The 126,779-nt window shown below is 54.4% G+C and overlaps 2 protein-coding genes across 15 annotated transcripts; one reads left to right on the top strand and one right to left on the bottom strand.

Annotated features, from left to right (window-relative positions):
• Positions 1-40,506: 40,506 nt before the first annotated feature.
• Positions 40,507-48,039, top strand: COMP (cartilage oligomeric matrix protein; the record flags this gene model as incomplete). 2 transcript variants are annotated; one of them, XM_081234005.1, is made up of 19 exons in its annotated part: positions 40,507-40,596; positions 40,827-40,912; positions 41,326-41,377; positions 41,808-41,977; positions 42,674-42,811; positions 43,067-43,141; positions 43,244-43,402; positions 43,492-43,596; positions 43,703-43,810; positions 44,010-44,169; positions 44,715-44,833; positions 45,057-45,109; positions 45,210-45,391; positions 45,606-45,784; positions 45,912-45,960; positions 46,164-46,360; positions 46,856-47,028; positions 47,648-47,787; positions 47,871-48,039. In XM_081234005.1, 19 exons carry the CDS (start codon positions 40,518-40,520, stop codon positions 47,915-47,917), a joined length of 2,271 nt encoding a protein of 756 aa, XP_081090131.1. In that variant the 3' UTR covers positions 47,918-48,039. The 2 variants fall into 2 exon arrangements, with proteins under 2 accessions (XP_081090131.1, XP_081090130.1); XM_081234004.1 differs by having other exon boundaries at positions 40,518-40,596; positions 40,809-40,912.
• A 387-nt stretch (positions 48,040-48,426) lies between these two features.
• CRTC1 (CREB regulated transcription coactivator 1) lies at positions 48,427-126,562 on the bottom strand. Of its 13 annotated transcripts, XM_081234014.1 has the most exons (16): positions 126,422-126,562; positions 81,016-81,132; positions 79,740-79,787; positions 78,065-78,202; positions 76,976-77,037; positions 74,881-74,975; positions 72,708-72,793; positions 69,526-69,566; positions 68,828-69,048; positions 64,003-64,136; positions 61,862-62,017; positions 61,703-61,753; positions 59,489-59,593; positions 55,909-55,995; positions 55,096-55,276; positions 48,427-53,819 (listed from the first exon to the last, which is right to left on the bottom strand). In XM_081234014.1, the coding sequence occupies exons 1-16, from the start codon at positions 126,545-126,547 to the stop codon at positions 53,608-53,610; spliced, it is 1,860 nt and encodes a 619-aa protein (XP_081090140.1). In that variant the 5' UTR covers positions 126,548-126,562; the 3' UTR covers positions 48,427-53,607. The 13 variants fall into 13 exon arrangements, with proteins under 13 accessions (XP_081090140.1, XP_081090132.1, XP_081090141.1 ...); XM_081234006.1 differs by having other exon boundaries at positions 61,703-62,017; XM_081234015.1 differs by having other exon boundaries at positions 48,427-53,730; positions 61,703-62,017.
• Between the last annotated feature and the right edge of the window lie 217 nt (positions 126,563-126,779).

Genomic DNA, 126,779 nt, shown 5'->3' with positions numbered 1-126,779 from the left:
AGCCCATGTGCCACAACTACTGAGCCTGCAAGCCACAAGTACTGAAGCCCGTGCACCTAGAGCCCGTGCTCCTCAACAAGAGAAGCCACCACAATGAGAAACCCGTGCACCACAACGAAGAGTAGCCCCCACTCACCACAACTAGAGAAAGCCCGTGCGCAGCAACAAAGACCCAATGCAGCCAAAAATTAATCAATTAATTTAAAATATGTATGACCCTGGGCCTCCCTGGTGGCGCAGTGGTTGAGAGTCCGCCTGCCGATTCAGGGGATACGGGTTCGTTCCCCTGTCTGGGAGGATCCCATATGCCGCGGAGCGGCTGGGCCCGTGAGCCATGGCCGCTGGGCCTGCGCATCCGGAGCCTGTGCTCCGCAACGGGAGAGGCCACAACAGTGAGAGGCCCGCATACCGCAAAAAGAAAAAAAAAAAAAAAATATGTATGACCCTGAAGGCAGAAGTAAGTTACCTGAAAAACTGGGCCAAATGCCCATGGTCCCCACTTCGGTTACACTGCCTTCTCTCTCCCAGCCTGCACCTATGGCCTTATGCAGAGTTTCCTAGGATCAGTTGACAGAGGAAGAGAAATCTTGGGCCTGGATTACAGATGGGGCTGCGCAATATGCAGGCACCACCAAAAGTGGACAGCTGTAAAACTACAGCCCCTCTATGACAGCCCTGAAGGACAGCCATGAAGGGAACTCCTCCCAGTGGGCAGAATTTCAGCCAGTGGACTTAGCTGTTCATTTTGCTTGGAGGAAGAAATGGCCAAATGTATGATTATACACCGATTCATAGGCTGCAGCCAATGGTTTGTTTGGATGGTCAGGGACTTGGAAAGAACAAGATTGGAAAACCGGGAACAAGAAAATCTGGTGAAGACTATGTAGATAGACGTCCTTGAATGGTGGGGGGAAGAATGTGAAGATATTTGTGTCCCATGTGAATGCTCACCAAAGGGTGAACTCAACAGAGGAGTATTTTAATAATTTTAATAATCGAATGGACAGGATGACCCATTCTGTGAACACCAGTCAGCTTCTTTCCCCAGCCACTCCTGTCACCACCCAATGGACCATGCATGAACAAGTGGCCATGGTGGCAGGAATGGAAGTTATACATGGGCTCAGCCACCTGGACTTCCATTCACTAAGGCCAGTCCAGCTATGGCCACTGCCGAGTGCCCAATCTGCTGAAAACAGAGACCAACACTGAGCCCCCAGTATGGCACCATTCCCTGGCCAGCTACCCAATGGCAGGTTGATCACTTTGAACCACTTCCATCATGGAAGAAGCAGCATTTTGTTTACTGGAATAGACACTTACTCTGGATGTGGAATTGCCTTCTCTGCATGTAATGCTTCTACCAAAACTACCATCTGTGGACTTAACAGAATGCCTTGTCTGCCATGATGGTGCTCCACATAGCATTCTTTTGATCAAGAAACTCACTGCACAGCAAATGAAGTGTGGCGATGAATTCACTGGTCTTACCATGTTCCCCATCATCCTGAAGCAGCTAGTTTGATAGAGCAATAGAATGGCCATTTGAAGACTCAGTTACAGTGCCAGCAAGGTGGCAGTACCTTGCGGGGCTGAGGCAACCTCTCCAGGAGGCTGCATGTGGTCTGAATCTGATAGCCAGGATTCACGGATCCAGGAATCAAGGTGTGGATGTGGGAGTGGCACCTTTCACTATTACCACTAGTGACCCCTTAGCAAAACTTTTGCTTCCTGTCCCCATGACGTTATGCTCTACTGGCTTAGAGGTCTTCATTTCAAGGGGAGGAATGATTAGACCAGGAGAAACAACAATGATTTCATTGAACTGGAAGTTAAGACAGCCACCTGGCCTCTTTGGGTTCCTCATGCCTCTGAATCAACAGGCAAGGAAGAGGGTTACTGTGCTGGCTGAGGTGATGGATCATGACGTCCAAGGGGGAAATTAGCCTTCTACTCCACAATGGAGGTAAGGAAAAGCATGTCTGGATCACAGGAGATCCCTGAAGTCATATCTTAGTATTACCATGGTCCTGTGATTAAGGTCAATGGAAAAATACAACAACTCAGTTCAGTTCAGACTGCTAATGGCCCAGACCCTTCAGGAATGAAGTTTGGGGTCACCCTATGATGTAGAAGACGATGACCACTCAGGTGCTTGCTGAGGGCAAAGGGAATATGGAACAGGTAGCAGAAGAAGGTAGTTAATACCAGCTATGACCACGTGACCAGTTACACAAGTGAGGACTGAAATTGTCATGAGTATTTCTCCTTTTTTTGTTATGTATGTGTGTGTAATATCTATATATTCTTCCTTCTCTTATCCTCTTATCATGGAACATGAGACATATTGACTTTATAGTACAGTATTTAAGTATTGTTAGCTTTACATTGTAGTATTTAACTTAAAGGTTATCAAGAACAAAAGTAAACATCACCCAAGGACTTTGCATTCTCCTCTAGAGAAAAGGTTAGTGCATTTTCATTGTATACAGGAAAGTTGTATTGTGTTAGGCAAAATTATGACCTGGTTATAATTTTGCCTAACAAAATAAGTAACTGCATGACACTCTATTTGAAAATTAAGTATGGTTTAAGGAGATGTGTATGATTGCCAAGTTGACAAGGGGTGGACTTATGATGGTTAATTTTGGGTGTCAACTTCACTAGGCCATGGTATCCAGATATTTGGTTAAACATTATTCTAGATCTCTAGGTATTTTTTAGATGAGATTAACATTGAAATGAGCCAGGCCAAGAAGGACAAATACTGTATGATTCCATTCCTATGAGGTACTGAGAATAGGCAATTCATAAATATAGGAAATAGAATGGTGTTTGACAGGATATGGGGGAGGGGGAATTGCAACAGGTATGGGGTTTCTTTGGGGGGTGATGGAAATGTTCTGGAATGAGATAATGGTGATAACATTGTGAATATACTAAAAAATCAATGAATTGTCTCCTTTTTTTTTCTTTGGCAGCGCTGCTCGGCTTGTGGGATCTTAGTTCCCTGACCAGGGATTGAACCTGCACCCTTGGCAGTGAAACCATGGAGTCCTAACCACTGGACCGTGAGGGAATTCCCTGAATTGTCTACTTTAAAATTATGAATTTTATGTTATGGGATTTTATCTCAATTTAAAAGTCGCTCCCTCATCAACATTTTGGAAGTTTAAAATATGTCCTCAAATCCTTTGACACTTTTTTCGATTGCCCTCCCCTTGAGTGTAACTGGACTTAGTGACTTGCAGGTAATGAATAGAAGGCAAACAGAAGGTGACAGAAGAAACTGCATGATATTGGAGGAACTGAGGTTTCTGCCTTGCCCTCTCCTGGTCACTCACTCAAGGGGACACAAGCTACCACATCATGAGGACACTCAAGCATTGCTGTGGAGAAGCCTCCAGGGAGAAGAAATAAGACCTCTCACCATCAGCCAGCACCTGCTGCCACCCATCTGTGGCAATGAATCCTACAGCCCCAGGAGAGTTTCCTCTGGCTCCAGTTCTAGCCAATATCTTGACCACAAGCTCCTAAGAGACTCTGAGCCAGATCCACCAGGGCAAGCCACTCCCAAATTCCTGACCTACGGAAACTATGAGATAACAAAGTTTATCTTTTTAAACTACTAACTTTGGGTATAACTTGTTACACAGCAATGGATAACTGATACAGATATTTAATTGCAGGTTAGTTGGTAAAAGCAAAGGATTCCAAACAACTTAGGTGTCCATCACTAGTAACAAATGACTTGTCCCAACCTCAGATTGGGTTGTCACACCCCTAAGGGCAGGACAGCCTCAGCTGTCATGGGCTGGGTGATATCCTGGCTGAGATGCCTCAGCAGGGAAGCCAGCCCTAGAACGTGGTCTGGAGCAGCTGAGCCCCAAGCCCTTCCATTGCACTTTAGTTCTCCAGCAAACCTGGAGACATGGTAGCCAGAATTCCAGACTCATGCCTTATCCCTCCTTTCCCTGTCACCCCAAGACTTTCCTTTCCCTTCCTCTGATGGAGCCCTTTTCACAGCCAGCATTTGTAACTGGACAGGACCCTGTGGGGCCATCCCAGGACAGACCCCACCTCCCATGTCTTCCGCCTGCCTCTTGTCTGAAGAAAAATCTTTAGCCTCCTAGGCCTTTCCCAAGTTCCAAAGAATAAATTTAATCAGAGAAGTGGGAAAATTCAGCTAGAAAGGAAAACAGTCAAGCAAGACAAAATAATTTCAGTTTAGTCATTAAACAAAGTCAAGCACTTTTAGTTCCTTCTCAAGGGCTATAGATAATATTCTGAGCCATGTCCTTTGAGTTATTTTGCAGATACTGAAACTCTTACCAGGTAGAAGTTAACTGCATGCTGCCCACAAGCACATAAACCCCCAGATCAGCTGGAACCAGAAGATTGATGATATCAACTCCCAATCACCTCACCACCAGCCAATCAGAAGAAAGTCCATGAGCTGGTCACACACCCCACAACCCTCCTCCCTCACTGTCTTTAAAAACCTTTCCCTGAAAACCATCAGGGAGAGCCTTTTGAGGGAGAGCCTTTTGAGGGAGAGCCTCTAGCTGCCTGTACTCCTTGCTTGGTGCCCTGCAATAAACGCTGCACTTTCCTTCACCACAACCTGGTGTCAGCAGATTGGCTTTACTACGAGTGGGCAAGTGGACCCAAGTTTGGTTTGGTAACACATTGATCATAATTTTGATTAAATTATTGTCAGTGTGATTCTTTGTTGAATGTTCATTATTTTTTTGGAGAGGATGCTGCAGGTGTCCCACCCAGATCTCCTTTACTGGCTGACGCACCCCTACCCCAGCTGCTGTAAATATTGTCTGCTAACAGCTCACAGCCACCCATTGTGAATTGCCCTCACCCGAACTGCCTCACCAGGGAGGTTATGCCCCCAAAACACACATCCCCTAGGGAAGCCCACACCAAGGACCAACTGGCATGAGGAACCAGAGGCCAGACCCCTTGCATCAAAGTAGGACCAACTTGGGCTTGTCACGCTCCAGGGTCCCCCCTAGATCAGTGGAGGCTTGACACCAGTTGAGCCCACTTCCTTGCCTGCTCCTTCCCTAAATTGTCCTGCATCCTTCACTCCCTCACAAGTTTCCCCCAAACTCACACAACCTTGAATCTCCATCTCAGGCTCAGCTTCTAGAGAACCCAACCCAAGGTGAGGCAGAAATCAGTTCTCTGAAGGCAGGAACTGTGTCAGTTTCATTCACTGCTGTATGCCCAGGGCCGAGCACAAGGCTTAGCACACAGTAGGTGCTCAGTAAATGTTTCAGTGGCCAAGTCACGAACCCATATTACTGCTTGGGGAGAACATAGAGGAGTCCTATTACCCATATTTATAGGTTGAAGGGATGACTAAAAGGATCGTCACACTTTTTCAAAATCTTCCATTCTCAGTCATCTCTGGCATGTTTCTCCTGCAAACTCAAGATCCATCAACATCTTCATGTGCTTTGAGCATACAGAGGCCAAGGACCCCTCAAAAAAGAAGGCACATTGATCTACTTGTTTCTTTTGTTGCTTGTGCTTTGGGTGTCATTTTCAAGAAACCATTGCTAATCCAAGGTCATGGAGATTAACCCTTATGTTTTCTTCTAAGAATAGTACGATTTTAGCTCTTACATTTAGGTCTTTGATCCATTTTGAGTTAATTTTGTGTATGGTGTGAGGTAGGGGTCCAACTTCATTTTTTTGTATGTGGATATCCAGTTGTGCTAGTACCTTTTGCCAAAGAGATTATTCCTTCCCCATTGAATGGTCTTGGCACCTGTTATAAACTGAATGTTTGTGTCCCCCCCTAAATTCGTATACCGAAGCCCTAACCTCCAATGTGATGGTATTAGGAAGCAGGGTCTTTGGGAGGCAATTAGGGCTTGATGAGGTCATGAGGGTAGGGCCTTAATAATGGGGATTAGTACCCTTATAAGAAGAGATGCCAGATCTCTCCCTCCCTTCCTCCCTCCCTCTCCCTCCCTCTCTCTCTCTCTCTCTCTCTGCCAGGTGAGGACACAGCAAGCAGGTGGCCCTCTACAAGCCAGGAAGAGAGCTCTCACCAGGAACTGAATTGGCTAGAATCTTGATGTTGGACTTATAGCCTCCAGAACTGTGAGAAATAAATGACTGTTTAAGCCATCCAGTTGGTGGTATTTTGTTATAGCAGCCCAAACAGGCTAAGAAAGCATCCTTATTAAAAATCAATTGATCATGAATGTAAGGCTTTATTTCTGGATTCCCAATTCTATTTTATTGATGTATTTGTTTATCCTTATGCTAGTACCATGCTGTCATGATTACTATGGCTTTGGAGTAATTTTCAAAATCAGAAGTGTGGCTTTCAAATTTTGCTCTTCTTTCTCAAGTTTGTTGTTTGGGGGGAGAAATGTCTATTCAAGTCCTTTGCCCTTTGTAAATTGTTATTTATATTTTTACTATTGATGTGTAAGTGTTCTTTTTGGATACTGGATACAAGTCCTTTGTCAGGTATATGATTTGCACGTGTTTTCTCCTATTCTGTGGGTTGTCTTTTTCATTTTCTTCATGGTATCATTTGTGGCACAAAAGTTTTAAATTATGATGAAATCTAAATTATCTATTTTTCCTTTTGTTGCTTTTGTGCTTTTTCCATCATAGCTAAGTAACTGTTGCTTATTCTAAGGTCACAGATATTTATTCCTATATATGATAGACGTCCAACTTTATTCTTTCACATATACATATATATATATGTATACATATGTATGTATACATATATATACATATACATCACAATACATATACGTTGTAGATATACAATTGTTCCAACACCACTTGTTGAAAAGACTGTTCATTTCCCATTGAATTGTCTTGGCACCCTTGTCAAATGCCTTTTTAGTATAAGTGTGTGCCATGGGACAAACTTAGGCTAAAAAATTTTTCTATGTTTATCTGAAATTCAAATTTACCTGGGTATACCTGGGTATCCTGCATTTGTATTTGCTGAATCTGGCAACTCTATACTGGCATCTAGTGGGTAGAGGCCAGGGATGCTGCTAAACATCCTACAACGCTCAGGACAGCCCTCCACAAAAAATGAAATCTTATCCAAAATGTCTATGGTGCTGAGATTAAGAAACCCTGGTGTGAAACAAATACAAGTATAGCATCGCTTGACAACCAGCACACCAGCAACTCTGAGAGTAGGTGGGATCTGCCCATTTTTCAGGAGTGGAAACTGAGGCTCAGAGCAGGTGAAGCAAGCATGGGAGGTTGTGGGCAGTGGGGATTCACCTGGATTCTCTTTAAAAATCGTCCAGGAGGGGCTTCCCTGGTGGCGCAGTGGTTGGGAGTCCGCCTGCCGATGCAGGGGACACGGGTTCGTGCCCCGGTCTGGGAAGATCCCACATGCCGTGGAGCGGTTGGGCCCATGAGCCATGGCCGCTGAGCCTGCGCGTCCGGAGCCTGTGCTCCGCAACAGGAGAGGCCACAGCAGTGAGAGGCCCGCGTACCACAAAAAAAAAAAAAAAAAAAAATCGTCCAGGAGAATCTGTCCCAGAAGAGACAAAGAGGTTCTTCAAAGGGGCCTAGGCTACCCCCTATGGATGCAGGCACCACAGATCAATCTCCAAGGATCCCCCCCACCCCCCCACCCCTGCCAGACACTTAGCCTGAGAAGATCCTGGGCACGCCCGGGCATTTGCATCTTAACGCTACCCCAGGAACTCCACTCAATATTCTGTAATAACCTATATGGGAAAAGAATCTGAAAAATAATGGATATATGTATATGTATAAATGGATCACTTTGCTGTATACTTGAAACTAACAAAACATTGTAAATCAACTATACTGTAATATAAAATAAAATTTCAAAAAAAATACATACTAACCCAGAGCGCTTCTTTAGGATGTCATATGGAGAGGATGAAAAATAAAATAATGCTTGGTCTAGCCACATTCTCATCACTGGAGGGTCCATGGCCACTTTTCGTTTACTTGGTTAGTAGTCATTTTTAAGAACCTACAAATGGGGAATTCCCTGGTGGTCCAGTGGTTAGGACTCTGTGCTTTCACTGCCTGGGCCAGGTTCAATTCCTGGTCGGGGAACTGAGATCCCACAAGCCGCACAGTGTAGCCAAAAAAAAAGGTTTTTTTTAAATTACAAATAAAATAAAATAAAAACCTACCAGTCATTAATATTTGCCCCCTCTAGCAGGTTGAATGGTGTCCGCCCAAAAGATATGTCCAAGTCTTAACCTCTAGAACCTATGAATGTGATCTCATTTGGAAAAAAGGGTCCTTGCAGATGTAATTAAATGAAAGATCTCAAGATGACATCACCATGGATTTAGAGTGAGCCCCAAATCCAAGGATAAGTGTCCTTATGAGAGACAGAAAAGGAGAAACATAGAGGAGAAGGCCATGTGATGACAGAGGCAGAAGTCGGAGTGCTGCAGCGACAGGCTAAGAAACTCCTGGAGCCCTCAGAAGCTGGAAGAGGCAAAGAAAGATCCTCCCTTAGAGCCTCCAGAGGGAGCACGGCCCTGCCAACACCTTGATCCTGGACTTCTGGCCTCCAGAACCGTGAGGGAATAAATTCCTGTTGTTTTAAGCCACCCAGTCTGTGGTAGCTTGTTACAGCAGCCCCAGGACACTAACACCCCCACCAGATGACTCTCATCTCAAAGACCCCCATCCAACCCTTGTACTATATTTTTCATACCTCTATTAATTATTAAAAATACATATACATCTTTATTTGGATTGCTTTTAAATGTATAAAAGGGCATCAAGCTGCCTGTGATCTTGGGGTCACTTACTCTTTTTCGCATGGTGATTCTATTTCTGAGCTGTGGCCATATTGTTACTCATCCCTCTGGGCATACTTTTTGATCGCTGAATAATATTCCACCATCTCCATTCAGCATTTAGGCAGATTCCAGGCGTGGACACCTCCAACACGTCTAGCAATTTCTCTCGAGCACGTTGCAAGGCATGTGAATATTCCACTTGAGGAGGAGAAACAGCATGGCCACCACACACACCTGCCCCCCAGCTTTCTATGAGTTCCCCAGGAGCCCCATTCCCACCATGCTGGGTATCATCTTGCTGGGTAATTTTTGCCGATCAGCTGGATGCAAAGTGGTATCTCATTGAGGTACTCAGGTTATTCTAATTTTATAATGCAATTCACACAACATAAAATTCACCATTTTGGCTATTTTAAAGTGACATTTAGTACACTCACAATGCTGTGTGAACATCAGCTCTAGTTCCAGAACATTTTCATCACCTCATAAAGGAAACCCTGTACCTTTAATACAACTTTTGAGCAAAACTAAGCAGCTGTTTAACTGGTATTTAATTCTTGTTTGTTTTTCCTATTCGGGGGAAAAAACACAATGTTTGTATGTATGGGGTGGAGGATCCCTCACTGTAAAAGTAACACATTCTTGATGCTGGAAAAGAAAAAATCAGACAAAACAGAAAAGTAGAAAGAATATAAAACCACCTGGAATCTCACAACTCAGAACACAGTGTGCACAATGATCCCCACCCCCAGGTGGCTAATGTGAAGAAGATTGACACCAGCAAGTGTTGACAAGGATGGGGAGGAACTGAAACTCCTGTCCAGGCCGCTGGAAATGCAAACTGCTGCAGCCACTTGGAAAGGCAGTTTGGCGGTTTCTTCAAAAGTTAACATAAGTCAGCCTTTCCCCTCCTCAGTATTTAGCCTAGAGAAATGAAAGCAGGTGTTCACAGAAGACCTGGTACATGAATGCTCCCAGCAGCTTTATTTATTAGTAATCATCCCAAACTGGAAATAACCCAAATGTCCACCATCAAGGGAATGGATGAACACACAGTGGAATACTTCTCAGTAATAAAAAGGTGTGAACTGTTGACACTCCAGCAACAGGGATGCACCTCCAGCCCATTATGCTGAGTGAAAGAATCCAGATGCAAAAGGCTACATACTGCACGATTCCTTTTATATGCCATTCTAGAAAGTGCAAACTAATGTAAACTGACAGAAAACAGGTCAGAGGTTCCAAGGGGAGGGGTGGGAGGAAACATTTAGGGTGATGGTTATGTTCACTATCTTGATGTGGTGACAGTTTCACAGGTGTAGACATATATCAAATGCACCAAATAGTACACATTAAAAATGTGCAGGCAGGGAGATCAGCTCGGTGCTTTGTGACCACCTAGAGGGGTGGGATAGGGAGGGTGGGACGGAGGGAGACGCAAGACGGAAGAGATATGGGAACATATGTATATGTGTAACTGATTCACTTTGTTATAAGCAGAAACTAACATATCATTGTAAAGTAATTATACTCCAATAAAGATGTAAAAAAAAAAAGAAAGAAAAAACATGTGCAGGTTTTGGTATGTCAATTATAACTGAATACTGCTGTTTTAAAAAGCAATGACAATGACAGTATTATATGAAAAATGTGTGTGGTGTGTTGTAAGAAAAAAAAACATAAGAAAAGAACTCAGAGTTGGGATTCACAGATACTTGTATGGGTATGTTCATAGCAGCCCTATTTACAATACCCAAAAGGCAGAAATAACCCAAATGTCCGTTAGTGGTTGAGTGGATAAACAAAATGTGGTCCATCCAAACAAGGGAATATTATTCAGTCATAAAAAGGAAGGAAGCACTGATTCATGCTACAACACGGAAAAAACTTTTTTTTTTTTTTTGGCTGCACTGCACAACATGTGGGATCTTAGTTCCCTGACCAGGGATCAAACACACGGCCCCTGTGGTGGAAGCATGGAGTCTTAACCAATGGACTGACAGAGAAATCCCAACACGGATAAACCTTGAAAACATTATGCTGAGTAAAAAAGCCAGACCCTAAATGCCACATGTTGCATGATTCTATTTCTATGAAAAGTCCAGAACAAGCAAATCCACAGAGACAGAAAGCAGATATTAGAGATTAACTAGGGGGTAGGGGAGGGGGAGATGGGAGTTATTGCTTAATTGGCACTGGGATTCTATTTTGGGAGATGAAAAATTTTGGAAGTAAATAATTGTGATGGTTGCACAACATTTCCTGAATGTACTTAATGCCACTCAATTGTACAGTAAAATGGCGAATTTCATGTTAGGTATATTTTTCCACAAAAGAAGTCTAAAACGATAAAATTCAATTAAAAAGAAAAATACAACACATGGTTGTGTTGATGGGTTTGGGTTAACTAAAGCAGGTCTGGATTTATATCCCTGCCCTGCTATCGGCTTGCTGTGTAACCTCTCTCACATGTCTTGACCTCTCTGTGCCTCATCTGTAAAATGAGATTCTAGTGACCCCAACACCCCACAGTGTGTTGAAGGGCTTAGGGCAGTATCTGGACGGCAGCCATCAAGCACCAGTTCTCAGTGTTCTTTACTTTGTCTACATTTTCACAATTCATCATTGAAAATTTAAAAATATATATATTTCAAACCACACCAAAGTTCCCTCGGGCCTCCACCACAGCCCAGGCTGGGTCCCAAGTAGATCTCAGCCAATCCCAGGCCTGTCCCACTCAGTGACTTAACCCAGCATGGGTCGCACTCCGGAATTCACCCGCCAGTCCTGAATTCACAGCTCTGCCCCACGTCCTGGTCCAGCCCCTCCTCAAGTTCCATGTCAGCCTCCAAGTCCAGGGAAATGGCATTCTTCTCTTGTACCAAGAGAGGTCCCTCGAGGGTAAGCAGCGGCCATGGTTGCTGCAGGGAAATTCCATGACTTTGGAAAAAAAGGACATTTAGGATCTTAGCTTTCCCCCAGACCAGCTTCTTTGAAACCCCATCTGTTGGGCTCCTGGCTCCCACAGAAGTGGCCCTCGCCAGCCACGCCTTGCTGAGATGTGGGCAGCCCAGGCTGACCGTGGACCCCATTTGGGGCTCTTCCCAGGAACAGTGGGCACTTGTGGGTTTCTGTGGGCCCCCCTCGCGGCCCCATTCTTGCTTCAAAGGAGTCTCTTGTGGGACATGGATATGTGGCCAAAGCCCCGGCGATGCTGGTGGGGAAAGAAAAATAGGCATGTGTGTATATTTTATAGCCTTCCTCTGCTCTCTGAACAGCCTCTTTGAAGGTGACGATGGGTCACAGCAGGCCTTGGGTGGGGGGGACAGTGAGTGGCCACCTTGATTCTAATTCAACCACAGGCTGCTTTTGGGGGGGATATGCTGGGGTGTCGGGAGAGGTAGGTTTTGGCCTGGCCTCAAAGCTCCGGTTGCCAAAGAGACTCAAGGCTGCCATTGTGGGTGGCAAGGCTCCAGGAAAGAAGTCAGCCCCCAGGGACCCTCTTCTATTCCCATACGAGGCTGTATGCTGGGATATATTTGGGGTGGAATTCACCATGGATGTTTTAGAAGGTGTTGGGCTGGGAAACTAAATAACACTTCCCAGTGGGCCCGACCCAGGTCATTCTCCCCAATTCACAGACAGCTGTGTGGCCTCTCAGAGCAGGGAGATGGATGATAAGCAGAAGTCATCAGAAATCAGTAACTGGTGTAGTGTGTGAGAAGGGGACAAAAGGATGGGGAGGAAAACGGACCACGCCACACCCACTAGGAGGGCCACAATCCAAAACGGAAAATAACATGTGTTGTTCAAGGCTGTGGAGGAATCGCAACACTTACGCGCTGCAACTTGTAAAAACGTGTTATGGTGCAGTCGCTGCGGAAAAGTTTGGCGGTTCCTCAAAAAGTTAAACACTGAAATGCCGTGTGATCCAGAAATTTCACTTCTGGGTATATGTGCAAAAGCGTTGAAAGCAGGGTCTCAAAGAGGTGTTTGTAAACACATGTTCACAGCAGCACTAGTCACAATCGCCAAGAGGTGGAAACAATCCAAGTGTCTGATGAATGGATAAACAGAAGGTGGTGCCTCCATACGGTGGAATATTACTCGGCCATAAAAAGGAATGAAGTTCTGATACATGCTACAATGTGATGAACCTCAAAAACGTTATACCAAGTGAAAGAAGCCAACACGAAAGGCCACACAGTATATGATTCCATTTGTACGAAATGTCCAAACAGGCAAATCCATAGACAGAAAGCAGATTAATGGTTGCCAGGGGCTGGGGGATGGGGACGGGGAGTGACTGCTTAGTGGGTACAGGGCTTCCTTTTGAGGTGATGAGAATGTTCTGGAACAAGAAAGAGGTGATGGTTGCACACATAGTTAATGTACTAAGTGGCAGTTAAAAGGGGTAATTTTTTGTCTTATATTTTACCACCAGAAAAAGAGAGAAAGAAAGAAAGGAAGGAAGGAAGGAAGGAAGGAAGGAAGGAAGAAAGAAAGAAAGAAAGAAAGAAGGAAAGGAAGGAAGGAAGAAAGGAGGGGGAAAGGGAAAGGGAAAGGAAAGGGAAGGAAAAAAGAAGAGAAGAGAGAAGTAAATAGTTCCCTGAGGGGTCGATGGACACCTGGGTGCAGGGCCACATGCAGGGTCAGATGTGTGACTGCAAATCACTGGCCAGATGTGCCCAGAAGATGGGCACAGTATAAAACCCACCAGACCAACTGAAACCGAATCATCACAGATGAGTTAGAGGACACTGCATGAGGTTCCTGCAGCTGCTGTAACAAAATATCACAAACTAGGGGGTTTAAAACAACAGAATTTATTCTCTTGCAGATCTGGAGGCCAGAAGTCCTAAATCAAAGTGTTGGCATAGTCACACTCCGTTTGAGGGCTCTAGGGGAGGATCCTTCCTTGTCAATTCCAGCTGCTGGGGGCTCCAGGCGTCCTTGGCTTGTGGCCGTATCACTCTAGTCTCTGTCTTTACATCACCTCCTCCTCTTCTTCTGTCTCTTATAAGGACACTTGTCATTGGATTTAAGGGCCACCCAGATAATCCAGGATGATCTCATCTTGAGACCTTCAACTTAATGACACCTCCAAAGACCCTTATTCCAAATAAGTTCACGTTCACAGGTTCCGAGAAGACATATCTTTGGGGGACCACCATTCTACCCACTAAACTATCGCTCCGAGGACTGAACCACTTCCTCAGGGCCCCTCTGGCAGCTTCTCACTCAGACCTGGGCAATGTTGAAGTCCCCAGGAAGTGAATTCAAGGCCCAGTGACATTCACAAAGCCAGCATGGCCCGCTAGGCCTGCACACCGAGGCTTGAGGCCCAGGAGATCAGAGGGGTTTGTGGACACCAGCAGCCCAGCAGCCCCAAGTGAAGGGGTGCAGACTGCCTGGCATCGGCTACCCAGTGCGTGTTCGTTGAGCACCTCTGCGTGCTGGGTGCCCTCACCCCAGGCTGGGCAGAGTCTGTGTATGGAATGCTCAGATGGGCCTGGGGCAGCGGCACTGTGGGTGGTTTAAGGCTGGGGGTTCTCGGTTTGAGTCCTGACCCAGCCTCTTCCTGATTTAGGAGGCTGTCTGCACTCTCTCCTCACCCATTAAATGGGGCAAAATCAAATCCTTCATGTATAAGTCAAGATTCCCCAGAGAAACAGAACCAGTCGGTTACATATAGATGTATAGAAAGAGATTTGTCATGAGGCTTATGTGATTATGAAAACTAAGAAGTCCCACAATCTTCCATGGGCAAGCTGGGGCCCAGGAAAGCCAGTGGTGTAGTTCAGTCCAAACTCAGAGAGCAGGGGAGCTGATGGTGGAAGTTCCAGCTGAGTCCCAAAGCTTGAAAATCAAGGTGTTGATGTCTGGGGGCAGGAGAAGATGGAGAGCCCAGCTTAACAGAGAAAGAGCAAATTCACCCTTGCTCCAAGTTTTTGCTTTATTCAGGTCCTTACTGGAGTGGGTGATGCCCACCCATACTGGTGAGGGTAAACTTCCTTACTCAGTCCTCTGATTCAAATGCTAAGCTCTTTGGAAATGCCCTCACAGATGCCGCTAGAAATAATGTTTTCCCACCTCTCTAGGGACCCCTTAGCCCAGCCAGATTGACACTTGAAATTAACCATCAAGAGCTAAAGGATAGGGCTTCCCTGGTGGCACAGTGGTTAAGAATCCACCTTCCATGCAGGGTACACAGGTTCGAGCCCTGGTCCGGGAATATCCCACATACCGCGGAGCAGCTAAGCCCATATACCACAACTACTGAGCCTGTGCTCTAGAGCCCGTGAGCCACAACTACTGAGCCCACGTGCCACAACTACTAAAGCCTGCATGCCTAGAGCCCGTGCTCCACAACAAGAGAAGCCACCGGAATGAGAAGCCCACGCACTGCAACCAAGAGTAGTCCCCGCTCGCCACAACTAGAAAAAGCCCATGCACAGCCACGAAGACACAGTGCAGCCAAAAATAAACAAATTAAATAAATTATTTTTTTTTAAAAGAGCTAAAGAAGAGGGACTTCCCTAGTGGTGCAGTGGTTAAGAATCCACCTACCAATGCAGGGGCCATGGGTTTGATCCCTGGTCCAGGAAGATCCCACATGCCGCAGAGCAACTAAACCCATGCACCACAACTACTGAGCCTGTATTCTAGAGCCCGCAAGCCACAACTACTGAGTACGCATGGCTAGAGCCCATGCTCTGCAACAAGAGAAGCCACCACGAGAAGCCTGCTCACTGCAATGAAGAGTAGCCTCTGCTCACCGCAACTAGAGAAAGCCCGCGTGCAGCAAAGAAGACCCAACACAGCCAAAAATAAATAAATAAATTTATTTTTAAAAAAAAGAAAGAAAATTTCAGCTCATAAAAAATAATAGGACTTCCCTGGTGGCACAGTGGTTGAGAGTCTGCCTGCCGATGCAGGGGACATGGGTTTGTGCCCCTATCTGGGAAGATTCCACATGCCGCAGAGCGGCTGGGCCCGTGAGCCATGGCTGCTGAGCCTGTGCGTCCGGAGCCTGTGCTCCGCAACGGGAGAGGCCACAACAGTGAGAGGCCCACGTACCGCAAAAAAAATAATAATAATAATTAAAAAAAAAAGAACATGGATATCTGTGGAAGAAGTGTACTCCAGGTGCACCTAGGAGGGGTTAGATGCGCTAGAGCAGCGGTCCCCAACCTTTTTAGCATCAGGGACCAGTTTTGTGGAAGACAGTTTTTCCACAGAAGGCCAGGGGATGGTTCAGGTGGTAATGTGAGTGATGGGGAGCGGCTGTAAATACAGATGAAGCTTCGCTCGCTCTCTGCCGCTCACCTCCTGCTGTACTGCCCGGTTCCTAACAGGCTGTGGACTGGTATCAGTCCACAGCCCAGGGGTTGGGGGCTCCTGTGCTAGAGGTTTATTTTGGAGCCAATGGAGGCCAGCAGGGCCATCCAGACAATGCGAGTGTCACTTTGAGAAGAAGAGAGGGAAGGAAAGAGGATGTGGAGAGGCTCAGGTGGAAGCGAGGAGAAGATTCCTGCCAGGTCAAAGGATTCTTCCTGATTAGGTCCTGCCTGATGTCAGCATTGGTCTCTGTTGCTGATAAGCTGGACCATTCCAGAAGTAGTGGTAGCTGAATCATCATGGTAAATGGGGGTTCCTACTGATGGCCTACATGTCACCCCTTCTCTGTCCTGTGGCCCCTCTGTTCACATGCCCATCACGTGACAAATGACAAATGTGGCCGACTGTTGCTTGGCTGAGTCATGTGGTCTCTGTGGTTGTTCCAAGCCTTCTTTGTGGTGGATGATTTCTGGAGGATGTTAATGCTAATACAGAAATCCTCGTGTTTCAGTCCACTCCTGATTGTCCATTGATGGCTCTACCCCAGACCTCCTTGTCTTTGATCTTCCAGATCTTTTTTTTTTTTTTTTGCGGTACGCAGGCCTCTCACTGTTGTGGCCTCTCCCGTTGCAGAACACAGGCTCCGGACGCGCAGGCTCAGCAGCCATGGCTCACGGGCCCAGCTGCTCCGTGGCATGTGAGATCTTCCTGGACCGGGGCACGAACCCGTGTCCCCTGCATCGGCAGGCGGACTCTCAACCACTGCACCACCAGGGAAGCCCCCAGATCTTTTTAAAATAATTAATTAATTAATTAGTCTGTTTATTTATTTATTTATTTATTTATGGCTGCATTGGGTCTTTTTTGCTGCACACACCTTTCTCTAGTTGCAGCGAGAGGGGGCTATTCTTTGTTGCAGTGCGTGGGCTTCTCATTGTTGCGGAGCACGGGCTGTAGGCGCGTGGGCTGCAGTAGTTGTGGCACATGGGCTCAGTAGTTGTGGCACACGGGCTTAGTTGCTCCGCGGCATGTGGGATTTTCCCAGACCAGGGCTTGAACCCATGTCCCCTGCATTGGCAGGTGAGTTCTTAACCGTTGCGCCACCAGGGAAGTCCTGATCTTCCAGATCTTTTACTTCTGGCCCTGGCCCAGGAATCTGTGTATACTCTCACCTCAGGTCACCTCTCTGTCCCACAGTGTGTCTAGTCAGAGACTCTCTCACAGCTCTGCCCACGGGGGAGAACACCCCTCCACCATGCTTTGGGGCCACCCCTGCATGAGGCTGTACTGCAGCCGTTGGCTCACACCTGTGTGCCAAGCAATCCACCACACAGACCCAAGTGGGAGAACTAAAATGCCTCTGGGTGTAGGCATGCCAGATTCATCAAGATAACACACACCCAGAAAAAACTTTTTTTTAAAAAAAAAAGACATTCAGTTAAATTTGAATTTTACATAAGCAGCAAATAATTTTACTAAAAATTTTTTTATTGTGCTAAAATACACACAACATAAAATTTACCATTTTAGCCGTGTTTAAGTGTATAGTTCAGTAGTGTTAAATACATTGTTGTTGTGCAACCGTCACCACCATCCATCTCGAGAACCCTGTTCTCTTCCCAAACTGAAATTCTGTGCCCATTAAACACTAACTCACCATTCCCCCTCCCTCAGCCCTTGGCACCCACTATTCTCCTTCCTGTCTCTGATTACTCTAGGGACCTCATATAAGTGAGATCATACAATGTTTGTCTTCTTGTGTCTGTCTTCTTTCACTTAGCATAATGTCCTCAAGGTTCATCAATGTCTCAGAATTTCCTTCCTTTTTAAGGCTGAATAATATTCCTTTGTATAGATATACTCCAATTTTATTTATCCATCCATGTGTCAATGGCCACTTGGGTTGCTTCTACCTTTTGGCTGTCATGAGCAATGCTGCTATGATTATGGGTGTACAAATATCTCTTTGAGTCCCTGCTTTCAATTCTTTGGGGAATGTACACAGAAGTGGAAATGCTGGATCATATCTTAATTCTATTTCCAATTTTTTGAGGAATTGTCATACTGTGCACCATTTTACATTCCCACCAACAGTGCACAAGGGTTTCAGTTTCTCCACATCCTCACCAACACTTGTTATTTTATGTTTTGTTTTGTTTTTGTAAGAGTAGTCATTCTAGTGGAGATGAAGTGATATCTCATTGTGGTTTTCTAAAAATATTTATTTATTTGTTTTTGGCTGCGTTGCGTTTTCATTGCTGCGCGCGGGCTTTCTCCAGTTGGGGCGAGCAGGGTCTACTCTTCGCTGTGTGCACGGTCTTATTGTGGTGGCTTCTCTTGTTGCAGAGCACAGGCTCTAGGCGCATGGGCTTCAGTAGTTGTGGCGCACGGGCTTAGTAGCTGTGGCTCACAGGCTCTAGAGCGTGGGTTCAGTAGTCGCGGCACACGGGCTTAGTTGCTCTGCGGCATGTGGGATCTTCCCTTACCAGGGATCGAACTGTGTCCCCTGCATTGGCAGGTGGATTCTTAACCACTGTGCCACCCGGGAAGTCCTGTTTGTTTTTTAATTGCAGTAAAATATACATAAAGTTACCGTTTCAACCACTTTTAAGTGTGCAAATTCATTGCCATTTAGTACATTCACCATGTTGTGTAACCACCATCACTATTTAGTTCCAGAACTTTTTCATCACCTCCCCAAACAGAATGGGCATCTGTAGCTTTTTGGGCAATCCTAGCCCTGGGGCAAAACTATAAATGCATATCCTGTCTATCTTGTGGGAATGTGAACTGTTTCTGGTCCTTCTTTCTAATCAGAATAGAAAAGAATGCATCCACCAAACCAGTGGCCACAGGCGACATAGCTGAAGCCTCAGGAATAATCTCTGTCAGGGCCACCCCCTCTACGCAGCAGCTGGATGGGGCACCCACTTGATCAGACCTGAGGAAGTCCATGGTCATTCTCCAGGGCCCATCTGGTATCCTCAGAGGCTGACTGGAGAATTTGATTGGAGAATTAAACAGAGGTGTGATAGGGACCCTCTCCTGTGTCTTTGATGGTGGCGGATCTCTATGGATGTGATATTGTTTGTGTTTTACTACTTGGCTGCAGGTGGGGACGGATTTAGAGGTTTCTTGTGGCCTTCCCCACTCTTATCCTTCAGGCCTCAACGGTGAGAGGAAGTTCCTCCAACTTCCAAGTATATCTGTTCTCATCAGCTCTACTTGTATACTCAGGGACCGCTGAGCTGGTCCACCATGAACTAGACTTTCTCCAGGACTTTGTTCATTACCTGACCCCCCAGCCCTCTGTCTGCAAGTGGCCATGGTGACTCACTGGTTTCTGAGTATCAGTGTCAGCTCAGACCCAGTGTCTGATAATCCTCAAAATGTCTGGGCATCCAGGTTTTGCAGTGGACGGCCACTTGAGTCCAGCACCACAGGTCGCTGTGAGAAAAAGGACTGAGGATTTGTCAAGGAAACAACTTTCCAGTGTCCTCCCTCCTCGCACCTGACCAGATCTTCCGGCCAGCTCGGGTCTGGGAACTGGGCAAAGGGATTGAGACTCTGCATCCCGCTCCTCTGTTCTTGTGTTTTCAGATCGTGGTTGTTAATTATGCAGTATCCTTGGTAGCTGCCCATCCATCTCACCGCAGGGATATTCTATTAGCCTTATTAATCATCTTCACAACTCACTGGGGTCAAGCCCCCTTCCACCTTGCCTTGCCGTATCAGCCAGTTTCTCCCAGGGATGGAGCTATTAGGACATGTATACATCAAAAGACTTATTGCAAAAAAAAAAAAAAAAGACTCATTGCGAGGAATTGGCTTATGCAATCATGGGGGCTGGTGAGTTCGAAATCCAGGCTGGCAGACTGGGGATTCAGGCAGGAGCCAACAAATTGGTCTCCTTGACCAAACTCAAGCCAAACTCCTCCGAGTCCTCTTCTCAACTAGGCTCCAATCTTGGCCTATAAAGACTTGAACGAAAAACTAATGTGGTATCCAACGGCTCAAGGTCATTTCCCTAGGATGACCCTAGCCCCTCTTTTTTTTTAAAAAAAAATATTTATTTATTTATTTGGCTGTGCCAGGTCTTAGTTGCCATGTGCAGGATCTTTAGTTGCGACATGCGGACTCTTTGTTTCCCGACCAGGGATCGAACCCAGGCCCCCTGCTCCCCCGGGAGCGTAGAGTCTTAACCACTGGAAGTCCCAACCCCAGCCCCTCTTAAAGTGCCTGCCTGAGAAAACTCAGGGCTGCCAAAAGAATTGACCATTTGTTCCAGTCAGCTCTTGGAGATGGCACCCCGGTCTCTCGGCCTCAGTGGGAGGGTGGAGGCCAAACTTTGAGAAGCACCAGTTGGCAAACCTAGATGGGTCTCATGTGGAACAACCCTTCCTTCCTGCTTTTTGTCATTTTCACTTCCCTGCCTCTACAGAGCCCCCTTTCACCCCCCACTTCCATTCCCTCATTCTCCCTTTAAAAAGCCAAATCAAAGTTGAGTTCGCTCCACATTGAACCTTTTTCCTTATGGCAATAGTATGTTATGGATTAAAATCTCCCCTGATCGCTTTATTTTATTTATTTATTTTATTGAAGTATAGTCGATTTACAATGTTGTGTTAGTTTCAGGCATGCAGCATAGTGATTCAGGGTGTTTTGTTGGCTTTTTTTTCTTTTTTTTTGCAAATTATATTACATTACAGGTTACTGAAAGATATTGGGTGTAATTTCCTGTGATATCCAGTACATCCTCCTGCTTATCTATTTTACATATAGTAGTTAGTATCTGTTAACCTCATACCCCTAATTTGCCCCCAGCCCTGCACCTTTGGTAACCATAAGTTTGTCCCGACCACTTTAACTAGGGTCTGGCTTTGTTTATCTTGGACAAAGTGGAGTTTCTCCGTCCTTGGGGAAACCTTAGTTTTGCTCCTACATCATCTCAGCTGCCTGGATGAGACCCACCCTGATTACTTAGGGTCAACTGGATATGGAAGTGAACCACATCTACAAAATACTCCACTGCAACCCCTAGACTGGGGCTTAAGGGATGACTGGGCACAGTCTAGCCAAGTTGACATGTAAAACTAAACAAGCTGACATGTAAAACCATGGTACTGTTCTTAGAATAATTGTGGGTTCTGGCTCTTGGTGGTGAAGTGCCCACCCAACCTCGTACTTGGAGCATCATGCCCACGGCTCTGTAGCCACCTGCAGAAGACACCACTACCCAGCTCCCTCCTGGTGCTGGCGTCTCTCTCGGACAGCCTTGGGAGATGGCGTGCCCTCTGAGCCCTCCCGCGGGACACCATCCTCTGGGATGCTTCCACATATGCTTCCATTGCCCTCAGCCGCTGCCAGAGGACAGCTCACCCAGGTAATTCCACTCCTCTCAGCCTGAGCCAGCACTTTCTCCAGGCTTCTAAGAGCCAATTCAGCAACCCAGCTGGCCCATCATCCTCTGAGTCCTTGCAAGGATGTTAAATCCCAAGATTTAACATGTCCCAAGAAGGTGCCCCCAAGTCAGTGCACTCCCGTTCCTCTGGTCTTACATTCTGGCTCCTGGACAAAACACCTTCAACAAGAAGCAAAAGCAGGGACTTGAACGGATGCTTGCACACCTGCGCTCACTGCAACAACATTCACAGAAGGCAAAAGGTAGAAACAGCCCAAATGTCCATCGACAGATGACTGGATAAGCAAAATGTGGTGTATCCACACAATGGAATATTATTTAGCCTTAAAAAGAAGGAAATTCTGGGCTTCCCTGGTGGCGCAGTGGTTGAGAGTCCACCTGCCGATGCAGGGGACACGGGTTCGTGCCCCGGTCCAGGAAGATCCCCCATGCCGCGGAGCGGCTAGGCCTGTGAGCCATGGCCGCTGAGCCTGCACGTCCGGAGCCTGTGCTCCGCAACAGGAGAGGCCACAACAGTGAGAGGCTCGCGTACCGCCAAAAAAAAAAGAAGGAAATTCTGACACCTGCTACAATGTGGTTGAACCTTGAGGACATAATGGCCAGTGAAATAAGCCAGTCATAAAAGGACAATACTGTATGATTCCACTTATATGAGGTCCCTAGAGCAGTCAGATCCATAGAGAAAGAAAGCAGAATTATAGTTTTCAGGGGGCGGTGGGGGGCAGGGGAAATGGGAAGTTAGTGTTTAATGGGGACAGAGTTTCCGTTTTGCAAGATGAAAAAATTTCTGTGGGAAGATGGTGATGACGGTAGCACCACATGTGAATGTACTTACTACCACAGAAATGGACACTTAAAAATGGTTAAGATGGGGACTTCCCTGGCGGTCCAGTGGTTAGGACTCCACGCTTCCACTGCAGGGGGCCCAGGTTCAATCCCTGGTCGGGGAAGTAAGATCCTGGCGTGGCACTGCCAAAAAATTTTTTATAAAGAAATGGTTAAGATGTTAAATTTTATGTTATTTTACCACAATTAAAAAAAAAGAGAGAGAGGGGATAAAAAGAGACTTAAGGGAGATGACAACCAAATACGGACTTTGTTTGGAACCTGATTCTAATACACCAACTGTAAAAAGTCATCTTTTGAGACAGCTGGGGAAATTGGGAGATGCGTGATGCATCGTGGGTGCCTATGAAAATCTCCATCATTTCTGGAGCCAAGTGGCAGAGAAACAGAGAAATGACTCGAGGCCCGGGAGTGCTTTAAAATATTTCAGCAAAATAAAGTAAAAATGAATTGAAAATAGAGTAACCTTGAAAACATCATACTGAGTGGAGGAAACCAGCCACAAAACCCCTCATAATGTAAGGATCCATTTATATAAAATGTCCACCACAGACAAATCCATAAAGACAGAAAGCAGATTAGTGGCTGCCAGGGGCTGGGAGAGGAGAATGGGAGTGACTGCTCATGGGGACTGGGTTTCCTCTGGGGGTGATGGGAATGTTCTGGGATTAAACAGAGGTGGTGGCTGACACTGTGAATAGACTAAAAACCACTGAATTGTGCACTTTAAAAAGGGTGCATTAGGGGCTTCCTTGGTGGCACAGTGGTTAAGAATCTGCCTGCCAATACAGGGGACACGGGTTCAAGCTATGGTCTGGGAAGATCCCACATGCTGTGGAGCAACTAAGCCAGCGCACCACAACTACTGAAGTCTGTGCACCTAGAGCCTGGCTCCGCAACAAGAGAAGCCACCGCAATGAGAAGCCCACGCACAGCAACCAAGAGTAGCCCCTGCTTGCCACAACTGGAGAAAGCCTGCAAGTAGCAACGAAGACCCAACACAGCCAAAAATAAATAAATAAAAAATTATTGTTTTTAAAGGGTGCATTAAATCAAAACTACAGTGAGGGGCTTCACTGGTGGCGCAGTGGTTGAGAGTCCGCCTGCCGATGCAGGGGACACGGGTTCGTGCCCCGGTCCGGGAAGATCCCACATGCCGTGGAGCGGCTGGGCCCGTGAGCCATGGCCACTGAGCCTGTGCGTTCGGAGCCTGTGCTCCTCAATGGGAGAGGCCACAGCAGTGAGAGGCCCGCGTACTGCAAAAAAAAAAAAAAAAAAGCTACAATGAGCTACCACCTCACGCTGGTCAGAATGGCCATCATTAAAAATGTTTACAGGGCTTCCCTGGTGGTGCAGTGGTTGAGAATCTGCCTGCTAATGCAGGGGACACGGGTTCGCGCCCTGGTCTGGGAGGATCCCACGTGCCGCAGAGCGACTAGGCCCGTGAGCCACAACTACTGAGCCTGCGCATCTGGACCCTGTGCCCCGCAACAAGAGAGGCTGCGATAGTGAGAGGCTCGCGCACCGCGATAAAGAGTGGCCCCCGCTTGCCACAACTAGAGAAAGCCCTCGCATAGAAACGAAAACCCAACACAGCAAAAATAAATAAAAATAAAATTAATAAACTCCTACCCCTAACATCTTAAAAAAAATGTTTACAAATAACAAATGCTGGAGAGGTGGAAAGGTGAGTGGTGCAGCCATTATGGAAAACAGTATGGAGTTTCCTCAAAAAGCTAAAAATAGAGTTGCCATATGATCCTGCAATCCCACTCCTGGACATATATCCAGAAAAAACTCTAATTCAAAAAGATACGTGCACCCCAATGTTCATTGCAGCACTATTCACAGTAGCCAACACATGGAAGCAATGTAATGTCCATAGACAGATGAATGGATAAAGAAGATGTGGTACACATATACAATGGAATACTACTCAGCCATGAAAAATAATGAAATAATGCCGTTTGCAGCAACATGGATGGACCTAGAGATTATCATACTAAGTGAAGTAAGTCAGACAAAGACAAATATCATATGATATCACTTATACGTGGAATCTAAAATACGACACAAATGAACTTATTTATGAAACAGAAATGGACTCACAGACCTAGAGAACAGACTTGTGGTTGCCAAGGGAGAGGGTGTGGGGGAGGGGTGGATTGGGAGTTTGGAGTTAGCAGATGCAAACTATTGTATATACAATGAACAGACAACAAGGTCCCACTGTATAGCACAGGGAACTATATTCAATATCCTGTGATAAACCGTAATAGAAAAGAATATATTAAAAGAATACTGTGTGTGTGTGTGTGTGTATATATATATATATATATATATATATATATATATATATGTATAACTGAATCACTTTGCTGTACAGCAGAAATTAGCACAACATTGTAAACCAACTATACTTCAATAAAAAAAGGGGGGGGGCATTGCATGCTGTGTGAACTCTATCTCAAGAAAGCTATCTAAAAATAGTGAAGAGGGTCAAGGAAGCCAGTGAGGCCAACACTTGATAATTTAGAGTCTGAGAAATGGGTCCATGGCAGGCGTAATGTATGATTCTTTCAATTTGGGGGTATGTTTGAACATATTTATAATAAACAATGGGAGTACTTCGTGGAGGAAGATGGGAATTATTAAACCAGAGGTTCGTGCCTGCCCTGCTGGAGCAAGACCCGAGTAGCCGGTGCCCTCCCAGCGAGTTGTCCAGGTGGGAGGTGAACCAAGGGCTCGCTCTCGGCCTTAGGATGGGCTGACTGCAGGCCCCAGGCTGATCGTGGATCCGGCTTTCCCCCCAGCCTTCTGGAGCTGGGATGTAGACTCCAGTCAGTAGGACGGGACGGCAATCACCCAGGCCTGAGAGCTCCCAGTGCCAATGGAGTTTCAGTAGAATGTTTGCTGAGATGTGGAGGGAATTAATGCGGACACATCCCAGGCACGCCGTCCTGGGGCATGTCAGCCGATTTCCTGGGCAACTGGCTCTGCGTGGGTCACGGTGGCTTCTAGGGTCTGGACTGTCCAAAGAAGGGTCCTTGTGTTCCTGGTATACCAAACTCAGCACACTGAACCTGGCCTTGCTGCGGAAAACTGGTTTGAGGTTTCTCAAACAATTCCACATGGAATTTCCAGCAATTTCAGCAATGATCCAGCAATTTCACTCACAGGTGTAGACCCAAGAGAACTGGAAACAGCTGTTCAAACCAAAACTTGTACACGCATGTTCAGAGCAGCACTAGCATGGAGACTAAACAACATGCTACTAAAAAACCAATGGGTTGGGACTTCCCTGGTGGCGCAGTGGTTAAGAATCCACCTGCCAATGCAGGGGACACGGGTTCGAGCCCTGGTCCGGGAAGATCCCACATGCCACAGAACAACTAAGCCCGTGCACCACAACTACTGAGCCTGTGCTCTAGAGCCCGCGAGCCACAACTACTGAAGCCCGTGCGTTTAGAGCCCGTGCTCCGCCAAGGAGAAGCCCGTGCACCGCAATGAAGAGTAGCCCCCACTTGCTGCAACTAGAGAAAGCCCACGTGTAGCAACGAAGACCCAATGCAGCCAAAAATAAAATTAAGTACTTAATTAATTTAAGAAAAATGTCTAAGGGACATTTAAAAAAAAACCCAATGGGTCAACAATGAAATTAAAAATACCTGGAGACAAATGACAATGAAATCACAACCATACAAAATCCACGGGATGAAGCAAAAGCAGTTCTTATAGCAAAGTTCATAGTGAATAGGCCTTCCGCAAAAAACAAGAAAAATCTGAAATAAACAAACTAACCTACCACCTAAAACAATTAGAAAAAGAAGAACAAACAAAACCTAAAGTCAGCAGACAGAAGGAAATAATGAAGATCAAAGAGGAAATAAATAAAATAGAAATTAAAAAATAGAAGAAAATCGATAAAACCAAGAGCTAGTTCTTTGAAAGGGTAAACAAAATTGACAAACCTCTGGCCAGGCTCACCAAGAAGAAAAGAGAGAGGCCCCAAATAAACAAAATATGAAATGAAAAAGGAGAAATAACAACCGATACCACAGAAATACAAAAAAAATAAGAGAATACTATGCCAACAAATTCGACAACCTAGAAGAAATGGACAAGTTTCTAGAAACATACAGGCCATCAAAACTGAATCAAGAAGCAATAGATAATTTGAACAGACTGATCACTAGCAGTGAAATAGAATCTGTAATTTGAAAAACTCCCTACAGGGACTTCCCTCGTGGCCCAGTGGTTAAGAATCCATCTTCCAATGCAGGGGACGCAGGTTGCATCCCTGGTTGGGGAACTAAGATTCCATATGCCACGGGGCAACTTAGCCTGCATGTGCCACAACTAGAGAAAAGCCCGCACACTGCAAAAAAGAGATCCTGTGTGCCGCAACTAAGACCCAACTCAGCCAAAAATAAATAAATGAATAAAATATTTTTAAATATAAAAAATTTAAAACTCCCTACAAACAAAAGTCCAGGACCAGAGCAACACTAGTCACAGTTGCCAAAAGTGGAAACAACCCAAATGTCCACTAACAAAACATGGTACAACTGTACAGTGGAATATTACACAACTATAAAAGGGGATGAAGCTCTGACACACCCTACATCGTGGATGAACTTAGAAACCATTACACTAAGTGAAAGATGCCAGAGACAAAGGCCACAGATTGTATGACCCTATTTACGTGAAATGTCCAAACAGGCAAATTCACAGAGGCAGAAAGCAGATCAGTTGTTTCCAGGGGCTGGAGAGTGGGGTGGGAGTGACTGTCAATGGATAAAGCTTTCTTTCTGGGATGATGAAAAAGCTCTGGAATGAGACAAAGGTGACGGTTGCATAACACTGTGAATGTACTAAATTCCACTGAATTGTTCACTTTGATTTCTACATTTGGGGAATTTCACCTCAATTAGACAAAAGAAAGGCGTCTTTGGAACTGCTCTGCCTGTGTTGGTCTCTGCCCCTTTGCTTATTCCCTGCACCGTCTCGGGCAAGCTGCCACCTTCCCTGCCCCCCTTTATAGACCTGTGACCTGGGGGTACTCTAGTGCCCCTTCCCACCTGATTCTGGTCCCCACTCTAGGGCAGGACAGGTCCCACTTGTTCCTGCTGTGTCCCCAGCACCCGAAGGAGACCACACAGTAGGAGCACAGCAGGCGTTTGTTGAATGAATAAATGTTGGAAAATGCATTAGCTCCAAGCTTTATCCTGAGCCTCTATTTTGCTAGAGAATTTCTCCCCAGTCTGGGGGAAGGGGGCGAGGGGGACTTTGCTTGGCTAGGAAATCCCTGCAGAACCCAGGCCTCTAAGGAGGGCCCAGGAGGCAAGCAGGGTTGAAGACGCTCTGCAGAAGGAACAGCGTCGTGACGAGGCCTTTCCACTCTGCGGTCAGACTCCCAGCCCCGAGAACCATAAAACAGCCCTGCTCGGACTGGAAACATTTTCTTTTAATATATTCCTGGAGGCGTTGGCAGGGCCTGTGAGGAAAATTCCAGGGGAATAAGGAGAGAGGTCTTTGGCATCCACGAAGGGCCTGGAAGGGGTAGCCAGGCCTAGGGCCTTGGGGGGACCTTGCTGTTCTTGGGGGAGGCTGAGGGGCCCAGGCAGGGCCAGGTGGCTGTCAGCACGTTAGCTGGGTCTGGGAGGCTCCTGCAGACCAACAGACCTCCCTGAGTCCTGTGGTGGTGGAGGTGGTGCGTGGCCTCACCAGTCGGAGACAGTTCTCCACAGGAATTCATATAAAGCTGCTTCGAGATGTACCCAGCAAACATGAGCTACCCACAGTGTGCTGACGTCTGAGGAAGGAACCTCCCGGTGCCCGGCACAGGGCAATGGGGTCCACACACCTCCCATGGCTCCCTATTGTCCCAGGATGGAATCCAGATCTCATTGTCTGGCCTGTGTCCCCTGCCCCCATGTGAGCCGGGCCCCACAACAGCCAGGTCCAGGAACACTGCCTTGTTCTTGTCCCCTCCGGCCTTTGCCCACACTGGCATGTATTGAGGGTGAAGTTCTGGATTATAAATCCTGGGGCATTGCTGGGGGAGGTCAGGGGGACTCAGAGGGGTAGATGTTTTTCAAACCTTGTCATTGGGGCTCGTATGTGCCTTTGTCCCCTAGAAGACAGGACCCCACTTACTATGGGCTGGCATGATGGTACATGCTGGGGGTAAAACACAGTTTGTATTTGTATGAACATACACACAAAGAAGATAATTTCAAAGAGGGAAGAGTGTTTGGAAGAAAGTTGAGTGAAGGTATTTTTGTTCAGGGGTTGGGGAGGCCTCCTGAGGTTGGTGATATTTAAGCTGAGATCTGAAGGACAGGAAAGTACCGTGTAAATATGGAGAATGAGAATTTCAGACAGAAAGGATGGCTTGTGCAAAGGCCCTGAGTTGGGAAAGGACGTGGCTGTTGGCAGAACAGTGAGGAAGCCAGTGTGACTGGAGCAGAGTGAGGGAAGGAGGAGACGGGTAGGAGGGATGGGAGGAAGTCAGATTGTGTGGGGCCTTGCAGGCCACAGAGAGTTGGTGGAATTTATTCTGAGAGTAATAGGGAGCCATGGAGGGTGTGTGAGCCAGAGAGGAACATGATCTGATTTATGAATTTGAGACATCCCCTGTGGCTACCCTGGGGAATGGGGCAGTGTCCAGGCAGGAGTCAGTGGGGTGGAAACCAAGGCTGTGCTGCTGGGAGGGGCAAAGTGTTTGGATTTGTATGTTTTGGAGGCCGAGGGGACAAGAGCTGCTGACAAACTGAACATAGCAGGGGGCGGGGGGAGGGAGGAGCTTCAGATGCTGCCCAGGTCTCAGGCCCAGCACGGAATGGATGGTGGGACCATTGCCTGAGACAGAAAGCCTCAGAGAGATGACGTCAGGGTACCAACGGCTGTGCCTTGGCCGTGCGGTCAAGGTGTCTGGTTGGAACCACATTCCTGGGCCAGGCTGGTCAAGATCCAGATGGAACTGTGGACCTTGTGGGCAAAGAGTGGCCTTTGACGTCCAAGCCTGGACCAGGTCCACCAGGGAGAGGCAGGCAGGGGCATGGCCCGAGCCCTAAAACCCCAAGCTTTGTGTAAGCAGGCAGGGCCCAAGTTTTCCCCATCCGGGTCCTTTTTTTCCAGCTGGAAACTGGGACCAAGTGGAGAAATCCAGATGTGGAGTTGGATGCAGCCCCGAGACCGTGTGGTCTGGGGAGGCCCAGCATCCAGGCGTCCAGTGGGTCAAGCCTCCGTGTGGCCTCTCTGGCCATAGCCCGGCCAGGTGTGGGGGGGCAGGACGGTTTCAGCTTTGTGTATCTGGCTGCAACTGCAAAGTTAAAAAAAATAATCCCAGCCCCGAGGCCTCACCCTTCCCGGTGTCAACCCAAGCTCCGGGTGGAAAAACAGGCCCCGGGCCCCCCGCCAACCCACAGATCTGAGACCCGCCCAGGGATCTGTTTAGGAGCAAGGGCAGGGGTCAGGAGGGCAAAAGACTGGCTCCCAGCATTTCTCTAGACATGAAAGTTGACTCCGTTTTCCACCTGGAAAAGGGGGCATTGCTCTGGACTCGCATCCACATTCAAGGTCTCCTGAAGGACCAGCTGTGTGCTCAGCTGAGGGCCACGAACTGGAGACCAACCCCTCAGACAAGCCTTGGCCAGCCCTGCCCTGAGGGCCTCCCAGTCCAGCGGGACAGGGTGTGGGGTTCGCTAGACAACAGCTGTCACATTCCTGGGCCTCAGTTTTCCATCTCTGCAATGGGGAGCCCCACCTCAGGGAGTCAGCATTATCCCCATGACAACTTCCTCATTTCGGACCATTCATGACCCAGCTTGGGGCCCCACGGACAAGATCCCAGCGGTCCCAAATCTTCTAGATCAGGGGCACAAGTCAGCTGTTTAAAATCAGGTGGGGTGGGAACTGGGTTGAATCACTTTCAGGTCTTCTGATGCCAGTCACTAGGAGAAAGTGGTTCAAGTGTGGCTTAAGAAGTGGGGACAGGTAGCAGGGGCGGGGAGAGAGCTGGGGTGTTGCTTAATGGGGACAGAGTTTCAGTTTTTCGATCTGAAAGTATTCTGGAGATGGATGGTGGGGATGGTTGCCCAACCATCTGGACACACTTCAGGCCACCAAACTGTGCACTGATTAAGATGGAAAGTTTTATGTTATGAGTTTTTACCACAATAAAACGTAATTTTTAAGAAAAAAAACAAAAGGTGAAGACTGAAATCAGATCTGCCTCTCATGTACTGTGTGGCCTGAGCAAATGTCTTGCCCTCTCTGGGCTTCTGTTTGCTCCCTCCCTCCCTTCCAGCTCTGGATCATAGTCACAGCTCTGATCTTGATGATTCCCTGTGATTGTGCATTTCCCCCATTTCAACCCTCTGGGGCTTGAAGCGGGGCTGGGAGCAAGGGAGATGAATGTCAGTTGAGCAGCCTTGAAATGAGTGATGGGGTGAGAAACTAGTGAGTATGGGCCCCTCTTGCCACCTGCCAGCCATTTGGAAATAACACATTGGTGACGGCAGCCGTCCCGGGCAAAGCCTGTTTCCTTGTGATGTTCAAGGTTGCCTGGTACCCAGGGGAGGTCAAGAGGCCAGCAGACTAAGGAAGGGCCTTGGCTGGGCCTGGAGCTTCCCCCAGTGGCAGCCTTCCAGGGAAAGCCTGGGCCAGAGCTGGGACCACCACCATTCCTGCAGGCAGAAGGTAACAAGAGGGGCCTTGAATGTAGTGTTTGGAGATGGAAGCAGACGGTGGAGGCTTGGCATACTGCCAGGGTCACCTCCATTAAAGCAGGTGGTGTCCGACAACCTGTAATCCAGAATGCTCACTAAGGCAGGAGGCAGGTGGCAGATCCAGTCTCCATCCTTTGCATCTGGTGGCATCCAGCTGGGGGCTTACCCCCTTCCCCACCTCGACAGGATGACTTAAGCCCCTGGCCTGTCCAATCAAAACCTTCCATCTACAGACCACAGTGACTGGTTCCGGGAAAGGCATGGAACCTGAGCCGGGCCAGCGAGCCTCAGCCCTGAGATCTCTACTGGGCCCAGCAGGGAGAAAGGTACTCTGCTTCCGCTGGACCATGGGGCTGGAGAAATTTAAGCCTGGCCCATCTTTGCCACTCCAAGAAGCAGGAAGAGGGCTGATCAGGGAGATGCAAATCAGAACCACAAAGAGACATCACCTCACACCCACTAGGATGGCCATAATAAAAAAAATAAATCTAAAAACCGGCATTGGCAAGGATGCGGAGAAACTGAAACCCTTGTGCATTGCTGGTGGGAGTGTCAAATGTTGCAGCCGCTGTGAAAAACAATGTGGTGGTTGTTCCTCTCAAAGTGAAACATAGTTCATCATCCTATGATCACAAGATTCAGCAATTTCACTCTAGGTATACACCCAATTGAAAACAGGTGTTCAAACAAAAACCTGCACACACATGTTCCTAGGGTTCTTTATTCACAATAGTTAAAAGGTGGAAACAACCCAAATGTCCATCAACTGGTGAACGGATAAACAAAATGATGAACCCTGCAGACATACTGAGTGAGAGAAGCCAGACACAAAAGGACACATGGTGTATGATTCCATTTATATGAAATGTCTAGAACAGGCAAATCCATAGAGACAGAAAGCAGATGAGTGGTTACCAGGGGCTGAGGGAAGGGGGAACGGGAGTGACTGATAAGGGGAACGGGGTTTCCTTTTGGGAGAAGATGAAAATGTTTTCGAACTAGATAGAGGTGATGATGGCATGACCTCACAAATGTACTAAAAACTACTGAATTGTACATTTTAAAATTGTTGAAATTATAAATTTTATGTAGTGTGTATTTTATCACAATTTTTTTTTTTTTTAGAAAAGGGAGAAGACAGCTGACAGAGAGACACAGATCCTGAAAGCATCATTTGGGGTTCTGGATCCAGCCGTAGCTGAAGGTAACCCTGATGCTAAGGTAAGGCAGCAAGGGATGGGCTTTCCCTCCCTGTAACCTGGTATTTCAGAAAATCAGCTGCTTCGTCCCCATCATGATGAGAACAGCCCTCACTGAAGGTGCCGGGGGCCTCAGGAGGCTGGAATCCCCTCCCTGACCCTCTGCTTTCCCATCTATAAAATGGGAAGAAGGGAAAGTTCCTCCATGCCAGCAATACGAGGTCCCAGTGTGCACTCATGTTTGATCATGTATGATCATGTTTCATCCCCGTGGCAGCTCTGTGAACAAGGTGTTCTGAGTTCAGCAAAGGGAAGAAATTGCCGAGGCCCATGCTCCTGCCTTCGACGCTGTGTCACATCTAGAAGCAAATGGCTGGGGCCCCAGGAGGAGGGGGGTTAGGGCTCCCAAGAGGAGGCTCAGCTGGGTGGTGACAAGCTCACTCTTAGCATCCAACAGCCCTGAGTTCGAGTCTCAGCTCTGGCCCTCTGTGATCCCGGGCCAGTGGTCTTCACCTCTGGGCCTCTGTTTCCCCTCTCCAAAACAGACTGGTTACTCTGGGCGTCAGGTGCCGGGTCTGCTGGGTGAACAGTTGCTGTCCTGGGAGAGCTCATTAATACACGGATGTGTCTGGTGGAATCCGAGCTGGGCTATGACTCCTGGTGTCGGGCAGAGGCCAGCGCTGGGGGGGCAGCTTACCAGTTGACTGCCATCCGGAGGCAACGCAGCCAGGATACAGCCTCCCCTCCATGCCGTGTTGCTGTTGGCTTTTAAGAGGATATGGATGCAGAAGGAACTCGTTGATGCTTTTTCCACTTGCTGCTGAGCACTCGGCGTCCCGGCGCGCCTGGCCGGAGGCTGGCACTGTTTCCTGGCACCTGGACAGCCTCGCTTGGCCCTGGCCACAGGGACTCACTGAGTGTTTGGCGGCTGGCTGGCCCCAGGCATTGGCGATGGCGTGGTCCTTCTCTCCTGTGGCTGCCCCAGGGAGCAGGGAGAGAGCACCTCAGAGCTCCCGTGGCCTCTGGGAGACTCCCTGGACAGGTGCCAACAGGTGAGGGTGGATCAGAGAGGGTGACTCTGATGGCATCACGTCTGAGACTCCATCCTGTGGCATCTCATATGTGGGGCTCACCAGTGTTGTGTCTCAGGCTCCCTGGGCTCCTGCGGCTTCCACCATCCCACGGTTCTGTGCTTCTGTTGACTGGTGGCCATATCACCTGCGTCTGTGGTTTTTAGCACCGTGATCCCATGGCCCTAGGATCCCACAGTGCCATGGCTTTAGCATGTTTTGGTCCCATGTCTCCATGAGCACATAATGCTATGACTCTGTCATTCCTTAGTTCTGTGGCTCCTTGTTCTGTGGTCTTGTGACTCTTGGATTCATTGGAACTTCCTGAATTTACTTTTTTTAAATAAATTTATTTATTTGTTTGTTTTTATTTTTGGCCGTGTTGCGTCGTCATTGCTGCGCGCGGGCTTTCTCTAGTTGCGGTGAGCGGGGGCTACTCTCAGTTGTGGTGCATGGGCTTCTCATTGCAGTGGCTTCTCTTGTTGCCGAGCACGGGCTCTAGGTGCGCAGGCTTCAGTAGTTGCAGCACGAGGGCTCAGTAGTTGCGGCTCACGGGCTCTAGAGCACAGGCTCAGTAGTTGTGGCGCACGGGCTTAGCTGCTCCGCAGCATGTGGGATCTTCCCAGGCCAGGGCTCGAACCTGTGTCCCTTGGATTGGCAGGCGGATTCTTAACCACTGCGCCACTAGGGAAGCCCCACTTGTGGCTTTAGAAATGGGTAAATCATCTAACCCAGCGGGAAACAGAGTCAAGAAAACTCATGGGGTGGGTGTTGCAATGACCCCCCCTCCACCAGCACTATGTGGGCCAGCAGCAACAGTGGCATCACCCCTTTGCCAGAGGGTTCCATGTGGCTGTCATCATCCCATAGCTCTCTCGCAGACTGTCCCAACAGCTGCTGTAGTCAGTCTCCTTCTGTGGGGTGAGAATAGGGACACACAGGCCAGCCAGCCTGGTCCGGCCTGAGGGAGTAAACTTTAAGTTAGGGTAAAGCCAGGTAAAGAACCGAAGGAAGAGTGCTCCAGGTGGAGGGCACAGCCTGTGCAAATGTCCTAGGGTGGGGAGGAGCCTGAGAGTAGGAGGTACAGGGAGAGGCAGCCAGTGTGGCTAGAGTGAGCCAGGCCAGTTCACTTTCCTTTGTCTCATGTAAGGTAAGGGAGACAGAGACTGGACAGAGGCACCTGCTATGTGCTTCACCTTCACTGTCTGACTGACTTCTCACAATGACCTTTGAATGGGCTTGTCACATAGCTAGAGAGGCCCCAAGGGGGCATCCATTCATTCATCCATCCATCCTACCATCTGTCTATGATACATCCATCCACCTGTCATCCACCCATCCACCCATCCAGCCACCTATCCACCAACCCAACCGTCCATCTCCCCACCCATCTGCCTGTATATCAGTCCACTCATTTAGCCATCCCATCTATTCATCCCTCCCTCCCTCCATCCATCCATCCATCCCCTGATCCAGCCAGCCAGCTATCATCTATCCAACCATCCATTCATTTGTCCATCCATCCGTCTGCCTTCCTTTCTGTGAGTCCGTCCATCCACTCACCCGTTTACCCATCCACCCATCCACCTACCCACTCACTCATCTATCTGTCCATCAGTCCACCCATCCATCCATCTACTCAGCCATCCATCCATCATTCATTTATTCTAACATGTGTATGATGCTGGAGATATTGTGGGCCTCAGTGTGATGAAGGATGCAGCCCCATAGCCATGTAATCCATCTGTGCCCATTCAGTGTGGTCAGACCTGTGACAGATGATACTCAGGGCACTTTGGAGGCCAGAGGATGCTACTAACCCAGCTGGGACAAAGAGGAGTGAGCGATGTTAAAGGGGAAGGTGGACCAGGGAGAGTCACAGCCCAACGAAGGGCCCGGAGGGCAGAAAGAGATGGGGCTGGAGAGGCCCGTGAAGCCCAAAATGGCTCATGGCTCTGTCCCGTCCAGCCCTCTCCCCTTCCATCACACCCTCACCTCTCTGCTCCAGCCACACCTGCCTCCCTGCTTAACCTCCCATACATCAGGCACATCCTCCCCCCAGGCCTTCACCCTTGCTGTGCCCTCTGCCTGGGACACCCCTCATCAGCTGGAACCCGTTCACTTGTTCAGGTCTCGATACTAACATCCCACTGCAGAGTGGCCTCCCTGACCCCTGGGCTCTGTTTCCACAGCCCAGCCAGCCCCTACTTCCATGCAGCTTGTGTGCACTTGTCCACCTTCGAGGCTACCTACCACAGGGCTGAGAGGCCGAGACCACCTCCTTCCCATCCGCTGTGCAGCAAAGGGTCAATGCTTGTGCAGTGGATGGAGTTATTTAGTTTTATCCTATTGATTGCTAAGCATTTATTTGGCACATATTGTATGCAGTCCTCCCATTTGCGGGCTGGGGCTCTCCCCTGCCTGGTAGCCTCCCTCTCCCACTGGCCCATTCGAGCCTGGGCCTCTGCCTGCCAGGCGGCCAGTGGGTAAACACACCCCGCCCTCACCCTCGGCCACCCGCCCGTCACTGGCTAGAACAAGGGCCTCCTGTTAATGAGCTGAGGTGGGGGCTGGAGAAGGGGGGAGGAGGAATTGGGGGCAGGGCTCTGGTTCCTGTGATCTCTCCTGCCTACCCACCCACAGAAACCTGAGTGGGGGGCCTTCTCCCCGTGGCAAGGCTGTGTGCCTTCCCTCTCTGAGCATCCAGTGCCCAAATAGAGGAGGCACAACCAGGCTGCCACACTGAGCCTCAGTTTGCCCATCTGTAGAGTGGGGGACATTGGCAACCACCAGCATCAAAAAGTGCTGAATGCGCTTTTCATGGACTAATGTATTTGGGTCTCACGATGAGCCTAAGAAGTTGAGGCTCTCATTGTCCCCATTTCACCTGGGTTTTTAGTGCTGCTGGTATAGTGCAAAAAGACTTTAAGAATTTCCAATTTTCACTTCATTAGACAGAGAGGCAGACCGACAGACAGACAGACAGACTGAGGGAGAGAAGGAAACCACTGTAGTGAGACCGCAGGCAGTCTCTCTCCGTGTAACACAGACACAGGTTTGTTTTGCTGTTACCTACAAGACTCTCACTAAATGCGAGAGGAAAGGAGAAAAGAGCAGGGCAGTCATTTGCCCTGCCACAGTTATCCCTGGAAAATTATGAAGATAATGGTGGTGTAAAATCATTCTCAGAACTCAGTGCCCATAGAATGCCACATTGTTAAATTCCAGTCGCTTACTAGTGAAGTCCTTTCTCCCCTAAGGCAACTCCATAGTCCATTCTCTAAACTGGAGATGTAAAAATTTACATTATAATAAACTTTTGAAGGTGTCCTCCTCCACCCTGTCCAAAGAAAAGAAAACACACACACACACACACACACACACACACCCCGCTGCAAGGCACAGTGATGTTAAGCAACTTGTCTCAAGTTGCACAGCAGAGCTGGGATATGAAACTCAGGGTCCTGGTGCCAGAGACCAAGACCTTCATGGTGGTGTCCTGCTGCCTCCCATGATGATGAGTTCCTGCCTCCTGAGGCTGCGGGGAGAGTGGGCAGAAAAGGAAAACCCACAAGAGTGATGTGGCAAGGTTTCAAGCATTGGGCACTTGCTCAATAAAATTGTAGTCACTATATTTATTGTTATTTTCTTCTTTCTTTATCATACCTTTTGAAGAGCCTGCGACCGAATGACAATAGATTCGGGGTAAATGGAGGGTGGGAGGGGAGGCAGGGCTTGCTGAAATTCACAGAGCAAGTCAGGGTGGGTCACCCTATCTGTCCCCCTGCCCCTCTTCCCACCACTTGGTCCTTCTGGAGAGATGGGTCCAGTCGGGCCATTCAAGGCAGGCTGGGTCAGGCTCCTCCGCTGCGGATGCAGCAGTGGCTAAGTGGCCTCCCTTGCTGCTCTAATGAATTCCCCAGACCCTGGGCCTGTGGTGGGGCCCGCCCAGGGCAGGGCGGCTGCCTTCCCGACATACTTTCTCTCTGGATTCACAAGGAGAAGCGGCTGGGGGAGCTGGGGGCGCCCACATGTCTCCCGGCCCAGCAGGACTCTGCCAGGAAGGGCTCAGGGGCCCCATCACACAGGCATCAGCCCCTCTGCCTCAGCCTGGCCAGGTTCCTGGAACCACTGGGTCCAGCATCATGGGAAGGGGGGATGTTTGGGGCTCCAGCCAAGGGCTCAGGCCAGGAGGTCCTGGGTAGCAGAGTTTTCACAGCTAATGAGGGGCCTGGGCTAGCATTTCTCGTCTGGAATCTGTGGCCAAGGGCAGAGAGTGGGTGGTATGAAGGCCTTAGGGGTCCTGCCTTCTCCTGTTTTAATCCTGGCTGTGTGACCTTGAGCTGTCTCATGCCCTCTCTGAGGGAAATGTGAATAAGAACGATCTGAGGTATAAGTGACATAGTGTATAAATTACAGATTATATAATGAGGCTAACACAGGAGGCAGACACGGGGCATGGGTTAGCTCATTCAGTCCTCTCAAGAATGATCATTCCCACTTTCTAGGTGAGGAAACCGAGGCACAGAGAAGTCAAGCAACTTGCCTTAGGTCACACAGCAAGGCTATGCCCAGCTGACATTCGAATCCAGGCCATGTGGCTCCTGAGTCTGTCCTAAAGTACAGTGCTAGCAGGGGTTACTATTATTAATAGTAATTACATTACATTAATTATAAGGAATAATAACAATGTTACACTAATCATGGCAGGTGCTCTTTGCAGGCACAGTGGCCCCCAGGGTAGGAGGAACGGAACAAAACACAGACATTTCCAGTCCCCCAGATGAGGCCATCCCAAATTTCTCTCCCAGAAATATTCTGTCAGGCATTCTAGAAGAATGTCACACAGGCACCAGCCCCTAAGCCCTGCCCAAGAAGAGCAGGGAGGTATTCCTGAAGGAGGGGGCACCAGAGCCAGACCTTGGAGGATGGAGGAAGGTGTTCAGGATGGTGGGGGACAGCATGTACAAAGGCCAGAAGGACACCCAGAGTGAGTTGTTGTGTAATGTGAGGCTGCCGAGGTGTGCGTGGGAGGAGGGGGCTGCTGCCTGGAAGGGGAATTTCAGGGCCGATGGGATCCAGGAGGCAGGAGCATGAACCCAGATTGCCCATGTCTCCAGGCCTCTGTTGTCTAACCTGCAGACTGGGGCATCTTAAGGGCCTCTGCCTTTGCCATTCCCTCTGCCTAGAATGTCCTTCCCCGCATCTCCTCATGGCCGCGCCGTGAACAAGTCCACGTGTGTCCAAGCCACAGCCCCATGCCAAGCCTGTGGTGGGGGCCTGGCTTCCATGTGCCCTTGTCCCAGCTGCATGAGGCACACGCAAGCCCACAGCCCTTGCTGGAGCCGTGGTTTTCCCAAGAATTCCAGCACCAGCCAGGAGTGGCCCCCAGGTGTGCCGGATGCCAAGGAAAACAGGAGGTGAGCTCATGGCCCTGCCACAGGCATCAGGGCGTGGGCCTGTGGCACTTCACTGGAAGTGCCCAGGCTGGGATTGGCTGCTCCTACCCAGCCTCCCCTCCAGACCCTCCACTCCTCACTCACCCTCTGTGGCTCCCCATTGCCCTCAGAAGACAGCGCAAGCCCTGCCCCACTGGTATTACTTCTCCTGAGCCCCAAGATTTCTCTACCCTGAGATCAATCTGTCCATCAGACCAGGCTCATCTTTGCCTCAGGGCCTTTGCACATGCTGTTCCTCTACCTGGAATGCCTTTCCACCATCTCTTTATCTGGCCATGGCCTCCTCACTTTCCTGGTCCTAGCTCGGTGTTCCCTCCTCCTCTAAGAAGCCTGCCCAGACTCCCCCTGCCACCCCAAGCTGGGTCAGGCACCTTCTTGGAGCTCCCACTGCTGCCTGTGCATCCCCCACCACAGTCCTGGCCCCTTGGGATGATTACATGTAGCTGCTTCCCCACCAACCTGGGTTCCCCACAAGAGAGGGGCCCAGTCTGGCTTGTTCACTCTGTGTCCCCAGCGTCCTGCACAGGACATGGCACACAGTAGGTTCTCAATGCATGTTTGAGAATAATGAATGTGCCTGAAATTTCCCCACCTCCAAGCTCCACATGCTTCCCTCTGCCAGAACTGTCCTCACCTTTTTGTCTCTGCTGATCTGAGTCTCCTTTCCTTTAGATTTCCTTGCCACCTCCTCCAGGAAGCCCTCAGTGACTTCTCTGCAACCTCCCATGAGAACAAATCTGGCAATGAACCTACCCTGGCTTCATCCCTGCCCCTCGCAGTGGCCCTAGGCTAGTCACTTCCCCTCTCTGGTCCTCAGTTTCCCTGACTATAGAATGGAGACTGCAAACGCTGAAGGGTAGGGGCAAAGAGAGTTAACTCCAGAAAACAGAGGTGTTTTGTAGCTTAAGAGCATGGCTGGGCTGGGAGGATTTTCCTGATTAGCAGTAATTTCTATTTTTATTACAGGCTGTTCCCACAGAGCTGGACTGGAGCTTGGATGGTATGGCAAAGTCTCGACAAACAGAAGCACAGGGCCTCCCCCGCTCAGATCTCCTCCAGCCAGAGCCCTTTAATTTGCTCACCCTCCTGCTGGGGAGGGACACACACACAGCCCAGTGCACAGATTGGGAGACTGAGTGGGCTCCGGCCCCTGGGCGACCAGGCTGCCCCCCTCCCCTACTCACCAGCTAGAGAACCGCAGAGAGAGATCAGAAAGGAGTTGGGGGAGGAGGTGAGTCCTAACCTTTAGCCACTCTTGACTCAGTTTCCCCAAGTGTGAGCTGAGGGGAGCCACTGTGGGGATCACTTCGTTCCCAGATATGACCGAGTCTTGGCACGCAACCATCACTCAGATAAGCGAATGAGAGGGCTGGAGGGCGGTCCCGCTTGATTCCCCGCCCCACCAACCCCGGCACAAGCCCCCCCCCGTGACTCAGTTTCCCCGCCGGATCCGGGTTCAGCCGCGCTGGGCGGGGCCTTGAACGCGGAGGCCAGCGCCGTCTGTTTACCTTGAGGCTGGACGCTGGGCAGGGCTGCGGAGGGCCGTCCCCGGGGCCGGCCGCGCCGCCGGCATAAATAGGCTGAGCGGGCCTCGTGGGCGGCAGAGAGCGAGCCGCTGTCCAGCTCCCCGCCGCCGTCATGGTCCTCACCACCGCCCGCGTTCTCTTGCTCACCCTGGCTGCCCTCGGCGCATCGGGCCAGGGGCAGATCCCGCTGGGTAAGCCGCGCCTGACCCCCAAACGGACACGACTCGCGGGAGGCCTGGGGTCGCGGCTTCTTGGGACTCGGGGACTGTTCGCCGGGGCGTGCGGGGCGGAGAAAGCAGGCAGCGGGGGCAGAGGCTGAGGAAATGGGGTGGGCGTCAGGGGTCCCTGCGGCGGCGGTATGAGGGGTGGTGATGGGGGTCTCCGGTCCCCGACGCCCCACCAGCGCCCCCTGTCAGCGCAGGTGCAGACCTGGGCCCGCAGATGCTACGCGAACTACAGGAGACCAACGCGGCGCTGCAGGATGTGCGGGAACTGCTTCGGCAGCAGGTGCCTCCGGGGTTGGGGGGACGGGGGTGCCGGGTTGGCACAGAGAGGCTTGGAAGAGGGGAAGGGGGTCTCGGAGGTAGGGGAGTGGGGGGGAGTGGGGGGAGGACCGGAGAAGGGGATCCTGGTGGAGGTGAAGAGGGCCCAGAGTTATGGAAAAGAGGAAAAAGAGGGGTCCCAGGGACAGGGGGTTCCTCGGGAGAGGGGTAGGGATCCGTGAGGGGGGAAGGGAATCCCAGGGAAGGAAGAGAGGGGCTGGGAGAGTAGGGATCTCGGGGTAGGGAGTCCGTGGGGAGGGGGCCCGGGCCGAGTGGGTGGGTCTGCAGGAAGGGAGTTTGAGAGAGGGACAGGGGAGACCCGACGGGGGAGGAGAGGGATGGACCCGCTGACCACACCCCATCCCCCTTGCACCAAAGGTCAAGGAGATCACGTTTCTGAAAAACACGGTGATGGAGTGTGACGCGTGCGGTGAGCGCAACTGGAGCGGCAGAGACTGGGCGGCGGGGGAGCGAGAAGAGATGGGGAGACAGAGACAGAGAGCGAAGGACAGACCGGGAGGAAAAGAGACAGAGAAGAAGATGGAGGCTGACAGAGATGGAGAGATTGGATGAGGGATGGAGAGAGAGAAACAGGAAGGGGAGACAGAGACTATGGGAGGGGGAGACCCCAAAAGGGCCAGAAACCATGCGAGAGATGCTGGGAGGTGGAGAGTCTCGGAGGGAGAAGCAAAAAACGGCCGGGCGCAGAGATCCAGATACTGGAGAGACCTGGCGGGCAGAGCGCTCAGTACGAGGCGGGGTCGCAGAACAACCAGGATCTCACCATGCCCTCAGGGGCCAGCCCCCCCAGGCTCCACCCCTGGGCGTGGCCCTAACCATTCCCGCCCCACCCCCCGCAGGGATGCAACCCGCGCTCACCCCCAGACTGAGCGTGAGGCCCCTAAGCCAGTGCGCGCCCGGCTTCTGCTTCCCCGGCGTGGCTTGTACCGAGACAGCAAGCGGCGCGCGCTGCGGACCCTGCCCTGCAGGCTTCACCGGCAACGGCTCGCACTGCGCCGATGTCAACGAGGTGCGTCCGTCACCACCGCCTAGACGGTCCCCCAACGCGTGACCCCACAGCTCCCCACCGCCCCGACGAACTCCTCATCCGCTGGGGGTGCTCTCCCGGAGAGCCCCCTCATCTCCAAGGGCGCAGGTCTAGACGACCTCCCCACCGCCGGGGGACAGCCACCACTACCACCCCCCTCTCCACCTGGGACGCCCATCCCGACGACTTCCTCCGTAGCCGGTGACGTCCGCCCCGACGACTCCCCTACCGCCGGGAGTGGTCCGCCTCAACGACCCCCCTCACCGCGGGGAGCCGCCGACCCCAGCCACCCTTCCACCGCCGGGGGGCTCCCGCCCGGACAGCCTCCTCACCGCCGGGCACGCACGCCCCGACGACCACTTCCCGCCTCCTCTGGGGACGCCCGCCCTCAAAATGTCTTCCCCCGCCCATGAGCACCCAGCCCACCGGGTCCCAGGAACAGATCCCCTCAGGCACGCCCTGTTCCCCGCCTGGTCTTGCCCCTTCCCACATCAAGGCAAAGCCACGTGTGACCCCTGGGACAGTGGCCTTTGCCCCACATGGCACTCCCCCTCGCCAAGAGCTAGCTGATGGCCCTTGAACTTTACAAGTACAAGCCCAATAAGCCCTGAGGCGCCTCTCTCGGGGGGCCCAGCTACACGTCCGTCCTCTGACCCTCCGGGGCCCTTCCTCCCCCAGTGCAACGCCCATCCCTGCTTCCCCCACGTCCGCTGCATCAACACCAGTCCGGGCTTCCGCTGCGAGGCTTGCCCGCCGGGGTACAGCAGCCCCACCCACGAGGGCGTGGGGCTGGCCTTCGCCAAGGCCAACAAGCAGGTGAGAGCCGTGGGGGGTTGGGGTGGGGAGCCAGGAGGAGCATTTTGGGGTGGGGGGCATTTTGTTGAGTTAACTCGACCTCCAGCCTCGCAGCCGAGTCTGGGGAATAGAGGAAGTTAAGGGTCCACGTCAGGGATGGTCTGGGTTGGAGGCAAGACGTAGGGGAGAGGTAGGATTCAGAGGAGACGTGAACCGGGTGGGAGGTCTGGGGGTACCTCCGTGGGAGCAGTGACCTCTGCCCTCCCTCCCACCCAGGTTTGCACGGACATTAACGAGTGTGAGACCGGGCAGCATAACTGCGTTCCCAACTCCGTATGCGTCAATACCCTGGTAAGGCCTGGGAGGAGAGGGGAAGGACTGAGAGATGGAGGATGGGACGCGAAGTGTCAGGCGGTGGGAGGCGGGTGTTGACCTCCTGTGGCCCGGGCTCAGGGCTCCTTCCAGTGTGGCCCGTGCCAGCCCGGCTTCGTGGGAGACCAGGCATCAGGCTGCCGTCGGCGCGCACAGCGCTTCTGCCCCGACGGCACGCCCAGCCCGTGCCACGAGAAGGCCGACTGCGTCCTGGAGCGTGATGGGTCGCGATCCTGCGTGGTGAGTGCGAGCGGGCCAAGGAAGGGCGTTCGATGAGGATCCTGGGGTGGGGCCACGCCGGAGCACCCACTCACTCCCCCACCCCGCAGTGCGGCGTCGGCTGGGCTGGCAACGGGCTCTTCTGCGGCAGAGACACAGACTTGGACGGCTTTCCCGACGAGAAGCTGCGCTGCTCAGAGCGCCAGTGCCGAAAGGTGGGCGGGGTCTGAAGGGCGTGGCCTAGTATGAGGGTGGGCGTGGCTCCCTGGCAGCGCCCCTCATGCCGGCAGCGCCCCTCATGCCCGCCGCGCCCACCCCTAGGACAACTGCGTGACGGTGCCCAACTCAGGGCAGGAGGACGTGGATCGCGATGGCATCGGAGACGCCTGCGACCCGGATGCCGACGGGGACGGCGTCCTCAACGAGAAGGTGGGGCAAAAGCGGGGGCCTAGGCGAGACTAGATGGGGGCTTGGCTCGAGTGAGGGGTGTGGCCTTAGAGGCTGATCTCACGGGTCCCCGAGGGTTAGGGGTTCCCTGCAGAGGAGGCGGGGCCTCGGAGATGGACAGTCTGGGGAGTGACATTTGCCTCTCTAGGCCTGACTACTCCCAACCGGCCCTGACCTCTAGGACAACTGCCCGCTGGTGCGGAACCCAGACCAGCGCAATGCGGACGGCGACAAGTGGGGCGATGCGTGCGACAACTGCCGGTCCCAGAAGAACGACGATCAGAAGGACACCGATAACGACGGCCGAGGCGACGCCTGCGACGACGACACAGACGGCGACCGTGAGCTCTGTGGCAGGGGGAAGAGGAGAGAGAAGGGCTGGCACCAAGGGGCGGGGCTTGGCTGGGGGCGGGGCTCGGCCTCCCTTGGGAGCCGGAGGGGGTGTGCTCGCCTAAGGCTCCAGGGACCGTGGACCATGCTCCGGCGGGCAGCAAAATGCAAGCTGGGATATGATGTCGAGGAGAAAAGGAAGGAATTTTTGGAGGAGGGGAAAGTGGTCCCTGTGTTAGATGCTGCAGGGAGGAAATAAGAGGACAGAGACGTGAGCCTGGGGTTTAGGGCTGAGGAGGTACCATTTTTACATCTGGGCAGAGACTCGAGGTGGTGCATTCACAGAGCTAGTCCCCTCACCGCCATCCATTCATTTAGTCTCTAGGAGGCTGGCGACTGGGCATGAATACTTGGTTTAACTTTGTAGTTATTGGGAACCAAAGATGGGGTGGGACTCTGTCCCAAGCTAGCCCCAGGTCTGCACCTGCCCTGCTGAAGTCAGCCTGGCCCCGTCCTAATCTTGGGATCCTGTGTTCTGTCCTTCTGCTTCCCGCAGGGATCCGCAACACGGTGGACAACTGCCCCAAGGTGCCCAACTCAGACCAGAAGGACAGTGATGGCGATGGTGTAGGAGATGCCTGTGACAACTGTCCTCAGAAGAGCAACGCAGACCAGGTGAGGGCAGGCCAGACCCCAGCTGGGTCAGACCCCTGGGGTAAGCCCCAGGCTGATTAACAAGACTCCAGCCCAGTCCCAGCAGCTTGGCGGGGGTGGGGGTGGGGGGAGGGGTGTTCCTCCGCGTCAGGAAGGACCTTGGCTCTGGAACTCGGGGTGGGCGGGAGGCTTCTGAATTCTTCTGCCCTGATTATGGATATTTACATCCTTCCCCCGCCCACAGAGGGATGTGGACCACGACTTTGTGGGAGATGCTTGTGACAGCGACCAAGATCAGTAAGGAGGACATCTGGGGCTGAGGTGGGCACCCAGGGTGGGCAGCCCTTGATCCAGCTTTCTGGGGTCTCATTGTCTCTGCCCCACCCACGCACTCTAGGGATGGGGATGGGCACCAGGACTCGCGGGACAACTGCCCCACAGTGCCCAACAGCGCCCAGCAGGACTCAGACCACGATGGCCAGGGTGACGCCTGCGACGACGACGATGACAACGATGGGGTCCCCGACAGTCGGGACAACTGCCGCCTGGTGCCCAACCCGGGCCAGGAAGACGTGGACCGTAAGGCAGGGTGCAGGGCCTGTGGTGGGGACGGGCCTAGTGTGGAGCCACTAGGGTGAGATTTGGGCTGGGCATGCTGGGGCCAGTGGCACGTGTGAGCGGAGCTGGAGACATGGTGTGGGCAGGGCCGGTAGCCTGTGTGGGCGTGGCCAGGCCTGGGGCGGGGCCTGGAGCTGATTCTACTACGGTGGGGGGGCCTCCCATCTCCTCTCAGGGGACGGCGTGGGCGACGCGTGCCAGGGGGACTTTGATGCAGACAAGGTGGTGGACAAGATCGATGTGTGTCCGGAGAATGCTGAGGTCACCCTCACCGACTTCCGGGCCTTCCAGACGGTTGTGCTGGACCCCGAGGGCGACGCGCAGATAGACCCTAACTGGGTGGTGCTCAACCAGGTGTGGGAGGGGCCCAGGCGGGAGGTGGGGGGAGCCCAGGACCGCCACAGCGGGTCCTAAGCTAGGGGCGGGGAGCCGAGGGCCCAAACGGCTGGCCTGAGGCCCTTCTTCCTTTGAACCCCACCAGGGGATGGAGATCGTGCAGACGATGAACAGCGATCCTGGCCTGGGTGTGGGTGAGACATGGGGAGGGGCCAGGCTGTGCAGGGGGCGGGGCTAGAGGAGAGGTGGGACGGGGCGGGCCTGGACTCAGGAAAGGCGGGGCCAGGTTGGGTGGTCTGGGCTCAGGGGTCGGGCGTTCTGGACTCTGGAGGGGCGGGGCCGGGGGGCGGATCTGGGCCCCGGTGCGGCAGGGGCTAGCGTCCCTTCCTCTCCCCAGGTTACACGGCCTTCAATGGCGTGGACTTCGAAGGCACGTTCCACGTGAACACGGTCACGGATGACGACTACGCGGGTTTCATCTTTGGCTACCAGGACAGCTCCAGCTTCTATGTGGTCATGTGGAAGCAGATGGAGCAGACTTACTGGCAGGCAAACCCCTTCCGTGCAGTGGCGGAGCCTGGCATCCAGCTCAAGGTGCTGGCCCCTACCTGAACTCGGCCTCAGTGCCAACTTGGAGGCCCCAAACCCTCCCACAGATCCCCAAAGCCTTACAGCCCCCAGCCTCATTCTATGGACCTCGAAGTCTTTCTACCTAGTTCCTCCCACAGGCCCTCAAACACTCCCCCGAGATCCCCCAACCTTTCTGTGGGCCCCAAAACCCTCTCACAGAGCCCCAAACTTTCCCTCAGGTTCCAAATCCTCCTGCAGGCCCCAAAGACCCCAGTATTTCACTGAAACCCTAGAATTCCCCAAGTCCTCTACACTCGAGCTTATCCCACAAACCATTGCTGCCCCTACAGCCTGACTGCAAAGCTCCTCGTGTCCCCCAAGGCTTCCTCGTGGGTCTCCCATCCAGGCATACTGGGGGACCCCACCACTCCTTTATGACTCACAGCTCCTTGCCTGTCTGGGAGCTCTGGTGGCCTGTGTGGTCTCTGACCCCCGCTCCCCTGTTCTCCGGTGTGGCAGGCCGTGAAGTCCTCCACAGGCCCTGGGGAGCAGCTTCGGAATGCACTGTGGCACACGGGGGACACAGAGTCACAGGTGCGGCTGCTGTGGAAGGACCCCCGCAATGTGGGCTGGAAGGACAAGACGTCCTACCGCTGGTTCCTGCAGCACCGGCCCCAAGTGGGCTACATCAGGTGGGAACCCGCCCTCTGCCAGGGGGCCCGGAGTGCCTGCTCTATCCTGGCTCTTGAGGGAAGGGGGGAGTGCTTCAGAGGGCCTCGGTCCCCTTATCTGTAAAATGGGAATAATACAGGCAGTTAGAAATGACTGTCTGGCCCTGGGGCATGATACCCCTCCCAGGACAGGGGGAGGGGCCAGGCTGTGCAGGGAGCTGCTCAGGGGGCAGGGCCAGAGGAGAGGTGAGACAGGGGGGAGCCTGGACTCAGAAAAGGCGGGGCCAGTTTGGGTGGTCTGGGCTCAAGGGTCCAGTGGTTCTGGACTCTGCACACAGCAGTAGGTGGGGTCTCACTCACTCCTGGTTTCTCAATCCCCGCTCTACGCTGCCAGAAAGACCAGGCACTACGCTTAGCACCTACTGTGTGCAGGGCCCTAGATGTCCATCCTCTCACACAGGGAAACTGAGGCTCAGGTCAGGAGCCCCCTCTGCCCTGAGCATGGCCCAGGCAGGGAGACATATGGCCCCCTCTCCTAGAGAGGAGGGGGCCTAGCTCATGGGGCAGGATGCTGAAGCTCTGAGAGGGGAGGCGGCACCTGGCCCAGCACCCCGAATCACAGTCCCTTCCTTCCCCGCAGAGTGAGGTTCTACGAGGGCCCGGAGCTGGTTGCAGACAGCAATGTGGTCCTGGACACGACCATGCGGGGAGGCCGCTTGGGAGTCTTCTGCTTCTCCCAGGAGAACATCATCTGGGCCAACCTGCGCTACCGCTGCAATGGTAAGAGGGCACTGCTGGGGAAGGTGGGGCATCCCTACCGCCCAGCCTCACCCACCTCTCACCTGCTCACCCTCTCTCCACAGACACCATCCCTGAGGACTACGAGGTCCAGAGGCTGCTGCAGGCCTAGGGACACAGGTGGGGACCTGCCACTGGATGACGGCCACCCTCACGGCTGCCCTCACTGTGGGAGGCCATCAGCACCCGGCCCCAAGAGGCAGCTGGCCTGGTGGGGAGGGAGAGGGGCTCAAAGAGGACAAAATAAAGTGTGTGTGTGGCGGAGCAGCCGGCTGTGGTCTCTGCCGCGGGGAGATGGCAGGGTCGAGCCTCTGAGGGGAGGCCAGGGACCCCAAACTCGGGCCTTGGGCGAGTTGGGGGCCTGCCACTCTCCCCCCGTGACTGGCTGGGGCCCTAGGTGCCTGACTAGGACTGTCCGGCCCTGCTGCATCCCACTCACTCTCCTGGGGCGTCTGCCCCAGGATCCTGGGGGGTGTGTGTGAGGGGCTCACGCCTGCGTGTCCGTGTGTCTGTGTCTGTGTGTGTGGCCCCTGTGTGGCTCCTGCCTGGTGCACCTGCAACACCCACAGTTCATCCTCTAGAGGGGAGAAGAGGGCAGGAAAAAAGGGGAGGAGGCAGAGATGAAAACACTGGATTTTTATTACGTTTCATTACAAAGGATGCAAAGGTACACAGACGATAGCGTCCACGCCAGAGAGGATGGGCAGGGGCCGGCCGAGTGCGCCCTGAGCGCCCGCCCCCGCCCGCCATGGGCACCCACGCGTGCGGCCCACGGGACATCTACAGCACAATGTACATGCTGGGGGTGGGGGCAGAGCCAGCCTGGGGGAAAGAGGGACATGAGTGGGACAGGGCTTGGACTGGCAGGTTTGCATATATCAGTGCCCAGTCCCTGGAGGGGCAGGGGCAGTTTCCAATGGAGGGCATGGCGGGGTCAGTGGACCTTGACTGCCAAAGGCCTCCCTTCCAGAGTCTGGTGGCAAATGCCACAGCTGCGTCCCCTTGTCCCCGGTTGGCAGGAGGTCAGAAATGACAGGCTGGGCGTCGATTACCCCCAAATTCCACAACCCTGCAAGATGGGGGCAACCCAAGTGTCACTGGCTCCTCAGGACAGGGTATTGGGCACTGGCCAGGAGGGCAGAAGGCAGAGGGAGCTGTCTGGAACCAGTCCCTGACATCCAGCCCCTGCCTGGGATGAGCCTGGGGCCCTGAGACCCGTGCCTGAGCTAATGACAAGAGGGAACTGAGGCCCGGGTCACAAGGGTCTTGTCTGCCCCCCGGCGCCTTCAGGAGTACCCCAGTGCCCAGGCCTGGGGGTGCAGGTCACCCCACCTCCACTGGGGTAGAACTCTTGTCTGTGGCCAGCCACCTGTGGCACACCAACGGTTATGAGAGGTGCCTGAGCCCCACGCAGCCAGGATCCCCAAAAGCCGAGGAAGCCAAAAAGAGTTGGTTTAGGCCAAGCTGGCTGGGCAGGGCCTGACAAAGGAATGTCCCAAGGACCCCTGTCATATGCTGTGAGACCCCCAGGGGATGGGGGCCCAGGGTCCACAGAGAACTCAAGCAGAAACAGACCTGTCTGCCCACTCACCCCAGGGTAGGCGAGGTACCAAATCCTCCCCCAGCTCTTCAGGTCACGTGGGGGGGGCGCGGAGCTCAGGTGGCCACAGCTCTCTCACCTGAAGCATCACCTGCAGGGGTGGTAGGCCAGGCCCAAGAGCAGCAGGTACCCTTGACCTTGCACCCCTGTGCCCCAACACTATGCCAAGGGCACCCTGAGGACTCTGACTACAGCTCCCTCAGAACCCAGTGAGGGCAATGGGTGCTGCTACTGCTGTGTCAGGGCTGGGGGCGGGGGTCGCCTGACCCCACCAGGCCTCACCACACCCAGCCTGCACCCTGGGGTGGGGATGCCTTCTTTGGAAATGCAGAAGACTCAGAATCCAGTTGGGGGCAGGAGTTTGGCAGCAAGTTTGGTTATGAACTAGCTCGGGGTCGGCTGAGATGTGGAGGTCTGGGGAGGGGGGGCACCATCCCAAGTGTTCTCAGCTGCCTGGAGGCCTCCACGTCAACAAAGTCTTCTCTAGGAGAAGGGGATCATGGGGGCTCATTAGGCCCAGGAGGCTGGACAGAGGGGGGTCGCCCCTGCTGCTTGAGTCCCACCCAGCACCTCCGTGGGCCTTGTACCTACTCCCGTCCCCTGTGACCAGGCCGTGGTCAGCACCCGGCATGCACACAGGCCCCAAACTGGACACCCACCCCAGCAGGATGGATGGACGACACGGGACGTCTCGCCCTCCATGCAGGAGTCTCACAGCATCTGATGGACGGACAGATGGACAGCTGTCCTTGCCCGCCCCACTGTGACACACAGGCCTCACGACGGGCCCACTTGGCTGGCCGCCCTCCTGGGAGGTCGGACGCCTGAAGAAATCAGGCCAAACACACATACGACGTCAGAACCCTCCTGCCCAGCCCTCAACACCCACAAGGAGATAACAGCACACAGGCCACAAAGGCCGGCCAAGCGCTCCCAGTGAATGGAGGTGTTGCTGGGGAAAGGGCTGCAAACACACACACCTGCCCTTGCCTTCCAGCCTCACAGGCCTGGTCCCAGGGAACTCCGTGGACCTCACTGGGGTCGGGGGCTGGACCCAACGCAATTAGGGTCCCTTCTGCTGTGTACTTGTCCCCACAGGGAAGCCTGTTTTTTTGGATACCGCTGGCTGTGGGCCTCCAAATTTTGCTGAAGGGTCGACCTGCCCCCTGAGCTTTCCACTGAGGGTCTCAGGGCCCCCTGCCCCAGGGGACTGGTCCCTACCCTTCTTGCCCGGAAGAGCGCTGGGGGGAAGCAAGGCGTGCAAGGAAAGCGGGGAGGGGGCTGCAGGGAACCCCAAACAGTGCTGCCTGTCTTCCCTCTGCTAAGGGCACGGTGTGGGGGGAGGTCCTCACGGGTACCTGCGACAGGGATGTGACGCCGATGAGACTCCTCCTTCCCCAAGTCAACCCTGGGCACTGCAGGGGGTGATGCTGACAGGTGGGGGGTCGGGACCAGGGGCATGAACTCTCTTCTCTGGGAGACACAGAGACAGGCTGACCCCAGGTCTCATCCTCGGCCCATGGAGCCTCATGGGGGAACAAATTTACCACCCTGGGGGCTCAGAGGACAGAGGCAGGTGGGGACACGGTGGTTGGCTCACACTCCCGGAGGAAAGGTTTGCACAGCTGAGGGGGGCTCGGCCACAGCGAGCGGGTCTATATACACGATGCAGGGGCTCCAGCTCACCCCTCACGGCGCAGCTCGCCTGAAATCACAGTATTTTCACATCACAAGTCAAAGGGCTGATTCCCTTAAGCTGTCCTGTTTCTAAAAGTCTTGGCAATTCATATTCAATATTTAGTAGAGAAATGATATTTAAGAAAAAAACCCAAATCCCCTGTTGTAGACCCCCAGAGGCCTGCCGAGGCCCAGGAGGGGGCAGTGAACCCTTTGAGGACGCCTGGCCGCTGGCTCCTGGCTGGATCCCCTCCCTGGGAAAGCTCTGCACCTACACCCCTCACGGGCTGAGGCTGCCGTGTTAATACAGTATCACCTGTGCTCCTGGCTGAGGGATGCTAGAAGCGGGCCATGGGGCTGGACAGCCCCTCCTTCCCTGCCCATCTGCACCAAGAACCCAGTGCCGGGCAGATGGGAAGTGTAGGCTGACGGGGCTCCCTCACGGGGTCCCCTACTCCTTGTTTGAAAATTGCATCCAGGAAGGTTGCTTGTAATTTTATTAAGGCCATTTTTTAAAAAAAGTTCTACATACAAGTCTAATGGTAATCAAACCCTTCTATGTACATACATGTAGTTTTTCTTTAAAAAAAGAAAGAGTCCACTCTTTGCCCCCATCCCTGGAAAGAAGACAGGCCCTTGACCTGGATGGACTGACACTAAACCTAACTCCAGTCCAGACAACAGCGGCAGAGGCCAAGTGACCGAGGACAGGGGGCTTCCCGTCTGTGGGGCCACGCGGCCACTTGGCCAGGTGCTAAGAGTCCGGCCAGGGAACAAGAGAGAGGGATGGTCGCTAGGATCAAATCTGGCTCCCACAGATAGAGGCGTGTGCTCCCAAGACGCCGACGGAGGCGGAAACGCACCAGGCAGGAGGTGTCAGCCCTGCTGGCAGGCGGAGGAGCGAATAAGAACTCGAGATGTGATGTCGGAGGGAATGAAACGGACGTTCCTATTCCAAAGCAATTGACAGAACACAAAGCCAGCCCTGTCACCCCCTCGCAGGGCCTGTAGGGCAGACGGATGGCCTCTGGTGCGCCAGTGAGCCCTGATGGACGGTCACCTGGGCCTCCTGAGGCACTCTGAGAAGCACCTGGAAACCAGCCACTAAAATGCACACTGCTCTTTGCCTCCAAAGCCAGCCCTGCCAGGAAGGGCTACGAAAGAGATGGCGGGATGGCGGGAGGGGATGAATGTCGGCTGGTCCTCAGGATGGGGGTGCTGAGGACAGGCTTGTCTCCAGGGCATCTCAGAACAGAGGGGCCGTAGCTGCTGCCGCTAGCCATGGGGTCTAGGACAGGCCTGCCCTGAGGACTGGCTGGCACCTTTGGGAAGACTGGGCAGAGCTGGGTCTTCACGAGACCCCTGATGGAAGCCGGGGCTCCTTCCCAGAAGTCTGTTAGGGATCAGAGCAGAGGTCCCTCTGGCTGCTGCTGCCAGCTTCTGCCAGAGTGCCCACCCAGGCCAACCTCATGTCCTTGTTTTGGGATAACGGAGCAAAAGTAAAAAGGCCGGAGATGCAGCTCAGACCCAGGCAGACAGCAGACCACTTCCAGTTAGCTTACAAATATTATAACGTTGGATTTCTAGAATAAAAACATGCTCTCAGGCAAGTGTTGGCTTGAAGGAGTCAGTTATTCATCTACAACCAAAATGTAAATACAAACCGAAAGAAACAAACCAAAAAATGCCCCGGCCGCCTCCACCCCCCCACCCCCAGCCATTCTTTAAATAATAGTAACAGTGACCACGGTACAGAGAAAGAAAGATGGAAACAAGTCGCAAAACCCCCTAGAAATAATCCCCGCCTCCACGTGCATCCCCGACAGGCCTGGGTGGGGATTTCACAGCAAAGGTGGCCACCGAGGGGCCCAGCTGGGGGTGGCGAGGCGGGGGCCTGGGCTTCCCTACTGGGCCCCGGGGGAGATATAGCTGCTTCGCATGCTCCGTTCACACATTCACATCCCACCTCCGTGGGATGGAGTCTAGTGTTCTGTGTGTGCTCAGAAATATAAAAGACGGCAGTCCAAATAGTGTTTATTTCCGCTTCATGTCCGCCCACCCCCCACCCCCGGCACCTTCTCCTTTTGGCGGGGTGGGGCTGGCTCGCTACCTAACCAAGGGCTGGGGGCGCGGGCGGGTGGGGGGACCGGGGACAAAGGAAGGCAGTGAGAGCTGGACAACAGTCGCAAGATGCACCTCATCCCACCACCGTCGCAGAGCACGGCGCCCCCCGAGGCCGGCGGCCCTGCCCAGCACGCATTCCGCATCTTACAGGGGGACGAGAGAGCAGGGAGGGAGGGTCCGTGGGGGCGACGACACGCGGCCTCACGCGGGAGGTGGACGACCGGGGTGGGCGGGCGGGTGGGCTGGGGCGCTTGGCGGCATTGCAAGCTCAGAATCACAAGCTCGGCCGTTTGCGAGGGACGGAGCGCCGCCGTCCCCAGGCTTGGGGAGATGCCGTGGGGACCACTGACCGGTAGGGTGACGGAGCCGGGGGCTGGGCGGCCGTGTGCCGGGCGTGCGGCTCACAGACGGTCCATCCGGAAGGTGTCCTCGGTGGCCGGGTCGGCCAGGACCATGTCTGGGTCATTGAGCATGTGCAGTCCGTCCAGGGTCAGGGGGTCAATCTTGAGTTCGTCCAAGGGGAACTGGTTGTCAGAATCGAAGCTGACGTCACCGACCCCGGCCAGCGTGCTGGTCAGTTCTTTAGAGAGGCTGGGAGGGGACTCTCCTGTCACTGGGGGTGGGGGGTACACACAAAAGGCTCAGCTTGGCCCTGACTCCCCGCACCCCGACTCTGCGCCTCCATGGCTCCCATGAATGCTCAGGCCATACCAGGGAGCTCACCTGAGCAGTCTGTTCCCCAAAGGACATTTGCGATGTCTGGGGACATTTTTAGTTGTCACGACTGGAGGAAATGCTACTGGTATCAGGTGGGTGGAGGCCAGGGATGCTGCTCAACACCCCATAGCACACGGGATGGTCCCAACCCAGATGTTGGGGTACCAAAAGGCCGGAAAGCCCTGGGATGCGGGCTGCGACAGACTTCAGTGTGACCTGGAGGGAGCAGGGGCCTCTCAGGCTCTGCCAGGTTCTGCCAGGCAGTCTGCTCTGTGTGCATCAGGGGCCTCCCCATGGGTGGGAGGGAAGCCCGGGTTTCCCTGCAGAGACCCAGGTTCACACCTGGGCTCCTTCCTCTACTTGTGTTGAGACCCTGGGCCTCAGTTTCCCAATCTGGGAAACAGATATGAAAGTTTCGTACTTTCTGGGCTGTTGGACAATCACAGAGGCCTGATCCTTCTCACACAACCTCCAAGGCCAAGGCTTCTGCACCCAGAGCATCTCCTGCAGACCCTTGGGGCGGGGAGGAGGCACTGGGTCTGCACTCGGCTGTGGGGAGCTCTGGGCAGGAACCCCTCCATCCTAGAGATGTCAGTGGGGACTGCTGAGAGGGTCTCACCCTCAATTCCCCGACAGCCCTGGCTTATGAGGAAACTGCCTCCGTCTTTGATAAAACCTAGAACCTTCAGGGGCATGATGAGGGGTGGGGGTGGGGGTGGGGGACTGCAGGGTCTGAGCTCTGCTGGGAGAAGACTCACTCAACATGCGCATGCGCAAGCCTGGGTGCCTGGGCACTGTGCTCAGGCCGCGCGGGGAGGCCCGACGCAGCATGCGCGAGCTCTTACGTGTCTGTCAGCTGCACAGGACAAGCCCCAGCAGGCAGGGCCCACCCCACAGTCACATGCATCCCCGGCACGCTCAGCTACTGGGGTTCAGGGGACTGGGCAGGAGGTGAAGGGCTAGGTGAGTGACCGGTTTCATCCTGTTCTCACTCTTGAGCCTGGGACACCGGACACCTGGTCCAGGGTCCAGTGTGCATCCCCCCACCCTGTGTCCTGTAAGCCCAGCAGTGAGTCGAGGTTGGTGGGTTCTGGCCTCCTTGGGCAGGGACACCTCAGCCCCGTTGCGCCTCACCCTGCAGGGCGGGGACTCCACCTCCCCCAGCCTCTCACCTGTGAGGATGATATTGGGGATGCTGCTGTGGCTAGGGAAGCTGAGCTGCTGTGTGTCCGGCAGGCTCCCGTGGCTGCCCGTGAGGCCCATCATGGCCGCCTGTGAGTAGTTGAGTGTCGAGCCCGGGCTGTACAGGCTGCTGGAGCTGATGGCATTCTCTATCATGTTGAACTGCTCCAGCTGGCAGAGGAAGCATACAGGTGTGAGGCCAGCCCCCCGAGCTGGCCACCCTGGGACCCCGGTCGTGGTTGGCTGGCCGGCCTGCCTGCGACCGCCAGCACCTCCTCCCCTACAGGACGGCCAGCACCCATGCCAAGGTACACTTGGGGCTGCCAAGCATGAGTCCCTCTGCCTTGGGGTCTCCCCGTCTCCGAACCTGCCTGGGCCTGCCGGCACACGGCCCCCTCAGAGCTTGCTGGATGGATGGATGGATGGATGGATGGATGGATGGATGGATAAGTGAGTGAGTGAACAGCTCCAGGCAGCAGCCAACCCTTCCCGTGCCCACACGCCCCCAATCCCGGCCTTCATGCAAAGCCACTGCAACCTCCCGGCAAACCCACGTGCACGGCCCACACTGAGGCACCGCTGTAACAGCCACTGCCCGTCCCTACCAGCGTTCACCACCCACCCTTCCTCCCCCTCCGCTGGCGGCCTCGTTCTGTGGGCAGGGTGCAAACGCCAGGAGAGGCTAAGCCAAGCCACCCCCTCCAGGGCCTGGGCCTCTGCAGCCTGGAGACTGGAGAGGCTGAGAAGCTCAGGCAGAGGAGCAGGCAGGGTCTGGCGAGAGTCTGCGGTGGGCGCCCGCTCACCTGGTGGGACAGAGCATTGGCCTGCCTGGCCGCCATCTGCTGCTCATAGTATGAGTCCCCAAACACACCGCCCAGGGTGGAAGAGTGCTGCAGACAGAAGAGAGGCCCACTGTCGTCAGGGTTCCCAAAACCAGGCAGGGGGTGAGGCTGCTATGGGGTGGGGGGGTGCTCCCACGGGCTGGCTGCACCCATACCCTTCTCCCAGGACCTCACCACCGGCCTGGGCTGGGAGAGGAGGGAGGCCTCTGGAACTTCCTGGAAGATGCTCAGGACGTGAGAGGCTGATGACGTCTATCTCAGGGCTCCTGGGAGAGCCCACACCCGCTGGGGTGGAGGGGTGCACCCCTACTCTCGGGATGATTGCTCCTTTCCACCGCCTGCTCCTGGGGGTTGGGGCCTCTGCCGCCCAACTTCCCCCAAAGTGCCATCCCACCTCCTCTCCTTAAGCTCAGGTGTGGGTGAACCCGCTGTCGTCAGATGGAAGACGAGGGGCCACAGGGACCGGGAACCCCACCTGCCAGGCCCCAGAGGAAAGTGTGTGAGTGGGGCAAGGCAGGAGATACTCTGGGTGTTCAGGGTGGGATGTGTACCTTGTCAGACGTGGGAGACGCGGGACAGGCAGCAGGACACACACACTTGGGCAGGAAGGGTGCACAGAGTGAGCACGGGACAGGTACACGGAAAGCCCCTGCCCACCTGTCCAGCCGTGGCTGCCTGCCTGCCCGCGAGGCCCTGGGGCCTGGGGGATGGCAGGCAGTCCCACTCCTGTTTGCCCAATGCCAGCTGGGGCAGAGGGATGGGGGCTGCCCCTGGGAGAGGAGCAGGGGGCTGGGGATCCTCTGAGGCAGTGGAGATGCCAAGAATAGGAGTGTGGAGCCCCTGCCCATTCTTGAGATGCTGCCAGGGAGGTGGCACGACAGTCTGGCAGGATGTGGAAGGGAGGAAAGGGATGGCCGTGTGTGTCGCCAGGTCACACCGGAGGCAACAGACCTGGGGAAACAGATGCCCCACACAGGGCCCTCGGCGTCCCTGAGGCTGGGAGCTCTGGCCTGTTTCCTCCTCTGTAGAACAGGGTGACCTGCAGAAGTCGCTCCCCTGCGGCCGTTTCCAGGTCAGAGTCTTCACGGACCACAGGCCCTGGACCTCCCCGCTTTGAGCTCTCTGTTCTAGAAAGGTCCCCGCGTTCTCTGACAACTGCCAAAGCTTGACTCTCAGGCCTCCATCCCAGAGAGGAGTTGGCCACAAAGCCCCCAGCCACTCTGCGTGTTCAGTGGACTGACCACAGAAAGGGACAGCCACTCCGGCTGGTGCGGTGGTTCCTGGGGATGCACATTCCATTCAAACACCAGGAAAGAGTTAAAAATGTGAAAGGAGTAAGAAGCAAAAAAGACAATGTGGCAAAAAGGCCACATTTGCCCTAAAAATCGCCAGCTTCAGGTTTGGAAAAGGGGGCTGTGAGGTTGCTGTGTTTACCTGTGAAGGAGGCAGATGATGGCCTTGGCTGAGGCCGGGGGCAGGCTGTTCTGGGGCACTTGACCCTGTCCCCATGACCTTGACCCCAGAGAGGCCCGGCACACACAGGAGACCCCAGATATGGTTTCTCTTGTGAAGCTACCATGAGGGTTTGCCAGAAAGGTCTGCCCAGAATGGAAGGGCTGGGGCTGGAGGAGGCAGCACAAAGGAGCCAATTCCAGCTGCCTAAGGTTCAGGGTGCAGCCGGACACACGCAACATCCGCTTGGGGCCAAGTGGGGCAAGGCGGCTGCCTCGTGCATCCAGGGGAGATGCTGGCTGGGCTGGGGAGGCGTGGGGTGACCCAGGCCCATGGGGCTGATGAATGTGTCCCCAGAGATCCAGCTGCAGTGGGAAACCATGGTTTGCCCCCAAGCGAGCCCCTGGTTGGGGCCAGACAGCCTGCCGGCCCCGTCCTCACATCTGAATGAGCAGCCTGCCTCCCTGGCCAGTGCCCAATTGACGGACGGACAAACCAACACACAGACACGGGCTTGAGGAGACAGCAACATGCTTTCCGCTCAGAATGGCCCACTTTGGTTCAGGAGAACCTCTCCTGAGAGCGATCTGCTCCACCCTTAAGTTCCCGTCCTGCCTCACGTACACCAGCCCCAGGCAGGGCTGCCCGCCTCGGGCAGGCGCCCTCTATTGCTGCCCCTGCCTGGACCAACTTCTCCCAGTCCCACGTCCCCCTCGGCACCACGTGACGAGACCAGACGCGAGAGCTCAGAGCCGACAGGGATGGACGGAGAGCATGCAGACACCAGGCTGACCCCCGGCCGGCCCCGAGCTCACTGCACCTTCCCTGCCTTCTGCGGAGTGGGGGGCTGCACGCCGACAGTCCCAGCAGGACCCCTGGCTGCCATGGGTGGTGGAGGGAGTGCCCTGGGAGAGCCCCTCCTGTATCAGTGAGCCATGAGAACAGTCTCAGGTCCCCTGAGGGCTAGGCCTACTCTCCTGACACACAAGGCCTGGCTCGGGGTGCGTTGCTGCGAGCCTGGGAGATGGACAGCGGGGCATGTCGCCGGGGACAAGGGAGCCCACGTCCTGCCTGGAGGAAAGCTCCTCCCCCTGCTCTACCCGGGAAGTAAGGCCCTATCTTCCCCTGGCTGAGGAGACTTCAGGGTCTTGGGCACTGCAGTAGCTCCTGAGGTTTCTCAGCTTGGTGACGTTCTGGGGATGGGGTGGTGAGGTCCTGGGGAGGCTCTGCTGCTACAGCGAGAAGTCTGGGGCCTGGATGTCAGTTTTGCAGGAACCCCTTCTCCCCTGATGGAAGGTTCCAGACAGAATGCAGCCATGGGTGGAGCAGAGCCAAGAGGGATTCTGAGGAACCTGGAAGGGGTGTGTGTGTGCGTGTCTGTGTCAGAGATCGGGGTCCCGTGGTGCCTGGTGTGGAGGGAGGGAAAACCTGAGTCTGAGAGACATGATCTAGCCCTGCCTGTTGCCTGGGGCAAGCCTCAGTCTCCTCATCTGTGGGGAGAGAACAAGGACACTGGAGGGGCTGCTTCCTGTGCTGGGGGTCTGAAGGCGAGAGACACGCCATCCTAAAGGGCGGAGGGGGCTGAAGAGTCAGAGCCCCCATCACAAGCTGGCCGTCACCTCAGCTGCACCCTGATGCAGGGGGAGCACGCCTCCACCTCCAGAAGCCTGGAAGCAGGAGGCCTCAGGGCGGGCAGACCTGGGTGGGGATGGGTGCACGGGCTGCTCGATGCCTGCTCTGAGCCGCACACCGGGCTCGGCATCCTAGCCACGGGGTGAGGAGCTGGGGCGAAGGCGACACCAACGTCACCAATGCAAATGGGGAGCCCGCCAACCCCACTTGGGGCTTGGCGTGGACCACAGAGACGCCAAGGGAATGTGACAGCTCCAGGAGAGGGTGCCTTCTCCTTGGCCACTGCCCAGGGTGGCCGCCCCTCACCGGTCCCCACCCCGGTGGAGTGAACAAGATGGGGTGGAGTGAGACGGGAGGCACAGATGGCGGACAGACAGGTGGATGGGGGACACGTGGGTGGGGGGTGCCAGCTAGGCTGGAGTGGGGGAGGCCGGGGAGGGGAGGCGGCGTCCCTTACTTGCGGGGAGCTCCCGGGGGAGAAGCCTTGATTGGAGACGGGTGAGGTGGGAGACTGGTTGGCTGGGGAGCCAGCGCTAGTACGGTACTGCTGCAGAGCCGGCGCCTGTGACGACAGACAGGTCAGGATGCTCGCGGGGCCCCAGGCCTGGCTTCCCGGGACTGGCTGTTCACTGCTGACACCCCTGGCAGGGCCCCCATCCCTCAGGTGAGCTGAATACCCAGGCCACCTGCAGGAGGGCACCTGAGCCCAGGGCCTCAAGGGGCCCTACCTCCAAACCCAACTCTGGGAGGGGTGGGGGCATTCCGTCAGAGAGCATGGAACCCAGCCTCACAGAATCGCCCTGGGGGGCTGGGGAGGGAAGGAGGGATCAGGCTCTACTCAGCAGGTTTTAGAGCACTCACACGAACGCACACCACACCCACGTATGTGTGCACACAGCCGCACACGTGTGAACACGCACACCCGCACAGGCAGGGAAGGCCCAGGGCCAGTCAGATGCCCTCGGGCTAACAGCCAAGGCCGTCTGGGGCACACTGCAGGGCTCCTGGCGCCGGGCAGTCACTATCACTGGTATTGCTTGGGACAAGTCCGCCAGGTTATGCTGTCCACCGACTTCCAAAGGACGGCCACCTCCTCACTCGAATGACAAAGGGTTTTGGCTTCTTATCAGACTCCTGGGGGGCAGGACGGGCTAGGCCAGGACCTGGATTTAGACCCTGCTCTGGTCCTACCCAGTGAGGCCCTGCTGTGTGCCTCTGGGCAAGCTGCCTGACCTCTCTGAACTTGTTCAATGAGACCCAGCCGGCCGGCCCAGGGCTCCCTAAGTGCTATGTCTCCTTCATTTCCTCAGCGGCCTGTTCTGAGCAGTTTGGGATGGGGGTTGAGCCCAGATGGGGCAGGGGGCTCGTGCATCAGGGTGTGAGTGTCAGAGACATCAGCGTGGTCACTTGGCAATGACCAGCTCAGGCCTTCTTCGGGTTGAAAAGAGGAAAATGACCAGAGGGACATTCTCCTCGCTTGGGTGGATCTACAGAAACTCACAGAGGCTACTGGAATCCGAGCCCTGAGGGAGCCACCACTCCCACGGGAGGGGAGGGGGTTGCCCGAAAACAGCGCCCTGACCCGAGAGCCTGGCCTGGATAGCCCCTGTCTCCAAAGTCCCCCCAGCTCCACAGAGAGGCACCGCCATGGCAGGGTGTCATGGAACTGGGTGCCCCAGGCAGCCGCAGTGTCAGGGCCACCTCTGTACCTGCTGTGTGTCTGCCCAAGGCAAGGCTTGGGTGCAGTCCCATCCAAGGGGACCCCTGAGGTCTGCCCTCTGAGCGATCAGAGCAGCCTGGAAATGTGGGTTTCTACCTGTTGGGTTACCTGCCCGCCCTGGCCAACCTGGCGGGGGGGCGGCCTGTTCTTCACAGAGCACGTGATGTTCTGATGACATTTATCCTGGGGCTGGCAGCCATGGGCCAAGTGAGTGGGGAGGGCTGGCTGGGCCCCAAATGTGGGTCCCTGTTCCTCTGGATGTGGCCAAAGGTAGCTGTGACCACTCCCTTCCCATCAGGGCAACCTGGGTGAAAGTCTGAACAAGCAGGAAGGTTTGGGGTGCAGGGGTCAAAACCTAGCACTTGTTACCCCAAGCCTGGCCCCAGGCAAGGGGTCCCATGGTCTGAGCTGCAGGCCCCCGGCCCAGGGCACTGTGCTGTATGAACCACAGAACTGGCTTCATCCCTTCTTCTCCTCCAAGTTCATCTCCATCCCTCTGGCTCTCAGAAGTCCATTCCCGAGGCCCTGAGAGCTCCGTGTTCTCCCTGCCTCTGAGGAAGCCTTGTCTCGGGTGGGAAGGGCTGAGGGGGGCAATCGGGGCCATGGGGGAGGGCTTGGCAGCCAGACGTGGGGTGGCCCGTCCTGGGTGAAGTCTGGGGCACCTGACCCCTGCTTGTGCCTCAGTTTCCCCATCTATACCGGGGTGACAAACTTGGCTTGAGGATTCCAGGGAGAATACCCCACTGAGCTCCCAGCCCCAGGCAGTGTTTGCCTCAGCCCCAACCCCTGGCCGAGTTGGCCTCAAAGTGGAGCCTCGAGGTGGCTGCAGATAAAGCCAGGCACCCTGACACTCCTCCTGCAGGTCTGATGGTGGTCTCCCACAGCCCCTGGGCTCCTCCTGCACAAGCCCCCCCCCCGCCCGCCCCCCGTCAGGCCCCGCCCCGGGCTTACCGAGGCAGTGTCGATTCCCATCGGCGGCTGGCCCGAGTTCTCTGGGGGGGACTGGGGGAGAGAGGATGGTACCGTGACCGCAAGTGGGGGCAGTTGGGGCCCCCGAGTCAGGCTGGCGCTCGGCATCAGGGAGCCGCCCTGGGGGAGGCCGACAGGCACCTGCGGGGGCGGCGGGGGCGGCTGCTGCTGGGACGCAGGCGGCGGCGGGGGCGGGGGCTGAGGCTGAGGCGGCGGCGGCGGCTGCTGAGAGCCCGCCTGGGTGAAGAAGGCGTAGGGCAGCTGCTGCTCCAGAGACAGGGCGTCCATGGCCACGGCCTGAACGGAGAGGAGGGCATCAGGTGGGACACATGCTCAAAGGAGTGGGCCGGGCAGGCTGTGAGCACCTGGCCCCCAGGGGACCCCCATGGCCTGGCGTGATTGACACTGAAGTGAGAGATGAACAGAGGGATGTCCAGACCCTGGACCAGGGAAGCGAAGAGGGCTTCCCCCAAGGCCCACGGAGGCCTGGGCTGCAGCTCAGTAGGCCTGCCCCCAGTGAGCCTTTCTCACTGCACACCCCTCCACACTTGCAGAGACTCAGGATGCTCCACCCCCATCCCCCGCCTCTCTGAGCTGGAGTTTCCCCACTGTGGGCAGGCACAGGGCACCACACTCTGGTAGCCCAGCGGGGAGCCAGCACCTAGCCCCTGTGGGGTCCTGCCAGGGAGAAGGAACCCCCTCCCGCCACCCTGCAGCCTGGGCACCAAGGGGAGGCTGGAGACGGTGGGGCTGACGGAGGCCCCTGTGTGGTCACTCGGCAATGACCAGATCGGGCCCCTCTTGGAGTTGGAAAGAGGAAAATAACCAGAGGCAAGTTTTCCAGGCTCACGAGTCTGCGTGGACAGTTCCTCAGACAGGCAGGCAGGCAAGGGCTCCTGCCCTCTGAGGGAGGCTGGGTATGCCCAGGAGCTACAGGATGTAAACACTTAGCAGAACGCAGGAAAGGAGTGGCCGGAAAGAAGTTTCCGGAAAGGGAAGGCAGGCCTCAGGGGTGGGGCGTGGCGGGGAGGGGAGAAGAGGCTGGGGTCAGGGATGAAGAGACTGAAGACACAGCCGCTAGGAGCCATGCATGGCTCTGTTTGGATCCTTATCTGAACAAGAACTGCATAAGAGACAGAGACACGGTGGGGAGCCGAGACCAGGCCGGGCATCGGAAGGTATAGAAGAACTACTGTTAATTTCGTTGTGGGTAGGTAAGACCATCGAGGTCACGTTAAAAACCAAAGAAACAAGGGCTTCCCTGGTGGCGCAGTGGTTGAGTCCGCCTGCTGATGCAGGGGACGCGGGTTCGTGCCCCAGTCCGGGAAGATCCCACATGCAGCAGAGCGGCTGGGCCCGTAAGCCATGGCCGCTGGGCCTGCACGTCCGGAGCCTGTGCTCCACAGCGGGAGAGGCCACAACAGTGAGAGGCCCACGTACCACACACACAAAAAAACCCCAAAGAAACAATATTATCTATTAGGGAAGAAACAATATTATCTATTAGGGACTGAAAAGCAGACAAAATGGACAAATTCCTCAGAACACACAAACTACCGAAACGGACCCAAGAAGGAAAAGGACGTCTGAGTAGGACCGATATTGAGTAAGGAGATGGGATCAGCCACCAAAAACTTTCCAGTGAAGATCCGCCAGACCGCAGCACCTTCACTGAATTCTACCAAATGTTCAAAGAAGAATTAATACCAATGCTTCTCAAACTGTTCAAAAAAACAGAAGAGGAGGGAACACTTCCTAACTCGTTCTACGAGCCTGGATTGACTAAAAAAGAGAAGATTCCAATTATGGAAATCGGAAACGAAAGGGGCAACGTTACTAACCACTTCACAGAAATAAAAAGGATTATGAGAGTACTCCGAACAACTGTATGCTGGCACGTGGGATAACTTTGATGAAACGGACCAACTCCTAGACACACACAAAACTACCAAAGACGCAGACGAAGCAAATATGGTAAATTAGGGGGGGGAAAAAAAACCTTCTCTAAACATTTTATTTTGGGAAATTGCAGCTAGATCTTAAAGAAGAGAACAGCATAATAAAGGATGCCCAGTCACACGGGCACAAGCTAACAGCCATGATGGGCACAGGGGAATCCAGGCCACTGATTTCTGCATTCCCCATGTGTTTGAAAATTTGACAACAAAAAGCAAAAAAACTGTTGGCAGGATTTTCAGGATTCTGCTCCCTGGAAGGAGCGTGAGCCCTCCCAGAGAGGCAGAGCCGGGCCCCACCTCCCCCGCCCCACTGAGCCCTCGCACCTGAGTGATGGGTGACAGTGGGGAGAGGGTGGGCGACACCTGCTGGGCCTGCTGCCGCCTCGCCTCCGTGCTCAGGGACAGCGGGCTGACGCCGGCCGGGCGGTGCTGCGGTGAGGAGCCAGGTGTGCTCATCCCTGAAAGGAAGGGAGGGTGGGCATGATGCCAGCCACTGGGATCATGGCAGGGGGCACTCACACACCCAGGGTCATTGCTGAGGCCAGTCCAATCGCTCAGACGCCAGTGGGCACATCCTGATCACCAAACCCGGGATGCCCCCTCTGAGGTCCCGATACCCTGACCTCAGGGTCCCCCAGCTCTGCATGGGCTCCCACCTCCAGTGCTGACCAACACTCTCCCCACAGATCCTGCCATCCCTCCAGGAGGGGCGTGCCCCGCAGGCCCTGCCAATCAGCGCTTCCCCACCTCTGGGCTACCGCATGATTGGCCCCCAGATGGACATGTGACTAGGCTGGCCAAATGAGACCCTGCCCAGGGGCTTTTGATAGAACTCCAGGAAGGGAGGTCCAGAATTGTGTGAGGAGGCATCCTGGTGACCACAAGGGAGCTGAGGGGCAGAGATAGCACCTGAGCCCCAAATCCAGCCACGCTGGCACTTCCCTGGTTTCAGAGACAGTCACCCTCCTTTTTTTTTTTTCTATAATGGCTTGGGTTTTGGTTAGCTCCAACCAAATCGGTGCTGCCTGATGCTGCAGTTCCTTCTTGAGCCTCATCGTTCTCCTCACCCTCATTCCGTGAACGTGCCCCTTCCCATAACTGCTCCTTTGGCCAGATCTCCTCTTGGCCCCTGACCTCTGTATCTGGCAGCCCTTCCCCCCACATCACGCACCCACAACCGCCTCCTCCCACCTCATGCACTCCCCATGCTGCAGCACCAACCCCACCAGGATGCCTGAGCAAGAAACTCAGTTATTTGATCTTCTTCCTGATGGAGCTTTTGCTGGGGGGGCTCCAAGTCACCCCTTCCCTCACCCTGGCCCCCTCCCCCAGCAATATGATCCCTGGATGTGTCTGCTGTGAAGGAGCTAAGTGAGGTCAAGTTCAGTGTGTTGGGGCCTGCCAGATGATCCTGGGGCACTGTGTCAGGGAAGCAATGGGCCCCCTGATGCTGGGGGCAGGAAGGGAGCCCTGGGGGCCTGTCCTGATCACCCCAGGCTCAGTTTCTTTGTCCTCTCCAGTTCACCATGAGGCCCTAAGGAGGTCGTGAGCAAGCTCAGAGAGAATCTGGCCTGCAGTCAAGGCCAGGTGAAGGTGCCTGACTCACTGGGGGAGCTGGGCCCACTCCGTGGAGGGCACCAGATCAACCTGGTTCCAGCGGGTGAGGCGGCAGGTTCCAGGGCTGGCAAGAACGCACCCAGCATACACTGAGGGGAGATGACGGGCAGCCTTCCCTCCACCCCAGGCAGCTGTTCACTGGGGCCGCGTCATCTGTGCAAGGCGAGCCCGGTCACGCCTGCACTTCCCCTCGGATGCCCTGGCAGCTCCACTCGGCTGAGCACTGCTGGGGGGGCCTGGCACCGTCGACAGCTCCTGTAGCAGAGCCCCCGGGGTCCAGTTTCTGCACAGACCTTGGGCCCAGAATCAGGCTGCTGCAAACACAGCGACGTCAAGGGAGCCATCGACAGAGGCCTAGTCAGGAGGAGTCCGGAAGACGCCTGCTGAGAGCACACTGGGAGTCGGGACCCTGCACCACTCCCTCGTCTTCTCTGAGCATCCGACGCTTCATGTGTCCGGCGGGCCGAGGAACACTCAACACGCACGTCGGGAGCAGATGTCGGGGCTCGGTAAGCAGCAGAGGCAGATACCAAGAGTGACGGGCACAGAGGGGTGACGGGGACAGGAGGGGCCCACAGCAAACTGGAGTGCTCTAGCCTAGCTTGAGGCACACGACCTCGACCCACCATTGCTGGGCCTGACTCTTCAAGATAAGCTGGAAATCCAGGTTTTTACGTGCATATTTGAATGTCAATTCAAAGCCTCACACACACAATCGCAGGAAAGCCAAAATACACTGGGGGGCTGGATTTGGCCCTTCGGCTGCCGCCTGTGATGTCTGTCCTGAAGGCAAGGGAGTTTTTAATCCTCTGCTAGGCTGTAACCTGAGCTCCTGGCCTCACGTGGGGTGGCCACCACCCCTGAGACACCAGTTGGGCCAGAAGGGCCGAGGGATGCCTTGCTGTTGAGTTCCTTTTGACAACCTGGATCAACTTTAGGAAAAGAAGTGGGGCCAGCTGGAAGGGAAGCCTAGCGTGGGCAGGGAGAGCTGCCAGGGGAGGGCAGCCCAGGTGGCAGGAGCCCGCCCCAGTGGCATGGAAGCCCTGTGCACGGGGCTAGCCGGCCACGGAGCTGTGCAGGGAAGGAGGACCTCAGCCTGCCCACTTCCCGCTTCCGGCGCGCAGCCAGGGAAACGACTTTGGCAAACTTGGAAGGAGATGAGAGGGGCCACTGTCTCCCTGGCGGCGGAGGCCTCCGTCCTCCTCCTCCACCGGCTCCCGTCCTGACTGCAGGGTGGGCCTGGTGGTACGGGGGGCGATCTCCATGTGTGCCAGGGGCTGGCGGCTCTGCTTGATTTAAAACACATCTGGAGAGTGAGGCCCCCGCCAGGCGAGCTGCTGGAGCGCGGCAGGTTCGCAAACAGCCGAACACATGTCAGACATTACCGGGCCGAAGCTCTGAGCCAGGCAGGCTGGGGTCTGGGCCCCACGCTCGGGGTCTGCACTCGTTCCCGCATCTACGGTTTTCACATGTGTTGTGTTTTCCTGTACTTGTTTAGACTCGGCGCGGGCTGGAGGTGCGAGGCTCCCAGGCGGGCGCTGGGGGGCTGCCAAGGGCCCTCCAGTGGAGGGGGTGGTGCCCTGGAGGCTGCTGCCAAGGCGTGAGGAGAAAAACGGGGGCCGGGAAACAGCGACTCTCTGCCGGAGGGCCAGCAGCCCCAGGGCCGACCTGATTTCTTGCCTTGCACAGGCATCTGTGGATGCTGCCCACCCACTGGTGTCTTGCGAGGGCCACGGATCTGGGGCTCCCCTGAATCTGCTCGTTTTGCCTTCTGGGCCTTCCCTGGAGGTGTGGGTGGGTGAGTGGGGTGCACACGGCCAGGGCCAGTATCCTCTGCCCAATGGCTGAGCCTCAGTGGGCGCGGGGCCAGGTGTATGGGAAAAAGAACACAGCCTGAATGGCATGAGGCAGAATGTCACTCTCCTCTTCACCACTCTGGCCTCCATCTCCTCGCCTAAATACCTAGGGAATGTCTGTACCACCCTCAACACCCCTCACCTGGTCCTGGCCCGGTCGGCACCAAAGCCGGGAATGACTCCGGGCTCCTCGCTCTCCTTCACTCCCTGAATCAACCCGGCTCCAAGGCTGGCCAACTTCACCCTGACATCTCTCTGCAAAGCTCCCAATGGGGCTCTGCCCTGGCCCAGGGGCTGCCGCCTATTCCTCACAGTCAGCTTCTCCCCGGGGCAGTCAGAGGAAGTGTGACAAACACGAATCTGAGTGTGTGATTCTCTCTCAGAAAACCCTGCGTGGCGCTACCCACCATGCTCGGGGCGGAGGTGCCGTGGGCCTGTGGATGGGGTGAGCGCTGACCTGTGCTGTGGCTCCAGGACACAGGGAGGGCACAGCGAGGCAGTGCTCTCACCGACCGCCGAGTCCAGACACATGTGGGGACACATGAGTCCCCACAGCCCCTCCTGCCCGTCCCACCGCCAGGCTGTTGGGGGCCTGTCCTGTCTCCTCCCTGGGCACAAACCCACGCCTCCCACAGTCAACGTGGGTAGAGGGGTCAGAGCAAGGGCGTGGGAGATCAAGGCCCAGCACAGGGGACAGACGAAAGAGCAAAACAGTGACTCAACAGCAGCACGGTGAGTGCAGAAAAGCAACCCAGTGTGAGAGGGGGCAGGGGCGTGGGCAGGGAGTCAGGAAGGCCTGCAGAGGGGAGGGGAGGCGGTCTGCGTAGGGAATGGGATGAGGAGCCTGGAGGAGCGCTGTGCGGGTGGGGTGGCATGTGCAAAGGCCCCACGGTGGTCGGCGGTAAGCCTGTTGGCTGGAGAGGAGTCGGCATGGGCAGCAGGAATTAGGGGGCCCCGCGGGTCTCAAGCTTTCACTAGGGAGGAAACTGAGGTGCTGTGCAAGGTCCTGACCAGAGGAGGGCCATGAGCTGATGGCCCTTCTGGGTGAAGAGGCAGGGGCTGGGTGGGGAGCAAGCAGATGGAGGCCACGCAGGGGAGAGGGTCTGAGTGGAGGAGGACACCTCCAGGGTCCCTGCCTGAGTCATAGGAGGACGGTGCTGCCAGAAGTCCCGAGGAGGAGCAGGGTTGGGGCAGCACCGGGGGATACTGGGACAGGCCAGGGGCCCATGAAACGTCCTCAGGGGAGGGGGCCGGGCTGGAGCATCCTAAGCAGGCAGCCACGGTCGGGGGATTGGGGGGTCGGGGTTGGGGGAGTGGGAGAGGTGGGGGAGAGGAACAGATCAGGCCTGTCCCTTGATGAGGGGCATGAGGAAAGCCTGGCCCACCCCAACTCTCTGAAGCCCCCAGCCCCCCCTAAGAACCATGGTCCCATCCCTGGGGGCATGAGCTTTCCCAGCCCTGGTCCTCTGCCCAGGCTGTGCCCTCTGCCCAGATGCCTTTCCCCTTGGGTCAGCCTGGCAACCCTGAACCCCCGTGGTGGACTCTGTGCTCCACCCCCATGCCTGGCATTTTGGACGTGACCCTGCTAAGTTATCATTCAAACACACTTGTCATTCTCACTAGATGGTGACCTCTGTCAGGGAAGGGAGTGTCCCCGCCACCCAGCCCGGCCTTACCCTGGCCGGCACCGCCGATGCCCAGGTGTGTCAGGTTGGCTGCGAGGTTGCCGGTGCTGCTGGAGCTGCTCAGCGCGGGGAAGGTGGGCTCCTCGGGGTCCAGCGGGGTCGGGAGGGGGGAGGGGAAGTGGATGTTGGTCAGGTCAGGCAGGGAGCCCCCCGTGTTGTGGGTGGCAGGGATCAGGGCTGTAGTGTTTTCCTGGTCGGCGGATGGAAAGATGCTGGGGGGAAAGGCCAGACAGAGGGGGCGGTGAGCTCTCGGGGTGGCGGCTGGCCTGTTCTCCCACGAAAGCTGTGGCAGGGGCGGAGAAGGCTGGTGCAAAAAAATTCGCAGGCGCAAAATGACACCCCATAATTAGGCACTGCCCTGCTGGAGAAACAACTGTCAGCACCTCCAGTGGGACCTCAGGAAGCAGCCTATCCCTGCGGGATGGGGGCTGGGGTGAGGGTCCTCCCACTGCCCAGGAAAAGGGTGTGTCTGAGGGGTGAGTGTGCTGGGGCTAGGACAGGGACTCTGTCATCTCAGGGAAGGAGGGGTAGGAGTGTACCCCTGCGGTGGGGCTTGCTGGGTGGCTGCCAGCGGCACAGTGCCCCTCTTGTCAGGATATGTAGCCTCATGAGCGGAGGGGAAGCCCTGGCATCGTCCAAGCAGCCCAGGGTGGCCTTGGGCACACAGGGTGGGCCCTGCTGAGACTTACTTGATTCCAGGGACCTCGCAGGACTTGGGCCTGGACCCCGTCTGAAAGAGAAGACAGCAGAGGCTGAGCTGGCCTCCTCACGTGCACTGCTCCTCCTCACAACATGGCTTCTCCCCACCAGGGCTAAGAAATGCTCAACAAGAGTGGAGTTTATCTGCAGATGAAGAACACGTGGCCCCATGGGATTGGGGGGGGGGCCTGCCCCAGACACACCCAGGGGCAAAACCAAGAGTTGTGTGGAGATGGTCTTTCTACAGCCCCCTCCCAGCTTCCACTCTGTCTACCTGTGGGCACAGCCCAGGGGTGGTGTGGTCCCCTGTGAGAGCAGGCACTGGGGAAGAAGAGGAAGCTTGCCCACTCTTCACGTCTGAACCCCCCAGGGCTGTACCATGGCTGTTAGCAGCCAGCCGGGGGGCAGGGTCACTGAAAACCCAGGGGCCTCCAAGCTAACACCCTGTGTCACTCCTGAATCGAGGCAGGCAGGGCTCCAGTGGCAGGGGCTGCCTCTGTTCCATGTGCCTCTGTCCATGGCAAGGAAGGACACCACGTGGAGAAGCCTGAGGAGGCTCAAACCGCATGCCCTAAGTAACACAGAGGGCGCTCCCCACACCCCCTGCTGACCCGCCTTGCAGCGGTATGGTGCCCCAGAGTTGCGACTCCCACAGCGACCCTGGTGCTGACGTGCTCTCTGGCCCACGCGGCCCAAGGACAGAGACCGTAGCTGCCCTGGAGACCAGCCCCGGGGAGAGGGTCCCAGAGAAATCCTGTTTCCCCTTCTGTGAACCCGGGACACTATCACCATCCAAGAACTGCAGGCTCCAGGCAGGGTCCCCAGACCTGTTCAAGGACAAAGGAGGAAACTCTCTTCCGATGGAAGCAGACATGACTGGACAGAACCTGGCATGCCAGTGGAGGGCTCGGCTGTGTCACGTTCCCTTATTCCTCTCTGCCTCTCGGGCCCTGGGGCAGACACTCCTGGCTGACATGCTACAGGAGCGTGGACACACCGGCGGGGGGGCTAGGCCTGCCTCCCATGCACACACCCAGTGCGGTGGGGTGGGGGAGGCCCCACTGGCAGTGACTGGGGAGCCCAAGGGGGGACATGTGACCAGCAGGCATTTAGCCCCTGCAGGGAATGCCGGAGGAACGGGTTTCTACTTGGCCACAGGCTCCTTAATTCCGTGGGTAAACACTCGCTTCATTACCAGATTTTTTACTAAGCACTTTGACAATGACTTTTTCTAAAGAATCTTTTCAAAAGCATTCCACGAATGTTATGGGATCCTAACAGATTTCTAAACAGTATTAAAAATTCACCCATCACCCCCCACCCCACCCCCAACAAATCCACAGGAATTCCTTTACTGACATCCTCACAGATGCATCGTTTTTGAGGGGCAGTTAAAGGAAGTCTCGCCAAGATGCTGGGCTCTGCCACCATCTTCTCACTCCCAGGATGCTGGGGCTGTCCCCCTCCCCAGAGTCAAGATGCTGGCCATCTTCACTTTCTTTATGGTAGCACCACATTTGGGCATGCGTAGGGACCCTGCTGTCCTTACTGACGCACCTCTCTGCAACTAGACGTTTCAGTTACTTTTTGACTTTGTTTGGGTTGTTAGAATTTTTAAGTTTCTCCCCCCAAGTTTGAAAATCATATGCGTTCCTTGTGCAAAACTGGAACATGCAGACAGGGATTAAAAGGCCAACAGTGCTGCTCACACCTGCACTCGGGTTTCCCCCAGGGCCTGGTCCTGCACACCCAGGGATCTGTTGGCATCATTACGTGTCTTGTGCCTTTCTAAACAGCTTTATCCTGCTCTTTCCACATACCAGTTTTATCACAAGTCTCTCATGCCTTTAAAATTCCTTCAAAGATCCCAACCCATACACACAGAGCTTTCCACACGAGGGACTGAGGACAGTTTCCTTATAAATCCCCTACTGTCAAACATTCAGGTTGTTTCCTGTTGATTTCAAACGTTCTGAACACATGCCTTTGAGGAACAAAGTGCTGTTTGCTCATTCATCATCTCCCTCCCGAGTTCCTGACAGGGTTTCAATTTTTTTAAAAAAAAACATTCAAAATCGCTTCAGTGTTAATGCATTTTTGTTCTATTCAAATTCGTTGAAATCTGTATTCATGGCACGAATTCTATCTTATCACTAGACATTTTTGTAGGTTGAACTTGAGAAATTTGTTTCTGGACCTGGAAATAACACAGAAATCCCAATCCAATTGGGAATTCCAAGCAGACTCTGTACTCTAATAAAAGCTGCAATTATTGTGCAAGTGAATGGAAGTTTATGTTTAAGAATGAGGACAGGGAACTCCCTGGAGGTCCAGTGGTTAGGATTCCGTGCTTCTACTGCAGGGGGCACGATTTCAATCCCTGGTTGGGGAACTAAGATCCCGCGTGCTGTGTGGTGCAACAGAAAAAAAAAAAAAAGAATGACGATAAACGATGATAATTACCCAATACTATGGGTTAGTAGAACGATCACAGGCTAAAAATTAGGAGGTATATGTTCTAAACCCTAAGTATCTTCATCGCCTTGGGCAAATCACTTAACTTCTCTGGCTTCAATTTCTTTCTTTTTTTTCATTGAGGTATAATTCGCATATAATATTAGTTTCAGGTGTACAACATCATAATCCTCTATTTGTATATACTGCAGTGTTCACCACAATAAGTCTAGTTAATAGTTAACATCCATCACTACACATAAAAATATGGAACGCTGTGTGAATCTGCACATAATCCTTGTACAGGGGCCATGTTAATCTTCCCTGCACTGTTCCAATTTTAGTATACATGCTGCCAAAGTGAACATAGATTTTAATTCTTTACATGGTTTTCACCAGTGTAACAGGCCTGCCATTAGTATTCAAGGCTTATGTGACTGGTCAAAACTGAATGAGGTTTAGGCAATTCCCTGGTGGTCCAGTGGTTAGGACTCCAAGCACTCACTGCCAAGGGCCCAGGTTCAATCCCTGGTTGGGGAACTAAGATCCCGCAAGCTGTGCAGCACAGCCAAAAAAAAAAAACATTGAATGAGGTTCACACTTCAGGGAAGGCAACACTCCCCCAATGTGCTATTCCACCATCTTCACGTGGGTTGTGCTAAAAAAAAAGAGAAAGATCAAGAAGGAAAACCACTTCCGAAAACCCTTAGGCTCTTACCTTCTTGGTGTCCCATGCTTGCTTAGAAAGGTTCTTGTCCATCTCTGATGTGGTCTCCTCCATTCCAGGGACTGTTAATAGTAAGACTGGGGTGGGGTGGGGTTGGAGAAGAAGGAGAAGCAGAAAAGGAATCTTTGCAGCTGTGTGGTGGCACCAGGAGGGCACTTCCCTGACATACAGAGTCACGACCGTGATATGAATGAAACTGCCCCAACAGTAACTTCTGGGGATTGTACTAAAGTAAAAAAGAGTTTCGTTAAAAAAAAAAAAAAAAAAGAAAGAAAGAAAGAAAGAAAAAGAAAAGTTAAAAAAAAAAAGTCAGAGAACCTGTGACTTAAAAAGAAATGAAAATGAAAGCTCTGGAGCTAAGGACGTGTGTCGACTCTGTCTCTCACAGGACCCACTCAGGCCTCGGGCTGCAGAGAACAGCCAAGAATCTCTCCCCGTCTCCCATGACGGGTCGCCTCACCCCGTGCACCCCACCTACAGCCCTGTGGACACCTGCCTCCCCCTCTGGGCTGTCAGCACCCAGAGGCCGGGCCCCTCTTGGGCTTTTAGCACCAAGCCACGTAGCTCAACGTAGTCTGAGGTCGATCCAACCATGGTAGCTATGGCTCCGTGAGTTAGCTGCAATGCCAACCAGTCCCAGAGGAGGAAAGGAGGAGAGAGAAGGTCTAAGGGACTGGATGGGCATCATTCGAGGCCCTGGAACCAGCTGTGCCTGAAGGCCCCTTTCCTTAAAACTTTCAGTTAACGTGAGATTAAACACTTTCTTTATGAGATCCAATTTCTCGATGCCTGTTGGAGGTTCAGTTTTTCACCTGCAACAGCACCACTACGAACATAATTAGAAGGAGGAGGTTAATTCCTCCTTCTAGAATCCTGGACTGGGCGATGGGAGGACAGCCAGGCTAACACCAGACTTCATTACTGCCTGGGCCCCTCCTAGAGGAACAGGGAGAGGTGATGTGTCCCACCCCCCCACCCCCACCCCCGCCAAGGCCAACTGGACTCTGAGCTGCCAGGGGTCCTTCCACAGTCACAAAGAGTCCCTGGGGAGGGCGAAGCCCACTCACCCACCCCCACAAAGCCCCAAGCTCCTGGAGGACCCCCCTCAGGATAGACGGCACCCTCTGAATTGCCCCCAGCATCAGGAACAGGAGGGAAGTGCCAGGTCCATTCTCATCACCCCTAGGCATTTGGAATCCTCACTTTTATTATGGAGACATTCCCATCTGCAGTCTCGCCTTTGATGCCCAATGAGCTGGAAAGATCACATGAGGAGAGCCCCTGCCCACCAAGGGGTGAAGTTCTGGTTGACCATCCTTCTTCTATCAGCAAACTCTCCGCGGTATGTTTACATACTTGCACAGTGAAATGCTACCAAAAAAGTGGTGAACGTTTGGACCTGCAGTGTAAATGATTAACTGTCTGGTTTCAGCGTCTTGGAGCAGATCAGGCCCACATGGGTTTCTAGGGCTGGCCTCACAGCATCACGCTCCCCTCTCTGGGTGACACTGCCCCGGTTTTTAAGATGCCATGTACCTTCCTGGAAGGTCCCAGGGATGCTGCCTCCATACCTGGCTCCAAGGAGGAACTGAGGCCTGGGCACAGATCTGCCCCAGCTGCAGGGGTGTGTGCATGACCCAGTTGGAAAGGAGGCTCTGGACAAGAGTTAGGAAACAGTTAGCCTCTTTTCCACCCACTGGTGCCAGGACAGACCCTGTGGACCAAGAGGTTCTGAGCATCAGAGCCGGGAAATGATCCAGTGTGAAGCCCTGGATCAAACGGTACCTGAAGCTGAACATCTAGCTCTGACTGTTGGTCACGAGCTGATAAATGCCCCTTTTCCCCGGGCCTGCTGCTCCCAACATTTGAAAGAATCTGCAAGGCCCCCAGACTGCACAGCCATACCCTGAATCCATGATCAGAAGCTAATCTGAGTTTGCAGGGACTGTTTTCTCTGTCTAGAAAACTCCTAAGCACTCCTCAAAATCCAAATCAAATAGCGCCATCTCAGAGTTTCCCTGAACCCCTCCCCTTGTCCCACAGCACCTGCTGAGTCTTCCCTCTCAGGTCTGTCCACCTACATATTTGTGACCTCTGGGAGCACAGCGGTCACCCACTGGACTTGCATGACCCCAGGAAAGACACCCATGGGCCCCAATGATACCTTTTTTCTGGTGCACGTCCTGGGACCCACCCGTAAAAGGCTCCGGCTGGGTGGGCGTCATTGTGCTCTGGTGCAGGGCAGAGTCAGAATTGGTCCTGGGGAGAGGAGAGAGACAGTGAGCCTTGGCCCCAAAGGGGACGAAGGGACAGTCCTGGCTCCACTCTATCTGGGACCCACCCGATGGAACAGGGTGGCAGTCATGGGTCATTTTTGTGAGCTGCATACCTTAGCAAAAACCCTGAAGAACCACAACAGTGATTGTGGTTTTCGTCTGCAAAGGCTGCAGCAGAGCTGTCCCTTCATTCCTAACCAGCCCCTGCCCATCCCTGCCCCTTCGATGGCCTTCACGGCTTTAGGGAAAAGGTAGTGCTTTCCTGTTGAAACCCTGAAGAGAGAGGGCCTGACAGTCCCACAGTGGCCCAGCCTTGGGAGTATGAACCCATCATGAAGCCCCCTACTGGTGACCAATGGCCAAGGGGGGGTCTTGCTCCAACCAGCCCAGTGTTCCCAGGAGTCTGGGAGAGGCTCCACTCTCTGCCCCAATAACACAATCTGCCCCCAGCTGCAGGTGCCTGGAGGGAGGGTCCTCAGAAAAACCCCTCAGCTGCCTAGGAAACCAGGGGCAGCCACGGGGAGCTGGGCAGACACGCAAAGGGCAGGTCCAGCTGCACAGCCAATTCGGGGAAAGAGCCACACACCCCCAACGGGGATGTCCCAGACACTGAGAGTGACGTAGAGGAAACTTGGTTCAAGGACAACAGCAGGTTACAGAGGACCGGGCTGTCTCTGACCCTGGGGCCAGCTAAGCTGTGAGGAGCCAGGGGAATCCTGGCTCCCCACCAGCTGTCTGTCCCTGAGCAAGTGTTCTGACCTCTCTGCGCGCTTTCTTATGCCTAAAATGGGGAGGATAACAGCACCAACTCCACAGAGCTCTGTGCGTCTTACATCAGTTAATGTATGTGATGGTTGAAATAGGACCTGGTATATGAACACGTGCTTGGTGGGCATTTAATTATGTCTTTTAATTAATTAATTAATTAATTAATTAATTAATTTTTGGCTGCATTGGGTCTTCATTGTTGGGTCTTAGTTGCTGCACGCGGACTTTCTCTAGTTGTGGTGAGCGGGGGCTACTCTTCATTGCGGTGCGTGGGCTTCTCACGGTGGTGGCTTCTCCTGCTGCAGAGCTTGGGCTCTAGGCACGCGGGCTTCAGTAGTTGTGGCACGCGGGCTCAGTAGCTGTGGCTGACAGGCTCTAGAGTGCAGGCTCAATAGTTGTGGCTCACGGGCTTAGATGCTCCGCGGCATATAGGATCTTCCCGGACCAGGGATCAAACCCGTGTCCCCTGCATTGGCAGGCAGATTCTCAACCATTGTGCCACCAGGGAAGTCCCTAATTACGGACGTCCCTAATTGAATGATATATTTTGTGCTGTGTTTTTTTTTAACAGCTTGCTTACTTTGGGTTTTTGTTTACTCAAGTCACCTACATATGTTTTATTGTGTGTGTGTGCTAAAATAAATATAAAATTCGCCTTTTTAACCATTTTTAAGTATACACTTCTATATCATTAAGTACATTCACACTGGTGTGCAACTATCACCTGTGTTACTGTAGGTATTTATATTAACTATATTATTGTTGTTATCTTAGATCTTCCTAGATGATGGCATTATGGACTTTTTTTTTCATCTTCTAGATGCATTTATGTATTTTCCTAATCTTCTAGTAATAAATATTTCATACTTTTCCAATCAAATTTTCTTTGGCTTTTCAGGAATGTGGGAAACAATCATAACAGAGCATTAAATAAAGCAAGTGACAACACTGAATATTCACTACAATCCCAACTTTGTTTAAAAAAGAAAAGGAAAAAAAAAGTCATAAATAGAGGGGAAAAAAAAAAATCCCTGGAAGACCCCAAAACTGTGACCTCATTGTTTACAGGGATAGAGCTGATTTCTAGAAACTTCTGGATGCTTCTAAGTTTTGTCATTTTTAAGTGACTGCGTATTGGTTTTCCAAGCACAGCCACGATGAAAGTATAGTTTTGTTTCCAATGAGAGGGCTGGGGGTTGGCTCTGGGTCACTGACCTTCTCCAGCTGGTGTCCGCAGGTGGCGAGAGGTACACGGTGCCATATGGGCAGCTGTCTGCGTGAGTATGAGTTAAGGGGATGGTGCTGTCAGCTGAGGCCCTGCCCTGAGCCCCAAGAACCCTGCGCTGGCCAGCCGGAGTAGCCAGGCTGCTGGGAGCCGGCAAACAGCTGGGGCCTCGGGGCGGGGGCCTTTCCTGCCTGGCTGCGAGCAGCCCCCAGGGTGCAGCCCCATCCACCTAGCACTCAGCACTCACCCCCTGCAAGCGCACGTGCAGGCTGCACCCCTTCCAAGAGGGGCCTCAGCCATGAAACGGGGGCCCGTAGGGGGGGCTGCAGGGAGTCTAGTTCAGCTGACCCCGGTCTTGACTCTTAACTTTGGGCTGACGGGGTGACTCCCAGGGCCCGAGGGCTTGGTCTGGCGCCCAGTTGCTCAGGCTCCCCCAGCCCATGGAAACGAGAACCAGGAAAGAACAGGCTTCTCTGTTCTAGAAAGCCAGGGTTCCCAGGAGCAGCCACTCAGACCGTAGTGGCGGGGGAGACTGGCTGGTTAAGTACCAAGGGGCAGCCAAGTCGGTGGGGCGGGGGGGTATTCCTCACAACCTCTCTGCTTGGCAGAGGTGCAAAGGCAAATTTTGTGTCTTCAGATCAAGCCTCCCTCTGATCTGTCTGTGTCTGGCTCAGATCCCCCTCGGCCCCACTGCCTTGGCTCCATATGGCCCCCAGAGGGGTCCACCATCATGGCCCTGACATGTGGGTGCCCTGCTCACAGCCTTCCTGGGCCCCACTGCCCAGTCAGGCATCTGAGTGTACCCTCCCAACTCTCATCTCAGGCTGTGTGCTCCAGTGGCCTACTCTGTGTCACTGTTCCCTGTGCTCCCCTAGGCCCTGCCTAGCTAAAGGCTCCTCAGCTTGCACTGCCTCCTCCAGGAAATCTTCCAGGATTGCCATGCAATGGCACCCCCTCTTGGTGGGGCCCAGTAGCCCTGGAGGACTGGAGCAGCCCTGATTCTATCACAGAGCTGGCAGCAGGCAGGTCCATCAGCTGGATGAAGTGGTCCCCGCCCCCATCCTCTGGGAAAAGGATATCTGCCTTCCATGTTTGTCCACTGAGAGGGGCCGGCGATGTGGGGAGCCAAGGCGGCCACGCTCCCGGTACACTCTGTCCACTAGCCCATGGTGCCGGGTAGTTCGGCTGGTGTCCAGGCCTGAGGACTGGAAGGGTGTCTGGGGGTGGGGAGGGAGAAGAGGAAGAGATGGAAAAAAAGAGAGGAACCCAAACCACGGTTACCAGCTGTGGTCCAAGATCTGACCCCAGCTCTGCCCACAGGATCTCACCTCAGGGTCCCTCTACAACCCCCCTGCCCAGTTCTGGAGACATCCTCGGCTACTCCAGACGGGCTTCCTTTCCTCCTCGGCCCCTGCCCCCAGCCTCCGAGCACTGTAGGGGTGGCGGCGAGCTGGGGTTCCAGGTGCCGGGGCGGCAGGCGTGCAGTGCAGCTGGCATGCACGGGCCAGGCAGAGCGGCGCAAGCTCGGGGCCCGGAGCCGGCCAGGGTGCCAGGGGTGCAGACGGCCCGAGCACCCCCTCCCAGCCTCACCAGGTGCAGACAGGCCTCCGCCCTCTCTCTCCGGGCCTGGCCGGCCTCCTCTCCCCACCTACGTCATCCCTGGAGGGGCCTGCCAAGAGACAGCCCCAGGGCTTCCAGCCCAGGACGTCAGGGGCCCACCTGGCCAAGTGCTGGCTCCCTGGAGGCTCCTCGTGGAGCCTGGGGCTGGTCCTGATTGAGACTCGGCCCCCACGCACTCTCCCCCACGGCCTTGTCCCAGCACCACTGGCAGCCAAGTGCAGGCACTTTCCGGAGCCCTGGCCCACAGCTTGGCTGGATGGGGCTCCCTTCCAGCACCTGGGGCTGGCATGAGGCCCCCAGTCACGCCCGGCTCCCGCTCCTGGCTCCATGCTTCTGAGGTCCCCAGGAGCCTGCTCTCCACCAGCCCTGGTGCCATGGGCCCCTCACCATCTGACTAGGGTGAGACTGGCAGCCTTAGCTAGCTCTGGATGCAGCTACCAGCCTCCTACCTGGCCATCTGGCCCTCGGGCCCTTCTGTCTTGTCTGGGCAGCCAGGCAAAAAGCAATTTCCTCCGGAAGACTGCCACTGGCTGGCTCACTGCTCTTCTCCACCTGTCCGAAAACCTCGGAGAGCATTCCGGGCTGACTGCTCTCCCTGGCGTCCGGGGACCCCTGGCGTCCGGGGACCCCGTCTTTCTCTGACCCAGCAAGGACGCTGCCAGCTTGGGTCTTTCTGTGCTTCTGCCTCCAAAAGGCTGTGGGCCCGGGAGATAGCAGTGACCGAGGGAGGGTAGGAACTGTCCAGGCACAGACGCCAGAGGACAGGGGCCGTTCATCTCCTCCCAGAGATGCCTGGAAGCCCAGAGGGGAAACCAAGGCGGCTGAAGCAGAGCCAGAGGCACAGAGAAGCTCGGGCCCAGCTCGCCAGGCCGAGTTAGGATCCGCGCACACGCGTGTGTGCATGTGTCACAGGAACGAACCATGCAGCGTTGGCACGCATGCTAGGATCCCCCAGGAAAGGGGTCTCTCGACGCGAACATATGCACTTCCCCAGACAAGGGGGTGCAGAGCGAATCTGCTTCCGTTTGGCAGACGGGACACCTCCCGCTGGGCCACGGGGGCGGCCGCACAGGAATACCCAGCGCCCGCACACGTGCCGGGGATGCCGAGGCCTCAGCCCAGGGGCTCATTTACCAGAGAGACAGGAGCCGCTGCCAGAGCCTCCCCCAGATATCCGCTGGGCTGAAAATGCAAAGAACCAAGACTTTGAGACACTCCTGCCTCGCCTGGCCCCCCAGTGGGAAGCCCAACAGGCCCCCATGCACCCTCGGCCCTCGGGGGCTCTACAGTGGCCTCAGGCAGGGCCAAGCTTGGGGATGCCCAGAGAGACACTGTCCTTGATGGAGGAGGGGATGGGGAAACAGAGGAAGAGGGGAGCCAGGGAGGAGAGGAGAAAACCCAAACTAGAAAGGGCCCTGACAAAGAGGTGAAGCTTTTGGAGCATGTCAAGATCAGCATGACAGCCCCATGCATCTATCTGCTCTGATGTGGAGGCCATCTGAGGAGGGCCGTGCTCCAAGAGGCCCTGGGGATTCAGAGCTGAGCCAGCCGGATCCCAAGCCAGCCTGTGGGACCCTGGGCTGGTACCCTGCCACATCCCAGCAGCAGTGTGGGAGGAGTACAAGCTAGGGAATGACTGCGGGGTGGGTGGGGACTGAGATCCCTGTGAGACCGACCCAGCTCCACCTGGCCTGTCAACATGCTAACGGACATGGCTGTTTCTGGGGCTCTGTCCCAGCAACGGGACAAGTGCGTGGCTGTTCGGTGGACCTGTCCCTGCAGAGTCCAGACATTGTGCTGGAGTGGGGGGGGCCCAGCTATCAGCCCAGCTCCTGGGCCCACCGTGCCCCCACTTCCACCTGCAGACCAGGGTCGAGGGACATGGCCCGGGAGAAGAGGCCGGCCCTGCACCGGGCAGGCGGTGGACCTTATCTGTTCTTATTTATGATAAGGACGTGCGCGGCAGCTATGCGGCCTGCGGGAGCCGTGCTGTGTGGGTCTCTGCCAGAAAACGTTTGCAGACAAGTGGGGTCAGGCTGAGGGGCCTCCTTCTGAGAATTGCTGGGCTTGCGGATTACTGAAGCGGGACGGAGCCAAGCCCCAGAGGCCCTGAGCGGTTCCCGCTGCCGCACAGCCGGCCAACAGGTGTAGCGGCTGCCGAAACACTCACAGCCAGACCTCGGCCTCTCTGCAGGCTCTGCTGACAGAGGATGGGCAGGGGGGATCCGGGTGAGGCCTGGCCAGGCCATCCCAGGGGAAGGAGTAGGTGGGGGCTGGGTGGGCGGCGGCAATTGTCTGGTGACCCCAGCTGTTCACAGGCTGTCATGCACGCTCTCTTGCTCTGTGGCCAGGGCCCAGACTGCAACACACTCCAGGTGGGAGGTGGTGTGGGAGAGGAATGGGGGCTTACCTGGAAGGGCAGATCCACGGTGCCGCTCCCAATCTGGTTCACGTTGGGCAGGGAACCGCCATAGTACTGGCCACGGCTTGGGCCCAGCTGCAGGTACTGGGACTTTTGGAGCTGGAGCTGCAAGAGAGAAACCGACAGCTATAGCGTAGGGGGAGCGGGGGTGGTGGTGGTTCCTGAGCACACCCTGTGGAGCGCCATTCCCGAGGGCCCCAAGTAGTGGAGTCAGTGGCACCAGGCACAGAGGGTGTGGCAACCCCATAACTCAGATTCTCAAAGGAGCCATGATTCTCTCCACCAAAACCAGCAGAATCAGAGACCCGAGACGCCCAGGTGGCCCTCCCCAGGCAGGGAAACTCGCCCTGGGGGTGCTGCCTCCATGAACTTGAGGGGGCGTCGCCAGCTGACTCAGACAATTTGTGATTAAGCAAGAGTATCAAGTGGACCTGGAGCCTGGAGCCTGTGCAGGAGGCCCCTCACCCCCCCGGGGGAACCATTTCTTATCACGCCAAAGGCTGCGTTCCTGGGGTGTGGGCCAGAGGCTGCGAATTTACGCCCGGACACAGGAGAAATTGCCTTTCCACTGGCCTGAATCAGAGAGGCCAGCTCAGAAGTGCAGTGCTGGCTTTCAAAGTGCAGCATGTACAATCCCTCTGACAGCACACACAGGGCGAGAGGGTCTGCCAGACCCCGCCTGAGTTCTAAGGAGTCCTGCCCAAGCCCCCAGGCTCCTTCTGCCTGTCCCGCCAGCCTCACGCATTACAGAGCCTTCATCTGGGGTGGCTGCATCCCTGCACAGTCCTCTGCCCATCACTTGCGTGGGGGATTCATCCTGCTGGGCCAGGCCTCAGAACCAGGAGTCCGGGGCTCCCTGACCAGCCACGGCTGCCTTGGCGCGGGGCTGGGACCTGGCCTTTCCTCGCTGGAGCATCGATTCCACTTTGCCAGGAATAGCAGATGCTCGTGACCTGGTTGACACCACTGGTGGCCCTAGGCCCTCAGCCAGGTCCCCAAAGCCCGTCCGTCTGCCCAGGCTGGGATGCAGGTGCTGTCACGAAGGGGTGGCAGCTGGGCAGCCGGGGAGAGGTGGGTGTCCGCTCCAGCCGGCTGGGGCGGTTGCTAGGGTCGACGCTGTGTACACAACAAGACCGGCTCACGTTCCCTCACAAACAGCTCCTGGCAGCGCTCCGTTTGCTGTCCGCCCACACCACCCGGCTCTCCCACACCAGTCCCGGCTTCCTGGGGGGCCTCCGACACCGGAGGGAGAAGTGAAGCTCGGGAACTGGCTGCTCGCCCGGCCGAGCACCTCACCCAGGTAAACAGCTGTTTCCTGCGAGCTGCGGTGGAGCCAGGAGGGAGATTGACCTTGCTCCGTTCCTCCGCGGGTGGTTCTCAGGCATCTGTAGGGTCCGGCCCAGGCTCTGTCTCCAATGGCTGGAGACGCTCACCGTGAACACCCCACTGTGTCCCTCCCTGCGGTTGCACGAGATGAAATAGGCTGGCCCCCGATCAGGAGAGGTGGGGAGGCCAAGCAGGATGGGCGATGGGCACGGGTTACCTTGGACCCGAGACCTGCCCCCCACAGCCCCTTCTTGTGTCTGAGCCACGTGGCAGGAAGTCGCCTTACATCCACCTCTCAAGAACCACCTCCAGAGTACCATGTGGCCCTAGGGAGCTACAGCCCCCTTCTGGGCCTCAGTTTCCCCATGTCTAGAGTGGGTGGTCCAGGTGAGCGTGTGTGCACAAACGCCAGGTGTGTGATACAGGAAGTGCTTATAACACACGTGCTTCTGTCACAGGCTGAACTGCCAGCTCTGGAAACCGCAGCATCCAGGAAAGTATTCTGCAAAGCCGCCACGTTCCGGGCCAGAGGGAGCCCAGACTGGGGACAGGCTGCTCACGGCTTGTGCGCTGCTGCAACAGCAGCCCTCCGGCGGAGGCTTTCTTTCCCTTGATGGTTCCCAACCCCCATCCACTGTGCTTTGGGAATGTCAGGCTTTGTGGTGCGGCCTCTGGAGTGGACACAGTACGGGGCTCCACTCGTTCTTTGGGGGACCCCTGTGCTCACCCTCAGTTGTATGTGGGGCTGTGCAGGAGAGTTGACCTGGCCCAGGGCAGTTTGACCTTTGCCCCCAGCTCCTGGGAAGTGAAAGCCCTGCCTGATAGAGTGTCTCTGTTTGCCTAGGTCCTCGGGCCACGCTGGGTATCTATGCCAACAGCGTGACTGCGGGTGGAGGTCTCAGGCCAATGCAATACCAGCTCACCCTCTGCAGCAGCTGGAGACAGCAGTCAGCAGAGTCTGCGCGGCGAACCCCAAGAAAAACCCTGGACACCAAGGCTTGGGGCCCATCCCTGGTTGACAATCCCCATGTATGTCATCACACACTGGTGCTGGGAGAAGCAAGCACTGTCCATGTGATTCCACGGGAAGGGACAACCTGCAGCCCTGTGTTTGGAAGTCTCCCGGCCGCCGCCCCACGCCAACTGTGATCTGTGTCCTTTCACCATAATAGATCGTGACCGTATGATGGTTTCCAGTGACTTCTGAGTCCTTACAGTGCACTGCCGAGTTGAATGTAGTCTTGGGAACCCTCAAATTCTGCAGTTGGTGTCAGCTGTGAAGGTGGTCTTAGGGACCCCCTTGACTTTTGCAGGGGCTGACTGCCATCCCCGGCCTGGCCAGGAAACCCCAAGAGTAAGGTCCTGGGGTGAGGAGGTGCCAGCCTGGGCTCTACCCATGGACCTGATGCCTCAGAGGTTCCACAAGGAGGACAGCAGAGTGACACCACCAGTCAGGGTCTAACAAGCTGCCTGACGTTGAAGTTCATGCCTCTTCCCGCTGTCAAGCCACAGTCCCTCGTGCATCCCTCCACCCAGCGGTCCTCACTCTGTACCCCCTCAATGGCACTTCCTACCCTACCCTACCCCCAACCTCGCCATAAACCTGGCATCCAAGCCAGGGTCTAACACTCAGCAGCACCTGCTTGTGGAACAAAGAAACACAGAACACACGAGTGAATGGATGAATCAATGAATGAACACCCCTGTTCCCGCTCTCAGGAGCTGACTTTCACCAGCCAGGTGACAGTCCCATTTGGAGGCCATATAAGAACTTTTCAGGACACCAGCATAACTCCTGATGCCCTCAGGAGGCTTGGGCCGCCCCTTCCCCTCACCCCATCCTCATGGGTTTTGGCAGAGGCAGGCGCAGACAGGTCAGTGAAGCCTGGACAAGGCCCACCGGCTCAAAGGAGCTGTGACTCCCAGGCTCCCCCTTGCTTTTGGCCTGTGGGTCAGACAGCCTGGGGTCCAAGTCCAGGCTCCCCGACTGTGAGAGTGGACCCCACTCCAGATGCTGAGGGCAGGCAGATGCCCCATCACCCACGCTTTCACTGTGGCCTCCTTGCCCTCTGCTCTCCCCACTCTTCATTTCCTCTGGCCACCTGACCCCAAAGCACCCCGAGTTTGTGACGCCCCCCCAGGGCCTCAGCCTGTGACAGCTCTCCCTCCACACCTACCCTGGGGGGGCCTCTCTGACACCCCCCCCAAGGAGCAGGCCCCCCCAAGCCACCTTCACACTGGCCTCTGGCTTTGTTGTTGTTGTTTTTAATCAAGTTTTCGGTTCACAGAAAAACTGCAAAGATGGCACAGGGAGTTCCGGAATCACCCTGCCCAGCTTCCCCTAAAGCTACCCTCTTCCTTTACTGGGTCAAAAGGGAGAAAAATGACAGCACTACTGACCGACCCAGGCCTTTTCCATGGGGCCCTTGGTTTGTCTAGCCACGTTTGCCCCATCCAAAATGCCTGGCCCATGAACCCTGTCCACCATCCCCATCCTGTACCCACCAGGTGGCGGGCTCCCGAGATTCACGGTCTACTGGTCACAACGTGTCTGGCGCCAGCACGGCATGGGGCCACGTCGGACCCCCAGGAAGTGCTGCTGCATGTCTGGCCTTGCCTCCCACCAGCATCCTGCAGCCCCAGGTCTTTCCAGAACAGTCCAGTTCGTGTCTCTCAAATCCTCTTGCTCTCAGATGTGAACCAACCAACCAACGACGTGGCGCCACACCCTAGGGGTCAGAGGTGTTTCAGGGTTGAGGCCGATGGGGACACGACAGATGACCAGGAAGCACAGCACAGACCTTAGGCACCCTCTGAGCCACTCTCCCACCCCGAGTGTTGCAGACTGCACCCCTGAGCCCCCGCCATGGGCCACAGAGCTCTTTTCAAGTCTCAGCACATTTAAGCATCACAACTGCCCTGTCTCAAGTGTCCTGAGGCGACCAAAACAAATTACCAGACTGGGTGGCTTATAACAACAGGAATTCCCTCCCTCACAGTTCAAGAGGTGGAAGTCCAAAATCAAGGTGTGGACAGGGTTGGTTCTTTCCAGAGGCTCTGAGGGATGATCCGTCCCAGACCCCTCCCGGCTTTGGTGGGGGGTGCGGCTAGGGACTCCAGGCATCCCTGGCTCACAGCTGCCTCACTCAGATCTCCGCCTCTGTCTCTACATGGCCTTCCCCTCTGTGTCCGTGTCTCAAATCCCCCTCTCCTTTCTCTTAGAATGATACCTGTCATTGGATTCAGAGCCCATCCTAATTTAGCATTAATCTCATCTTGGGACCCTTAATTACACCTGCAAAGACCCTCCTGCCAAGTAAGGTCACATTCCCAGGTTCCAGGGGTGAGCACGTGGACATATCTTTTTTTGGGGGTGGGGGGCGTCATGAGGCATGGGGGATCTTGGTTCCCCGACCAGGGATCGAACCTGTGGCCCCTGCAGTGGAAGTGCAAAGTCTTAACCACTGGATCACCAGGGAAGTCCCCAGGACACATCTTTTGAGGGGACACAATTCAACCTAAGACAGGCCCTTTGGGAGTTCCCTGGTGGCCTAGTGGTTAGGATTCCAGGCTTTCACTGCAGTGACCCAGGTTCAATCCCTGGTCGGGGAAGATCCCACAAGCCGTGCAGCGAGGCCAAAAAAAAAAAAAAGAAAAGAAAAGAAAAAAAATAGTAATAAGACAGGCCCTTTGAGGAGGTTACCAGCACACTCCACTTTCCAGATGGGAAAACTGAGACTCAGCAGGCAAGGGAATTGCCCAGGGCCATTGAGCTCAGAAGTGGCCAAGTGGGGCATAGACTCCACTCCTGGAATCTGACTCTCACGTAACCCTGTGGACCAGCGGGTGGCTGGGACTGCAGAGTGTCACAGAGGCCACATCACATCACAGATCAGAGCACGCCAGCTCTTCTGGGAGCTTATAGTCAGAGCATCAACCCAACCATTTCGGCTCTGTCAATGGGGATCCAGCACAAGTCTCACTATAAAAAGCCACTTTAGGTCCTGCTTTCGCCCTGGGCCCCTCATTTCCACACAGGGTTCCCCTGCCCCAGCCCCTGACACAGCCTGAGTGAGGACCAGCCCTCCCACCCCCATACAAAGTCCTTCTCCCCCACCCGACCCCCACTCCCCCTACAGAACCGTATATAAATGGGTGGCTTCTCCAGCCTCTCCCAACCCCCTTGCTGACAGGACCCCACAGGGACAGAGTTGCCCAGCACAGCATACATCCCCAGTGTGTGTCCACATCCCTACTGGGCACAACCCCCCCGATCCTGGCAGCATCCAAGGGGCTGGGAGGAGTGGGGGCCACAAGGCCGGGGAAGAATGGGGGCCCATGGCCCTGGGAAGGCATAGCATGGCAGATGCAGTCACTTCTCCAGGGCAGCCCCCATCCTCTGGGACCCCCACAGGATACAGCAAATTCCCATCTGCCAACCCCTCCCAGGCCTCGCCGTCTAGAAGGAGCTGGCCTCGGTCAGGCCCATCAGCAACCACCATGGCAACTGGCCAAGCTTCTAATGAAATTAAGGGGAGGAGCTGAAGGCTGAGCTCTGTCCTGCAAAGCCAGGGCAGGCATGGGGGCTGCAGCAGAGCACCAGAGAGGAGCTGTGAGCTCTCAGCAGACCTGTTTCCCCCTCTCACCACGAAGGCCTGCACTATCTGGCCCTCTGCTCTCCCCCAAACACTGTGTTCTACCAGCTGAGGTAACTGCCTCAGGGCCTTTGCACTGGCCCTCCCTCCTCCAGAAGGCTCTTCCCACGGGGCCAGCCCAACACTGTGCACCTCTCCCCCATGGGGTCACCTCCTTCCACGGCTCACTATCCGAAACCACCTGACCAAGGTCTATCTCCTCCCATTAGACTGTCAGCCCTGCAAGGACCCTGGCACAATGGAGTAGCTTGGCACTCACATGGGGACTGAGAGACCAGATAACAGATGAACATGTGAATGCAGGAACAACTAACTGTTTGATGTGCTCAGAATCCCAGGCAGGGACAATGTTTCTCCTGCACCCACATGGGACAGCCCACCCCCCGACTCCGGGGAAACTGAGGCCCAAGGAAGAACAGACAGTTTCGCAAGTACACAGTCAAAGAGCCACTCGTGAGAGGGAGGTGGATAGCAAATCCCATCTCAAGTGCAGGATCCTTCTGGGACCTGAGTGCTGAGCAGGACCCCAGGGGATTCGCACACCCTGGCCTGAGCACTGCCCCTCAGGGATCCCCTAGGTGGAGTCCTCAGGAGGCTGCCAACAGCAGAGGGGTCACCTTTGGGGGTTATTCCCTGGGAGGGAGAGACCAGGGCTTCATCAGGTTCTCCAAGTATTCCAGCAGCAGTAGGGGCCTGTGGAGGGAGCCCCGGAGAGCCCCTGAAAGGGTCTGATTCTGAGTCACGTGGAGCTGCCAGTGCATTTTCTGGGGCCAGCAGTCCCTGAGAGGTGTGTGCACCCCAGTTAGTCTGGCTGTGTCCCTCCAGGTTCCTTCCAAGGCCTGGCCCCAAGTGCCTGCCTGGTCTTAGCTCACGCACCAGACGTGAGTTTGGGGAGGGGAGACGGCCCCTCCCGGGCTCCATTCACAACATCTGTGGGTTGTGCCGTCTCTCCCCACACCTCTCCTGCCCGCTCTGCAAAGGACTGGAAACCTGGGGCTCTGGGAGAGACGGCTGTGCCTGCACAGGTACCCAACCAGGAAGGCCCGGAACCACTCTTCTCCCTTCTTAAACATTTTTTTTCTTTGTTATCAAAATAAAAGTCACACAACATAAAATGAACCCTTTGAAATTGTACAATTCAGTACCATCTAGTACATTCACAGTGTCGTGGAACCATCACGTCTAGCTAGGTCCAGAACATTCCCATCACCCCAAGAGAGACCCAGCGCTCATTAGCAGTTGCTCCGCATCCCCCCACCCAGAGCCCCGGCAACCACTCATCTGCTTTCTGTGTCTATGGATTTGCCTGTTCTTGATATTTCATATAAATGGGATCACACACTATCTGTCCCTCTGTCTCTGGCTTCTCTCAGCATGGTGTTTTTAGAGTTTCTCCACATGGCAGCACGTGTCAGAGCTTCATTCCTTTTTATGTCTGAGTAATATTCCACCGCATGGATGGACCACATTTTGTCCATTCATCTATTAACGCACGTGTGTTGTCCCACCTTTTGGTGACTGTGACTAGTGCTGCCATGGATGTGCATGTACAAGTATCTGAGTCCCTGTTTTCAAATCTCTCAGGTATGTACCTCCAAGGAGAACTGCTGGATCATATGGTAACTCCGTATTTCTCTTGTTGAGGAACTGTCAGACTGTTTCCCACAGCTACTGCACCATTTTCTATTCCCACCAGCAGGGCACGAGGGTCCCAATTTCCCCACATCCTCATCAACACTTGTTAGTGTCTGTTGCTTTGATAGTAGCCATCCTGATGGGTGGGAGGTGGTCTCTCATTTCGGTTCTGATTTTCATTTCCCTGATGACTAGTGATGTTGAGCATCTTCTCATGTGCTTATCGGTCACTGTACATCTTCTTTGGAGAAAGGTCTATTCAAGTCCTTTGCCTTTTAAAAAAATTGGGTTGTATGTCTTTTTCTTGTTGAGTTATAAGAGTTCTTTATATATTCTGGATCTTAATCCCTTATCAGCTATATGGTTTGCAAATATTTCATTTTCTTGACAGTCTTTTGATGCATTGAAGTTTTTAATGCTCATATGCTCCAATTAATCTTTTTTTTTTTTTTTGCTTGTGCTTTTAGTGTCACATCTAAAACTCCATCACCTAACCCAAGTCCAGGAAGATTTACACCTATGCTTCCTTCTAGGAATTTTATAGATTGAGCTCTTACATTTCGGCTTTTGGTACATTTTTAATTCACTGTTGTTGGAAATTCCCTGGTGGTCCAGTGGTTAGGACTCTGTGCTTTCATTGCCAAGGGCCCGGGTTCAATCCCTGGTCGGGGAACTAAGATCCTGCAAGCCGTGCAGTACGGCCAAAAATAGTAATAATTCACTGTTGTTAACTTTGCTGCTGCCCCAGTCCCACCTCACCATGGGCCCCCACGCCAACTGACAGCTCCACAGTGAGGAGAGCCAGGCTGCCCCCACGAAGTGTGCCCGGTACACTGGAGTTTCTCATTACACGTCTACCGAGCACGGGAAGGAATAATGAATGAACCCGGGAATGAATGAAAGCATCACAGGCATGTGGCCGAGCGTGGATTCCAGGCTGAGTCACCCCGGCCCCCGGCCCCCTGGCCGACTGAGACACTCCCCAGCTGCCTCCTCACTCGTTCCCAAAGTGTAAATACAGAACCAGATACACAAACACCGAGTGCGCCTCGGAATGCCTTTAATCAGGCTCTGCTGCCGCTGCCAAATCCCCATCCCCGGCTGAATCAGAGGGTCCGCTCTGAGCATGTTTTGTTTCCCTCGTTGGTGGCAGTTGTTGAGCACAGACGGTCGGGCTGGGATGTAGGAAGGGTCCCTTGGGGTCTGAGTGCAGCACAGCTGGCTCCTGGGGGGCCTCTCTCCCCTGCCCGCCAGCCAGGCACCCACTCTGGGTGGGGCCTTGAAGCAGCCCTGAGATGGGGAGACATGGCTTCACCTCCGTTCTACAAGGGGGGAAACTGAGGCCCGGGGGGAATGACTGGCTCGCCCTGAGGTCACCTGGGAAACAGGACGGGGCCTCGGTTACAATCCAGGCTCTTTTCCTGGCAAACCTCAATTTCCCGGTGGCCCACGAGGCCCTCCCTTGCCTCCTGCCTCTGGGCCCTTGCACCCACCTCACCCTTTTCTGGAACCTTCCATGGAGCTCCTTCTCATCCTTTGGGTTTCAGCTCGAACATGACAAGAAGCCTACCCTGACCCCTTACTTCCAAAATAACCCTCTGTATTAACTCGGGCCACTGTAACAAAATACCACAGACTGGGTGGCTTAAGCAGCAGATGTGTACTTCTCAGAGTTTCAGAGGCTGGAGTCTGAGATCAGGGTGCCGGCACAGCCTCTGGTGAGAGCCCTGTTGTTGGCCTGCAGAATGCTGCCTTTTCCCAGTGTCCTCACGTGGCCTTTCCTTGGGGTGTGTTCAGCAAGAAGTCTCTCTCTCCCTCTTACAAGGACACCTGTCCTATCAGATCAGGAACCCTCCCTTATGACCTCAATTCACCTCAATCACCTCTTGCATGCCCCATCTCCACATAGGGTCACACTGGAGGCTAGGGCTTCCACACAGGAAACTGCGGAACACAGTTCGGTCCGCAGCACCCTCTCACAGATAAGCTGCCGGCCTGTGTCTGTCTGGTGGGCCAATAGGCCCTGACAGCTGGAGCCCTGCTTGCCTGGCCTCCGTAGGTGCCTCAGGGACCAGCTCCCATCCCTGAGGAAGCAACTATCGACAGCTGTATCTGTTGTTGTGTTTTGTTAATATTTATTTATTTATGTGGCTGCGTCGGGTCTTAGTCACAGCGCATAGGCTCTTCATTGAGGTACGCGGGCTTCTCTCTAGTTGTGGCGCTCCAGAGCGCACGGGTTCAGTAGTTGCGGTTTGCAGGCTTACTTGCCCCGTATGGCATGTGGGATCTTAGTTCCCTGACCAGGGATCGAACCCACACCCCCTGCAGTGGAAGCACAGAGTCCTAACCACTGGACCACCAGGGAATTTCCAACAGCTGTATCTGGAATTGGGAAGCCCAGACCGCCCCACACCCTGAGTCCTCTGTGAACACCCACAGCTAGCCAGGCCCAGGTGAAGCCCAGAGACCCCAGGACTCTCCCAGCAGGAGCCCCCAAGGTGCAGGGTGGGGTGGCCTGTGAGGAAGGCTCTTCTCTGGACCTGTCCCGGGAGTCAGTGAGGCAGAGGTGACAAGTGGTGCGTGCTGCTCTGGGGCTGCTGAAGACAGAGATGTGATGGGTGGACAATCACGGCTGGCGTTTCCAGAATCAGTGGCCCAAATGTAAAGTCATGTGCCTGTTCACCAGGGTCACAGGTGGGGGGCCGGGTGGGGGCACGTGCAAGACAGCACAGAGTAGCAGGAACAGCCCAGGGTGAATCGGCTCAGCCACTATACGGGGGCTGCATGCCCACCTGGCACCTCAGGATATGACCTTGTTTGAAAATAGTTTTTGCAGCTGTGATGAGTTCAGGCTCTTGAGATGAGGTCATCCTGGATTTCGGGAGATCCCTAAATCCAACGACTAGTGCTCTTCGAAGAACTGAACACAGACAGACAGGGAGAAGGCCGTGTGAAGGTGAAGGCAGAGATCGGAGGATGCAGCTACAGCCAAGGGTTACAAGGAGCCACCAGAGCCGGGAGAGGGGCCTGGGACAGACTCCCCCTGAGAGCCCACAGATGGATCCAACCCTGCACACACCCTGATCTGGGACTTCTCGTCTCCAGAACTATGAGGGAGTAGATTTCCGGGGAGGTTTTTCTCTTTTTTTGTTTGTTTTTGTTTTGAATCTGCTTGGTATTTTTTGATCCTTGTATTGTTATTAAATTCTTTTCTTTTCCAAAACAACTTTTTTATTGAAGTAGAGTTGATTTACAATGTTGTGTTAGTTTCAGGTGTATAGCAAAGTGATTCAGTTACACAAATATATATACAGCTGTTCTTTTTCAGATTCTTTTCCATTGTAGGTTATTACAAGATACTGAATATAGTTCCCTGTGCTGTATAGTAGGTCCCTGTTGTTTATTTTCTTTTTTTATTTTTTATTTTTTGGCTGAGTTGGGTCTTCGTTGCTGTGCATGGGCTTTCTCTAGTTGCGGCGAGTGGGGGCTACTCCTCATCCAGGTGCGCTGGCTTCTCATTGCGGTGGCCTCTGCAGAGCACGGGCTCTAGGTGCGCAGGCTTCAGTAGTTGTGGCACGTGGGCTCAGCAGTTGTGGCTCACCGGCTCAGTAGTTGTGGCTCACGGGCTCTAGAGCGCAGGCTCAGTAGTTGTGGCACATGGGCTTAGTTGCTCTGCGACATGTGGGATCTTCCTGGACCAGGGCTCAAAACTGTGTCCCCTGCATTGGCAGGTGGATTCTTAACCACTGCACCACCAGGGAAGTCGCTGTTTATCTATTTTATATATAGTAGTGTGTATCTGTTAATCCCAAACTCCTAATTTATCCCTCCCCCTCCCCTCTGGTAACCAGAAGTTTGTTTTCTATATCTGTGAGTCTATTTCTGCTTTGTAAATTCATTTGTATTATTTTTTTAGACTCCACATATAAGTGATGTCATATGGTATTTATCTTTCTCTGGCTTACTTCACTTAGTATGATAATCTCTAGGTCCATCCACATTGCTGCAAATGGCATTATTTCATTCTTTTCTATGGCTGAGTAGTATTCCATTGTATAAATATACCACATCTTCTTAATCCAATCATCTGTTAATGGGCACATGGGTTGCTTCCGTATCTTGGCTATTGTAAATAGTGCTGCTTCGAACATTGGGGTGCATGTATCTTTTCAAATTAGCGTTTTCATCTTTTCTGGATATATGCCCAGGAGAGACTTTTGTTGTTTTAAGCCTCCCAGCTTAAGATACTTTGCTACAGGAGCCCTAGGAAGCTAACTCTGGGGGCCCAGAGAGGAGGCAGGGCCACTCAGAGCCAAGCTTGGGGGAGGTGGGGGCCCTGAGAATGGATGATCGGGGAAGGTCGATGATGGGGACCCTCAAGGTGATACTCCAGGGTGAAGAAGTAAGGGTCTAGGCAGAGGGCAGATTAGGGGCAGAAGTGGAAGCCCAGGAAGAGAGGGAAGACAAGGTCAGGCCAGCTCTGATGGGCAGTTACTGCAGAGTGGTGGGGAGGGAAGCACAGGTGCCCAGTCCGTGACAGCACAGGGAGGCCGTGAACGCCCAGCTGGAGACCCAGGGGCTGGTGACACCATAGTGGACTCGCCAGGCGGGGCGGTCTCGGCACCCTGGGAGCTGCAGAAGGGCCCCCCAAGACACGCCCCTGGAAGGTCCTCAAGGCACCCTTCCCCAACACTATGCCAATCCCACCCCAAGGTTCTAGGGGCTGCACTAGGTGGGACAACAGGGACACGGGGTCTTACTGGGCACAAAGCTCCGCTGGAGCTGCACACCTCCCTCTGGCCTGCACCTGGGCACCGCATCCCAGCAGGCTGGGGTGGGATCAAGTGAGCAGGGGCCTCAGCAACGTGACTGCCCCCAACCCCTTCACCACATACTGACTGCAGGGACACAGCCCGTCACCGTCAGGTTCAGAGGGTGGGAGTCAGCAGGGAGGGTGTGTGCAGCAGGCCAGGAGGGCCCAGTGTTTGCTCTCCTACCCCTGCCCTCCACAAGCCCTGACAGGTCCTAGAGAGGTGTGAGGGGCCCCAAGTGGGAAGCAGGGGAGCCATGCTTTGCAAGCCCAAAGGCAAAGCCCAGTGCTGCCAGCAGGGCCAACTGGAGATGCTGCTCCCCTGTTCCACAGCCTGGCGTCCATGGGAGAGGAGGCCGACTGCCCCACAGGCACAGGATGGCCCGCACACAAGCGCCAGCCCTGACCCCATCTGTCTGGGCAGCAGGTCCCCACAGCGTGGCTGAGCCTCCCCCAAGGCACGTGGCCGAGCCTCGCACACAGTGAGGCCCCTTCCAAATAGCCAAACGCACCTGGTTTCACCTGTGACCTCAGGAAGCTCTCCCGGCCTCCAGGGGGGCTACTCAGCCTGGGCCCAGCAGGAGGCTCTGGGGGGAGGCCCCAGGGCTGGGGGGCTCGAGGCCAGAGGGGCTTCCAAGAGTGAGGCCAACAGAATAATCAAGTGAACTTCGAAAGCAGATCAGGCTTGAAGAAGTTACTTGGAGCTGCCCATTTCTACTATTACTGTGTTCTAACGTTACTTGATTTCTGGAGCTGATAAGATCTAGATCTCTGATATGTTTAAGTCCAAACCCCTTAGACGCTGCAGTTCTTTCCCAGTTTTGCTTACCCACAATTCATTCTGTGTAGCTAGTTAAGCTGGAGAAGCCTGGGAATAATGTTTGGAACCAGGTTAATAAAGTTCCTTGCCTAGTAACAAAAAAAAAAAGGAAAGAAAAGAAAAGAGTGGGGTGGTGGTTCAGGACAGTGCACACTCCTGACCCCTGGCAGCCTCATCATCACATGGAGAGGCACGGCGGGAAGGGTGCTTCTGTGGGAGCAGGAACCCTGACCCCAGGGCCCTCGATGTCCACCCCACACTCTGGGGCACTATACAAGTTTCCTGGGGCTGCCGTAACAAATGATCACAAACTGGTTTAAAAAACAGGAATTTATTCCCTCACCGTTCTGGAAACCAGAAGTCTGAAATCAAGGTGTGAGCAGGGTTGGACCCTTCGGAGGCTCTGAGGGAGAATCTGTCCCAGGCCTCTCTCCTGACTGCAGGTGGCTTTCGGAAGTCCATGGTGTTCCTGGGCTTGTAGATGTGTCACCCCGATCTCTATCTCTGTCTTCACATGGCCTTCTCCCTATGTGACTCTGCTGTGTTCTTGTAAGGACCCCAGGCACTGGATTCAGGGCCCACCCTATTCCAGGATGACCTCACGGTGACTTGATGAGATCTGCAAAGACCCTACTTCCAAATAAGGTCCCATTCGCAGGTTCTGGTTAAACATGAACTTGGGGGAGGGGGGACACTCTTCAACCCATCAGAGTCACCCAATCCTGTGTCCCCTCGAGTCCCACACTAAGAACCATCCCATAATGGCAACACCTGAAAGCTCAAGCCCCAACCCTGCCTGCAGCCCCTGGGGCCCCCAGGCCGTGCTCTCTCCTTCATTTCCTCCACTGTCACCCAGGGGCTGAGGGGTGAAGCCAGGTCGGCACACAGACCCGCCCAGCACACGTCAGCTACAGAGGAAATGACCCAGACCCTGAGAGGCAGGTGGCCGGCAGCATCTGCAGAGCCATTTGGCTGCATCCATTGGGAGCCTGAACGATGTTCCTGCCCTATGACCTGTAATCCCACTTCTGGGAAGCTCTCTTGAGGAAGAGGGTCCAAAAGGCAGATTTATGCACAAGGATGTTCCTGCAGCATCGCAGAGCTGCAGAGAGAGGAGCCCGAGCCGCACGGCAGGATCCTCCAGAGAAGAGCAGGGGACACACGCCCGCCCCCAGGGCTGGAGGTGGATGATGGGGAACCCACCTTCTGTTGCAATTTCTGGACCATCTCTGTGGTTGGTCCGTGCAGGCGCAGACTGACCCGGGAGAAGGCTGGGCTATCCCCTTTCCAGGGACATCCCCAAGTGGGAACAGGAGCTGGAGTGTGCAGGCTGCAGGGTGGCCAGCAGCCCCAGAAATGCCCCATGGGACACGGGAGGAACTCCAGGTCAAAGGAAGGGTCACAGCAAACCGCATAACCAGGGTGACTGGGGCGACCTGGGATTGAAGCGGGGACCCAACACTCCACATTCGTCCTCCACAGGCCAGAGACTGACATGAACCCCAAACCAGGCCAACACAATGATCCTGACAGTGAGGGTGGGGGGCTCCCTTGGATGCCATGGGGAGAGACGCCCCAGCTGCACGGAGCAGGGGAAGGGGAGGCTGCTTGAGGTGCAGAGGCCCCGCAGAGGTCAGAGGTCAGAGAGGAGGCTTCCCCCACGCAGGCCAAGGGGCTTGGGGAGTGGTGGGAGCGCAATCTCACATGCAGACAGTGAGTCACAGACGTCCACCCAGTGTACCTGGGGGATGCGGAGAGGCATCCCCAGCTCCGGGCAGGCCCACCAAAAGGGCATGGGAGGTAGAAGGGACAGAGCAGGCGTGCTGGGGTGACACAAGGCAGGGCTGGGTGGGCGACAGGGTCAGAAGCCCCTAACTGACAAGGGCAATGAAGATGGTGACAGCAAGACCTAAACGGCACCTTCCCACATCCCACCAGGTGCCGACCAAGCACCTGATGTGGGTCAGCTCAGGCACATGCAGTGGGTTCACTTATGTCCCTAAAAACTTAAGTCCACATCCTCACCCCAGAAACCTGTGACTTTGACCTTATTTGGAAAGAGGGTCTTTACAGATGTAATTAAGGAAAGTATCTTGGGATGGAGAAATCTTCCTGCGTTATCCAGGTGGGCCCTAAATCCAATGACAAGTGTCCTTATAAGAGACAGAAGAGGAGACACACACAGGGAGAAGGCCACATGGAGATGAGGCAGAGACTGAGGTGATGCCGTCACACACTAAGGAACGGGGGAGCTCCCAGAAGCTGGAAGATGCAAGGAAGACTCTGCCCCCAGACTTTCAGAGGGAGCCATGGCCCTGCTGACACCTTGATTTCAGACTTCTGGCCTCCAAAGCTGTGAGAGAATAAAGTCCTGCTGTTTGAAGCCCCCCAGTCAGTAGTACTTGTTACAGCAGCCCAAGACACTCATACCCACAGATCGCCCAAGCCAGGACAGATGCAGCCATCTCCCCTTCCCAGGGGAAGCTGAGGCTGGTGGGCGGGTCCTGAACCCCTCTCCCTCGCACAGATGGTGCCCTATTACCTCTTTTAACTTGAAAACGAAGTTGAACTCCAGCAAGCACAAAGAACTACAGACCACATAACCACTCCCTCAGTCTAAGACCTAATAGCTGTCACTGCTCCGTCATCTCGGCCTCTCACCTTGCAAAGTGGACAACGGAGCCCTGAGGAGGCCACCAGGGCACCCACATTACTGCCATGCTTCCCACTGGGCAACAATGGACGCCATCGCCCTTGACGCACTGACTCACGATCTGCCTTCTGGGGGCTCTGAGGGGACAGAGGCTACTTGGGGACCGTCTAGTTCCATCAGGGCCCCACACTCCTCTCACTAACAGGCCCCTCTGAGCATCCAGGTCACACAGCCCTCTTAGGCACCCCCTGCCCCCAAACAAAGGGCCCAGAGGCAAAAGACACCGAACAGATGAGCACATGCCCCGGCCTTCCAGAGTTCCCCACAAGGTCCTCCGTCCAGCAGGTACCAAGCCCACTACTGGAAACATTGCCCCAAACCCACCACAGGCATGAACTTCTGACACTTTAAACCTCACGGTGGTGCCACCACATGTCCCCAGAGGTCGGACAGTCCCACAGCTAGAACCGGCGGACAGAGACAGAAGTGGGGAGACTGAAGGTCATATGTAAACACATTTACAAACCGTGGATGGACTGTTCACGACTGCCAAAAGGCAGAAACAACTAAACGGACGAAGGGATAGAAAAAATGTGGTCCGGCTATACCATGGAATATTAATCAGTCATAAAAAGGAAAGAAGCACTGACACAGGATACGACGTGGATGAACCTCGAAAACATCAGGCTGAGTGAAAGAAGCCAGACACAAAAGGCCACACAGTGTAGGATTCCACTTATATGAAATGTCCAGAACAGGTAAATCCATAGATACAGCAGATTAGGAGTCACCAGGGGCTGCAGGGGGGGTGTAGGGAGTGACTGCTAATGGGGACGGGTTTTCCCTTGGGGATGATAAAAATGTTCCAGAGCTAGACACACACGACAGTTGTCCAACATTGTGAATGCACTAAATGTCACTGAATTATTCACTTAAAAATGGTGGATTCTATGTTATGTGAATTTCACCTCAATTTAAACATTGGTGGCTGCTGGTAATCCTTGGTGTTCCTTGCCTTATGGCTCCATCACGCCAATCTCTGCTTCTACCCTCACACGGCCTTCTTAGAAGGACACCAATCACTGGATTCAGGGCCCACCCAACTCCAGGACAATCTCATCTCAAGATCTTTGACTTAGTCACACCTCCAAAGACCCTTTTTCCAAAGGTCACAGTCACATGTTCCAGGGGTTAGGACTTGGACATACATGTTTGGGGGACACCATTCAACCTACTCCACCAGGGTTGCTGTAAGGCTGACAGCCTGTGTCTGTGCCCACCCTCCTACTTCCCAAACCCCTGGACTGCTGCTCTCCAGCCAAGGGACCATAGGCAAATCTGTAACCTCTTGGCCTCAATTTTCTCATCTGCAGCATGGGGCTGGGAGTGCCTCCCCAGCCGGACGGAGGAGGGGTCGGAATGATTCTCACAGGGGAGCACTGCGGGGTGCCTGGGAGGCAGCAAGCCTAGGCAGGGACACCAGGGGCCCGCAGTGCACGTCCACAAACCCTCGGCTCTGTGCCCAGTGAAGACCACACTCACACTAGGCTGTGCCCCCATGTGCTTGAGTGAAGGCAGGGCAAATCACTGCACCTCTCAGGGAGCTAGGGCCTCACTGAGGGCCAGTGGACCTGCTTGGTGGAGGGTCTGTTGTGGGTTGAATTGTGTCCCCCGAAAATATACATCCACGTCCTAACCTCCGGTACCTGGAAATCTGACCTTATTTGGAGACGGTGTCTTTGCAGATATCATTAGTTAAAGCGAGGTCATACCGTAGTAGGGTGGGCTCCAGTCCAATGACTGGTGTCTTTAGAAGATGAGAAGTGACACAGACACACAAGGGAGAAGGCCACGTGGAGACAGAGGCAGAGACTGGGATGATGCGGCCACAATCCAAGGAACATCTGGAGGCACCAGAAGCTGGAAGAGGCCAGGAGGGATCCTCCCCAAGAGCCTTCGGAAGGAGCACAGCCCTGCCACACCTTGCTTGAGACTTCTGGCCTCCAGAACCGTGAGAGGAGATGTATTTCTGCTGTTAAGTCACCCAGTTCATGGTCATTTGTTACAGCAGCCACAGGACACCAAGATGGGCCTGAGGACTTACACGTGCGTGCGTGCTGTACACGGGGAGAGGTGGGGGACTCTGAAACTCATAGTTTCTCCACCTCTACTCCGAACACACACCACTTCGGGAACGTGTGAACACGTGTCTCTGTTTACAGCCGAAAGAATGGACCCTCTGCAGTTTAATTTTAAATCTCATCACCAACTGGAGAACACAAACCACCAGCTGGGATGCCGGTCACCAGAAACCGGGGCTGCCTCCCAGCAACCGGCCCCTTGGCCCCGGCATGGAGAGGGAGCCGGACTCAGACGGGCCGTGATGGGTCCCGTGCCTCCCTCTGCCTGGCCCACCTTGAAAACATCAGACTGAGTTTCTGACAGGTGCCAGATGCAGCAGGGAGCACAGCCTTCTGCACGCCCTAGGGGTCAGCACCTGCCGGCCTCCAGGATCCCCGGCGCCGTGGGGCAGTCTGCCAGCAGCTGCTTCAGGCCGATGCCAAACAAATGACTTTTGAAAACGGCCTCCACACAGAACTCAGGTTCTGGTTGAAACCGCTTCTCGCGAGTGGCTCCTTCAATGCTGCCTCCCCCTAGGATGGAAGGGGCCACGGGAAGATAAGACAAAAGCGAGATGCCCTCATTACCACGGGCCCAAAATAGCTTTTATGCTCCATTTTTCAGACACAGCACAACTCTGGAGTTACATATTAACATTGCACGCTGTTTTGTGGTCTGGGAGGCAGGATCCCGGGCCTGCCCAGGCCCACCCTGTGCCCCTCAGGCGCTCTCACAGCCCTGCCTGAGCCCCTAAGACTGCCAGCCCCCAGCGGGGCTCTGGGTGGCACCTGCTCCGGGCATGGGGATGGGCAGGGTCAGCCCTAGGGCTGCCTCACTGCCCTCAGACCACAGTTGGCCTGGCAGGGCGGGCCCCACTCGGAACTGTTGTGTCCAGTGGACATGTCCCAGGAACCGTCACCAGCCCGGGGCCACGCCCCCCGCCACCCAAGGAAAAGAAAGCAAAGACAAGGGCTGAGAAAGGTGAATGCCAAGGGCTTGTGGGGATGAGCAGCTGGGCAGGGTGACATGGCGAGGAAGCCACGAGAAGGTGAGGCCAGAGAGGGGGCCGGGCCGGGCTGGAGAGGGCCTCAATGCAGGGCCGAAGAGGCGGGGGCAGGCAGGGGAGCATCCCACGGCTTCCCATTTCCCTCTTCCCCTTGTTGTTTCTGTGAGCAACTCCCAGTGGCTCCCCCTCCAGGGCCCCTGTGTGCCCCGTCCACATTCCCAGCCTGGGTCATCTTGCACCAGGATGCCCACACAACCTCCTCCCCGATCCCCCTGCCCGAAGCCGTCTCCGCACACCACTGCCAGGAAAGCCTTTCTTTCCTTCTTTAATTAAGTTCAAATTGTGTCACGCTCCTCTTTTAAACACACCAGTAGGTTGCTATCCTATTTAAAATCAAAGCCAACCCCACTTCGGCAGTTCCTGAACAAGTTAAAAAGAGTTACCTCAGGATGTAGCGGTTCCACTCCTTGGTACGTGCCCCAGTGAAGTGAAGACCTACGTCCACGCTGACACTTGCACACGCGTGTTCACAGCGGCCAAAAAGGTGGAGACAACCCAAGTGGCCATTGATGGGAAAATGGATAAACAAAACATGGTCCATTCACACAATGGAACATCACTCAGCCATAAAAGGAACAAAGCGCTGACACACGCTACAATGCGGGTGAACCTCAAAACCATCATGCCAAGTGAAAGCAGCCAGACACCAAAGGCCACATGCTGTATGGCTCCATTTAAGTGAAATGTCCAGAACAAGTAAATCCACAGAGACAGACAGCAGACTAGTGGTTGCCAGGGGCTGGGGGAGGGGGTGGGGAGTGACTGCTCACGGGCCTGGGGTTTCCTCTTGTGGGGGGTGGGAATATTTTGGAACTAGATAGTGGTGGTGGTCACACAACATTGTAAACATACTAAATGCCATTCAACTGTTCTCTTTAAATGGTTATTTTTATGTTACATGGAATTCACCTCAATAATCAATCAATCAGTGAAAATCGAACCCGACCCCGGGGGGCTGGCTGTGCCTGCCATCTTCTCCCTTGCCCCCCTGCCCTGTCACTCGGCCCCGAGGTGGCCGAGTCCCTCTCCCCCCAGAACCTCTGTCTGTGCGTCCCCTCCTCCTGCCCACGCTCCCCCCAGTTCTGGGAACAGCTGCATCCCGACCTGGGGGTCCCATGCCAAGCCCCCTCCTCCGAGAAGCCCTGATCTGCTCCCTGCCCAGCACTCGGGCCTGCCTCCTCCCCTGGGCCCGGGAGGATGGGGGCAGCTGCAGGCCTCCGAGCCCCCTGGGGTCAAGTGGGGCTGCTGATGAGGAGGGGAGGACCTGGCCACTGGGCTGTGCCAGCCCGCAGTGAATCCACCCCAGCATGCGGTGTGGGAATGCAACCCCGATCCTCTTCATGGGCCACCGAGAAGACAGAGCCGGGCTCCAGGGCACACTTGACCCCGAGGGCCACCGCCCAGAGACCGATAAGGGGGAGGAGCCCTCCCCTTGGCTCCTGACTGAAGTCCACTTGGACCCTGACTCCCCAGTCTAGCAGCCTCTTCTCAGCCCCCGTCTCACGCTTGTCAGGATTCCCTCGAAGCTCTCCAAATTCTGACTTCCAACCCAGCGCCCGCCATCCTCACAGAGAGGCTGCAGAGACATCACAGGCAAGACACGCACACACCTCGCTCACATGTGTGTGCAGAGGCAGGCATGCATGTCTGGGCACACACACTCACACGAATGTGTTCACACACACCCAGTACTGAATGCACACGCACGTGCATGCACACACTCACCCACACACTCGTGTGTGCACACCCATCCACCCGTACGTGTGCTCACTCACTGGTGCACACGCTCACACCCCTCCCACCCGGAAGTGCATCTCTCAGAGACACCCCCAGAGTGAAGAGGCAAAGAAGGATCCTCCTCTAGAGCCCAAAGAAGGAACCAACCCTGGCAGCATCTTGATTTTGGACTTCTGGCCTCCAGAGCTATGAAACAATAAATTATTGTTGTTTTAAGCACTAGGCTTGTGGTCATTTGTTGTGGCAGCCCCAGGAAACTAATAAACACAGTGCTTGAACTGTCCCTGAAGACTCTCGGGGGCCCTCCCCAAAATCACCCTCCAGCTGGGTGCAGTGGCACCAGAGCCCAGCGGTAGCAGGAAGGGCCCTGGAAAGGTGGTGAGGGAAGCACGGAGGTGCAGGCAACAGGACGCAGCCAGAGCGGGGAGGCCCCCGAGGTCATCTCCACCCCTCCAGATGTGGGGATAACATCCCAATCCCTAACCCACCATCCTGAAATACAAAAGCTCTGCAGAGACCCTTCTGGTGAGCGTGGTACAGGCCTACCAGCAGTAACACCAGTGGATGGGAGGCTATTCCTGTTTGTTCACAGAGCATCAATTTTTCTGCAAATATGTTCCAGGTCCATACTGTGAGGCTGCCCAGACCCCACCACGTCTGTACACGCACAATGCCATCTTCCCAGAAATAGAGCCAATATGATTCCCAGTGATTTCTGGAGCGCCCTTGACCCCCTGCTCCTCAGTCTTCCTGGGTGTGTGTCGCTTGCCTGGTGTCACACTGGAGGCCAGTGGGGGGACTGCATGGGCCCCAGTGAGCACTGCCACTCTGCTGCCTCTGGGTGGGCCTGGGAGTGAGGGAAGGAGTCCAGTACAGGCTGCCCACAGGAGGCACGTGGCTGCTATTTTCAGGGTGGGTTTCCACACTCGCAGGCCAAGCCGCCGGGACAGGGAGTGGACTGTGTGGGTACAGGGCACAGCAAGGCGGGGGACTTGCTGGCAGCCACTGCACAGGCATCCAGGGGCACCTCCTTGGGCATGCAGTTAGGTGTGCACAAAGGGGTTCCCTGCTCTGGCCTACACCCTGGGGCTCTGTGCCTGGGCGTGTTATGCAACATCCCTGTGCCTTCACGTCTTCGCATATAAATGGAACATTCCAGATGGACCAGGGCAGGAATCCCAGCCTGCATCGAGCCCCCAGACATTGAGCTAGAAGCAACCAGCGGTGAGCCTCACGGTTACAGGACCGTGTGCAAACAACTCAAACCTCCACAATATAAAATAAGACAATCCTAATAAAATTGGGAGTGAGTGGGGAGGGGAGGTGAAGTACCGGTAAATGGGCACAAAGCCCCAGCTCCCAAGCTGGGATGCAACACAGAACATGGAAAGGGTTGTTTGCAAAACCAGCTGGCTCTTGGAAGATGGTCTGGTGGGTCCTCGAAAAGTGAAACACAGAATTACCACATGACCCAGCAATTCCACTCCTAGGTTACAGAGCTAAAGAACAGAGCTCAGGTGTTCAAACAGAAACCTGTACAACCATGTTCATAGCAGCACAAGTCACAGTCACCAAAAGGTGTAAACAACACCCATGTCCACTGACTAATGAATGGATAAACAAACTCGATCCATCCATACAATGGAATATAAAAAGGGATGAAGCACTGATATATGCTACAACATGGATGAACCTCGAAAACGTCATGCTATGGTACTGGCAGAAAAACAGCTACAAAGTTCAATGGAACAGAATTGAGAGCCCAGAATTAAACCCTCGCATATACAAATAATTAATTTACGACAAAGGAGTAAAGAACATACAATGGAGAAAGGACAGTCTCTTCCATAAATGGTGCTGGGAGAACTGGACAGCCATGTGCAAAAAAATGAAACTAGACCACCAACTCACACCATACACAAAAATCAACTCAAAATTTATTAAAGACTTAACTGTAAGACCTGAAACCATAAAATTACTGGAAGAAAATACAGGCAGTGCACTCTGTGACATCAGTCTTAGCAATATTTTTCTAGTATGTCTCTAGATAGGCAAGGAAAGAAGCAAAAATAAAAGGGACTACAGTAAACTAAAAAGCTTCTGCACAGCAAAGGAAACTATCCACAAAATGAAAAGACGACCCACCGATGGGAGAAGATATTTGCAAAACATATATCTGATAAGGGGTTAATATCCAAAATATATAAAGAACTCATATAGCTCAACAACAACAACAAAAAACCCAATTTAAAAATGGGCAGGGGAGCAGAATAGACATTTCTCCAAAGAAGACACACAGATGACCAACAGGCCATGAAAAGATGTTCAGCATCACTAATTATTAGGGAAATGCTAAACCACAATGAGATTATCAACTCACGCCTGTTAGAATGGTTATTATCAAAAAGGCAAGAAATAACAAGTGTTGGTGAGGACGTGGGCAAAAGGGAACCCTCGTGCACTGTTGGTGGGAATGTTAAGTTGGTGCAGCCACTATGGAAAACAGTATGGAGGTTCCTAAAAAAAATTAAGAATAGAGGGCTTCCCTGGTGGCGCAGTGGTTAAGAATCCACCTGCCAATGCAGGGGACACGGGTTCGAGCCCTGGTCCGGGAAGATCACACATGCCGCGGAGCAGCTAAGCCCATGTGCCACAACTACTGAGCCCACACGCTGCATCTACTGAAGCCTGCGTGCCTAGAGCCCATGCTCCACAACAAGAGAAGCCACCACAATGAGAAGCCCGCGCACCGCAACAAAGAGTAGCCCCAGCTCGCCGCAACTAGAGAAAGCCCACGCGCAGCAACGAAGACCCAACCCAGCCAAAAATAATAAATAAATTAAAAAAATAAAAGAATCCGCCTGCCAATGCTGGGGACATGGGTTCAAGCCCTGGTCTGGGAAGATCCCACATGCCACGGACTAACTAAGCCCGTGTGCCACAACTACTGAGCCCACATGCCACAACCACTGAAGCCCACGCTCCTACAGCCCCGTACCCTGCAACAAGAGAAGCCACCGCAATGAGAAGCCCACGTACCACAGTGAAGAGTAGCCCCACTTGCTGCAACTAAAGAAAGCCCACATGCAGCAATGAAGACCCAATGAAGCCAAAAAATAATTAATTAATTAATTTTTTTTAAAAAGCTTTGTTTGGTTTAAAATAAATTAAATTTTTTTAAAAGTCCCCTCTTAAAAAAAAAAAAAAACAGAGGTGGTGCATGTATACAACAGAATACTACTCAGCCATAAAAAAGAATGACATTTTGTCATTTGCAACAACATGGATGCAACTTGAGGATATTAGGCTAAGTGAAATAAGTCAGATGGAGAAAGACAAATACCCTATGATTTCACTTGTATGTGAAATAGTAAATAAATAAGTAAATAACCAAACCAAACAAAAACAAACATGTAGATACAGAGAACAGAGTAGTGGTTACCAGAGGGGAAGGCATCGGGGGGGCAGAGAGGGTGGAATGGCTAAAGGGGATCAACTGTCGGATGGTAACTAAATTTTTTTTTTTTTTTTTGCGGTACGTGGGCCTCTCACTGTTGTGGCCTCTCCCGTTGCGGAGCACAGGCTCTGGATGCGCAGACTCAGCGGCCATGGCTCACGGGCCCAGCCACTCCGCGGCATGTGGGATCTTCCCAGACCGGGGCACGAACCTGTGTCCCCCGCATCGGCAGGCGGACTCTCAACCACTGCGCCACCAGGGAACCCCAGGTAACTAAATTTTTGACAGTGAGCACACTGTAGGGAAGGCAGAATTAGAAACATAATGTTGTACACATTAAACTTACATAGTTATAAACCAATGTTACCTCAATAAAAAATAAATTTAAAAAAGAAAACATGACAGAAGCCAGACACAAAAGGCCACATAATGTGTGATCCCATTCATACGAAATGTCCAGAAAAGGCAAATCCATAGAAACAGAAAGCAGACTAGTGGCTGCCAGGGTATGAGGGGAAGGAGGGAGTTGGGGAGTGACTGCTCATGGGGACGGGTCTCCTCTGGGGGTGATGGAAATGTTCTAGAACTAGATAGAGGTGATGGTTGCACAACTTTGTGAATCTGCTAAATACCACTGAACCGTGCACTTTGAAATGGTAAGTTTTATGTTATGTGACTTTTACCACAATAAAACAACATGTAAGAGAAATGAAAAGCATTCCCAAGATTCTGACCAAGCGCAAAGTGCACGTCAGCATGGAGGTGAGCGGTGGGTGAGACCCGGAGTGACCTGTCCTGAGCCCCCGCCCGCAAGACAATGGTGTGGGTGGGGGACGGTCGCAAAGGACCACGTCCCTGCCCTCAGAGCAGTGTCATCTAACTGGGAAGCCACCACGGCCCCACATGTGTACGCAGAAGAGGAACACAGACTGCCACGTGGCTTCTTGGCCATGGCACATCCCCTCTTGAGGCAGCCCAGGGTCAACCTGCCAGGCACCCACCCCAGGAGGGGCACAGCCACCCACGCACTGCCAACCCACAGCGCCTTGGGGTCCATCGGTCCACGTCAGAGCCTGTGATCTGGCAGGCAGGAGCACCGAGGCCGCAGCTGTGGCCTTCTTGAGGTCTAAGAAGCATTTTGAAAAATGCAAACTAGTGGCCAACTTCTAAATTTTTTTGAAATTAACTTAAACATCAGAATTGCTGGCTCCTCCTGTAACACTAAAAGTGCCAACAACTTGGGGCCTGGATTCCTGGCTCGTGATTTATTATCAGCCAGCGCAGGGCCACATTCCCCGCACTGAGACAAGAGGGCTGCACAGGTCCCCTCATGCCCCATGTGTGAGTCTGGGTTCCAAGAGGGCCGGCAGGCCTGAGGTCACCCAGCTGGCTGCAGACCCAGGGCTGCCAAGCCCAGCTTGTCCCCGCTGCCCCTCCCTCCAGCTCAGCAGCTGTGTGGACCGACCCAAGGCCTGGAGGGAGGAAGCCCCCACCCCACCCCCAGAAGCAGGCCAAGTGGGACAAGAAGGTACAGAGCTAGGATGTTGCATGTGGGCCAAGCGAGGCCCAGAATGCAGGTCTCACCCTGAGCCAAACCCCAAAGAAATCCACTGCTGCCTGTCCAGCATTTAACCATGAGTAGCCCCAGCCAGAGTGGACACCAAGAGGTCTGCAAAGCCCTGGGGAGGGGACAAAGCAAAGTCAAGGGGTCAGCAGTCAGGCCCAGGCCCAGGCTGGCTCAAGAGCCAGGGGTTCCTTGGGGAGACACACTACACTGCCACCCAGAGCCCCCACCTGAGGGAACCGCTCAACACAGCCCAGGAGCCCTGCCACCCTCACTGGCTCCTGTCTTTACCCTCCAGCAGTCCCAGAAAACCCTGTATGTCTGGCCCAGCCGGCAGGGCTAGTGCCCTCCAGGGAGGGTCCACTAGGCATTGCCTAAGGCCAGCAGGACAGGAGGCCCAAGCAGGCAGTTGGAGACACGGGGAGCCGCCCGTCACCTGGGGGTGCTGGAAAGGAGGCTGGCAGGGAAACCAGCAGGGCCGGGGACGAGCTCTGTGGCTCACGTGCTTACCCACCAGCATAAAGAGGTCCTGGGGCGCTCCAGGTTCCAGGCTGGGTGGAGGCTGAGGATTTCTGAGTGAGAGGGGCTATGCAGAAAACAAGCAGGAAAGGGGGTCGGGGGTGGGGGAGCAGGTGGCAAAGGAGGTGACACTGGAACTGGGAAAAGCACTCCAGGCAGGCGGCCCAGTGAGTGCAAAGGCCCTAGGGTCAGAGTGAGCATGAGAGGAGGAGGGGGACATGGGGGCAGGCCAGGCCACCCATGAGTGAACAAGGAGCTGGGGGAGGAGGGCGCAGAGCCTCGCGGGATCTCACTCTGAGTGTGATGGGAAGCTACGAGAAGGATTAAAGCCAGTGACCTAGGCTGCCTTCCCTCGCACAGAGTTCCCAAGCTCGGAGGAGGTGGACAGAGGAGCCAGTGTCGCTCTGGCGATGGGGGAGCAGACGGCCCATCCACGGCAGGCAGGGCACAGGGCAGGTGGAGATTAGGCCCCTGAACTCAGCCACCTTCCAGGATGGGGCCCAATGCGACACCTGGACAGATGAGTGGCTGTGCAGGCACAAGGAAAACCACCCAGGGCAGACGGGACCTGGAGACCCACCAGTCCCAGGGACCAAGCGCACCTAGGCAGCACCCCTGGGTGCATTTCCAACTTTCCAGCAGGTCCCAGGAGGGTGTTGACAAGCACACCGGCTCACCCCAATTATCATCCATGGCCCCTGGCTGGTCCCCAGGCTCTATCTGTCCCTCTCTTGTCCCCATGCAGGTGCTGGCCAGCCTTCCTCCCAATGTCTCCCTCCTTCCCATCCAGACCCCAAGGCAGGGTCTGCTCGCCTGCTCCAGCGGCTGTGCCCCTCACTGCAGGCTTCCTGCCACCACCCTCAGGATGAAGTCCCATGTGCCCGCAGGAGCGTGAGGCCAGGACAGGCGCTCTCAGGATCCTGTCCCCTTGGTCCCCACCTTCTCACAGGCAACCACCACCCCACCACGCCAAGCCTCTGCAGCTGCTGTGCCCTCTGCCAGGTGCACCCTTGCCCGCCCCCCCAGGCGAACCTCACTCGGGGCACCACAGGGCCCAACATGGCTCCCCCCATGCCCCATCGGGCACCCACTGCTCCAGACGCAGCTGTAGCCCTGCACCTCCAAGCACCATGAAGGCTCAGAGCAGGCACTGCTGGTCATGCCTTTGTCGACCGGGGGTGCCTCTCCAACCTGGTGCCCGTGGCTACTCTTGTGAGGGGAACCCCCTCTCTCCCCATTACTTCGCTCCTCTCCCAGCCTCCGCCCTGTGGTCCCCTCCCAGCTCCCTCCAACACAGCTCTCTTAAGGACTCAGCCCTCTGCTTCTCACGTGTCACCCCTTCTAGGGCAGCCCCGGATGCCAAGTCAGCCAGCAACTCCTGTGTGCCACCTGGCCCTGTGCTCGGAACGCTCTCCGTCACACTCACAGGAACCTCCTCCATCTCAGCAGCCCCTCACGAGGCTCTTGTCCTCCCAAGTCCTCCACTCCACACCCCCGCTCCTCCTGGCCCTGGCAGATGACACCGTGATCTTCCCCATGTGGCAGCCAGAAACCCGGGGGTGGCCCCGTTCTTCCCTCGGGCCTTCCCGCCGTGGCCAGCCTGGCGGTCACCTCTCCTCCACAGCTCCTGAGCCCCCAGATTCCCCTCGCCCCACAGTCGTGCCCCAGACAATCCCCTGCCAGGTCTCTGTGCCTCAGGACATGCTGTTCCTCCTTCTCCCAAAGACGCTGTCGCTCCCTACCCACCTCCTGTCCCACCACAGAGCTCTCCGCCTCCAGGCAGCCCTCCCAGCTTGGCCCCACCCTCCAGTAACCTCTTCTCCCCTCTATGTCAGTAGCTCTTCAGGGCAGTCAGCAGATGTGATTCCCTCCACAGGGCACCAACTGTGTGCAGGTACAGTCTTAAGGGTTGTTCACACACTGAGATGGTTAACCCCCTCTACAGCACATCTTAGGAGCGGTGATGGGAAAACTGACAGGGGTCAGTTATGTGTTTGCCCAGGGTCACACAGCTGGCAGGAGAGGAGCAGAACTTCATACTGTTAGGATGGCAACAATACCCAAAGCAACCTACAGAGACAATGCAATCCCTATCAAAATCCCAACAACAGGGGCTTCCCTGGCAGTCCAGGGGTTAAGACTCTGCGCTCCCACTGCAGGGGGCACAGGTTTCGACCCCTGGTTGGGGTAAGATCCTGCATGCCGCACAGCGTGGCCAAAAAAAAAAAAAAAAAAAAATCCCAACAACATTTTTGGCAGAAATAGAAAAATCCACTGTAAAGTTCATATGAAATCTCAAGGGATCCCAAATAGCCAAGACCATCTTTAAAAAGAAGAACAAAGTTGGAGGACTCATGCTTTCCCAATCTCTAAACTTACCACAAAACTACAGCAACCAAGACAGTGTGGTACTGACATAAAGACATATAACACTAACAGAACAGAATACAGAGTCCAGAAATAAACCCTCACATATATGGTCAAATGATTTTTGACAAGGGTGCCAAGACGATTCAAAAAGGAAAGGACACTCTTTTCAACAAATGGTGCTGGGAAAACTGGATCTCCACATGCAAAAGACTAAACCAGTACCTTATACCATATATAGAAATTAACTCAACATGGATCCAGACCTAAAGCTAAAACTATAAAACTTTAACTATGTAACTAAAACTATAGAAGCTCAGAAGAAAACAGAGGAAAAGCTTCAAAACATTAGATTTGGCAATGACTTCTTGGCTGTGACACCAAAAAGACAGTCAACAAAAGAAAAATATATATAAATTGGACTTTGTCAAAATTGAAAACATTTGTGTATCAAAGGACACCATCAACAGAGTGAAAAGGTCCCATTCCCATGGAACGTGAGAAAATATTTGCAAATCATGTATCTGATAAGGGATTAATATCCAGAATATATATGGAACTCCTAAACCTCAACGGCAAAAAACAACTCAATTCAAAAATGGGCAAAGTAACACAAAAAACTAATTAGAAAAGATATATGCACGCTTATGTTCATTTCCACACTATTTACAATAGCCAAGATATAGGAACAAACTAAGTGCCCATTGATAGATGAATGGATAAAGAAATCGTTTTATACATATGTATTTATACATACACACACACACACACACACACACACACACACACACACACACTACAACTCAGCCATAAAAAAGAATGAAGTCCTGCCATTTGAGACAACATAAATGGATATGAGAGTGTTATGCTATGTCAAATAAGTCAAATGGAAAAAAAACAAATACCATATGATTTCACTCATATGTGGAATCTAAAAAAAAAAAAAAGAACAAACAAAATAAAATAAAAACTCATCGATACAGAGAACAGATTAGTGGTTACCAGAGGGAAAAGGGGTTGGGGGTGGACAAAATGGGTGAAAGGGTCAACTGTATGGTGATGGACGGTAACTAGACTTGTGTTGGTGATCACTCTGCAATGTACACAGATGTTGAACTACAATGTTGTATGCTTGAAACTTACATTTAAAAAAAATAAAATGGGCAAAGGACCCAAAAAGATATCTCTCCAAAGAAAATATACAAATGGCCAACATGTGCATGAAAAGATGTTCAACATCACTAATCATTAGGGAAATGCAAATCAAAACCACAATGAGATACCACCTCACACCCACAAGGATGGCTATAATCAAAAAGTCATAAAATAAAAAGTACTGGTGAGGATGTGAAAAAATTGGAACCTCTGTGCACTGTTGGCGGGAATGTGCAGCCGCTGTGGAAAACAGTGTGGAGATTCCTCAAAAAATTAAACACAGGATGGCCACATGATTCAGCAATCCCACTCTTGGGTATACACCCCCCCAAAAAATGGGTGCAGGGATTCGAACAGATATTTGTACAGCCATGTTCAGAGCAGTATTATTCACAACGGCCAAAAGGTGGAAGCAATCCAAGTGTCCAATGAAGAATAAATGGATAAACAAATATGGTCCATCCATACAATGAAATATTATTCAAGCTTAAAAAGGAAGGAAATTCTGACATATGCTACACCACAGACAAACCTTGAGGACATTATGCTAAGTGAAATAAGCCAGTCACAAAAGGACAAATATTATGAGTCAGTCCATTTACATGAGGTTCCTAGAGTAGTCAAATTCATAGAGACAGCAAGTGTTTAATATGGGAACAGAGTTTCAGTTTTGCAAGATGAGAAGAGTTCCAGAGATGGATGGTGGGGACGGTAGCACCACAATGTGAATGTACTTAATGCCCCCGAACTTAAAAATGGTACACTTAAAAATGGTTAAGATGGTAAACCATTATGTGTATTTTCCCACTTTATTTATTTACTTATTTGGCCACGTCACGCGACTTGCGGGATCCTAGTTCCCTGACCAAGGATCAAACCCAGGCCCGGGCAGTGAAAGTGCTGAGTCCTAACCACTGGACCGCCAGGGAATTCCCTCCCACAATTTTTAAAAAGGAAAAATACAAAAAGAAAATTAGCATTTCACTCCTATGGAATTCCTGCCAAAAACACACCACCTTAACCCAATGGCAAGAAAACAGACAAACCGCCCTGAAGGACATTCCACAAAAAGACTGAGCAGTTCTCTTCAAGAGGTGAAGGTCGTGGACAATGAGGAAACCCTGAGCATCATGGATTGGAGGAGAATGAGGTGACCCAACGACTAAATGCAACATGGGAGCCTGGACAGAACCTAGGCCCAAAAAAGTCACTGAGGGACATCTGGGGAAGTCCAAACGCAGACTGGAGTCTAGTTGATAGACCTGTGACAATGCTGCTGTCCTGGTCCTGTGATGCCGTTCATGGTGAGGGGCTATGGAAACTGTACTGTCTTTGCAACTTTTCACTAAATCTAAAACTCTCTCAAAAGAAAAAGTGAAAAGAAATGAATATCCCCCCCGCAATAAAACTGAACAGACAATTCCTAAACTGTTTCTTGGCATCTGTCATATGTCAAGCCAGGGCACATGGGTGCAAAGTGTAAGACCCTGCCCCATGGGGCACCCTGATGCCCCCCAGCACGAGGCTAAGAGCTTAGGGTGGGCACGTCATATAATCTGTACAGGTCTACACACAGGAACCTGAGGCACAAGAGGAGGAGTCATTTGGGGGAAGCCGGCAGAGGCAGGGCTTTGAGCCCCAATAATAGCCACTTAGACTTGCAGGGTGGGGGCGTCACCATGAGGCGGGCTCTTGGGCACAAGTGACCCCCAGAAGGCCCCTGCTACTGACCCTCAGGGCTCCTCCCTCTGCATCTGCTGAGCCAGCAGGGATGAAATTAGCATCTCCTTGGCACCTTGGCTGCTGGGCCCATAAATCACTCCTGAGGCTGTGCATTGATTCTGTGATGATTTAATGAGCTGCTCCCATCCTAATTACAGCTATCAAAGCCTCCAGCTCGGGAGGACAGCAGGGATCAAGACAGCACAATGCTCACGGGTACAAAAGGACCCATGGAGGAGGGCTGCAGGAGTTTGTCTCTTCTGAACTTGATCTCAATGTGAGAGAGGCTCTTTAGCCGGCAGGGCATGGACACAGCAGCCCCCTGGATGTTCCGGCAGGGCGGACAGATCTCAGTCTTTGTGGGGCATGCTCCACCCCCCCACCCCGGTGTCCCCAGCCCGAGGACTGGCCAGCCCTGCAGAGCCAGCCCTGGGCACTCTGCCTGGCTGGGCTGACACTTCCTCCCTGAGATTTCCAGGCGAATGACCAGCTGGCATGCACCCACCCACCCTCCGCGCCCAGGTGAGCTGTTGTCAGATGCACGGAGGAAAAGGGAAGTGCTTTGGGTTTTCTGTTTTCAATTCTCATCAAAGTTTTGAGACATAAACAATTTCTTTTATTATTGAAAAAAAAAAAGTGTGGCAGGGTACGTCCCTGCAACTCCAGCCGGCAGGGAAGGGCAGCCCTCAAAAGCTCTCACAGGGCTTCTCCTGTCCTAAACGTCCTTGCGAGAGCAGGGCAACTCAGGAGGGACCACCGAGCTCCCAGGCTGGATCCAGGAACAGAGGCTCAACGCTCAACAGCCAACAAGGGAAAAGATCTGTCCTTCACAGCAGAGACTGACCCCTCTGGATAGAATGCCGTGCCCCGGCTCTGGGGTGAAACCCCCGTGACCAGTGGGGTGTCAGGATGGGACCACCTGACAGAGAAGGAAGTTCACATATCAAATTAGGACTCAAGGTTTCTTCTCTGCTGCAGAAATGCCTTTCCTCATTATGGGGGCCACCAGAGTATAAAGTGAAAGCTATTTAATATAAACCTCCCCCATCCCCACCCTGGGGAATCAGATTCCCGATTCTTGGGTGAAAGAACTTGTGCCAAGTCAGCAAGTCCTGGTCTGTAAGGAGTCAGCGTTCATTCCCTCAGCACCCACCACCCCTTGGGGATGCCTGCCCTGGTCCCCTCCCAGGGGACTAGTCCACCCCAGACCCCTGCATCCCCTGCCCTCACTCTCCCCAGGCCTGTGCCCATATGGTGGCTGGAGGGATCTTTGCTAAACCTAAATCGCACATCACTGCCCTGCTCATAACCTTTCTGGAGCACCCCACCACCCCAGAATCAGACTCTGACCCCTCACGGGGGCCCATGACACATCACCCAAGGAGTTTGGCCGGGCCAGGCTCTCCCCAACAACAGGCCTCACATCCCCCAGTCCCATGGCTCACCCTTGTGCCCCGGGGCTCAGCCCAAACGCCACCTCCACCAAAAGGCTCCCCTACTCCCATCCCATTTCACTCTCTCAGAGCCATGACTTTGGGGCCAGGGACCAGCTGGCTGCTGGCATGGTTTCCCCCCCGCCCGGGGCAGGGGCTCCTGGTGACTTGTTCTGCAAGGTGTCCCCAGGGCCCAGCACAAAGTAGGTTCTCAATAAATACTGACTGAAGGACTAAACTTTCCAGTCCAAACCCTGGCCACTGCAGGGAAGACGTCATTGGGGGGCCCGGTGCTTCCTACGTTCCCCAGCCCAGGGTACCTGCAGGGCCAAACAGGCACCACGCTGCCCCAGGCCCACCCTCCGGAGACCACAGGGGTCTGCTAGTCCACTCCAGACCCCTGCACAGTCAATACAAACTCCAAGTTTCTCCCTAAAACTGTTCAGAAAACTGTAGCTCTGGGAAGATCCCATTACCCACCTGGCTCTGTAGCCACTCGGCACCTGGTACACATTCCCAGACGGAAAACGGGACCCCACGCCACATTCCCACTACTTAAGGGGAGAAGCCTGGCTGTGTGGTGGGAAACTGGCCCTTTTAAAGGACACTTGCACCCAGAAGATTCTAAAATGAACTAGAGATAGGCCTGCCCTCAGGGGGGTCACAGTCCAGTATCTGCCTAGTGCCTGTTGAAAACCCACTCTGTGCCTGCTGAGTGTCTGCTGTGTCCACTCCACGCCTGCTGCCAAGTGCCTGCTGAGCACCTGCTGGGTACACCCTGTGTGCCTGCTGAATGCCTGCTGTGCACCCACCAATGGTTCACTCTGTGTCTGCTGAGCACTCGCTGGGTATACTGTGTACCTGCTGAGCAGGAGCCGAGTGTCTGCTGAATGCCTGCCATTTGCCCACCAGTGCCGCTGAGTGCCGCCGTGCGTTCACTGTGCACACGCCTCCAGAATCCTAGCAGCAGCAAGCACGCAGCAAGCGTCTACATGCAAGCCCCATTCCGGACACGCTACCTGGGTTAACCCGTCTGTCTCACCACAATCCTATGAGGCAGACGCCACTGTGACCCCCGCTTCATGGATAGGGAGAAGAGCCCAGAGGGGACTCCCAGGTCTAAACTCACTCAGGAGGAAGCTGGGAGAAGCCCAGCAGCATGGTCCCAAGCTGGGTACCAGGTGCTACAGGACCCCCTCACCCCAAGCACTTTCTCCCCTCCATGCCCATCTGAGAACCCTGAGGAGGAAGCCCCGGCCGCGCCTCATTTCCATCTGGCAAATAATAAATATTGACTCTCTCTGAATCCTTGGCCCGAGAGGCAAGCAGTGGCTTCCTTGTTTGCGCACCTGGACCCCCAGCCGGCCAGCGGCACCAGAGCCACCCCTAGCCAGGGCAGGGCACACCCACCTCTGCTCTGGGGTAGGGCTGGACGTGGTGGAGGGAGGGAGGTGAGGAGAGGGGGTCAGAGACGTCCCAGCCAGAAATGGGGGGCCAATCCATCCTACAAGCTCCAAGATGAGGTGAGACTCTCCCATCCCCACCCCTTTCTCACTGGTTCCCCCACCTCGCTCTCCTTCCTGTTCACCTCTGAATAAACCCTGTCATTATTACCTCTGAAATGTCCCAAATCGGCCTTCCCTCAGTCCTCACCATGGCCAAGCCCAAGGTGCTACAGTCCCCTCCCTGCTGCAGGGGGCTCAGAGACAGACACACAGGTGGGACAGGCACAGAGAGGAACACAATGAACGCCTAATTTGCAAAACACCAGGGATGACCGCCATGGTCATCAACAGATGTATATGAATCGAAGCTCAGCCTCCAACAGGGTCCCTTATGGCTGCATTAAGAAAAATGTGGGCCCCAGATTCAGACACAGGGTCGATCCCAGCACCTCCACACACAGCAAACCACATGACCTGTCATGCCTTGGTCTCTCATCCGTGCACCAGGGGAAGCAACAGGCTCTTTCTTGGAGTGACCGCCACCACGTGCTGGGTGTACGCACCTGGGCTCTAGCAAGTATGGCCCCTGCCACTCCCGCACCTTCGTGTCACTCACGTCACCATCCTGCTGGAACCTCCCATGACACCCCATGGCCCACAAACAGGGCCTGGCCTAGGGCCCTCCATCACCCGCCCCGCCTCCCTCCCCAGCCCTCTGCCCCTGCAGTGTATGCTCCTCAAGCCCTTCCCTCCACGCACAGGGTTCCAGCAGCCTGGAAGGCTCTGCCCCACCCCGACCGGCTGGCCAACTCCCAGAGCCGCATGAGACAGGGGAAAACGTGTGGTGACCTGGGTCTGTCCAAAGGGGTCAAATCCCAGCTCTCCCACCTCGAATGTTCTGGGACATTTGCTCTCTGAGCCGTGGTTTCCCCTTCAGTAAACCCGGGAGGATGCCATCAGCTGCCTGGGGTGTTGATATGTCGCCAGGCTCAAGGTCTGCACCTCAAGGAACCGGGGGCCTCTACTGAGCCCTTCTCGCCTGCACAATCCTGGCACGCGGGGGAGCACAGGACCTCAGCACCCACCGACATCAGGGGCCTTGTGCACACTGCAGGGTGTTGAGTGGCATCTCTGGTCTCCATTCACCAGATGCCAGGAATACCCACCCCAAGTCATGACAACCCAAGGTATCCCCAGATGTTGCCAAAGGCCCGCAGAGGCAGAACCGGCCAGGGTGAGCACCCTGTAGCACCCACTTTTGACACTTCCCCACCACTGCACTCGGGCCGGTCTCTCCCCAGGCCAGACCCCACCCCTGACATCCGCATGGCATTTTCAAGAGGGTCCCTGTTTAAAAAGAAATCCCCAGCACCAAGGACTCTGAATCCCAACCCCTGAGGCACCGGTGCCCTGTCTCATGCAACAGCACGGAAGGGAGCCTGTACCACTGAGCTGAAACCAGAAGCTCCCAGTGCCGAGAGCAGCAGAGGAGGCCCAGCACTCAGCCTTCGGGACGCCCGCAACAGCCCAATTCTGACCCAGAGTAACCTAAGTAACCCTGAGCAGGACCAGAAGGCCCACTGCATGGACAAGAGTCACCTGGCACTCTGCCCCCGGGCCAGCCTTGGGGACAGTGACAGCAGAACCCTCCCTGGTGGTATGGACCAACAATTACCACCAGGCCACCAACCAAGGGCCAGACAGCCCACTTACCCCTCTGACGGAGGCCAACCCTATCCCTCCACCTGGCACAGCCCTGGTGACCCCGGTGTCCAGGCCTCCCAGCAAGGCCCACATGGCAGGGTCCTCAGATCCCCACTCAGAACTCAGGTCCCCACCCAGACCTCCAGAAGCAGGATCTTGGGGGAGCCCAGAGTCTGCATCCTTTAGTTCCAAGGTGGTTCAGAGACCCCCAAGAGTGACAGAACCACTGCCCACCATCCTCCCAACCTTCCTTGTTGCTCTTGGTCAGTGGGGCTCAAACTGTGGGTGACAGCCATTGGCCCAGGGCCAGCAAACTCCTGTAAAGAGCCAGATGGTAGATATCTCCACCTCTTTAGGCCATCAGGTCTCTGTGGCAATGACTCAACTGCCACAGACAAGGCATAAATGAATGGGCGTGGCTGTGTTCTAATAAAACTTTATTTACAAAAAACAGGTGTAGCTGGCTGAGCCCTGGATTACTGGGTTATGAAACCAATTCAGTGGGTCCCTGGCATTTTATAATAAACAGAAGGGAACCAATTATGTCAACTTTGCACACACACAGGGAGGGCTGGACTCCTTGGAGAAAACTGCTTCAATTGTATGTTTGTTGGTGGCTGCTGTTATGTCACGAAACACAAATTTCTAACACTGGGTCACAGTCAAGGAAATGAGAAGGCGGCCTCGGAACTAAGCCCTCAGCTTCCATGCCTGTCCCTCAGCCAATGACACCCTCCCCTCACCCAGCCACAGACACCCCTGGTTCCACACCTACTGCAGGTCCAGGAAGCCCTCCTGGATTCCCCAGAGCAGGTGGGCCCCAGCACCGCATACCCTGAGCACCGGCCACCACCTAGTGAAGCAACATGCCCAGCAATTCCACTCCCGGACATGTGCCCACAAGGTGAAAACAGGGGCTTGTGCAAACACCTTCACACACATGTTCACAGCAGCACCATTCATGACAGTGAGAAAGTGGAAACAGGCCATATACCCATCAACAGGTAACAGATAAACTAAATGTGGTCCATCCACACAACAGAATATTATTCGGCCACAAAAAGGAATGACACTCTGACACATGCTACAAAGTGGATGAACCTCAAAAACATCATGCTGAGTGAAAGAAGCCAAACACAAAAGGCCACATGTTGTATGGACCCGTTTACATGAAATGTCCAGACACGCCAATCCATAGAGACAGAAAGTAGATTAGTGGTTACCAGGAGATGGGGGAGGGGAAGATAGGGAGTGACTGCTAATGGGGACAGGATTTCCTTCTGGGGTGATGGAAATGTTCTGGAACTAGACAGAGGTGACGGTTGTACAACACTGTGAATGTGCTAAATGCCACCGAAATGTGTATTAAAATGGTTCATTTTATGTGAATTTCACATCAATTTTTTAAAGGCTTTTTTTCAAAAAAAGGTCATTCAGCATGGTTCCCGGGCTGGCCATGAGCTTTAGGAGGGTTCTCTACACAGGACCCCGGGCTGGCAGGGCCACTCAGCAGTCCCCTGTGGGAACAGAACCAGGGCTCTCCAAGAAAGCCTCCTTCCAAATGACAACTGGACCAATTAACCCAGAAGCATGTCCCGTGCCAGCCACAGAGACTTTGGCACCCAGCCTGATCTAGACCATGGCTTTTATGGGAAAAGAGCCATGGGCCATGCACAAAGGTGTGTGTGATGGTGTCCCAAGGCTGCCGCCTCCAAGGTGAGGACAATTAGTGACAGGAAATATGGAGTCCAGGGTCCAAGTCATGGGAGAAACAGGGGCGTGGTTGGAGAAACTGAGTCACGTTTCGGAAAAACCAAGGCCCACATGGGGCCAAGCAGGCTCTGGCGAGCTACTGAAGGTTCTAGTTTGTGTTCTTACTTCCTTGTTTCGGACACAGCGTGTGTGCTCATCCCAGAGCTAAACGTCATTTCTGCCTCTTCCCAGCTGGGATGCAGCACTGGGCCTCAGCTTCCCTATGGGCACAATGGCAAAGACGACACCTCCTCTCCGGTCGGGGAGGGGCTGAGCAACAAGAATGGGGTTGAGTGAAAGCCACACGGTGCCCAGCAGGGGGCAGGACCCGAGAGTGCAAAGGACAGACTTTACCCCCGACCACACTGTGACCATACTCTTGGTCAGCTCCTGACAAGATGCCCCCTCCTGCCCCAGGGCCCTTGCTCTAGCTGCTGTTTCTAGCTGCTGTTTCTCAGGCTTGTTCACCATCACCACCAGGCCCAGTACAGAGCGAGAGTCCCTAGTTCCTGACAATGGGTGTGTGACGGGTCCACTCAAGGCCTCGAGGGGAACATGACCTGCCAGAGAAGGACAGATGTGCACATCTGCAGACAACCCTCAGGGCCACCGCCCCGAAGCGGGCTCCGCATGGTACTTGGACTCTGCAGGCTCTGTCTCAGCCCAGGGGAGAGTGTCCCGGGGCTGCCATCACAAATGACTGCCAAAGGGTGGGGTGGGGTGCATAAAACAACACAAATTCATTTTTGCACAGCTCGGGAGGCCAGACATCCAAAATCGAGTTCAGCAGGGCCACAATCCCTCTGGAGGCCCTAGGGGAGGATCCTCCCTTGCCTCTTCCAGCTTCTGGGGGCTCCATGCATCCCTGGCTTGTGGCTGCAACACTCCAATCTCTGCCTCCGTCATACACGGCCTCTCATACGTGAGTCTGGGTCTTCTCTTTTCATGAGGACGCCAGTCATCTGACCACCCTAAATCCAGGACAACCTCATCTTGAGATCCTTACCCTACTCACATCTGCAGAGACCTTTTTTCCAAATAAGCTCAGAGTCACAGGTTCTGGGAGTCAGGATGTGGGCATATCTTCTTAGGGGCCCCCATTCAACCTATTATTGGGTGTGGCAGATCACAAGCTGGAGAGCACTGAGACTGCTGGGGCTTTCTGAAGGTGGGGTACAGTGTACCCCATCCTCTCAACAGAGCAGCTCGGCGAGTCCTGCGTGCATGTGTGTGTGTTAAGGCTGCAGATGGCACCAGACACTTGAAGCAGCCGGCACAGAGGCAAATGGTGCCAAAGCCCAGGATGGAGGCCAGGACTGGGGGCGGCCTCCGTGCTCAGCTAACCCGAGCCCCCGCTGCACGGTGCCTGCGGCCCAGAGGCCCATTTTCCAACAGCCTGTGCAGAGCCACCCCCGTCACAGGGTAGGGCCGGGAGAACACCCTCCTTCAGCGCAGCCAGAGCTGGCAGCCCTGACTGGGCCACCGTGGACTGCTTTGCACGCAGGCTTTTTCTGGCCCAGGTACTGCTCCCTGGGATGCTCAGTGATCAGTTACAGGCAGAGCCTCCTGTGCCCTGGGCCCCTGGCAAGTGGGCGACACACCCCCATCTCTTCCCCTCACCTCCCACATCCGGTCCACCCACACTTCCAGTCATCTCTGCTGCCAAAATATCACCAAAATCCACCACTCTGGGGCTTCCCTGGTGGCGCAATGGTTGAGAGTCCGCCTGCCGATGCGGGGGACACGGGTTCGTATCCTGGTCTGGGAGGATCCCACATGCCGCAGAGCGGCTGGGCCTGTGAGCCATGGCCGCTGAGCCTGTGCATCCGGAGCCTGTGCTCCGCAACAGGAGAGGCCACAACAGTGAGAGGCCCGCGTACCGCAAAAAAAAAAAAAAAAAAAAATCCACCACTCCAGCCACTGCCACGGCCACCTCCCTGCTCAAGCCACCTTCTCCATTCCCCAACCGGGATGCTACAGTGGCCTTGCACCATCTGCCTGCTTCCCTTCTCACCCCGTTGCCCACTCAGCTCACAGCCATCTTTGTAAGACACAAAGCGTCCTTGAATGATTAAATAGAGTTACCATTTGAGAGTTACCAGCAACTCCACTCCTCGGCATATACACCCAAAGGAAAGGAAGACCTGCATCCACACAAGCACTTGGACACAAATGTCCGCGGCAGCACTATTCACAGTAGCCAAAAAGGTGGAAACAACCCGAGTGTCCACGGATGAACAAATGGATACACGAAATGCAGTGTATCCACACAATGGAGTATTATCCAGCCTTAAAGAGTAATGAAGTAATGGACAGTGGTGGCTACACGACACTGTAAAAGTACTTAATACCACTGATCTGTACACTTATCAATGGTTAAGATGGTAAATTAGGGACTTCCCTGGTGGTCCAGTGGGTAAGACTCTGAGCTCCCAATGCAGGGGGCCTGGGTTTGATCCCTGGTCAGGGAACTAGGTCCCGCATGCCGCAACTAAGAAGTCCGCATGCCGCAACTAAAGATCCCACACATCACAACGAAGATCCTGAGCGCCTCATCTAAGACCCGGCACAGCCAAAATAAATAAAATAAATTCATAAATGTTAAAAAAAAAAGGTGGTAAACTGTATGTTTTGTATATTTTACCACAATTCTTAATAAAGAGGGCTTCCCTGGTGGCGCAGTAGTTGAGAGTCCACCTGCCTATTCAGGGGACATGGGTTCGTGCCCCGGTCCGGGAAGATCCCACATGCCGCGGAGCGGCTGGGCCCGTAAGCCATGGCCGCTGAGCCTGCGCGTCCGGAGCCTGTGCTCCACAACAGGAGAGGCCACAACAGTGAGAGACCCACGTACCGCAAAAAGAAGAAAATTAAATTAAATTAAATTTTAAAAAAATAAAGAAAGGAAGGACTGATACACCCTACAATATGCATGAACCTCGGAAACATCACGCTGAGTAAAAAAAGTCAGACATAAAAAGCTACGTGTTATATGATTCCATTTATATGAAATGTCCAGAACAGGCAAATCCACAGAGACAGAAAGTAGATTAGTGGTTGCCAGGAGTGTGGGAGGGGGAATGGGGAGTGACTGCTAAGGGGACGGGGTTTCCTTCTGGGGTGATGGAAATGTTCTAAAATTGACTGGTGATGGTTGCACAACTCTGTGAATATGCTAAAAACCACTGGATGGTACACTTTATTTATTTTTTTGGTGCCGCGCGGCTTGAGTGATCTTAGTTCCCTGACCAGGGATTGAACCAGTGCCCCCTGCAGTGGAAACTCAGAGTCTTAACCACTGGACAACCAGGGAAGTCCCTAGATGGTACACTTTTTTTTTTTTTTTTTGGCTGCGTTGGGTCTTCGTTGCTGCATGCAGGCTTTCTCTCTAGTTGCGGTGAGTGGGGGCTACTCTTCACTGAGGTGCGCTGGCTTCTCTTGTTGCGGAGCACGGGCTCTAGGCACACGGGCTTCAGTAGTTGTGGCGCGTGGGCTCAGTAGTTGTGCCTCGCAGGCTCTAGAGTGCATGCTCAGTAGCTGTGGCACACGGGCTTAGTTGCTCCACGGCACGTGGGATCTTCCTGGGGCCAGGGCTGTCCCCTACATTGGCAGGCGGATTCTTAACCACTGTGCCACCAGGGAAGTCCCAGTACACTTTAAATGAGTGGTTTGAATGTATTGGGAATGATATCTCAATAAAGCTATTACAAAAACAAGCAAAGGATCAGGCCACTGACTATCACAAACCCTCCCAGGGCCCCTCCCTCAGGGGCCAGCCACATCTCTCCTCTCTCTCTCTCAATATGCCAGCCTCAACCTCGCCAAGCCCTTCCCACCTCGGGGCCTCTGCACCTGCCTCCCTCACAAGGGACACCCTTCCCCGGCATGGGGTGGGGGGCCTCTGTCTCACTGTCCAGGCGTCAGCCTCCCGCCCTAGCCAGTCCTAGCACATTGCTTTGCTTCTTCTCTCTGAGAGCATCTGCCTCATTTATCTGCAGCAATTCTCTCCTGTCCCCGCTAAAACCATGCCAGCTCCCCAAGAGCATGGTCCTCACATGCCTCGTATGCTGCTGGCTCCCCACTACCTAATACAGTCCCTGGGATGTGCTGGGAAAATAAAAATGTCATTTTGTGGAATAAGCAAGCTACCCTTGCTCACAGATCAGGATTCTCAGACCCAGAGAGGTTAAGAAACCTGCCCGAAGTCACACAGCAGAGCGCCACAGCCCTCTCTGCACATCAGGCTGCCCAAGTGTGAGCACGAGAAAGGAACATTCGTGCACTCACCTCTCTACCCTGAGACCCGAAAGGGGACGTCACACCCCATCCCCCACCCGAACTAGCCCTTGGGGTACCTGCCCCTGGGTGACGTGACAGCGTGGATCTACACATCAGGCTCGACACCTGCTGGCCGGCCTTTCACAAGGGAAGGCACTGAGGGTGCACCCATCATGACGGAGGACTGTGCACAGACACACAGCGACACGAGTGTCCCTGCTCGCTCCGGGAGCGGGCGTGCTGACCTGTGGCATTCCCCTGAGAAGAGCAGGTACCAACTGGGCCACGTCCCACCTGTTCTCAGGTGAAACCCTTGTGTCTACTGCAGGCGGAGGCAGCGCGGAAGGCTGCAGCCACGGGAGGGTGAGCAGGAGGGGACCCTGCATCAGCCGGGTTCACTCACCTGCACCAGACACTGCTGATGTACCACGTGCCATGTGCAATAGCCGGAAAAGGCTGGGAAAGTGCTTGCCCATCCTGGTCTCAGGTGCAGGCAAAGCCATCAGCCTGCCCACAGTGGCACAGAAGTATTGGTGGGTGCGGAGTTTTGAACTGTCTGCCCGGGTGCAAAGCTCGCACCCCTGCCCACACAGCGTTTCCTTCAAACTGAAGGTATCTCGGCCTTGACACTGCTGACACCTGGGGCCGGATCACTGTCTATGGTGGGAGCCGTCTATGCATCGTGGGGTGTTGAGCAGCATCCCTGCTCTCTACTCACTAGATGCCAGTAGCAGCCCTTCCCCTAGTCGAGACAACCAAAAATGTCATTGCCAAATGTCCCCTGAGGACAAATCACCCCCAAGAGAGAACACTGCCCTGTCTGTAAAAATCTAGTATAAGTGCACCTCCGCCCAGAGCCCAAGCCCACCCTACCTCCCCAACTCCCGAACTAAAGGAAGGCAACAGGGTGAGGGAGGAAAGAGACGGGAAACGGTTACCAGGGGCCAAGAGAACTGCTGTCTGCGAATCTTAAAAATCTTTTCTACATCCATCAACCAATGAACGGATAAGCAAATGTGGTCCAGCCATACAAAGGAATACTACTCAGCCATAAAAAGGAAAGAAGCTTCCTGATACACACTACAATGTAGATGAACCTTGAAAACATTAGGCTGAGCGAAAGAAGCCAGACACAAAAGGCCACATCTTGTATGATTCCATTTATATGAAATGTCCAGAACAGGTAAATCCATAAAGACAGAAAAATGGGTGCCTGCCCGGGGCTGGGGGGAGGGGCAAATGAGAAGTGATTGCTAATGGGTGTGGAGTTTCTTTGAGGAATGATGAAAACATTCTGGAATTAGACAGTGGTGATGGTTGCACAACTCTGTAAATGTACTAAAAACCACTGAATCGTACACTTTAAACAAGTGAATTGTATGGTACTATCTCAATAAAGTTGTTATTTTAAAATATCTTTTCAACAACAATTCAAAAACAAACAAACAAAAATAACCAATAATTCATTTCCAACCCTAAAGCAGAAACCAGGCCTCGGATCATGAAGAACTGTCATGAACCAGTGTGACCCCTTCTTCCTGTCATACCACATACATTTGACACCTACTGCATACTAGCACACACTACATGCTGTTGACAAGATGAAGTGGACACTCCTGCACTCAGAAGCCCTGACGTATGGACAACACTCAAGCTGCATGCTTTCATTCATTCATTCATTCACCAACCACATCCTGAGCGAGGCCGCAAGCTGCTGGAGCAGGGATAAGCAGCACCTGGCCGACAGTGTGCACCTAACTGATATAGCTGAACAAATGCATGGAAGTGAAGACACACATTCTAGTCTTAAGGTCATGATCTCAAAGAGAAACAAGCAACTAATTAAAAAATAACGACACCCCAAAAGCCCACCTGAGGAATCAGAAACTGAGGCTCACAGCATGGAGGTAGGTCTGCCTAGGACAGTCAGATCGGACGCCAAATCCAGAAACCAGCGGGGTGGGTGTCTGCAGCTCCCACTCAACCTCTCCCCAAGGCCCCAGGGTACAGCACAGGGGTCCCATCTCTCTGCAGGATCGAAGCAGAGATTTACTGCCACCTGTGCAAAGCATGCTCCCCTCCCTGACCCATGAGGAAGGGCTTGCTAGACACACTCCACAAGGGAGGACACCGAGACCCAAGGAGCTTGGCACTTCACGGTGGTCGTCAGAGAGCTGGGGCCCAGAAGAAGGGCCAGGACCCCCGACCCCAGCCACAACCAAGCCCCTGCTCCAGGCCTACAGCGGCTTCCCAGGTGACGTTAGGAGGTAACCGGGCCTGCCCCTGCACACCAAAAGCACCCAGCCATCTGAAGAACTGTCCCTCCATCCTGGTCCTGAGGGGCCGGGGCAATCTGTGGCCAGCTGTACCTTGTCCCAGTGGGAGGAACATCACCTGATCCCCACCATATGGGCCGCATGGGGAAGGGGCAGCTGTCTGCACTCCAAGCTCCAAGACAGCCCAATCTGCCCTCCTGATCCTGCCCAGGTCCCCACAGCAGAGGCCAGAACTTTCCCTCAGGTATCCAAAAGGGAGAGATACCTATCCCATCTCAGCTCTGCAAGTGGGGGTACCTGTCCTTCCCCCAACACTCAGGCAGTGAGTACACAGGTGACAATGATGGAGAGACACCTGTCCCTTCAGGTAGCAATGGTGTGGGGGCAGCTGTCCCCCTCAAGTGCCAATGATATAGGAGCACCTATCCCCCCTCCCCAGGTAACAGTGATGCTTGCAAGCAGCACCAAGTTCACACACCTCAGCATCACTACCCTAGGTAGCAGTGATATAAAGGCACCTATCCCCCTCAGGTAGCAGTGTGGGGACACCTTTCCCCCCTCAGGTACCAATGATGTAATGGCACCTGTTCCCTCCATGTAGTAATGATGTAGAGACCCCTGCCCCTATAGGTAACAATGATGTAATGACACCTGTCCCCCACTTCAGGTAGCAATGATGCAGGGACACCTTCACCCCTTCAGGTATCGAGGATGTGGGGGCACCTGTCCCGCCCACGACGCCCGGGGCGTGGGGACACCTGTCCCCACGGGCCGAGCCAAGTCCCGCCCCCGCCGCGCGCGCCCCGCCCCCGCCGCGCGCCCCCCACCCCGTGCACGCGCCAGACACGCGCCCCCTGCCTCCCTCTCCGGCCCAGAGGGGTCGGCGCGGGCAGCCCCCTTACCCGCGCGGCCCGCGTCAGGCTCAGGTCCTTCATGACCTCCTCGAAAGCCGCCGTCTCCTCCGCTTGCTTCTGGTTGTGCAGGGCGATCTTCTCGCTGAATTTCCGCGGATTGTTCGAAGTCGCCATCTTCTCGCCGCCTCCTCCTCCTCCTCCTCCTCCACCTCCTCGCCCCCCCCGCTCGCCGGTGCCACCACGCAAGCGCCGGCCGGACCCGCGGGCGGCGGGCAGTGCGCAGGCGCGCCGTCTGTAGTGAGAGCGGCACATGCGCACAGGAGTGGCGGGCGGCGCGGGGGCGATGGCGCATGCGCGCGCCTCGGCGGCGCGCTCAGAGGCCAGAAGGGGAGGCGGGAGAGGGAGG

The sequence above is a fragment of the Mesoplodon bidens genome, assembly GCF_964165515.1.
Source record: "Mesoplodon bidens genome assembly, chromosome: 4".
Taxonomy (NCBI): domain Eukaryota; kingdom Metazoa; phylum Chordata; class Mammalia; order Artiodactyla; family Ziphiidae; genus Mesoplodon; species Mesoplodon bidens.
This window is presented reverse-complemented; position numbering and strand designations above follow the sequence as displayed.

Bases quoted from the DNA above. Each gene is read 5' to 3' on its own strand.
- CRTC1 (XM_081234006.1), bottom strand. From the start codon at position 126,547: ATGGCGACTTCGAACAATCCGCGGAAATTCAGCGAGAAGATCGCCCTG. The intron at 69,049-69,525 runs GTAAGTCTCAGC...CTTTCCCCCCAG, and splicing joins TGCGAGGTCCCTGGAATCAA to CATCTTTCCATCCGCCGACC. The intron at 62,018-64,002 runs GTGCGAGGGCTC...CTCTCCGTTCAG, and splicing joins CACTGTCACCCATCACTCAG to GCCGTGGCCATGGACGCCCT.